We start from the raw sequence: 143180 nt of genomic DNA on the forward strand, positions 1-143180 counted from the left end.
TCAACTTCAAACGACACCCCTTCATAAAACCAATTGGCAACCCCTCCTCCCTCACGTTCGACAATATCATAAAGGTACTTCCACCAAACAGAAGACATACACCCCCCTCTTCTAACTCGTCCCGACCCCCTCCTCATATTTAGTGACCAACACCTTATACCACAACCCACCCTGATCAACATACAATCTCCAACACCAATTACCAGCAAATCCAAATTAAACTCCCTATTCTTTCTAACCCACTGACCTTCATACTCTCGGCTAGACCAAATTTTTTCCCAATTAATGCAGTGAATTTTGCGAGCAACAATCAACAACATGAACATGGAAAAAGACACACAATTGTCAATATGATTGACGCAGTACGGAAGCAAGGGTTAGCAAGCGCTAAACCTAAAAGATAAAGAGACAGGTTGCAAGCGACAAACCTATCAAACAAGGGTTTCCAGAATCCACCAGAATTGAGAGAAAATCTCGAATAATTTTATTGAATCAAAAAGTGTGCCTCTTAGGCTACATAAGTTCTGCTTATATAGTGAAAGAAATAACAAACATGTGGGCCAAAATAAAATAAAACTTAATAATTATAGAGAGTTCTAGAAAATTACTAAGATTTGGCTAAATAATAAATACTACTAAATTACTAATAAAATCTTCCTGCATCAGTCTCCTCCATCTCTGAAGAACTCGACCCCGAGTTCTCATTTTGATAAAGACGTCACTATTGTAGACATATCCAAATCTAAATGGCCACCAGGATTCCATTGTTTAAAAGTGAAATGCAAAGAGCAATCAACCTCTTGGTTGTAGACCATTTCTATTCCTTGAAGGTCACACATCAGCCCAACGAGTTCATACTCGACAACATCTGAATGAAGCATCATATCAAGTGTGGAATTTAATCTAACCAAAGCCTCCTGAACATACATATAAAGGAATGTAGCGGCCATTAGGAAAATGTTGGGAACACTACCATTTAAGCCATAATGCTTTATCAAACCATGATGAAATTCCATCTCTTGCATATCATGAAATAGCTTGAGTGCACTGTCTATGTTTCCATAATTTGTTAATAGGCTACTAGATGCAGCACTCAATTGAACTTTCCAAACCATGGTAACATGAACAATGTGTGACTCAATTTGGCACCAATGTTCTATATCCTGCCATTGTGAACATGTTGAGGGAGACTTTCCTTTGTGAGTCCTCCAAGCTGTTATTACAGCTCTTTGACATGAAATGATTGCTTCATAGTAATTCCCCTTGCAAATTCCAATGAGCAAGTAAATTTCAATACCTTTTAAAATTGCAAGTCCCAAGCTTCTTACGGCTTCTGCTATTTCAAGAAAATGGATATGCTCTCTTCACATAGCATCTCAATAAGCATCTGTCCCTTGTTGCTAAGATTCTCCACTAATATTGAATGAACTTTCAGATGACCCCTTACCTCAACTGCCCAATATTTCCATTGATCTTTTCTGCTACTACATATCTGATTTGTGTTCAATTTTTGCTCCAAATTTTTGCAATGAATCATCCAATCGATTTCTACTCTCACGTGAACAGCAACATAAGGCACATAATTCTGCAATGAATTGCCTCTATCATCATGGCTTCCAACTTTTCTAATCATAAACACAACCCTATCAGCTTCTTTACCAATCTCATCAACCAAAACTAAACTCTCAAAAACCTTGTAAATCTTCCAACAAATTGAATAATATTTCCCTTTTTCAAGCAATTTTACACATATATATCCTAACCAATAACTCACGCCTTTTCTGATTTTGAGAACATGGAATCCACAACTAGTAGCATTCTTAAGAATGGATTGTACACAATAACAATTGTAATGTAATAGCTGAAGAAAATAAGAACCGTTACCATAAGATTTGGGGCAAAACTTGAACAGAACCCAATCTACATGTAATTCCTTAAGTTCAATGTGACGGCTGTGATGCGGTGGTTTTGCGGGAGGTCGATGTGGCAGATTGAACATGGGCCGGAGCTCATTCTTCTCAACATAAGTATTCAAGTTATGCAGTTTGAGTCGAGCCAGCCGCTTCGGTCTGGTGGTTTCTTCAAACTATTAACTTCAGCCATTAAAGAATTAATCTTTTCAGTATCTTCAATTATAACAGGAGTCTCTTTAATAACTAGAGGTGTTTCTTGAATGGCTTTCTGTGCTGCCTCACGCTCTTTGATGACTCTTCAGCTTGTATTTGCATTGTATGTAAAGCATCACGTAAATTGGAAATCTCTTGTGCCTCTTCTTTCTTTTTGTGCTCTTTTTCCTCTTGTTCATTCTTCAACCTTTCCCTTAAATGTTCAACAATATCTTCCTCATCCACATTGCATATGATTTTGTCCTTGTCACTTTCACGTAAATACACTAACATATAATCATATGAATATTTGGTGAATTTAAATGGTGGGTTATTGAATCCAGGATTCGTCTGCGGTAACTCTACCTCACCACCATATTGCTCCTCTAGTGCCCGCTTATTGTCTTCTTTCGTCACCCTCTCGTCATCAAATTTGTACCTTTTAATATACATCTTTAAAGCATAATGTTTAACCATATCTTTAACTGTCTTACGCGAATTACCTGCTATTCTGGAAGCATGTCTCAAAAGGTCAGTCAAGGAGTAATCTTCATTGTAACAAAACGGACAACAATATATCGAATCAGAGATTTTAAAATTGTAGTAATCATCCTTCAGTTTGTTGTAATATCGACGCTCATAGTATTCCAAATCATATTCACGGGTATGTTCTGATTTTCTGTACATATGAATAGTATGATTGTTATTACGAACCCTAATAACTGGAATTGGTTCTTCTCTCCTGTCCAGATTGTTGTTGTTGTTGTTGTTGTTGTTGTTGTTGTTGTTGTTGTTGTTGCGGTTGTTGATGTAGATGTTGTCAATCTTAGTTGTCAACCCGCCATCTGATCTGACAGAGCTTTGATGGTCGTGGTAAGAGTCGCGGTTATGCCGGCCAACTCTGCCCTCGTCATCAGTTGATCTCCCATGGCTGATCCGTTAGAAAAAGAACAGGAGAAACCAGGCTTTGATACCAACTGACGCAGTGCGGAAGCAAGGGTTAGCAAGCGCTAAACCTAAAAGATAAAGAGACAGGTTGCAAGCGACAAACCTATCAAACAAGGGTCTACGGAATCCACCAGAATTGAGAGAAAATCTCGAATAATTTCAAACGGGTTTCCGGAATCCACCAGAATTGAGAGAAAATCTCGAATAATTTTATTGAATCAAAAAGTGTGCCTCTTAGGCTACATAAGTTCAGCTTATATAGTGAAAGAAATAACAAACCCGTGGGCCAAAATAAAATAAAACGTAATAATAATAGAGATTTCTAGAAAATTACTAAGATTTGGCTAAATAATAAATACTACTAAATTACTAATAAAACCCTCCTGCATCAATGATGAAGGACTCTAGTAAGCGAAAGTGAAAGAGTATAAGGTTTGTCATGCGCTCATGCTAATTATCTTGAAGTAGCAAAACATGCAGAAGTCATGCGTTGATGGCCGAGTACACCATAAGTATGACGAGCAAAAAAAAAATGGGGGAAGCAAACAAGGAAAAGAACAATGATTTGAAATTTATGACCAAAATTAAATTTTAGTATTTTTTGATAAAACCATAGTTAAAGATTTATTATTGTACAGGCTTATTGATTACTAGAAAAGAAGCCTACCAGAACAAGCCTGTTGGACAGAAAAGTATGTGTCAGATTCCATTTCATAAAGATGTCAGAGGTATTTAAGATCTATTTGCAAAATCTTTGGGCCAAAGGTGCAAATTAAAATGTTCAGTATGTTCAAAATGTAAATGTAGGGATATTGGTGAAATTTTTGAAAGTTCAGTGTGTGCAGGTGCACACCCTCATGATACACTAGATTCGCCTCTAGTGATCGCTGGTACGTGAAGACAACATTTCACTTCCTAAGAGCATGTGTGGTTATAACTTATAACTACTGAAAAACATCTCCGGAGAATATTATGGGTGTCTACACATCTGCTTGCACGTTGAAGATAAGTTGAATCAAATGGAGACAGAGGGGAAGGCTATATATCATGAAATGATAGAGAAGTAACTTGGTCAGGGGTATTGCACATGCCCCTTATAACATCATCGTCCAAGCCTTGTTGAATGAAGCATGCATTGCATTTAGCTCCCAAATCTGGAAGATATAAAAATTTGCTATGTTAAGAACAATGGCATGAGTGAACACTGGAAACAGACTGCACATCGATCGAATTCACTGTATATATGTTATGTCCACACCCACAACAAATTGGAAGTTTATGAAATGTGTATGAGCAGAGATAAATAATTGAATTATATGGTTCCATTTAAGATATAGACTGTATCAAGTACTTTTAAAAAAAATATTGAATTGACTTAACTAACGAGTCGAAGACTGAATTCATTCCACGGAGCTGGTAATTAATAGCAAATACCTTACAGACTTCTTTTCTTATCAAGCAGATGGTCTGGCACGACCCTTGTTGTATCTTGGTGGGGTGGTCTTGGCAACATCTACCACTATCATCCAGCCATTAATAATCTGCACGCACAATAAAATCGTTAACGTCTTTCTATTATGATTTATAAACCCATATTCTTTTTCTTCCTACATGACAATCACGAAGCAGAACCAGCGCAAAGCAAAATTGCATTTTACATACATGAAAGAAAGATGGATCTACCTTGCCATTCATCTCTTTGAGTGCTGCACTTGCGGCCTCCTCTGTGGTGTATTCAATGAATGCATAACCCTTGGACCTTTTTGAAATTTTATCTATAATAACTTTAACTGTCAAACATAACCATTTATTTATTAGTAAAAGCGCAGACAAAAGCCTTCTACAAGAGAACAATGAATGAAGTTGAAACTACCTTCAACAAGCTCACCAAAGCCTTCAAATGCGGCGCGTAAGGTTTTCTCAGATGTATAAAATGATAGCCCTGTTCAAGAGACAAATAACTGTCAAATGATAGCCCTGCAAGCAAAAATGTTCTCCCAAAGTATTTATTTATGCTTCCATTGAGAGAGTAATTCACACACAATTTTAGTTAAATAGTCGTAAGAACATCCAGATGAATAGGAGATAAAAGTTAAAACATGCTCTACACCTTAGAATCAATGTTATGTCGTGAGAATACCTGTCACAAAAAGTTTCTTTGTTTTCACAGAAGCTTCCTGACTTGCTTCAGAAGAATTTGGCATATTCAGACTATTTTCCAAATTTCTACCTGAACATATGTAGTTAGCAGGAAATCAAAGAAAAAAGTTACTGACAGCAGAAAGTAGAAAATCATGAACAAGCATAATTCAATGTCTGTGAGAATCATATCATCATTGAAAATGCATACCAAGTAGTTTCTATTGAAACATTTGCGAACTAGCTTCTACTTTAATATTTGATAAATGTTATATTACAGTAGATTGCTACTCTAATATAGTTTTCTCCTTCTGAACTAGTTTCTATCAAACCATTTATGTCAATGAACTACAAAATCATAACAACTGTAAAGAGCTGAATGAAGCACAGACTTTGACGCGGACGCGGACACGTTGAAATAAAGGACACCCACACCAATACATACATATTTATTTATTATGATTAAATAAAATTTGAACATTATCTTTGAGCAATCAATTGGTACACTACAAAATATGACAATTTTTCTACTCGTTCATCAAATCTACTATACTTAAAAGTTAAAAATGACGTAATCGAATCGAATTTAATGTCTACAACTCCTTCATTGATCATCACTACTTCGACATACTTTTAAACCTCATAGTCATAGAAGTGTCGGGGATGTGTCTAAGGAGTGTAAAAGTGTGTCAGAAGAAAAGAAGAAAAAGTTTATTTTGAGACACTTGTCTAACACATGTGGCACGGGTGTCGGACACCGATGTGTGCCGGTCACCAGGACATGCTTAATGCCAGAGGCGTCGGAGCTGACCAATGAAATATAAATTAACATAAAATATCATCCTAGATACAAGGACCAAAATCACACATACCACATAACTTAACTTATACCTAGGTAAATTTATAATATATTAGCAAAAACGGCAAACCTTCATAATCCTTATTTTCAGACTCAAAATTGTCATCTGGCTGAACAGACAAGACACCAGGCACACCTGCAACACAATCACAAGTTCACAACAAGCATTTCAAATTTCATTAACATGTTTGATTCAAAGGTTAAGAATCTACAAAACTAACCAGCTAGCTCATGTGCACAATCCTCATCAAGTTCACAACAAAACCCAAAATTGGTTTTCCATGAAACATGATATATACACATTTGTGCATCCTTCTCACTGCAAACAAACACCATTGTCATCAAATTTCAAAGCAAACAAGAAACCCAATAAAAAAGAAAAAAAAAAAAAAAAAGAAGAAAAAAAACGTAGATTTGAATGTCCTTACTTACTTTCCCATGATTTTGGTCAAAATTTGAGCATAATGGTCAACAATTTGAGCTTTGGTAACAACACCAACAGCAGGTTTATCCATTCTAACAACCCAATGCTTTGAATTTCCATTAGGGAACAACAACATATCGTTTTGTGGAATTGATGTTTGGTTAATTGTTGCTGAAATTCTAGTAAAAGAGGAATTACATGAAATGGAACAAGAAGAAGAGGGAAGATTATTAGAGTGATTGTTTTTGTTGGGCAGTTTTGTTTTTATTGGAAGTTGGTGAATTTGGGTTGTGTTTTTTGGTTTGAAAGAGGAAAAGGTTTGAAATTTGGTGAATGTAACGGAGAGAGACAGAACTTCCATGTTTGTAACACAATCCTAAGGTTTCATGGGAAGAAGTGAAACAGATTTCAGTGTCTTTGATTCATTCTCAATGGCTTTACAGTGTGAGAGTCATATCCTCAAAACCCAAGGTGTAGTGTTGTTTTTATTTTTGAATTATAAACAACCAGTGGGATTTTTGTTTTAATAAATAAAAATTTAGGTGAATTGAGTTTCGAAATAACTCAACCTTAAGACATAGATAATGTTGACATTCTTCCACCGACAAGGTCTTAAACAAATTTACTTGGTATTGGGAAATTTATCTGGTGAACACCATGGTATCCATGTAGTTTGGTTGAATATGTACTCATCATCCAATCAATCAATGTCATGTCATATTTTTATATTAATTTATTTTAGAATAAATTTAAATATTAAACGCATTTTGTTTAAAAGATATTTGTATTCGAGTATCTAAAAATGGGGTTTGCTAGGATACACCCACTAGTTTTTATTAAGGTGTGTTTTAGCAAAGATATAACTAAAAAGTTGTTAAATACACCTTAAGGTGAATGTTGCTAAAACACACCTTCTAAAAAATAAGTGGGTGTATGTTAGCAACTCTTATGGGCATTTGCTAGGATACACCCACTTATTTTTTAGAAGGTGTGTTTTAACAAGTTATAACTAAAAAGTAGTTAAATACACCTTAAGGTGTAGCTTGCTAAAACACTCCCACATAAAAACTAGTGGGTGTGTTCTAGCAAATCCCTCTAAAAATATATCATTTTTATCCTTAAATATAAACTCATTTCAAATTATTAGATGCACTTACTCTTTTTTTTTGAAACATAATGCTTTGAATATGAAAAGTTAATATCAATTACAACTAACATAGTATGTATATACCCACTAATTACAACTAAACATAATGCTCGATTGTTATAATTTCTCTAAATGCCAATTTACTCTTCACAAATTAGTTTCAACTTTGCGTAGTATTGTCTTCATGTTTAAGTGGTTGAGCCAAGATACATGAAGAGTTTGAGAATGGGGCAACATAAAATAGTAAACACCCACATTGACATTTGCCTATCAAAAAGGTCCACTTTTCTATTTTTCTTATATCATCATCGTAATTCCTAAGTCCTAACCCATACCAATTCTATGAATATATGGCAAGCATTGTATGAGGCAAGAGATGCCTTAAATTAATTATATCTCTACATTGTATAATTGGCCAATCATGTGTACAATTGATCCAATCAGTTATAATTCAGAAGCGGGTCTTGTTGGTTATCCTCCAAGTCTTCATCACTTGAACCAGTATCAGGATTTAGCATGCAAGCAAAAATCAGAGAAATTATCTGAAAAAATTGAAAAGATTTCAAAGTTAGTATTTACATTTTTTTTTCTTTTCACAATTCTCTCATTGTACCAAAATAACAACAACTAGATGATGTAGGAGACAGAAATGGATAGCTCACCATGCATACAGATGCACATATAATGCTAAAACCTTTGCATTCAAAGGGAGCATTGCTAGATAAAAACAGTGCTGAAATGAAACAGCAGTTATTATATTGTAGTATAAGGTGTCAAAATTAATGCAAAATAATGGTCTAATGAGAAGTTAGCTTTAGTATTCTACTCACAAGTCAAAGGACTCATAACAATTGGTGATAGTAAACCAGATATTGAATTTGCCCCAGCAATAAAAGTTTGTGCTTTTCCCTACAATGAAGTTACATCACAATATTCAGAAAAAGCAAATTATATGAAATGATGTTTGGCTAGTCTTTCTGATTAGATTTTAAAATAATAGTATGAGATAAAGAAAAAAAAAAAGGAAAACAAACCTGATTGGTTGAGCTTGATGCTTTAGAAATAATAGCATATGTCTACATGACAAGAAATATTTAATGGCAATATCAGGAGTCAAGACCATTGATTCTAACTATAAAAGTGGATAATAATTTTATCATATATGAGGAAAATTAATCTACTACTCACAGCAGGTTTCTCAAGGATATAGATAATGCCAAATGAGCCACCTAAGTATGGTACCTGCCATAGTGAATTAAACTCAATAACTTTCATTGTGGAAATGCAGGTTATGAAATTTTCAGCAAGCCATATAAACATGTAAATTTGTATAAGGACATTGTAACAGTCCATGATGCATAGTTAAAAAATAAAAATCACATTAGTTAAAAAATAAAAATCACATTAGTTATAAAATAAAAAGTGAAAGTAAAACTTGATATAGAAAGTTATCAATTTTACTTACCCAAGGTGCCCATGCTAATCCAGAAAGCCAAGCCTACACCAAAATACATTATGAAGAGAGCTTAGATATGATATTAGGAAGCATGTAATAAGAAGTAAAAGAAAGATAACTTACATATGCTATTGATGCAAGTAAGGCTGAGCATAGAATCACTTTCTCTCCAACCAAAGGATTAAGTATTGGAAGCAACACAATCTGGAAGAAGTTGACAGTAAGTACTTAAAACAAGAAACTCAACTTATCCTTATATAGAAGAATCACAAAAGAAACTATTTTGCTTTGTTTTAATTATAAGCATTGCAATCATCAGTATGGAGGTATCAAAAGGAAGAAATTTTCTGAGAACCGTTATACCTGAGAAAAGATTGAACCAATTCCAACCATCATCAGAAGTTCTGAGAACTGATCTTTGTTAAAACCAAAAACAGCTTTCAAATAGTACTGCATAGGAATTATGAGACTGTCAATTAAACTATGGAGTTAACTAAAAGAAATTTGCTAAATAGTAGTGACACAACAAGGAAAAAAGTTGAGGACTTCAATTAAATCAGTTGAAAACATACCAGCAAAACACTGTGTATGCCGGTCATTCCCAACTTATAAAAGAAAGAGACAAGAGCCACGCCTCTTAATGTATGACTGAAAAATTTGACAATATTTAGGATTCATGAATACATGTAAGTTCAAAAATGATGCTTAACATGGGACAGACAACCTGAAGATTACTATTTCCGCGGCATTCCTCATAGATTTGTATCTTCGGCTAAGAACATAAATAACTCTAGTACAGAAGCCTAACTCTTGGTTCTTTCCGGGATCCAGTTTCACAGTTTCAACTAGGAAGAAATGCATATAAAGTGGACAAAAGGTCAATAGTGCTATTGAAACCTGAAACCAATAAACCATAATTAAGAATCATAACCAAACAGTGAGTATAGAAAAAAAAAATCAACATACTTGATGAGAATTAACACAAAACTCAATGAACAAAGATTACCACAAAAATGTAGTTTTGAGGAAGAAACCGAGCAAAGACGTTCCCAATAACATGTGCAGCAGAAGAGAGACCAGTGATCCAACTAAATACTGCTGCTCTTTTGCTTTCATGAACAACATCTGCCTAAAAGAGAGGAAGTATAAATATGTAAATAAATTTTTTAACAATTTTCTTCTTTTGAAAATTTAGTTTGTTAAGAAAAAACCTCACCACATACGCGACAGAAATGCAGAAGATACTTCCTTGACTGATTATATGCGAAAATGTGCGAAGCACATAGTAGGCATATACAAATTCCTTAGATTGATTCCAAGCAAGTAAAGCTACAACAATGAAAAAATAAACAAATTGTCATTTCCTCTGGAGAAAAGTATTGTAAACTGAAGTAAATCAACATAAATGTTAAGGATATAGAATTTAATTACTTAGCATCACCAAAATAACATACTAGTATTTGTGTATGTCTTATAATTTGAGGAGGTGAAATTGTAATTACCAAAAGGTATTATACTGGTGGATATGGTAAGAAGGAGTAGAGGTTTGCGACCGTGTTCATCTGAAAGCTGACCCAAAAGTGGAAGTACCACCATCTTGAAAATTCCAGTAATCTAGAAGGAAAGAAAATAAATTTATCATTACATAAAAATGAGAACTCCTCAACTCATTAATAATATATATTAGTAGTGTTGGTTGATTTGATCATAGTGATAATACATACTGTTTGTTGAAGGCCATTGATGTAAATAGCTTTGGAGCAAGATGATTGTTGAGGGCACAATGCAGATGTTGTAACATCAACAAGAACAGAAACTGTCATTGCTTCAGCAATCCAATGAATGCTTAGTGGAAGTAACAAGTGGAATAAAGGCCTCAGCTCAAAGAATCCACTCCACCACGACATGTTTCTGAGATGAGATTTGATAAATTCTTAATAATTTGCATCAATCAAACGTTTGTACTTAATTGTACCTTGTTCAGTTGGATATAACTTATTTATATACGGTTGGAAAGGAAGAATACAGTGGCTGTGTTGTGATCAAAACCGATGTCAATACTTTGATGTGTGGAGTAAAATTCGCGTAAACCAAAGTTAGAGTCATAAGATAAAGGATAAGAAGGAAAATCACAACGATATTTGTTTACCTAATTCGACACAAATTGACATTCATATAAAGATGTCTTCAATTCATTCTCAAAGAGTTCTTTGTAAAGAGATAGAATTACAAGAAATAAGAATTCAACAAGACAACACTAATTTTTACCTTTTTTTCCAACTCTTAATTGTGGTCAACGTACTCAATAATTTGTTGCCAAAAATGTTTAAAAATGTTTCTCAACCCTAATATTTAACAGGCTTCCCAGTTTTTAACCTAACAAGTTCTCGAACTCCCACTTTTTCACGTTAAAAACTCGGCTTACATTCCGTGCATGGTGCCATGCGCCCCGCGAATAGGTACGTAGCCCGGCACATGGTGCTGCACGGCCCACACATGAGACAAAATCGCAACTCCTCGAAATTAAATTATTTCAAGGCATATTCAGCAAATTATACACGTGCTACACTCACTCTTGCTTCATGCTGACTTTCACTCTTTCTTTAATTTTGTACTTCATAACTCCTTAAAAAAAATTATATTCATATAACAACGGTTAATTAATTAATAACAGTTAATTAATTGCAAATATTTAATTAACAAGTAAACATGCTGATATACAAACAAACGTAATTTCAACCCTAAAAAAAACTGCTATACAAACGTTGAAAAAATCAGAATTTACGTCACTACATTGGCATGGGACATGGCATACATGTAGCATGAAAATAGCTCGATCGCCTTCCCATTTCTTGTTTCCTTCTTGCGGATAACTTACAATTGTAATATTTTATATTTTCAAATTTTGATGTGCATAGTTTGTTACCTATTGTTTGAACTAAGTTTTGTTCACGTCAAAAAAAAAACTAAGTTTTTGTTTAATGACAATTAATTAATATCAGTATTTTCTTTTTCCGATCAAAATTAATATCATTGAACTAAGTTTTGTTCACGTCAAAAAAAAAACTAAGTTTTTGTTTAATGACAATTAATTAATATCAGTATTTTCTTTTTCCGATCAAAATTAACATCAGTATGTTAATTATTATTTAGTATTATTTTTTTATTAGTACTACCGTCTTTTATTCTTTAAATTGTTTATTCTTTCTTATTAGCAAATCGGACGGCGAACACCAAACATTTATATATTTCAACGTTGTGAAATGAGACATTGAGCAAAAATACCACCAAAAAAATTCTAAAAATCAAATAAAATTAATGCAATTTTTTTTAAATTTTTCTGAGAATATGAAAAATTAAAAATGGATCGAAACGATGGAATTTTGAATTTTGAGGGGCGGAGTCCATAGGAAGTCTCTTATAAGGGAGTCATGATCCATGAATTTTTTTCTGATTTTCTGGGGAAGTTTCGGAGCCATCCGATCAAGTAGTCCAAAAACCCGATTTTTGACTAAGAACAGTTAATAATGACGCAAAACATAAACAGAAGGATGAGAGTTGGGAAGATTAATATTGTCCATAAAATTACTATCCATGTTACAAACATGTTTAGAATTTGTCTGATACAGTTCGGATTATATAATCTGAACTGTCTTTCCCTTGAAAAAGGGTGTTTAAGGGGTGTTCGGATTATATAATCCGAAAAAATCAAGTAGCGCGCCCTATTTTTTGAGGTTTTCGGATTATAAAATCCGAAAACTTCAAAAACTCATTTTTTTTTTCACCCTATAACAAAGGATAAACTGAATTTGGAAAATTTACAGGAGCATTTTTTCTATGTCATTTTCGAAAAATTTACAGGGCGCGCTAGTAAAGGACAGGGTGGAAAAAGTATAAGTCTTTTTCTATTACTTCATATGTTCTCTTAGAAAACTTGTTAGCTTTTACCATTTGTATTTACCAAAATTATGTTGGTCTCATATTTGAGCCTTGTGGAGGGAAAATAAATGGGTCTCCAATTAGGAATTTTGGTAAAGTAGACGGTTGAATAGGTGTTTTTTTAACATTTACGGTGGGATAGTCAACGGTTAACTTAACTCACATGTATCAAAAATAAGTAAAACGGAGAATTTGTATAATGTCCAAAAATAAATTACTAAAATAAAATTTGTAAATGATAAAAGATCAAAATGAATTGAATAAAGGGCAATTAGTCTTCGTGAGCTTAGCTCGGTTAGTACGGATAATGCATACAATATGCAAGGTCTGAGGTTCAAACACCGGCCATCATCAAAAAAAAAATAAAATAAAGGGCAATTAGTCCGTCAAATTTACATAGTAGTATTTTTGTCCCTTAAATTGATGAAATCCGATCAATTTATTCATTTTCTCAAATTTAGCAATACAACTTTAAAAATTATATTTCCCTCAAAAAAAAACTTTAAAAATTATATGTTTTGTCTTACTGCACAAAAGATTATTGCAGTCCTTATTTATCTTTTATTGATTTTAATGGATGGTTACTAAAGAGATTTTTTTGTGGACAGACTAAATTAATTATTATTTTTAAATTTAAAGGCTAATTTGATATTTCGTAAATTTGAGGGACTAATTTACTTGATTGTTACAATGTCACGAAACGTCGATTTACACATTACAAATTAGCTTCAACTTTACATATTGTCTCCATGTTTAATTAAGTGGTGGGTAGTTGAGCTAAGACACTTATAAAGAGTTTGAGAATGGTGACATTTATCATGGGAAGGGCTAATCCCTTCCCACCATGGGAAAGTTCCTTTTCTATGTACACTTGGCAGTCTACCAAGTTGGAAGAACTTATTGTTGGTCACTTCCCTTGAACAAACAAAAAATAATACAATATTATATTAAACTTGGTTGCATTAAAAAAAAAAGAATAGTTTTTTTAATAAAAAATAAAAGAATAGTTGCATTAAAAAAAAATTGTTACGTTATGCTTTTTTTGTTTTGTAGATGTTACGTTATGTTTTTTTAAAAGATTTACATTCAATTTTTTTTTTGGTACATTACATTCAATTTTTTTTATAGATAAGTTTTATTTTTTGTTACATAGATAGAAGAGTTACGTCCAGATTTTTTTTATGTTTAACTTTAATAAGTTTAAAAAACTGAAATAAAATAATATTAAAATAAGATTTTAGAAAATAAAAGTTATTTAAACAATAATAACTAAAAGACATATTAAATTCCTTAAAAAAAGACATATTAAATTAATAAAATTTATTATAAATTAAAAAAAAGTTCTTTTATATCATTTTATAATAATTAATAATTATACTAAAATAAAATGAAAATAAATACTGAAATCTAAAATAAAATATATACTAAATAATATATAAAAAGATATATTGAATTAATAAAGGCCCAAAGTTGTGTAGAAAACTCAATAAATAAAATAACATTTCCCCTATACTATGTGGGGTCCGAATTTTTGGTAATTGTCAAAAAACAAAAAGTTAAGAAAAGGTTGAAGGTAAACAATCTCAACCATTCAATTCTTTTAATAATATATCAATGGTCAAAATATGCCTTTCCCATGGTGGGAAAGGATTAGACCTTCCCATGGTAAATGCCACCTTGAGAATGGGCAACATAAAATAGTAAACACTGACATTTGACATTTGCCTATGAAAAGGTCCACTTTTATAATTTTCTTATATCATTATCCTAACCTTGTAACCCATACCCCAACTATATGAATATATGGCATGTGCAAAATGCAATAGACATTTGAGGCAAAGGATGCATTAATTAATTATATATCTACATCGCTTGATTGGCCTAGTATGTGTACAATTGATCCAATCAGCTATGATTCAGAAGCGGGTCTTCTGTGTTGTCCTCCAAGTCATTACTTGAAGGATTATTAGGAGTTAGCATGCAAGCAAAAACCAAAGAAATCATCTGAAAAAGTTGAAAAAATTTCTCAGTTAGAAGAGATAAACAACTAGAGGGTAGAATAGATGAAAGGAAATGATAGTGAAGACAGAAAATAGATAGCTTACCATGCATACAGATGCACATATAATGCTAAAACCTTTGCATTCAAAGGGAGCATCGCTAGATAAAAACAATGCTGAAATGAAACAACAGTTATTATATTGTAGCATAAGGTGTCAAAATTAATGTAAAATGGTCTAATGAATGAGAAGTTAGCTTTAGTATTCTACTTACAAGTCAAAGGACTCATTACAATTGGTGATAGTAAATCAGATATAGATTGTGCCCCAGCAATAAAAGTTTGTGCTTTTCCCTACAATAAAATTACACCATAAAATTCAGATAAAGAAAATCATATGAAATGGTGTTTATTTGGTAAGAGATAATGCTCTGTGGCTAGCTTCACTGCTTGTAGGTAAAAAAGGACAACAAACCTGATTGGTTGAGCTTGATGCTCTTGAAATAATAGCATATGTCTACATGATAAGAAATTAATTGCAATATCAGGAGACAGGACCATTGATTGTGACTATATAGAAGTGGATAACAATTTCAAAATTTAATTTGTATACACTATCGGTGCAAAATGTTTTTACATATGCGTCAAATTACATCTCACAATGTAGATATTTGGCGAGAGATAGTTTAGAATATAATACAAAAAAAGTGGCATCGTGGTTTGATTTTATTTGATGCATGTGTAAAAGAGTGTAAAAGAGGGTTATAGTACATAGAAATTAATCTAATTATTTTATCACATATCTACTCACAGCTGGTTTCACAAGGACATAGATAATGCCAAATGAGGCACTTAAATATGGTACCTGCATTCGTGAATGAAACTCAATTACTTTCAGTAAGAAAATGAAGATTATGAAATTTTCAGCAAACCATATAAGCATGTAAATTTGTATAAGCACATTGTAAGGCAGTGCAAAGAAATTACAGACTCCTGTTATAACTTCTTATTCAAGTTATATAAAAAAGCTTACTTTGAATACAGGTAATAAAACTGATTACAAGAGTTATTAAATGAAATGTGAAAGTAAAACTTGATATAGAAAGTTATCAATTTTACTCACCCAAGGTGCCCATGCTAATCCAGAAAGCCAAGCCTGCACCAAAATATATCATCAAAAGAGCTTAGATATGATATTAGGAAGCATGTAATAAGAAGTAAAAGAAAGAGAACTTACATATGCTATTGATGCAAGTAAGGCTGAGCATAGAATCACTTTCTCTCCAACCAATGGATTAAGTATTGGAAGTAACACAATCTGGAAGAAGTTGACAGGAAGTACTTAAAACAAGAAACTCAACTTTTCCATAATCAGCTTATCAAACATTAAAAGAAGCCAGATTAAACTCAACAGTTATAGAAATGAAAAAACAGTTATACACACTTATCCTTATAAAGAAGAATCACAAAACAAACTAGCTTGCTATTTTTATTATAATAGTTACAATCATTAGTTTGGAGGGATCAAAGGAAGAAATTTCCTCCGAGAAGCATTATACCTGAGAAAAGATTGAACCAATTCCGACCATCATCAGAAGTTCTGAGAACTGATTTTTGTTAAAACCAAAAACAGCTTTCAAATAGTACTGCATAGAAATTATGAGACTGTCAAGCTATGAAATTAACTAAAAGAAATTTGTTAAATAGTAGTAACACAACAAGGAAAAAAATTGACGAATTCAATTAAATCGGTTGAAAACATACCAGCAAAACGGTGGTTATACCAGACATTCCCAACTCGTAAAAGAAAGAGACAAGAGCCATGCCTCTTAATGTAGGACTGAAAAACATTACATTTTTTAGGATTCATGAATGTAAGTATATTTCACTAAAGAAAAATTATCAGAAAATAATTATACAGATAGTTATGTATATCGATGCTTAACATCAGACAGACTACCTGAAGATTACTATTTCCGCGGCATTCCTCATAGATTTATATCTTCGGCTAACAACATAACTAACTTTAGAGCAGAAGCCTAACTCTTGGATATTTGTGGGAGCTAGTTTTACAGTTTCAACTAGGAAGAATTGCATATAAACTGGACAAAATATCAATAGTGCTATTGAAACCTGAAACAAGTAGGCCATAATTAAGATTCATAACCTAACAAGAAGTATAAAAATAATCTAGACATGATGTATGAACATCAACACAAAACTCAGTGAACTAAGATTACCACAAAAATGTAGTTTTGAGGAAGAAATCGAGCCAAGACGTTCCCAACAACATGTGAAGCAGAAAAGAGACCAGTGATCCAACCAAATACTGCTGCCCTTTTGTTTTCATTGACAACATCTGCCTGACAGAGGAAAGATATATCAATATGTAAATAAAATTGTTTACCATCTTTTTCTTTTCAAAATTTAGTTAATTAAGAAATAAATCTCACCACATACGCGACAGAGATGCAGAAAATACTTCCTTTACTGATTATATACGAAATTGTGCGAAGCACATAGTAGGCATATACAAATTCCTCAGATTGATTCCAGGCAAGTAAAGCTACACCAATCAACAAGAATACAGTGAAAAAGGTGAAAACAGAAAATGAAAAAAAATCATATGTAATAATATAAACAATTTATACTCACTTATCCACTCTACAGTTGTTGCAGATGTTGCAAGTAAAGGGAAAAGTATTGTAAATTGAAGTGATCAACAATGTTAAGGAGAATTTAATGGATTTAATTCATATACACCGTAGTTTTTACACTATCAATCAATCATAACTGTTGGATCGTTGGAAACGTTTAACTTTTATCATAACTTTTTTACACTTACAGTAAATTAAACTCTAATTTAATTACTAAACATCACCAATATATTAGATTAAGAAAAATTGAAATTACCAAAAGGAAATATGGTGGTGGACATGGTAACAAGGAGTAAAGGCTTGCGACCATGTTCATCTGAAAGCTGGCCCAAAAGTGGAAGTACCATCATCTTGAAAATTCCAGCAATCTACAAGGAAAAAAGAAAATACATTAATGATCATAAAATAAAAATGAGAAAGTTGGTTGATCATATGAATTTGTGATAATACATACTGTTTCTTGAAGACCATTAATGTAAATGGCTTTGGAGCAAGATGATTGTTGAGGACATAAAGCAGTGGTTGTAACATCAACAAGAACAGAAACTGTCATTTCTTCAGCAATCCAATGAATGCTTAGTGGAAGTAACAAGTGGAATAATGGTCTCAGCTCAAAGAATCCACTCCACCACGACATGTTTCTGAGATGATATTTGCTTAATTCTTAACAATTTGCATCAATCAAACATTGTACTTAACTGCACCGTGTTCATTTGGACATTACTTATAGAGATCAACGAAAGAGAAAGGAGTGCGAGAAATACTTTTATGGTCACAAACCTAAATAAAAACCAATCACATATACGCATGTAACAATACATTTCGTTTAATTATATCAAAAATATATATTATTAAATTGTTTTCAGTTGTACATTTTTTCAAGTTTTGCAAGTCTGCCAAAATAAATCATATTTAGAGTTGTGACCATACAAATATCCTTTTAAGGAGTTCCACGTGCTACACTTACTCTTGTCTCATGCTGTTGACTTTTACTCTTTCTAACTTTATTATAGTAGCCAAGTATACATGGTTGTTGCTATAAAAAAAGTGTAAGTTAATAAAGAAAAATTCGGATAAGACAAGGATATCTCTGTTTGAAAATTATTTATTAAAATTGACTTTAATTTGTATAAGTTAATATGAAAATATTTAAACATATATCATCAATAACAACCAATGTTGATCTAGTTGGTAATTTTCCTTCCTAACTTAAGGACTTGGATAATATGTAATTGTAAAATCTTTTGTGGTTAACGTTTTCTAACCCTCAAAGCATATTTTTGGTGAATCAAGCAACTCAACTCACTTAATTATAGGTTCCTTTATTAGAGATAGATATAGATATGTGTCGGGTGTTAAATGTGGATACTTCTCTTGGTTAGTCATAATTTATATTTTATTTGTCCTTGTGAGCTAAGCTCGGTTGGTTGGGACAATGCATAATATATGAAAGGTTTGAGGTTCAAACCCCGGCCACCACAAAAAGAAAAAAAGATTCAACCACGTTAGTAACTCACTTAATTCTTTCAAGGGAAATGCTAACTTGTGCCCTTAGGGCACAAGATAAGAATCTTAAAATAGAATTAAACAATAAATATTGCATTGGAAAGATAAGTTTTTAAGCTTTTAAGGTTATGAATGCACAATTTCCAAAACTGAATTTCTATATTTAGTTTCTTATCTTGTGCCCTTAGGGCACAAGTTAACAAGACCCTTCTTTCAAATGAGACATGCTTATGCTAGAACCCATAACAGCTTAATTCACTCAATCTTTTTCCTTCACCATATATTTTGCACATTACCCAAAATCCAAATATGGCATGCCTAGCTTTTGCAAAATTGATCCGAAAACATAACATCTATAATTGGAACTCATACTATAAAAAAACTGTAGGATGTTTAATATGTTAGGTGGTATATTCACAACTCTCGACTTCTTACATCTCTTGGTGTGGATGAGTTTTGTCATGTTAGGTCGTATATTCAAAACTCACGACTCCTTACATTATTCAGTGTGGGTGAGTCTTGCCACTAAGATTTCTAAAAAATAAAAAACTATTTGATAAGATGTAATTAATTAAATAACCGGATAATAATATATATTTACTTAAGCTTGTTAATTTACGTAAAAAGGAAAAATCAAACTCGTTGATTAATTGCAAATACTATAAACAATAAACAATTAAACATGTTGATTTACAAATGTTGACAAAATTCGAGATTTACGTCACTCTATTGGCACGGGACATGCAAACATGGATCGATGTAGCATGAAATTAGCTCGATCGCCTTTCCATTTCTTGCAGATTACATGCACTTGTAATACGGCACCTATGGGTTGTATGTTCGTCTTGAGCAGAGATCTGACTGTTTAATAAAATTTGTTGTTTCAAAAAAAAAAAAAACATGCACTTGTAATATTTTTATTTCCAAATTTTGAAAGATTCACGTTACTGTTGGCCAGTTTTTTTTTAGATGTGCATAACTTGTTACTACCAATTGTTGAACTAAGTGCTGAAGATAATTGTCTCTCGAGTTAGATTTTTTTTTTTTGGCTTAATTACATTTTTGGTCCTCGTGTTTTGACCTACTCACGAAATTGGTCCTGCCCTTTTAAAATAGAACAAAATCGTCCTTCAATTATCATTTTTGTTGCATTTTTCGTCCTACCTCCTATTTTCAAACTCCATAAACGCAGAGAAATGGCAGTTTTAGGCAGTTTTAGACCTACCCCTATGCTCAACCATGAAATCAACAAGGAATAAAGCATGTGGGTACAAGAAATCTACTATATTCAGCACACTAACCAAAAAAACCCTAATTTGAAACATATCTTAGAAATTAGGGTTTTTTTGGTTAGTGTGTCGAACAAAATGGATTCTTTGTATCCACATGCTTTATTCCTTGTTTATTTCATGGTTGAGCATAGGGGGGTAGGTCTAAAACTGTTATTTCTCTGCGTTTTTGGAGAATAAAATGGGGGGTAGGACGAAAAATGCAACAAAAATGATAATTGAAGGACAATTTTGTTCCGTTTTAAAAGGGCAGGACCAATTTCGTGAGTAGGCCAAAACACGAGGACCAAAAAGTGTAATTAAGCCTTTTTTTTGAACTGATATCTTTTGTGCGCAACTACAATGCTTTTTAATTAGAGTAATCACTAATCAATGTAAATTACGTTTCATTTGTATACAATATTGATTGATAAAGATAGGATATAAATATAAGAGTAATGATATTTTGACATCTATTTGATGACAACTTTGTTGGCAACCTTGTTTTTCTCACTTCTTATTGGTCAAAAACAATGGAGAGAGAAAAAGGAAGAGAAAGAATAACAACATCATGTGAGTATGAGAGAGAAAGTTGTCCAAAAGTTGTCAAAATATCATTTCTCTAAATATAAATATAAATATAGATTTTTGAGAGGAGACATGATTATAGATATAGACTCCTTCAAAAGTAATTATAGATGTAAATTATGAGTATATCCTTCTAATCATATCACCAAATCATATGTGTCCTTCCAAACTCAAAACACATCCATAATTGTTAGAACAATTGTTACTGCAGCGGCCCCATCCATTTTTTATTTACACCCATGTATTCCAACAAGTGGATTGATGAAGCGGTTATAAGTCATTTTTTATTTCACGGTGTTATTGTCCACCTTTTTTTTTTTTTTTTTACAAAGGCTAACAAAAACAGGAAAGCAACAAAAAAGACAAAAATAAACGGAGAGCTAAGCTCTCAAATAAAAGGTTCCAGTAACATCACTTTGAAGGAGAAGGAGGAAATCTGTTGGTGGAGGTCGTGGCGAAAGTAGCATGAATTCGACAAGGCTCCAAGCCTATTTTTGTATAAGAATAAAATTATTTTTGTAAAAAAACTTAATAATGTTTAAAGAGTTCGACCACCAACCCCGGCCACTACAAAAAAAGAGTTCGACCACCAATTTGTATTTTGAATTTCAACTGCTCCGAATAATATGGACATAATGTATTACCAAAAAAAAATGGACATAATGTCATGCAATTTATATGTATATCTCAATGTGTAATCAAAAGATGGACTTTCATACCATAGATGTACGAATGATTTCCTTTAAAATTTAAAGAAATACTAACAAGTATTTTGAGACATTGTTTAAACAACAAAAAATAGTAACTTTTACATTGAAAGTTGTGTAATTATTGGTGGGTATCAAGTGTGAGTGATTATGTCCCACATCGATTAAGAATAGAGGAAACAAAGGATATATAAGAGAGAAAACCCATAAACCCATTGCCTTAAGGTTTTGGGTAAGAGTGTGGTGCTTGAGTCTTTTATGGTCATGGACGTTTGACACATTGCTGCCGCTCTCGGGGATCCTCGGGGATCCCCGGACTCCCTTCCCGGGTCCTTCCCAGGTAGTATGGTAGTATTACATTCTATTCTTTGCTTTTCAATTGGTCAATGTCAATCCTTTGCTTTTCAATTGGTCAATGTCAATCTTTGCTTTTCAATTGGTCTGCCGCTCTCGGGGATCCTCGGGGATCCCCGGACTCCCTTCCCGGGTCCTTCCCAGGTAGTATGGTAGTATTACATTCTATTCTTTGCTTTATGGTAGTATTACATTCTATTCTTTGCTTTTCAATTGGTCAATGTCAATCCTTTGCTTTTCAATTGGTAATTGGTCAATGTCAATCTTTGCTTTTCAATTGGTCTGCCGCTCTCGGGGATCCTCGGGGATCCCCGGACTCCCTTCCCGGGTCCTTCCCAGGTAGTATGGTAGTATTACATTCTATTCTTTGCTTTATGGTAGTATTACATTCTATTCTTTGCTTTTCAATTGGTCAATGTCAATCCTTTGCTTTTCAATTGGTCAATGTCAATCTTTGCTTTTCAATTGGTCTGCCGCTCTCGGGGATCCTCGGGGATCCCCGGACTCCCTTCCCAGGTCCTTCCCAGGTAGTATGGTAGTATTACATTCTATTCTTTGCTTTTCAATTGGTCAATGTCAATCCTTTGCTTTTCAATTGGTCAATGTCAATCTTTGCTTTTCAATTGGTCAATGTCAATCCTTTGCTTTTCAATTGGTCAATGTCAATCCTTGAGTGTTTGCCATCACTTTTACGTTGTGGCTAGATCTAGATAAAACTTAGAGAGTTGTTCATTTACATCATTAAATGTAATTGTACGTCGAACCTAAACCATATATACTTCTCTTTGCCTTTCAATTGGTCAATCCTTGAGTGTTTGCCATTACTTTTACGTTGTGGCTAGATCTAGATAAAACTTAGAGAGTTGTTCATTTACATCATTAAATGTAATTGTACGTCGAACCTAAACCATATATACTTGATAAGGCTTGCTCCTCACAATAATGACTTTTTCTTACCATATTGTTGGTAGTTCCTATCTTCACTTCAGACGACCGTTGTGACCAGGTAGTTCCTATCTTCACTTCAGACGACCGTTGTGACCAGGTCAAGATAGATGTTGCGCGCACCTGACCCTAATATCGAGAATTGGTATAGACACTTACGTATGTCCGATGAGTTCTTTGATCTGTGAAATAGCGAAGACACAACTGATCTTCTAGAATCCTTATTCTTTAATGATATAATCTCACGAATAACATCAATTATAATTTTTCACGTCACATCATCCCATTTTGATATGCAGTTCTGCCTCGATTTTCCTTTGTTGAGCCAAATATATGGGCTTATTTGACTTGTACAATATGGATCCATGTGACTATTAACTCAATCATTGTTTGGGTTGAACCGTTTGTTATTACAATTACCAACAAAGTATATCGTCTACCGTCATGGCACATATGCAACATGGGACACAACAACCAACAAACTTTTTTTTTTTTTGAATTAATCAACAAACATTTTAGAAGTAACTTCCTAAAATAAAAACATTTTAGAAGTAACAACAAAATTCAATTGAAGTAACTTCCTAAAAAAAACATTTTAGAAGTAACAACAATTCAATTAAATTGTCTTAAATTATTATTTTTTTAATCATAAATTGTCTAAAATTATAATTTTATGAGGATTTTCAATTACACAATCCAAGTTTCAATTAGATTTTTTGGAAAGAAAAAAAAAATGAATGAGAGTAATAATTAGTATTAGAGGTGGGATCCCACGCGTGAGATACTATGTGAAGAAAGAAAACCTCTCGATCTTCGTCTTCAAACAAACAAACAAACCCTATCTCGCTTACAATTCGTAACTTGTACCAATCACTTTACCCCCAATTCCAAAATTCCCATTAACCCTAAAACCAAACCTTCCATGAAATTCTTCACGCAAACTTCCACCATTCTCTCCGAATCAGATTCCACCGTTTCATAACCCTCGAAGAATCTTCTTCGTCTTCTTCTTCGTCGCTTTCTATGGAGGGCTCTTCAGAGGATCTTGGAGGAGCCCCTGAATCATGGGAGGTTGCAGATTTAGACGATTCCATGAACCGCTTGAACCTTCTGATTTCATCCAACAAAGATTCTAACGCCGATGGTGCTGCTTCGCCGCATCTTCCGAATTCGTCTTCTTCTTCAATCAGTGGTGATAATGTCTCCGATGATGCCGTTAATCAGGTTGATCAGTTTCTTCGTGAAGCGATTCAAAACCCTCGTGAACGCCTTTCAAGTAAGTTTCCTTAATTGTTCAGAGAAATTGCTACTTCAAATTCAATTGTGAATTACAGTTACTTCATTTTTTTTTTTGTAGATTTTTGCATACATGTTTTGAGTTTGTTTACTCCATTAGTGTTCTAGATTCTAATTAAGGAGTTAATTTAGATGCTGATTATTATGTATAGTTGTATACATTTATAGTTGTTGTAATTAATACAACACTAATATAAATATTTAGGTAGCACAACTCAGACACGGACACTGACACTGACACGTCGACACCTAATATAATTAGAGAAAATGAATTAATTGAATGTAATGACACGAGTCCGTGTCGAACACATACACATGTCTAACACCGGACACACCTTCGATCAGAGGAGTTGGTTCTACTGTTGTGTGGTCTGGTTAGAGAAATAATTCCAGCATTCTCCATTCAACCGAGATTGAGCTTGTGATTTGTAAGTACTGATTTGTGGCATTTTTTTTTTTGTTGCATTCTGGTTTAGATGCATGGATCTATAAAAACGAGAGATTAATATTTGTTATATATGTTGTGGTGGAATGATTTTGTTTCTCACGTCCAAAGAGAGAATGCAGAAAACATAGATCATTAAAAATTTTGACACTTGAATGTTCTATTGTTATTCTGTGATACATGCTACTTCTTATGGCATTGTTATGCAATTATATGTGTTATTTGAATATTGCTTGTTTTAGATTAATTACTCTTTTATGTTCTTAAAAAGATTTTTCCTGCTAGACTAATGAAGGTGTATACTTTGATTTATCCAGTTTTACGGATCGAACAAGATGTTCTGAATTTTATTAAAGATCCTCATCAACAGCAGCTTGAATTTAATCAGCTTCCAACATCCTATTTAAGGTTGGCTGCACACCGGGTGGCTCAGCATTATTCGTTGCAGTCAATGGTTTTACAGGATAATAATTGTTTACCGGATGGTTCTGGGTCAAGAATTATTGTTAGCAAAACTGCTGAATGTAAGCGTCCTGTTATTCGCCTTGCAGACATCCCAGTTAAATTGCCGTCAGAAAACAATGCTGTGATGAAGGTTGCAATCAAACCGAGGCCACAGAAGCAGACACAGACTTTTGGCAATGCAAATTCAAACTCAGGGAAGAAAAACAGCTCTAAAAGTGTGGAAGAGAGGAAAGAGGAATATAATAGGGCTCGTGCCAGGATCTTTAACTCGAGCAATAATGGTGGTACAGTGGGTGGGAAGCCAGAATGTGAGACAAGGGAACAGGATAACTCATTGCATGGTTCCTCTCTGTTTACTCGCGTGGAAGATAAATATGCTTCTGTATCTGATGTTAGTTCCAGTAGGGGGATGGTTGGTTCTTCAACATATACCAATAGGGGGCTGGTTGAATCTTCAACTAATACGAGTAGGGGGCTGGTTGAATCTTCAACTAATACCAGTAGGGGGCTGGTTGAATCTTCAGCTAATACCAGTAGGGGGCTGGTTGAATCTTCAACTAATACCAGTAGGGCTAGAAATAGGACAGAGAAGGAGCCAGTTGGTAGGTACAGGCAAAGTAATAGAGTGGCCATATTCCGGGACCGTGAAATTGACCGCAAGGATCCTGATTATGACAGAAGCTATGATCGGTATGTGTACCTTTTCCCATATTATTGAGTGATGCATTTGTCTGCTAATATACGTTCTTGTTATCTTGTTCCCCTTTCTCGAATAAATAGTTTGAGTTTGCAAACAAGAATGATTCATGCTGTTGCTATTAGTGTGACTTGCTTTTTTATATGTTCATTCCTATTTAGACCACATGTTGGTTAATATTTTCGTTATAGAATGCAGACAGAATATCTTGTGTTTCAATGTTTTGTCTTTTGTTAAACATTTTTCTTTGCTTCCAATTGAAAACAATTTTTTCCCCGGTTACCACTTCTCATTCCTGGGTTTAGCTTATGACGAATTTGGATAGACACACATTCACTAAACATCTCCCATGCACATTTACAAGTTATTAGCTAAGTAGCTAACTCTTTTGTCATATCGAAGAATAAATTTTATATGCGCTTTCTTGTTTGAATGAGTAATTGATAATTGGCTTTTGCTACAAAATATTTCAGATTTTCTTGTTTGTTTGCAGCAGTGTTGTTAGTGCTGTTATAGCGCTTAAGCACTACGATCAAACGACTTTTTTTAAGTAATACACTGATTTAGTACAAAGTGTTCAAATAGAGGCACTAGAATGCCTGTAGCATAGGGAAATTTGAACAAACGCTATTTTCTGCATTATGTGATTGACAACACTGGTCTGCAGTATGTTATTGACAATTCTGGTTTGCAGATGTTTTTCAAATCTATGATTTAGATGAAATCTTATGTTTTATTTATTTTGATATTGAAATACGACAGCAAATACTGTTTTAGTATAACATGAATTGCGCAATGTGTGAGAAGAGGGAGAAAAACAGAATGAGGGTGTAAGAAAAAAGTTGAAGAGAGGAACACAAGGATGGAAATTCCTTTGTAACTAAATATTTGTGAAAAAGTTATTAATTGTTTGACACCAATGAGTGTTAACTGTTATCCAATGTAAATGTAAATTAGTATTCATTATATTATAGTAAAATACTTCTGTGGCTATTGTATATTATTAATGATTAATGATTATAACTTGACTTCTCCATAGATTGGCTGAAGTCTCGTGTAACTTATCAAAATCTGGTACTTTGTATTCAAAAGTCATATTATATAAATAGCTGTTTCAAGCTATCAATCCAGTGATTACTGATTTCTACAATACTAATATTCTTGTGATTTATTTAAGCCTTTTGCACCATTATTTTAAAGATGAGTATAAATTGGAATATACTCTGAAAAGGAAGGGACCCATAGTCCAAATACATATGCTAGAAAAGATAGAAGATTTGTTGAAATTGTGAATATATTGATAAATTTTTGAGGGGATTAATAAAAAAAGAAATACAAAATTTTGAATAGTCTCCATGGTGTCTAATTTCTTATAGTTAATGAAATGTGTTGTATTTTATTATTTACTATGTTCTGTTTGTAAAATTAATAAATATTAAGGATGAGATATGGTTGGAGTATGAATTAATCTGATCACTTTTCTGCTAACTTGCACGACAGGTATATGCAAAGATTTGATCCTGGATTTGGATTCAATGGAGGATCGTACCCAATGCAGCCAATGTATGCACCGATTGTGAATTACAACACCGAGTTTCCACAGCTTGGATCCCCTCATGGCCCCCAGCGATCCGCAGAACACCAACCACGGCCTCTCCCGCAGCATATATCAGGGCAGCATATATCAGGAACTTGGGTTCCACAATCAACACCTGCTGGAATTGGATATGGACATCCAGAAACCATGATGTCGCCATTTAATCCTAATCAAGTTGGTATACACTCTTCATCAACCATGTATTTGCATTCATCTCAGTATCCTTGTCAGCACCCAGGAATGCCTTTTATCCATCCCGAACATATTCACCAGCCTTTTGCACAGGTATAGGCAGCTACTGCATCTCCTATGTTTGATTAAGTCCTAAACTTTATTTTATCAAGATGCATAATTTCGATGTTGCTCAGAGCATCTTTTCATTTATACTACAAAAGTTGAAATGAAGCAATTATAGAATGTTATGTAAAGCTTTAGATAAATAAACCTTCACAGTTGAAGAAGACACATGGAATCTGACGACGGTTGTATAGGCATTTAGGCCAGCCTCAGCTTTCTAATAAAATAGATGTGTTTATCTTAGAGACTATCACAAGTTTGCTAAATCATTTGATATATATGTATTCTGCTAGTGTAGATCTTGTGCACATGGTGCATCATGATAAACATTTGTATGATTAGTAAAAAATAGATGTGTTTATCTTAGAGACTATCACAAGTTTGCTAAATCATTTGATATATATGTATTCTGCTAGTGTAGATCCTGTGCACATGGTGCATCATGATAAACATTTGTATGATTAGTAAATTAGAAGAAAAAATGTTTGGTTGGTTAAAGAAATGAAGCTCTCTAATCAAAACAAGAGGTTGAATTCATTATTTGTTCTATGATATTCTGGCTGGTGTTATTATTCGTTGAGGCTTGTGTTATCAAGTAGTGTATTGTGCACCTTTTTTGCACTTGACAATGGTGGTTTTTCCTCATTCATACCGCATGTTTGATTTGTTGATTCCCGTCTATGTTTGGTTTTACCCTATTTCCTTAATTTGTCAAATTTTTGCTTCCTTTTGGGCAGCTGCTGCTTATGAATATTATGATCCTTTAGCTTTTCACTAAGATCTAACTATTATCTTTTATGTACCTGATCTGCAGTCTCATCAGCCACCACCTGATGCAAGTTTTGGATTGGCCCGGCCCCGATGAGGGGCATAGGCCATGCCTGCACCCAATCAGCCTGAGCTATACAATGTAAGATGATGGTCTGCTGCAGCTACAGATCTCTTTCAGCTGATTGGAGTGTAGGCATATAGGCCGAGTTGGGCTGGAATGGATTTTTGTATTTCTTCAAAAACAAGATCCAATCCTCTCATCTCGGTTTTCGAAGGATGCTTCATGCATCTTCCATGAGCACCATGACTATGTTTCTCTTGTGGACATTTGATATTTTATGAGGAGCTTTTGGAGCACACACACTGCTGTTTGTGAAGAAAAGAGTAAACCGAGGACTTCTGCAGAGCCCTATAAGTTTGTGCTTGACTTGGATAAAGGTATGCTTTGCTTAACCTATACTGTGGCATTCAGTCGTTCTTCAAGCTTTGACTGACTCATTCTTTCCTCTTCATGTTGAAGTTCGTCTAATTCATCTTTGCTATTTTGTGTTTGTGTGTGCATGTTTTTTCAGCTTCAGCTTCCCAAAAAGAGGTAAAGGGATTTCTGATCTTGCTTGGCGACATTTGCCTTCAGAGGCAGGAACTTTTGTGCTGAAGATTTAACTGGAGTTTTCTAGCTCTAGTTACTATTCCCTATATACTTTAGAGTTTGGCAAATTATCCTGAACCTAGTATGGCCAACTTCTGTGGATATTAGTTTGTATATTTTACTCTCTTCGTACTCTTGGTTCTTTTCTTTCAGATGTTTTAATTCCAATATTATGCCAATTTTTGGTAATTATGATTCAGAGGACACGTGTGAATGTGATGATGATTCTATATTTCGTTTTGGAAAAGTGCAAAATTTAAATAGAAATAAAAAATCTGTTTTTGGATACAAAAATACGAATAATCTTAATTGGAAAACATTAGACATGTGAAAAAAACAGTGATTGATAAATTTGATTTTAACATGCTCTGGAACTAAAGAACAAAAAATAGATCTAGGTTGATCACGGACGCAACCAAAAACTTGGCAAACTAGCAATTGTGAAAACACTTCCATCAGCATTTGTTGCAACCTAGTTATTATTCTCATGCGACTTTCAATTAAAACTATCCTGTTGCTTTTTATGATCGGCGGTGAAGGTGGAGTCATAATGTGACTCTTATTTAGAGAAATTCAAGTCACTAGACAATCTCATACGGAGGGAGGGAGCGTCCATATTTCAGCACAAGTTACATTAGAATGACTAAGATTGCAAAAGAAGATTTTGATTAGTTTGTGAGTTGTTTTGCATTTGCAAATAAGACCGCCGTCCAAGGAACGAGTTCTGAGTATCTTGGAACTTGTGTGATCAAAATTTTAAAAGTGTAAAAAAGACGTTTTCAATGCAAATATTTTTTTTTATTTTCTTAACTAGTGTCTTGGATTAATGTGATTTATTAGTGGGATCCATTTATTAAAATAAATCTTATACTTTAAAAAATATCTTATTAATTTTATAATTTGTATGTGTATCTCTTATAAATAGAGCAAACTCAAATGGAATGGTATCATTGCGAGTCCCATTTGGATTATAAGTATCACTAATTTATTTTTTTAACGACAACTGTTTTACGGAGGTATACTAGTTTATCCAATTTGACACTAAAAATAATGGAATTTGATGAAAAGCACACTCTAAAGTCTCAAAGCAATGCCAGCTGGACAATCTAAATGGATATATATAAGATAAATGTTGGTTGTTAAACTAATAGGGTTAATACGTTTTTATCCCCCTGTAATATAGGCGAGTTCCGGTTTTCCCCCTGTAAAAAAGATTCTTTCGATTCCAACCCTGTAATAATTGAAAAACATTTTGGATAAAAAAAAATATGGTATTTGAGTCAAACATAATTCATATTTTTTTCGAAAAACATACAAACTGCTCAATACATTTTGTATGTTAGTGTCTACTAGTTTCAATGGTATTTGAGTCAAACATAATTCATATTTATTTTTGAACTTCTACTATTTAAATATTTTTTTCGAAAATTCATATTTTTTTTATCTTTTTTTTCGAAAATTTAGTTTTTGTAAATATGATTAATCTTTTTTCAAAAATTTCAAGATTCATCATTTTCAAAAATTTGAAGATTAATCATATTTATAAAAATCATGTCCGAATAACAGGATACAATGTATATTGATTGACACCGGTATATAAATCATGTTATACGGTTGAATGACAAGTACATTCCGAAAAAAAATATGAATTTTTTTTATTTTTCTGGTATTGAAAAAAATCTGGAAATATGAATTTTTCGAAATTTATTAAATTTTTCCAGAATGTTTTCATTTTTTTAATTTTTTCAGATTTTACTTTTTATTTTTAAAATTTTCCAGATTTTTGTTTTCATTTTTATTAATTTTTCCAATTTTTTTAAATTTTTTTCGGTATTTTTTTTATTTATTAAGAATTTTTTTGTTTTTTTTATTTTTTTAATTAAAAAAATCAGAAATGCCACGTGTCCCTATAAAAAAATAAAAATAATTATACAGTCAGCGTGCCACGTCATCATAAAAAGGTGACGTGGCACGCCACGTCAGCACCTGGCGTGTGCCAGATTTGACCAGGGGTGTTTCGACGGAATCTTCATATTTCAGGGTTGGAATCGAAAGAATCTTTTTTACAGGGAGGAAAATCGGAACTCGCCTATATTACAGGGGGTAAAAACGTATTAACCCAAACTAATATTAACAGAACCTCCAACATCTTATCTCTCTTTGTTAAAACCAATTGAGCTGCTAAAACGTGGATTTATCATTTATTTGGTAGTCCGTCCGTAGTGTCCAAATAACATTTCACTCGTTGAAAAACACTTACTTCTATATACAGTCTGGATGGGCTCGTAGGAGATGGTACCCTAATCTTCAGCTCCTTCACTTGACCCTAAATCCTAAAAGTCCAAGTTTGAGCACATTTGCTCCAATGAATCTCTAACCCTAACAATTTCCATTTCCGCCATGGCTTCAGCAGATTTGAACGAATCCATGAATCGCTTGAACTTGACTATCTCCTCCGACAAAGATGCTCCAATTCCTCCATCTTCCAGTGGCGGTGATGATGATGCCATCAATCAAGTTGACCAGTTCCTTCTCGATGCCATTCAGAACCCTCGCCAACGCCTTTCCGGTGAGTCTCTAGCACCGACACTACTTTCAATTATTGCTTTCATAAAATGCTAACCAACCTCTGTTTATTGTCTTTGCTGGTGACTTGTGAGAGAATGTATTTTTATATTTACTGATTTGTTCAATAGGATTTTCCGTTGCTTCATGATTTATATTTTTTGTTGAATGTGTAGAAATGTTGTTTAAACAGAAAAATAAAAAAAATAAAAATAGATTTCTGAATGCATAGTGTATCAACAATTTGATGCTTGATTGTTCTTATACATGTACTTGTCGCTGTTCAAAATTATAATGACTCTGTTATGCAGTTATGATTTAGTGAAGCTTTACATTTGTAGAGTGCTATGTTTTTACATAACTGATTAAATTTTCTAATTTAATTTACAGTTTTACGGATGGAGCAGGATGTTGTGAAGTTCATTCAAGATCCTAATCAACAGCAGCTTGAATTTCAGCAACTGCCAACTTCCTATTTGCGGTTAGCTGCACATCGGGTTGCTCAGCATTACTCGTTGCAGTCGATGGTTTTAATGGATTATAGTTTGCCGGATGATTCAGGGTCACAGATTATTGTTCACAAGACTTCTGGATGTAAGCCTCCTCTTATTCGCCTCGCAGACATCCCTGTAAAATTACCGTCAGAAAACAATACTGTCAAGAAGGTTGCAATTAAACAAAGACCTAAGAAGCAGTCCCTAGGTTGTAGTGATACAGATTCAAACTCAGTTAAGAATCAAAACTCTAAAAGTGTGGAGGAGAGAACAGAGGAGTATAGTAGGGCTCGTGCTAGGATCTTTAGTTCAAGCGATAATGATGGTACTATGGGTGGGAAACCAGAATGCGAGTCAAAGAATCAGGATAAGTCTTTAGTTGGTTCCTTGGATGTTTCTCGGGTTGAAGATAAATCTGCTTCTGTGCCGGACGTCAGTTCCAGTAGGGTGTCGGTTGAGTCTTCCACAAATAACAGCAGGGCAAGAAGTAGAACAGAGACGGAATTAGTTGGCGGGCAAAGGCAAAGTAGTAGGGTGGCTATACTGCGGGACCGTGAAGTCGACCGCAAGGATCCTGATTATAACAGAAACTGTGAAAGGTATGCATGCCTGTTACCATTTCATCTAGATCTGTCGTCTGTTGGAATTGTAGTGTTTTTCTTCTCTATCGAATAAAGGATTTGAGCCTTCAGTCAGAAATTCGATGCCGTCACTGTTGGAGCTATTCGATGCCTTTGATATTCTTGCTCTTTTTTATTTAGCATGTTTGTGTATGTTTGAGATGTGGGGTCTGACATGATACATCTACTGATCTACAATATTTGGGTATTTGGTATTAATTCATTTATGTGTTAGGACTTAGGATCTAAAAGCTAACTAGCTAGCATTATGCAGGGAGGTTTTCTTCAGCATTTATATTTGCTTCTTAATAAAATTGTAATGTTAGATTAAATTTGAAACATTGTTGAGAATAAGTTGTTTTTAACTTTTAACTTGATTTTTATGTTGAAAACAAAAAATTGTATTGTCTAGTAGAAAACCGCAACAACCGAACCAACCCAAACCGCAGTTTGGTTTGGTTTTCATTTTAAAAGTCAACCGAACCAAACCAAACCGCATACTTTTTTATCTTGCGGTTCGGATGAAACTGTTGGAACACTAGTTAATTCTAGTGAAGAAAATTGGAAAGAAAAACACTATGGAAAAAAACTAGTGTGTGGGTGTGACTTAAAAATGTCCCACATTGAAGGGTCACCCCAACTAGTAAGTGTTTATATATGGGAAAAGTGACCTCCAAGGGTGTGCCCTTGGGGTACCCAATTTTGTGAACGGGTGAACGCTTAAAAAAAATTGATATATATATATATTTTTTGTCACTTGAAAATGTTAAATTAATTAATTAATTAATTTAATCATTATCCGTAAGCGCTACGCGTAACAAATAAATTTGTTACGATCCGACCCGATCCAAAAGCATATCCAGAAACTTCCGGATATATCCAATTAAGAAACAAAACGCGTTTGCTTAAGGATTAAGCAGACTTAATCCCCAAGTCACTCATTTTTTGTTACAAACTCTCCCTATAAAAGGAGAGCTCGCCCCATTTGATTCTTCACACCGAAAATTCACAGTTGATGCTTCCTGTGTTTTTTCCTCTCTTCTCCCTCCGACTTGTTTTTAACAAGTTTCTTCTGCTTCTACTCCTTTCTGTCCCTTCGGTATTAAGAGTGTTCATAAGCCCATAGTCCCTTGGTCTTAAGTTCATAGTCCCTTCGATAATATATGATTCTTCGGAATATAGAGTACTATTAAGATCATATTAAAGAATGATCTTAACAGTATATATATATTATTTTAAAGAGAAATGGTGGTATCACCATATTTGAGTGGTCGTAGTGCCATATTCATGTTTTGGAGAAGTTAGAATGGTGGTAACACCATATTTGAGTGGTCTCAGCACCATAATAGAATGGTAATAATACCATATTAATTTGAACGGTTTCGAATAGAGCGGTTACATACCGTATCGAGTGGCTTCGATCAAACGATTGAGCCATATTTTGAGGGTGTAATTCTCGAACGATTTTTCTACAGTGCAGTAGTTAATCGAACAGTTGTAGCTGGGCTTGTTTTATCCTGGAGGCGGCGTGGTTGATAGTCTACCTTGCACAACTTTGGGTAGTGCCACGAAACGTCTTAAAGAGAGCGACCTGGTCGTGACTCAACCTAGTAACAACTTCGGTAGATAACAGAATTTGGAAATCCAAATTTAACAGTTTGGAAATCCAAAAACAACAATTTTAAGACGATTCTATATGCTATGTCTACCGAAGAAGTTACATATTGAGGTTAAGTTGTCCCTAAATACATTAAGGATAAATCAAGCTATAGATTTACATCTTTCGAATGAAACGATGAAGTGATTGTTGTTTCAATCAACAACACTAAAAAATTTATTTGATGAAAACAATAATTTGTTACAAAACAAATTATTAGTTACCAAAAACTTATTTGATGAAAACAATAATTTGTTACAAAACAAATTATTTGTTACAGAACAAACAAATTTAGTTTGTTACAAAACATAAAAAAATTGTTTGGAGCAGAAAATAAAATAATGCAAGGCTGTTATTTTGTTATGGTGAATTCTAAAAGTGTTTTGTTTAAACATTGATATCACGTACTGGTTTTCAAATCTTTAACAAGAATTGATAAACATATGCATCGATCGCTTTAAATAATCCAAACTTATAAATATGCAATAAGGAAAATAAATGGAATTGTGAAATTCTATTTATGTTTAAGAAAGAATCTGAATTTCAGATTTCTATTGAATAAGACTGAGTTGACTCAAACTTAAAGAGAGACTTGTGTACCATGCACTCTTGTGAAAAAGATTGCACTTTGATGGTATGTTAAAAAATTAAATTCTCCTTCTATGTTATTAGTTGTGTGATTTTAATATTTGACATATCAAAATTGATCACGAACAAGTGTTTAAATTTTAAAACTTGAGTAACTTGGACTTAATTCCAAAGTTATATAATTAAACAATTTTATTTATTGCAGTCAAGATATATGAATCAAAAGTTCATATAAATTAGAATTTAGAGGATATGAATCTCTAAACATAATGATATGTGTTAATTTGATGACACATAAATTAGAAATGATAAAATGATATTTTTATCATATTTATTGATGACTGTGAACTTTGGGAAAATAAAATTGATATGCTTAAATGTTCAATTTTTTATAACGAAAATTGAAATTTATAGAATACCCAAGTCTAAGAACAAAAATTCTAATTAAGAAATTTTTGAAGAAAAGACAATCCAACTTGTCTTATTTTTGAACTTGGGATTGTCTGAACTATACTTAGATTCTGGACCCCAAGAGAGTTGAACTCACTAGTAGAGCCTATGAATATGTATTCATTGGGTATGCGATGAATAACGAAACATATAGGTTTTATGACCTAAATGTTAAAGTGATCATAGAATTTAAAAGATGTCGAATTCTATGTAAATATTTACCCCTTTAACTAAAGAATAGTGGGGGCTCTAATGGGAGCACGACATTAGTGGGGGCAAAATAAATTTCCCTTTAAAAATTAAGAACTAGTGGGGGCACTATATCTAATCACATTCATGTAATTAGAAATAGTTATGAAAACATCATACAAGATGTTATAGAACCTCAAGGAGGTAAGAAAGCTAAAATTGCTAAAGAGTATGAACTTGGTTTATACATTGGAAGAAGATTCATTAAGCCTTAAAGAAGTTATATCCTTAATGGATGCTGAATTATGGCAAGGAACAATAAATGATGAAATGGATTTTCTAGAATCTAACAAAACATGAAACTTAGTTGACTTGTCTCATAGTTGCAAAACCAATCGGTTGTATTTGGATTTTTGAAAAAAAGGAACTAAAACCTGATGGTATGGTTGATGAATACAAGGCTTTCCTTGTAGTCAAAGGTTTTAGACAAAGAGAAAAATATAGACTTCTTCGACATTCATTCACCAATCACGAAAATCATATCCATAAGAGTACTAGTCCCTTTAGCCGCCATTTATAACTCGATAGTACTCCAAATGGATGTGAAAGTTGTCTTTTTATGGTGAACTAGAAGAACAAGTCTATATGGAACAACCTGAAAATTTTTGCAATTCATGGACAAGAAAACAAGGTCTGTAAGTTAGATAATTATTTGAATGGTCTAAAATAAACTCCTGAGGAATGACATGAAAAATTTGACATTCTAATGTTATCGAATGAGTATAAAGTGAATGAAAGTGACAAATAATATTTGCACGATCATATGTCTCTATGAAGACGACTTGCTCATATTTGATTTAAAGATTCATGTTATGAATTATGTGAAATCATTGTTTATCAACAACATTGATAAGAAAGACCTAAATAAAAATTGAAGTAATTCTTGGTTTCAAGATTACTAGATCAGAAAAGATAACTTTTTTTGATAAATCTCACAAAATCTTAAAGAAATGTAATTATTTCACCGTAAACTTGCAATCACATATTATGATCCAAGTGTAAGAACACTTGAGATGGAAAAACAGAATATACGAGCATCATTGGCAGCACTTAGGTATGCCACTGAATGTATTAGATCCGACATTGTCGATGTCGTGAAACTCTTGTGCAAGTTTACTAGTAGACGGATGGGAAGCATTGCCATGCTATAGAAAGAGTCATGAGGTGTCTTAAGAAAACTATGACTCTAAGATTACTTCACTAGGAGTAACATATTGTACTTAAATGGTACAAGATATATAATTGAACATCTTTCAGATGAATATTTAGTGACTAGTGTTTGCACATTGAGCATCACTAGAGGAGTTGTTTGTTAAAACAAATGATATTGACTCAGTCCACTATGGAATGAATCTGAGATGAGAACACTAGAGAAAACTAGTGAAGAAGCAAGTTAGCTAAGATTCTTGCTAGCTGAAATCCCTTCATGGGAGAAACCGTTACCGGCTATGTTAACTCATTGCGATAGTACCGCGGCTATTGCAAAGATTAAGAATCGTTATTACAATGGTAAGAGACGACAGATAAGGCGAAAACATAGCACGATTAGAGAGTGTATCTCTAAATGGAGCGGTTAGAGTTGATTTTGTACGTACGAATGAAAACTTAGCTGATTCTTTGACGAAAGGACTTAATAGAGAGAAAGTCCAAGAAACATCCAGTAGGATGGGACTAATGCCTATAGCCCACAAGTGATGGTAACCCGACCTACATGACTGGAGATCCCAAGAAATAGGTTCAATGGGTAAAAACAAGTCATGAAGTGGTAGAACATGCTATGAGAGAAAGAATTTAGAAAGCATGATCCTGCAGCGAAAGAAGGATGAGGTAATAGTAACTCTTAATGAGATCTATACTCTATGTTGAGTGGGGTACACAGCTACAGGAGTACCCTTGATAGACTCACCTATATGAATGTGGCACTTAGGCCGGTCCTATGGAATTTCGAGGCAGAATTCCTAGAGCATTCGTTAAAACCGGGATACACGTGCAGGGCCTTAAAACGCACGGGCTTTTAGAATACACCTATGAAAAGGTTTGTGTGTGTGGATTCTATGTCTGAGATATAGTTCAATGCTGTAAGCAACTCTTGTTAAATCAGAATATCTTCCACTATGCTAAGGTTCAAGTTGTTGGCGACACCTTTGTATATTAGCAAATCTTATGGAAACGTTTTACGTTATTTCTCGAAACCATTTTGAAGTCAAGTGGGGGATTGTTGGAACACTAGTTAATTCTAGTGAAGAAAATTGGAAAGAAAAACACTATGGAAAAAAACTAGTGTGTGGGTGTGACTTAAAAATGTCCCACATTGAAGGGTCACCCCAACTAGTAAGTGTTTATATATGGGAAAAGTGACCTCCAAGGGTGTGCCCTTGGGGTACCCAATTTTGTGAACGGGTGAACGCTTAAAAAAAATTGATATATATATATATTTTTTGTCACTTGAAAATGTTAAATTAATTAATTAATTAATTTAATCATTATCCGTAAGCGCTACGCGTAACAAATAAATTTGTTACGATCCGACCCGATCCAAAAGCATATCCAGAAACTTCCGGATATATCCAATTAAGAAACAAAACGCGTTTGCTTAAGGATTAAGCAGACTTAATCCCCAAGTCACTCATTTTTTGTTACAAACTCTCCCTATAAAAGGAGAGCTCGCCCCATTTGATTCTTCACACCGAAAATTCACAGTTGATGCTTCCTGTGTTTTTTCCTCTCTTCTCCCTCCGACTTGTTTTTAACAAGTTTCTTCTGCTTCTACTCCTTTCTGTCCCTTCGGTATTAAGAGTGTTCATAAGCCCATAGTCCCTTGGTCTTAAGTTCATAGTCCCTTCGATAATATATGATTCTTCGGAATATAGAGTACTATTAAGATCATATTAAAGAATGATCTTAACAGTATATATATATTATTTTAAAGAGAAATGGTGGTATCACCATATTTGAGTGGTCGTAGTGCCATATTCATGTTTTGGAGAAGTTAGAATGGTGGTAACACCATATTTGAGTGGTCTCAGCACCATAATAGAATGGTAATAATACCATATTAATTTGAACGGTTTCGAATAGAGCGGTTACATACCGTATCGAGTGGCTTCGATCAAACGATTGAGCCATATTTTGAGGGTGTAATTCTCGAACGATTTTTCTACAGTGCAGTAGTTAATCGAACAGTTGTAGCTGGGCTTGTTTTATCCTGGAGGCGGCGTGGTTGATAGTCTACCTTGCACAACTTTGGGTAGTGCCACGAAACGTCTTAAAGAGAGCGACCTGGTCGTGACTCAACCTAGTAACAACTTCGGTAGATAACAGAATTTGGAAATCCAAATTTAACAGTTTGGAAATCCAAAAACAACAGAAACCGAACCAAACCGCACCGTGAACACCCCTACTTTAGAATACCAATGCAGCATTTATTATTTTCTTCTCAAAATAATGTCACTTTAGAATACCAATGCGGCATTTATTATTTTCTTCCACTATTGTACCCTTATTTATTGAATTTCATCCAACTTAACTACTCAACTAACTACAATTAATAAGGATATTTTAGTAAATGATATTAATTTTATCATTAAAATCAACACAATTAATCATTTCCTTAAAAATCGTACACAAACTTTAAACGACTATTATTTTGAGACGGAGGGAGTAGATGTTTTAGGATATACACCCTCCGGTCACAAATATAAGCAAAAATTTACTTTTTAGGTTCATTCAATAAATGATGTATGTGGTCTATTTAATAGTCCACATGCATCATTTATTGAATGAACCTAAAAAGTGAATTTTTGCTTATATTTGTGACCGGAGGGTGTAAGGCTTTAGATGTGTTAGGGGCATGTATAATTGATATGCTATTGGGTTTCTGCATCAGAAAGAAATTCAGTTTTATAATTTATATGATGTGCATGTGATTAATTGACAATATGTTATTAACTTACTATGTTACTACTTACTATAGTTCCCTCAATAATAATTTTTTCTAGCTCTAATTACTATTCCCTATATAATTAGGGTTTCTGTCCCTTAATTATAAGTACCTTTGATATTTTTCACATATATTAAGAAAAGTTTTTAGTGTAATTAGTTTGTACATTTTGTGTGTAAATATTGTCCTTTGTGTATAGATGTATTAAACTCTGACTTTTCATATTCCAAGACAAATTAGTTACATTTGGATAATATTAGTAAATGTATATAGTAATTTGGATAGTGCTTATAATTAGGGACAGAGGTGGGTGGCATAAAGGTGGGGACATGGTTGATATGTGGTTTATGGATTTATCTGATTTTTTTAACTGGCATCGCAGGTTTGTGCAAAGATTTGACCCTGGATTTGGGTTCAATGGAGGATCATACACCATGCAGCCCATGTATACAACAATATCAAACTATCGCACTGAGTTTCCACAGCTTGGGTCCACTCATGGACTCCAGCTTTCTGCTGAACACCATCCACAACCTTTTCTCCAACACATACCTGTGCCATGGGCTCCACCTGCACCTCCTGGAATAGGTTATGGATATCCAGAGACCATGTTACCATTTAATCCTAGACAAGTTGCTGCATGCTCTGCACCAACATTGTATTTGCATTCACCTCAGTATTCTTGTCACTGTCATGGAATGCCTTTTATTCCCCATGAACCTCTTCATCAACCATTTACTCAGGTATAACGTCCCCAAATGTCCAATTTAATGGTCAAGTCTTGTATAATAATTTAACAAGACAAGATGCTTAGCTTTCAGTGTCGGTGAATTTTATATAGCGCTTAACTTTTAAAACTTCATACTTGAGCTTAACAGAAGCTACTCTAAAGTATTACTCTAAACTTTAGTTGTATAAACCTTCAGAGATCATAGCTATGATTTCGTATCATTTGACCCTTGATGTGAACTGAAACTGCTTTTACATATTTTGTTAATTTGAATGCTAAAAACCTAGTTGAGAAGTTAGATATAAGCATGAAAAGAAGATATAGACTGAATATACGGATATAAAGTTGCTGCCTGCACACAGACAAACATAATATATTTACTTGAGATCTTTAATGATGTATTTTCCTGGCTTTGAATGTTTTTATTCCTGTTTTTAGACGTTTGTGTATGTGCTTCTACATGTAAACTCATCCTTGCTGAAACAATTTTTTAAATAGGCTTGGGTTGGTACAGTAAAATTTCCTGTAGAAGATAGTAGTATTTGATAGTGATAGGTTACCTCTTTAATCGAATGAATGGGTAGGTCTAAAGAACACAATTTACCTTTACAATTGAAAATTGGTGCTTCATTTTGTATATCATCCTGTCAGTTGAAAATTGTTTTGTTTTCTGTTGAAAACTTGGTTTATGTTTTTAGTGATTTATGAGTGTGTTTAGTCTTGAAGGTGTGACGTGCATTCCTTTTTTTGACCATATCAGATTTTGATCTGATTTGTAAATTGGCTGCTTCAGATCTCGTTGATTATGCTCTTATCCCGCATTGTTTGAAGAAAATGCTTGTTTGTTTAATGTTGTGATATTATGCATGCATCTTTCCGTAACATAGTTTTGGGGTTTCCAAGCGAGCACACACATTTTTGCTTCAGAGTGCTTGTGAAATTTAACAAGTTATTTAGTCTTTGACCTTTTCTTTGTATCTAAATTGTTTACTTTATTGTTTTTGATACAACAGTCTCATCAACCACTACCTGATGCAAGTTTTGGAATGGTCTGGCCCTGGTGAAGGGATGGGCCGTGCCTGCAATGGATCAGCTTGAGATAAATGATGTGAGCTGATAGGTTGCTGCAGCTTAAAAAATTAGCTGGTTTCAGTGCAGGCATATTGGCTGAGTTTGGCTGGAATAGATTTTATATGTCTGCAAGACCATCTTTGATCCATTCCTCCATTCTTGGTCTTCCAAGGATGCTTATTGCGTCTTCCATGTCCCTTGTAGACATGTGCAATGATTACAAGTAATCAAGTGTGGACTTATCCAGAGCTGAACAAGTTTTTGCTGTACTTGGATGAAGGTATGCTTTGCTTGACCTATACTGTGGAATACAGTCGTTCTTGTAGCTTGTCTGAGCAGTTGTTTCCGTGTAGAAGTTCATCATTTTCAGTTATTAAAATTCGGTAAATGAAAAATGTGTATCAGTCAGTAATATATTCAAATACCCCATCACCAAAGATCTTAAGTTAATTTTCTTATACACCTTGTTATGCGAAATCAGTATAAATATGATGAAAAACAATTTTTACATTAGCTATGTATATGTAAATGAAGCTTTTGTTCAGGCTACCTGTACAAAATGTTTTATATATTTTCTTGTTTTTGATACAGCTCCTTAAAGAGCACAAGGGGTTACTTTAAAAGAGCTTGGCACATCTGCCTTCCGATTGCTGGAATTTTGTTACTGAGATTCAACTGGAATTTTCAAGCTCTAGTCATATAACACAAGACATCTGTTGACTGGTTGATGTTCTTGTGCCAATGCTGCCAAATCCTGTCATTTGTTACTTTCATAAGTTGGGTTAAAAAGTGTAACAAGTTGGTTTGGTTTGGTTTTATGGAGGAAAAAAACAGGCCAAACCAATACAAGGATTGTTTTGCTTGTAGGCGAAAAAAATTACAAAGCTCAAATCAAGCCAACCTGATGAATACATTTGTTAGATTAACTCCTTAAAAAACAACAATAATAGTAGTAATTGATGCATGCATTAAGGAAGGAAATTTTACCCTACACCCTTACATTTTTATCACCACAATATTTTACCCAAACCGCCCATTTTATTGGCTTATGTAAAGTAAAACGCATCATTTTTTTTTTGTTTGTTTCATATAATTGTTTTCACCGTTCCAGTTCACATTGGAATTAATAATCGCTTTAATTTTACTTGATATCGCTTTAATTTTATGGATGCATGGCAAATAAAATTACTTGATGTGGAGGCATGATATATTTTTACCAAATGTACTAAAACTATCGAATTAATAATTTCAAAGTTTGTATACATAAGGACTGTATTAATTTCAGTTTAGCAAAATCGTTATTATCTCAGATGTGTTAAAATTTAGGGCTGCCCTAGGCAATTTGTTTGATTGCATAAAATTAAGAAAGCTTGTAAAATTAAAGCGAAATTTTAATTAAAGCTTGTAAAATTAAAGCTTGCATAAAATCGTTATTATCTCAGATGTTTCATATAACTGTCGAAATTTTATTTGCCATGCATCCATAAAATTAAAGCGATATCAAGTAATTTGTGTTTCTCCTAAATATTTAAACATTGAAAATGACCTCTTTGAAAGTAAGATCAAATTTCAACAATTTGAATTTACGCCTTTGCTTAAAGCTTCTGTTTGCTAAATCCAATTTTGTTTGCTTTCAAATCCAATTATACAACCGTAGTTATGAACAGGGCATTGTAAATGCAGAATATGCAACATAAATGATTCCCTTAAAAAAAACATAAATAGATAAAAAAAATCCCGAAGCTGCATATGAAGGAGTCCAATAACAATTAATAAAAGAACATTTTTGTAGCCGTATATAAATAAACGTTTTATACATCATATGGAGTAGTCTTAATCATAATCATAAAAAATTCCCAGAAAGATTAAATAAAGAACCAGTTTACAAGTAATCCAAAAATAAATAAAAAAACAGTATATAACTGGATGGATCGACACTCAAAAATTTCAAAACTATTCTGGCTTTAAAATTCACCAAGCCGGAAAAGATTTTAACAAATTTCCAGAATTACAGTGTAAACCAAAATGTAGAGCTGTAAAAAAAATGGACCATTGGCACACGTTTTTGGATGTGTTGGGTATCAAAAATGCTACCCCAAATACAATCGAGCCTTTTTGGGCTCGGCCGATATAAAAAGATGGAGACCGGATTATACAACTGAGTCATTCAGATTAATTCGGTTCAATTATGTGGGTCAACCAGTGATCTAATGGTTCGACCTGACCCCATCACCTTGTTGGGTTGATGGTCGGTCCGATTATAAAACACTGGTTTCGAGTTCTATTTCATCCTGCTAATAAATTAAGAACAAACAAAACCAAGATTCTAATCGTTTTAATGTATTAACAAATGCTCTCGGAGCAAATAGAGAGGATTCGACTCATATATTTGTATAACAAAACTGTTGCATAATCCAACCAAATGCTAGGGAAGAAAGTTCATTTGCTAAGGTTTTAGGAGAACTTTGTTCTCGGATTGATCTAATCTAAGATCACATTACCAACATCCTATTCTAGTTCCACTAGCACCCCTTCCTCAGCAAACACAACTATAATACCATGCACATGTTCAGCAACACAGCTCAGCTATCCACAGTCAGCATCTTGTCTATGCTTGAAAAGTTTTGATAGAAAGCTTTGAAATGCTTGTAAGCAATGTCTATATCTTCTTTCCCACATATTTCTCTTATACTGCAAATCAAGTACAAGCAAACTCAGACAATCTATATAATATCCTTGGTGTAGGTCAGAGATGAATGGAACAAAAAAGTAATAACAATTCCTTTTTCAGAATGTTTTTTTCTTCTATTTATTATTCATAAAAGAAGAAATTCAATAAGACAGAAGAAATTAAGGGGGATCATATATAATATTAGCCGAGCGGCATGTATTTCCATGGTGCTCGTATTTCCAATTGTGAAGCATGTCTAGATGATGCTACTCAAATTGATGCTACTCAAATTCAACCTAGTGCCCACGTGGTTTGGCCAAGAGTAAGGCAACAAATATTGAATGGTAACGCAGGTGGAGGTTTCAACGGAATACAAATAATCTCTTTTTTGTTTTTTTTAGTTATGCAGAAAAAAGCCAGCCAATACCTGATTCCAAAAGATTAAGTCAAACCTCATAAATATTGAAAATTGATATTTTTTTTCTGGACTCATTTCCCGGATACAAAAAAAAAAGGTTAATTGACTTTCATCTTTAGACATACGTGCAAGAACCAACAGCCAGACATGGTTACAATTTATACCTTTTTGGTATCAAGCCTGAGCATATGACAAGGTTTCATAAAGGTTTTGATAAGTTATTGGCAGTTAAAGATGTTTCTCTCTTTCAAAATCATTTGATACCTGTGCATTGAAAGTTGAGCAATTCCACAGTCAACAGTTCGGATGCCAACCCCAGAAGCGAGTATTGGACCTATGGTTGATCCGCATCCCATGTCATTTCTAACCACGAATTCCTACAGAGAGTAGACAAAATATAATATTCAAATGCCTTAATAAATCTATGCTATATATAAAAAAATAGGAGATTTTGGGTTGGCTTTTGCAATCTTACAATTATACCCTTGAACAAATTTTCCTATAGTAATGTTTTTTTGTTGGTGTCATTAAAAAAGATAAGAATTTATATTATATTTGCCATATTGTTGGTGACATTGAAAAAGATAAACATGATTTGTTGGGTTTGTTACAATTTAAAATTCATAAACATCTCTAATATACTTTTAATCAAAATCATGATTTCATAAAAATCACCATTCATAAATTTTGCTAGTGTGATATAACAAGCATTGATAACATATTTACTCTCTCTTTCATCTATTGCTAGAGATTATTTTGGAAAGCTACTCACAGTAACTTCAAAATAAAATTTGAAGACTTTTTTGCAGAACATTTTGAATTAAAAAATTGCATTAAAACGAATAAATAGTTTAAACAAAATGAGAAATAATAGAGAGGAATTGCCTGAGTTGGAAGGTTATGGATTTTCCCAACTTCTTTAAAAAGAAGAGATGTGATTCCACTGGTAGCATAGCGCTGGTTTGCATTGTGTTTAATAACAAGTCCTTTCTGCAACTCTGGTCGGTGGTGTTCTTCATGCTTATCTGCAAAATTTGGATGAACTCCATGGGCCATATCTGCAGACACTGTTAGAAACAGAATACAAAAGTTAATTTAGTGGTCCCATTCAGAATATCATGGGAGACAACAAATTACGAGACATCAAATTTACTATTGCTGATATGATGATAAAAATCACTATTTTCCATTGAATGTGCTCTTTTATCATAAATAGAGCTATATTTTCAACATCTAATTAAATGACAAACTCTCCATATTGCAGGACGAAATTATCGGCATGTTTCATTAAACCCTGAAACAAATTCATGTATAAGCTATTTCTCTTTCTATCTTTTAAAAAATAAAAAATAAAATTGGTTTGCAGCCAAAAATTTAAATTGACATCCCAATAGATCTAGTAAACAGAAGAGAGTCCAGAAACAGAATAAATGCTAGGGTTATTTCCTTAATCACATTACACCCCTTAATAAGATTTAAGTACTGAACAAATGGTTGCCGTGGCTGAAACAGCTTGAGACCTCTTTTATCAATTTCAGCCATTATTTCAAACCCCATACCCTCTTTAACTAATCCATAATTTGAGCTTTCTTTGGAGTCACTAGTTGAATTTTTTTTTTTGCTGACCCACTTACCAAAAAAATTTCCAAATCTGACCCCCTTTGACATTTAAATACAGAAATGACCCCCTTTCTGGATTTTTTGTTTTGTCGTTTTCCTCATTACCGCAGTTTCAAATTGCGGTAATGAGCCGCCTTTCTGACGCGCGCCAGGTGAGGCAGGTTGACTGATTTTTTTAAATTTTTTTTATTCATTACTGCAGTTTGGAACTGCAGTAATGAATTTTCATTTATTTTTCGTTTTTTCTATTTTTGGCACAATATATGTTTTTTAAAATTAGATGCAAATAATAATAAATAAATATAAATGATAATTGTAAAAAATATAAATTTAAAAACATTAATTATATTATTCATTGTGTTAAAAATAAAAACTACTTTCTCCGCGGTAACCATTTACGCCAACCTAAATTTAAATTATGACTTCCTGTAGCACATAATTTATCTTTTTTTCTTCGTACGGGTCGTTGGTCTTGCTCTTGCTCTTCCTCTTCCTCGGGCTCTTCCTCTTCCTCTTCCTCTTCCTCATCCACCTCCTCATTTTGATATGTGTTTGCAGACCATATCTGAAATTCAAAATGAGGAGGTGGATGAGGAAGAGGAAGAGGAAGAGCCCGAGGAAGAGGAAGAGCAAGAGCAAGACCAACGACCCGTACGAAGAAAAAAAGATAAATTATGTGCTACAGGAAGTCATAATTTAAATTTAGGTTGGCGTAAATGGTTACCGCGGAGAAAGTAGTTTTTATTTTTAACACAATGAATAATATAATTAATGTTTTTAAATTTATATTTATTTATTATTATTTGCATCTAATTTTAAAAAACATATATTGTGCCAAAAATAGAAAAAACGAAAAATAAATGAAAATTCATTACTACAGTTCCAAACTGCGGTAATGAATAAAAATTTTTTAAAAAAATCAGTCAACCTGCCTCACCTGTGCAAGCCTGGCACGCGTCAGAAAGGTGGCTCATTACCGCAATTTGAAACTGCGGTAATGAGGAAAACGACAAAACAAAAAACAAAAAATCCAGAAAGGGGGTCATTTCTGTATTTAAATGTCAAAGGGGGTCAGATTTGGAAAATTTTTTGGTAACTGGTTCAGCAAAAAAAAAAAAATTCTCACTAGTTAGCTATGCTCTATAATAGAAGGTTGACAATTGAAGTTTGCAATCAACCCTTAATATTGGAATTACACGCATAAAGTTGATTATTATGCTCACGCATTTGTCATAAATTTATAAGAGGATGGTATACCGAGAAATGATTGGCGTATAGTGCGCTCAAAAGAGCCTTCACCAACATAGTTATTTGCCAAGCTCGCAACTATACGTCTCATGGCCTGAAACATGGTGGGTGCACCAGCTCCTTGAGCAGAATCTGAACCCACCTAAACAGCAGTGGTTAGACGTAGGACTGTGAAATCAATAGCAAAATATCATTACATCACAAAAAAAACAGATGCATTATACCAACTCATAAATAGGATATATCATAAAGGATTTAATTTGATTTATTGTGAGTGTCAAGAGTCCCACGCTACCGATGATTGCTATGATTTTTTTCTTTTAGGGGAAATGATTGACAGTATGATCTATGATGTTATTTCCATCAGTTTGAAAGAACGGTTTATTGCATAGGTTAATGATGTAGTACTTTCTTGTTCATTGTTAATGAATAGTTATAATAAAATAATAATAATAGATATTTTTCAAATATAGAGCATCAGTTGTGAGAACAGCGGGTGAAAATATAGAAGATTTTCCGATACTTAAGTGTGCAAAAGAATCATAAAACAAAAAGCATACAAATTAAAAAAGACAAATACCTCCTCATTGTCAAACAGAGCAACCATCCGAATCGCTTGTTCGCTAGCCAAATCATCCGGAGATTCACAAGAGTCAACAAGTGCCCTCAATGCGCAATAACTTGAAGCGAGATTATCTAATCTTCCAGAAAAAATAAATTCATTGTTTGCACCTCCAAGGCAGCTAGGTTGAGTATCACAAACATTCAGTTCAATATTCACTATCTCATCAACATCACATTTCAACTCCTCTGACAATATCTGAAAATTAAACACGGGCTGTTGTAAAGAATGATAAGCAATAGTTAAAGCAAGCTACATTTAATGTCAGGGTAGTTTAAAATCAAGACAGACAAACTTGTACAATTCCATTCCAGCATGGCCCATTGTACAATATCAATTGCTAAAACACCAAGAGATAAACTTATTTGACTTTGTAGCTTATTCCAATATCCAAAATAATAAACACGGCTATGAATTCAAGTGTCATCATTGGGCCTTGTCAAGACCACTGGTACTTGTTAAGGCACTGCCAATTCCACATAATGCTCTTTGATGCCTCTTTTTCCATTATTTATCTACTACTCTGCATAAATCCTTTAATTGCTTTACAAAAATTCTTTTACATAAAACATGAAAGCAAGTAAAAAATATTGATCAACAGTCCTTGCCCTCAAGCAATCATCCCTTTCTATGAATGAATATTTACAGTCCACCTTCCAACATATTCGCATGCATTTCAATAGGAAATATCTAATGCAACCAATTCATTCGATTATTAAATTGTAATGGACTGAGGAATACAAAATATGTATAAGGAAAATACCAAGACATTGGTTAAGAAAATCACAGAATTTTCCATGGGAAAGTGCACCTTTTAAAATTTCCAAAATAATAATGTTCTGCATGTTGATTCCTTAACCATTGCTCTTCCTAAGATCACAGTTAGCACAACCCAAGTATAAGACCCGTGATTTGAAAGGTCTCAATGTTTCTTTTATCATCAGCAATAACAACTCAAGAATGTGGTATGAAATCAGAATTATATACTACAGTACCATACTGATATCTGGTTGTGATCAAGACCCGAAGAATAGGAAAACCAACTATAGCAGGCAGAGTAACTTTGAAGACGTTCCCTAAAATTGCCATGCCAGGCTCTGAATGATGTTTCTTTGACTTGCAATTAAAGATATCTATGCTGTACCTAAGGAACTATAGTATATAGCAATTTCAATTTATATTTGGAAAATTTATGAATTTGATTTTAGTTTTCTATCTTCTACTGAATCTAGGCTGTACTACGAGGAAAAAATGGGAAACAAACAAGAAATCGATAGTTGTAGATGGAGTCATCTTATTTTATTTTCAATATATGTTTTAAAAAAATTATTGGTAAGGTATGCATGGTTTGCTTTCTTAAACTCAAATTGAGCACCACTAGTTTGAATCCATGAACACGAAAGATTGTTCAAAGGTGAAAATTTTGAAGAGAACTTCATATTCAAACTCAAGTCAAAAGAAGGAAAAACAATACGTACCTGTATAAGCAGTGGATGATGAGAAGCTTTGGATGACAATGCAGCAGTCTTCTCTTTTGACTCTGAAGAAGTGTCCTCGAGTTTCATCGAGAGTAAAGGAAGAAGATGAGTCTCAAAATTTGGTTTGAAACCTTCCTGGTTCACTGTGCTAAACAATGAAACAAATATGAGACGGCAATAGAATCTGCTAGCTTGCATGTCTTTGTGACAGAGCATTAACATATAATAAAGTAACGAGCCAAAAAACAACGCTAGGGCAACATAGAAAAACCAGACATTTCCCTCAAGGATAGAACAAATGTTTTCCGGTATTTGCTTATAATTAACTGAAAATATTTATGCAAACAAGAGACAAATTATATCAGTGAAAAATCAGACATTGCTCCTCTGAAGTAAGTGATTAACCATTGATGAATAAATCAGTGGTTAAGGACTTAAGGTTACAAAACACATGCATTACAAATCATAGGGGCATTGAAATATCAACCCTTATATTTTTCATTAATAATTGAGACTACTGCTCACTTTAGGAGTTAAACCTCACTGAACCATAATGTTTAGTTTGATGAATGTTTAAACGTGCTGATGATAGTTAGTTAGTATTGGGTCATGTTTGGATAAAGAGACTAATTAAACGCTTATCACATAAGTACTTATGTATAAGATATTTGTAAAAAAAAAGGTCAAATTGTTTTCATAAGCTTTTTTTGGAGAGCTAACAATAAAAACAGGCTATGGACAAGTCATAACTTTTTTCATAAGCTCCGATAAACAGTCTCACCACAAGTGCTTATTTTAATAGATAAGCTCAAATAATTCAATCCAAAGAAGCCTAAGTAGGAGTTGTAATTGAATTAAGAAACAATGATATGATATCATTTGATGAATGTGAGTTATAGTACCGGTCAAGATGAATGGCAAGAGTAGGAATACGCAAAATGGGTCTGTTGACTTTGACAAGCTTATGAACAAAAGAATTATCACTTCTTCTGAGAATAACTCTTCCTGCAACACTCAAATCCCTATCAAACCAAGTATGCCATAACCCACCTCCATAAGTCTGAACATTTACCATCATATAAGAAGAAGCCTTCACTGACGCTGTTTTCGGCTTCAGTTTCAGACATGGACTATCTGTATGCGCTGCTATCACATAAAAACCATTACCCACATTGTACCTTCAACAACAACAACAAAGCAGGGTTCCATTCCAAGTCCATCAGCAGATAATAATAAGAGTGAATAAGCATAATTGGTTCTCGAAATTGTAAGCAGCAGTGAAAATAGTCTCTCATTATTGCAAATACATCCCCAAAATTGTAATATACCGTTCAAAATGGTCCTTCCATTAATTTCTAACATTAGAGGCTATTACATATGCCACGTTGACTAAACATATCGCATTGCATGTTGATTCCACATCAATGTTAGTTCATTAAGGACTGATTTGCCTTAGAAATTTAGGTCATCGGGGACAAATTTGTTGCAATTATAATTGTACATGGACTAATTACTGGCAAATAAGTCCCAACCAAAATTTCATAAGCAAATTAGTCCCAAATATGGTAGCATTGATGTGGAATCTACGTAGAGGACCACATATTCGGTAAAGTTAAAAGCTAATGTAATCCACCAATTCACCCCAGGAAATTGGAGGTGTTGTCGAGCATTTACACCCTTGTAATTTGCGAATAGGCAAAAAAAGACCTTGGTTTTGAATGACGTCCCATAACTTGGTCCTTCTACTAACTTGTAAGGACTGGTATGACAGTAAGCGATATAATTCAAGGACTAATTTACAGTTAAGTGATATAACTCATTGGTAGTAACTTGTATAATAAACAAACTAATTTCCTAGTAAGTGATATAATTTGAGACTAGTTTGACTATAAATAATCAGGTACAAGTTAACCGAATGATCAAGTTGCTCGACATAATTCAAAATCGTGGTATTTTTTGCCTACTCGTAAATGATCGACTCCTACAATTTCAGGGGGGAAAATTGGAGATTTACTTGTAAAAACTAATATCAGGACTATTTTAACACAAATTCTAGCTCAACTGATAGAAATGTGGAATAATTGAAACTCACTTTTGTCCAACGGCGAAAGCAACCAAACAAGACATATTACGAGTGAAGAAGTAACGTCCACCTGGTTTGAGGTTCCATTCTTCATTTTCATTAAGAAGGTGAAAACCAGCTGCGATTAATTGTCGTTTTGCTTCAGCTGCACACGAAGCGAAAAGGTTAGTTTCAGAAGGAAGGGTATAAATGGAATATGTAGAATAATAGCAATGGAATGAAGGTACCTGTGGCGTGGAAATGAGTCCAAGATTCGTTGAGATAATCGAGAAGATCGTTAACAATGGAAACGGATTGGGATTTTGAAGATGTGGAATTGGTGGAGCAGAAGACACGTCGTCGAATGAAGTGTGATGAATTTGGGAGATTGCGGCAGCGAAGAAATGGTGATGATGGTTTGAGGTTGAGTTTGAGTGATGGAGATGAAGAATGGAGAAGAATGTGCGGTCGAGTTATTGTTGATGCCATGTTTCTGACTGGGTGGGTTCTAACACGCAAACATGTCAACTACTATTGCATCACCGTGGATATCAATGGAATTACTCCCCTCAGTCCCGCAGTAGATGACCCATCTGAAAATGAGTAATTTTGATCTAACTTACTTTGATCATATTTTTCTACTAATATACAAAGATAAATAATATCATATAAGATATCGTTAGATTCGTCTCGATAAGTATTTTCAAAATATCAAATTTTCATAATTTTTTCTAAAATATTATTCAAGATATTTAAGTTCAAAATTATGCATTGGTATGCGTAATAGGGTCAACTGTATGCATTGGTATGCGTAATAGGGTCAACTGTGTCATGTATTATAGGACGGAGGGAGTATATCGTTAAAATTAGATAAATGATATTTTAACATGTCAACTATTTTAACAACTTTCCTCATATCCTTTTTACTTGATATCTCTATTGCTTTGATTTTCGTGCAAATACATACTTTTTATTTGTAAATTATGATTGTCGCGTAAGTTGTCAACCAAATTAGTTGTTCAAATGATACTCCTCTTAAAATTATGCAGTCAATTCATTTACAAACTTAAATGAATTTACCTTCAATTTATATTTAACCATAAAATCAATTTTGTTAGAATCAATTCTCTCCCCTAAAAAATACTTACTGCATTTTATTTTATTTTTTTACAAAAAGTTTAGGTGGGTTCGGCTCCGGTAACCATCAAGGTCAGGGCAGGCCTCCGGGCCCAAAGGGCACTTACAGAGGTAACACCGTCCTCACATCGGCAGTGGGAATCGAACACACAACCTTATGAGGGGAAGTGATCTGTTCCTTACCAACTAAGCCAATGTGTGTTGGCTACTTACTGCATGTTTGGTAATGCGATGCAAAACACAGTTTAATAGAAATTACGACAAAAATCTACTTTAGCATACAAACTAGTACTTAAATCACACAAAAAACACATGGAAAAATATGCTAAAGTATTTTTGTGTGTTACAACCGAAAAACCAAACACACGCTTAGATGAAACCACCGGTATCTAACATTTACTAGTTGATAAGTTGTGGAAGGTCCTCATTTGAAGTTCTAAAAAATTTCAACTTGTTGTGCCTACTTCCTTTTGCATGACTTGGTTTGTCCCTTCAATCTTCAAATTCTTTACTTATTGACTTTAGGGAGTAAATTCATTTTAAGAGATACATTTTTAATCACTAACTTATTTTTTTTAGGGGAATCATCACTAGCTTACTTGATAAAATAAAAAAAATTCATAAACTGCATTGAATAAAGGGTTAAATATGTTTTTGGTCTCTATAAAAATACAAAAATTAACTTAAAAATAGGGACAAAAAATAGTGATTGAAAATTTTATAGAAATTAAAAGTTGAAGTAAAATTTTAAAAAAATTAAAACAAAAAGCTTGTAGGGACAAAAACATATTTAATTCTTGAATAAAACGTTTTTTATTTTTGGAAATTGAATGAAAAGGTTTCATAATAAATAAAATCAGATGATCATTACACTACGTAGGAGTATATGCAACTCTACTTATCTAAAAAGGCTATAATTACGCATTGGAACCAGCAAGAGTGGTCATTTCAAAACATAATTGAAACAAAGCAATAACCAAAAAATAAAAGCGGTTTCATTCTCTTCCTTCTCTCAGTCCTCTCAACTTCAAAACTTTTGGCTGGCTAGGTATCTATCTCTTCATCTTCTATTTCTATTCCTCATCGAACACTTTCTTCTTCATAACTCTCACGCATGCTACTTTCTTTTTTAATCTTTTTGTAGGTGCAAGTGCAACTACAATTTTTTACCCAGAAACAACAAGGTAAGATATTCTTTTCATTTATAATAACTGATTTCCTTGAGTTTTTTTTTTTAATGATCTTGCTTGTTTTGTTGTTATGCTTTAACGGTTTTAATTTGTGATACCATACCATCTTGTATTTAAGATTTAATTAATTTGTTTCATGCTTTATTTTCTTTAGGGTTTGAACTTTTGTTTGCCATGCATTCTTCGTTCACCGAGGTTTTATCCTATTGGATTTTCATGTTCTTTATGCCCTTGGCTTTGCTTTGAGTTTTCGCCTGGTCCCTCAATATTTGTAATTTCTCTTTATTTGATTAAATGTATATAAAAAATTAAACAATTGGGTTGCATATAGTTACCGATTAAGATTGATTAAAAGATTAAAAAATTCTTTCCCCATTGTTTAAGATTGACTTACTGGGTTGCAAAACTTCTCTTTTATGTTATTGTATTTTTTCCCTTTTGTTTGAATATCCTTTGCCTTTTTTTTGTTTTATTATATCATTTGTATACATGCACAATTACTGCACAGTGATGTGATGTCATGCTTTACCATGTTTTACCCTTTTTCATCTTAAATCATTGTTTCAATTTTATGTTTAATTGTCAAAATTTGGTAATTTCCCTTTTTTTTTGGTTATATTGTTATCCTTGGAATCTATGAGCGTGTTCCTTTGCATGTGTATGTAAGTCTCGGTTCGTATCACGAAAGCGACATGCGATTCCATAGAAAGTCATGCTGATCCCTTGTGGCAAAAAATTTCAGATGAAATGAAAGAGAAAAAATGTCTACCATGATAACTGGAAACTGAAATATATACACCCCTAATGAACCTAAAAGAGTGAAGAGTGCTAACAATTCCTGTGTTGGCCATTGGGCCAGTTCATACCTATTGAGCCACTGCTACTAGACGCTGGTTTAGTCTGTTATTGTGCTGGAGTTTCCGAAATATAATAATTTATGCTGTTTGAGTTTTATTCTATCTTTTTGTGTAAATGCACAGTGAATGAGATGTTTTAACATTTTTTTTTTGTCCTTTTTGATTTCTGGATGTTTTGCTTTACCATTTGCAATTCACTTTAATTTTGTTTTTTTCCCTATTCCTTGTGATTTAAGTTACTGTTTTGTACCTTCGTTTGTGGAAGCTGAACTTTTATTATGACGGTGTAGGGTCAATGGAAGGACCATTCGACACTGTCAAAGGGATTAATACCACCAAGGAAGACTGGAAGATCGGAGTTCGAATAACAAATATGTGGATTGTTACAAACATGAATTACCATCAACATCTTGAAATGATTTTAATGGATGCCAAGGTGAACGCCAACTAATTATCTTTTTCTTTCTGATTTAATTAAAATGATTAAATGCAAGTTTGATTTTAATTTATGATTCTTGCTGTTATTAGGGGGATAAAATTCAAGCGATAATCGTGAAGGATGACATAGCAAAGTGGGGATCAATCCTGATAGAGCAAAAGACATATGTGATGCAGAATTTCAAAGTCTTAAAGAATGATCTACAAATTAAGGTTTGTGGCCATCCCTGCAAAATGATCATTCATGGTGGGAGTGTAATTTATGAACATCCGTTTCCAAACATTCCTCGGACTAAGGTTGAGTTTAGAACTTTTGCTGAAATATTAACCGCAAAGATGTCAGAGCCCAATGATGGTTATGCTGAAGTAGATACTCCACCTGGTGATCCTATTGATGCTATTGTGCAAAGTACTTATCCAAATCTTCTTTCAGAATACAACAATGAACAGTTTTTGCAATCAAGAGCTGTTTTGACCTACACAAATGAGGTAGTTGATGAAATAAATGATCATGTACTTAAGTTGATTCCAGGTATGTGTAATTAGTTCACCATTTTATTAGTAGAAAGAAACCCTTCAATTATTCATTATCACGTGAACTTGAACTTAAATACGAGGAGCTTTGTTTAACTTTCATTTTGTTCTACAATTAATAGGTGAAGGAAGGGAGTATTATAGTGCCGACAGGTCAAAGGTAAATGATGTAGGAGCATTTGACGCAATTCCTACTGAATTTCTTAACTCTATCAAAACATCTGACCTGCCAAATCACAAATTCACACTCAAGATTGGGATCCCTGTAATGCTTCTAAAAGATTTAGACCCGGCTCTGGGTTTTCGCAGTGGTACTAGATTAATTGTTACAAGGCTAGGTCGATTTGTACTTCAGGCCAAAAGCATATCAGGAAATAATATTGGTGAGCTGATATTAATTCCTCGATTTGATATGTCTCCTTCACAATCACAATGGCCTTTCAAGCTAGTTAGAAGACAGTTCCCAATTGTTGTCTCATATGCTATGACAATCAACAAATCTCAAGGTCACTCATTCGACAATGTGGGATTATATTTACCTAAGCCAAGGTTCAGTAATGGTCAGCTGTGCACCACCTTTTCTAGAGTCAAAAGCAAAGAAGTACTCAAGACTCTGATTCATGACAAGGAGGAAAAGAAAATGTCCAGCACTACAAATTTAGGTGGTCTTCGAAGAGGTTTCCTAAACCTCTAACAAGTAATACTTTCTGTCATATATATACGCTTATGGTTCAATTGTCATATGAATATTTCTTCGAACAACATGATTTTCTGTTAATAATATAGAATAAACATCGATCTTATGGTTCAATTCAACTAAAGAAATCGATATATCAAACTGTGGGCAATAGCAGTTTTTATTCCTATAGGGGATTTTTTTTCCTTCTATTGGTAGTGAACGCAATAAGAAGCAAAGATAGTGGCCATGCCATTCTGCTCGCAACATAATCTTGGTGAATACACATGCTTCAAGAAATTGCACACATTAGTCCTCTCAATTATTTCACTAAATAAAAAGAAAATGAACCTTACTATATAGTATATACTACATGGTTTCCTAAATATTTGAAACTGAAGTAGTGAACAATATTTGTATATATTCCATTATACGCTTTCAATTGCTTGTTAACTTAAATTTTATTAACAGGACATTTGTTTATGGGAACCAACCTTCATGGAGATGTTTTTTTGATGAGCTAGGCGATCATTGGTGGTTAGTGAAAGCTGATGGGAACAAACACCATGTCAAACACAATGACAAGCTGAAGATCAAAAATAGTTTTAACAAATGTCTCAGTCATCAGAGTTTAAGCTTTACATGGACTTTGTTGCTACTTTGAGTTATCTTCCTAAGCAATGTCATTTTCTTTTGCGATTTTAGAACATATAAAAACTCAACTGGCTCTTTTTATAATGGTTAGTATTAATGGATGCACTATATTTGATCCGATATCGTTTCTGATTTTGATGCATCATTATCCTTATTTCACTACAATGCTGATATATTTATGCAGACAAGACAATTTTTAATGTTGAGGAGAGCCATGCTTAGAATGACTTTTTACAAAGCAAATTTAAAGGCTGTTTTGAACTTTAATTTTGTTGATATAACAATATGCAATTTGGTCAATGTTGCAATTCGATATAGTATCTATTGTTTGTTGTTGTGTGTACCCTTGTTGGTTCTTTTGCTACCATATTTGTGTATTTTTTTTGCTTTTGGTGGTGGACTATTGTCGTAAGGGATATTGGTCATTATGGGGAAATACTTCAGTGACTTAGAAATAGTGTCATTGGTGCCATAGCAGAGATCCTGGCCGTTGATGTGTGTGGGTCTGCATGGGGATGTGTGTGTGATGTGTGTGTGTGTGGTGGAGATGGAATTGGATGGTGCCATTGGTGCCATTAATGGCACCAAAGTGGAACCCGTCATTATGTGTACTACTCCTATTTATGTATTTGCTACCCTATAGTTACTGTTTCGTGAGCATAAGATAAACGTTTACCTTATCTATGTTTGGTTATCATGGTGTCGTCAGTCGTCCACTCGCAACGATGCCGTATGTCTGCAAACACATGAGTACTTTGCTAGTTAATTTATGAGTAAATAGGCAAAATTCCACTGAAATTGTAAATTCTTACAAATACTCCCTTGAGAAAAGGCAAAAATCTCCCTGTTACAAACAATATTTTTCAATTTTTGCATGTAATTTGTTGTATTTTACCATTGTAGTAACGATTCTCATTTTTTGCAATAATCACGGTTCTATTGCAATGAATCAACATATTTGACAACAGTTTTTTCCACAATGATATCTCCATTAACAAACATCTTAACCAACAGTTTTTTTTTTTTTCCCACTAAGAGCACTAACTAATATTGAAAAAAACAAGTTGGTTAAGAAACAGTTTTTCCCACAAAGAGACGTCATGGTTGATTGTATGCATTGGAAAATTTAAGCATCAATGGAGAGTGACTTAATGCATAACTCAACCTAATTTCCAAATTCCAAAAACATGTTCAAATAACAATTTGTTTTTTGAAATTATTAACCAAAAACATGTTCTAATAACATTTTGTTTTTTGAAATTATTAATTTTATGATGCATTTATTATTACCTCCGTCCTTAATTATAAGACCCTTTTGAAAAAATAACGGGAATTAAAAAAATTGATAGTGATAATAAATTTGTTTTGTAATTACTACTCCATCCGTTTCAAAATGAATGTCGTTTTAGGTGTTTACACACATATTAAGAAATGCAATGATTAAAAGAAAGAGAATGGTTATTTTACCAAATTATCCTTATTAACTATTGGTTAGTTTTAAAAGTAATACTTTGGAAGTAGTGTGCAGAGTATTAATTGGAAGGTACAATTGAAAAGAAAAAATTATTATTGCATTGGAAACTGAAAGTGACATTCATTTTGAAACAATTTTTTTTAACTAAAGCGACACTCATTTTGAGACGGAAGCAGTATTGTTTTTACAATTTTATCCTTTAAGAGAAAGAGTTAGTTTATGTCTTCAACATAACATTTAATGTTGATTGAAGAAAAATATATAAAATAAATAGGGGTAGGTTGATAAAAAAACTAATTAATGTATTTGGATATATCAAAAGTTTCTTATAAACAGAGACAAAAAATATTCTCAAAAGGGTGATATGATTAGGGACAAAGGCAGTACTCTTTTTTATTAATATATATCACTTATTAATACTATCAATTTATTTTGAAATATGAAAAATGAAGAGTGTGTAGTTATACACTCCTTCAACATTTTATTACAAGCAGCAGCAACATTTTATTACAAGTTGTTTTGACATTTTTCCCGTTTATTAAGAAATGTAATTAATTGTATATTGAAAAGAAAAATTATGAACATTATCTTTTATTCTTAAAAAAAACATTATCTTTTATTAATGATATATAAAATAAATTTTAAAATTATATAAAAAAGAATAATAAATAATAAAGTATATGATAAAAAAAGAATATTACTTTTGCATTAATATTGTAAAATGATATATAATAAAATATAAATAGATTTTTTGTCAAAAAAAATATATAAATATTTTTTTCAAATGATTTAATATTTTAAAAAATTATTATTATACAACCATTTTATGACAATTTTTAAATAAATACTATCTTTTATAAATTTTTTAATTTTTGACAAAATTGAACAACTTTTCTTGACTTTTGTGACATACTTACAGACTACACAGTGCTCGTATTTAAGAAATCAGATAATCATTACATTTGCCGTAACCTAAGAGCATAGGCAACTCTAGCCTAAAATTATGCATTGGAACCAGGAAGAGTGGTCATTCTAAAACTTTTGCCAAACAAGGCAATAACCAAAAACTAAAAGCGTTCACTCTCTTTCTTCTCTCAGTCCTCTTCTTCATCTTCAGAGTTGCATTTTATTTTCATAGTTAGTAGATTTCAACATTTTCTATTTTTCTATTCCTCATCCAACACTTTCTTCTTCATAACTCTCACGCATGCTACTTTCTTTTTTAATCTTTTTTGTAGGTGCAACTTCCGTTTTTTACCCAGAAACAACAAGGTCAGATATTCTCTTCATTTCTCACTGATATGCTTTATTAATTTTTTAATGATCTTTCTTATTTTGTTGTTATGTTATGCTTTACCATTTTTTTTCCTTTTGGTTTTGAATCTTTTCCCCATTGCTTGAGTTTTACTGTTTCAGTTTAGGGTTTAGTTTATCTTTTCTCTATTGTTTTGTTTCACTATCCTTTGCATTAACTAAACTTGATCACATTTGTGGGTGTAGGACACTGAACACTTTCCGTTGGAAGTCCCGGTGCTACAGTTTAGGGTTTAGAGATCTTGTTATATGCATCCTTTGTACTTTGTATACAATACATGCACAATTATTGCACTTCGATGTTATGCTTTATCAAGTTTTCCTTTTTATTGTTTCAATTTTATGTTAGTTAATCCTCAAAATTTGGTGATTCCCTTTTTTGTTGTGTTTTTATGCTGTTGTTTGAGTTTTATTCTCTTTTGTATACATGCACAATGAATAAGATGTTTTTACATTTTTGGTCCTTTTTATTCATTGATGTTTTGCTTTACCATTTCTGATTCACTTTCATTTTAGTTTTTTACACTATTCTTTGTAGTTTAAGCTTCTATTTTGTAGTTTTCCATTTCAGTTGCTTTACCTTTTTTGCCCTTTTCATCATATTTGGTTGTTTTGCATTACCATTTGTGATTCCCTTTAATTTTGTTTTTTCCCCCTATTCCTTGTGATTTAAGCTACTGTTTTGTACCTTCGTTTGTGAAAGCTAAACATTTATTATGACAGCGTAGGATCGATGGCAGAACCATTTGACGCTGTCAAAGGGATTAATACCACCAAGGAAGACTGGAAGATTGGTGTTCGAATAACAGATATGTGGATTGTTACAAACATGAATTACCATCAACATCTTGAAATGGTTTTAATGGATGCCAAGGTGAACTCCAACTAAATATCTTTTTCATTTTGATTTAATTATAATGATTAAATGCATGTTTGGTTTTAATTTATGATTCTTTTTGTTATCAGGGGGATAAAATTCAAGCGATAATTGTGAAGGATGACATAGGAAAGTGGGGATCAATCCTAATAGAGCAAAAGACATATGTGATGCAGAATTTCAAAGTGCTAAAGAATGATTTACAAATTAAGCTTTGTGACCATCCCTGCAAAATGATCATTCATGGTGGGAGTGTAATTAATGAACATCCTTTTCCAGATATTCCTCAAACGAAGGTTGAGTCTAAAACTTTTGCTGAAATACTGACCGGAAAGATGTCAGAGTCAAATGATGGTTGTGCTGAAGTAGATACTCCACCTGGTGATCCTATTGATGCTATTGTGCAAAGTACATATCCAAATCTTCTTTCACAATACAATAATGAACAGTTTTTGCAATCAAGAGCTATTTTGACCTCAACAAATGAGGTAGTTGATCAAATAAATGATCATGTACTTAAGTTGATTCCAGGTATGTGTAATTAGTTCATCATTTTATTAGTAGAAAGAATCCCTTCAATTATTCATTATCATGTGAACTTAAATCTGAGGAGCTTTGCTTAACTTTCATTTTGTTCTATGATTAATAGGTGAAGAAAGGGTGTTTTATAGTGCCGACAGGTCAGAGGTAAATGATGTAGGAGCATTTGACGCAATTCCTCCTGAATTTTTAAACTCTATCAAAACATCTGACCTGCCAAATCACAAACTCACACTCAAGATTGGGATCCCAATAATGCTTCTAATAGATTTAGACCCGGCTGAAGGTTTATACAACGGTACTAGATTAATTGTTACATGGCTAGGTAAATCTGTACTCAATGCCAAAATCCTATCAGGAAAAAATTCTGGTAACCAGACATTTATTCCTCGAATAGATATGTCTCCTTCACAATCACAATGGCCTTTCAATCTACTTAGAAGACAATTTCCAATTGTTGTCTCATATGCTATGACAATCAACAAATCTCAAGGTCAATCCTTCGATAATGTGGGCTTATATTTACCTAAACCAAGGTTCAGTAATGGTCAGCTATGCGCCACTTTTTCTAGAGTAAAAAACAAACAAGGACTCGAGACTACGACAAGTAGAAAAAGGAAATGTCCAGCACTACAAATTTAGGTGGTCTTCAAAAAGGTTTCCTAAACCAAGTAATACTTTCTGTCCTATATATACATATCAGATAAAATATTCTATTTTCATGGTCATTTACTTCTATTGCTTATTTATACTATATTCTACTGTACACACAATTATATGCTTTCAATTGCTTATTAACTGAATTTTTATTTAACAGGATATTTGTTTACGGGAACCAACCTTCATGGAGATTAGTGAATGCTGATGGGAACAAACACCATGTCAAACACAATGACAAGCTGAAGATCAACAACTCTGTCAATGTCATCTGAATTTAAGCTTTACTTGGATCTTGTTGCTATTTTGAGTTATATTCCTAATCTCTGTCATTTTCTTTTGTGATTTTAGAACACATAAAAACTCGACTGTTTCTTTTTTTAATGGTTAATATTAATGGATGCACTATATTTGATATTATATCACTTTGTATGTTGATGTATCATTTTCATTATGCTGCCTAACCAATTTTAAATGCTGAGGAGAGTCATGCTTAGAATACCTTTTTCATGCACCAGGGGCATGCTTCGAAAGGTTTTTACAGAGCAATTTAGTTATTATTAAAGGTTGGAGAATATTACGACCTGCAAATGATTTCGACTTTGCTTTGGTTAATATTACAAGCAATTTAGTCAATGTTAATAAGATTGCTTCGCAAATCACTTGGTTGTGCATAATTTCTATTTCTATTATCTGGTTGTGTGTACTCTTATTTCGTTGAGGATATTGGTGATGGTGTGTGCTACTATATATGCATTTGCTTCTCTATAATCACTGTTTCTTGAGCATAAGGCAGGTGTTTACCTTATCTATGTTTTGTTATCATAGTGCCGTCCACACACAATGATGCCAATTTGTGCGAACACGAGTATTTTCCTGGTTTTTTTTTTATGGGATGATTTACTGTGTTGTAGACCTATAATCCCCATTTTTCTTCTACTATAGGAGTTGGGGATTTAAAATAAAAAAATATATTTATAATATAATTTATTTAACATAAATTTATCAAATCAAACCATTGTACTCGACACTTTTTGTAACGCTATAACATACAGAAATCACACACACATAAAACAAAACATTTTACTGTGTTGTAGACTCTAAAATGTTGGCACATATCAAAACCAAGAACAGAGAAAAGGAAATTATGAGCTCGAACTCAGCTATCAAACTTATCAATGTTGAGGATAATGAGTGAATAATATTCTTATAATTTCATTATTTAAGTCCCTTGCTCCACCCACTAAGTAAACCTTATTAGTTTTATTTGATTTGTTAAAAGCAACTTTTGTTAAAATTATTCCCTCACATAAATGCACATGTTATTGTCATAGGAAAATTGCCTTTTTCCCTTTGGTATCCTTGCAGTTTCAAAAGAAGATAAGAAATAACATTTGCATATGCATTTTCTTTCTAGGATCAACTTTAATTGGACATTCAGGATTACATGAGCAATATTATCTTATTAACAACTAGTTATTTTGATATGAAAACTCAAGAAAACTAGCATTAATAGATGATTTGCAGCTTCTTTTAACATCTTTGATATTTGTAAGATATTGCTCCTAGACTATGCCTTCAACATGTGCTACTTTATGCTAGCTATTATTTTTTTGAAACTAATCATACAATAATTATGATTCATCATACTAAAAAACTAAAAGACATTGGTTAAAGTTTGGGATAATTGCAACATCATGCACTTTAGGTGTAGAAACTATAAGTGGATGAATCAGCAATAATGTTCCTCAAGCCACCAACTGTTGATGCCAGCATAATACATACACCTATGTAAATTCCAGCCTGAAATAAAAGACACAAAATGACAATCAATACATTGAGAAAACAAGTCTTAAATTTCTTTGGTTTCTTGATTCATTACCCAATTGATGAACCAGTTGATGCTGAATTTCTTTGGTTTCTTGATTATCATCCACATTATGCTAGGAAGCTGAAAACAATTAACAAGCCAATAATTGACTTTTTAGTTTTAGAATCAATTCATTTTAAATTGACAATTTGACATAAGCATAGAGAGGACAAGAGAGCCTTACAAAATATGAAGTGGGAGCAAAACCAAATCCACCAAAGAATCCAAGTAGATCACCAAAGAATGGAAAAGTGACCCCAAAGAATAATGTAAAAGCTGAAACATTTCAACAAAGACCTATCATGAAAATAATAATTCTTCTATCTCTACTATAAAAAATTAGTTTCGCCTCGAGTTTTGACATCTTACCTACATAAGCAGATCGAGCTACAAGTCTAAGCGCTACACCGGGAGGGAAGTTCAATCTTCGCATCATCATCCTCTCAATCAAGTCAAAAACAGGCATTGCATAAACCTATAATATATTTTTACCCAACCGATTAGAAAAGAAAATTTAAGATCTGTTTAGTTTCTGAAAACATATTCTATTTCATTTTTGTTTTCACTTTCAATCACAAAAAACGTTACGACATTTTCAAATATTTGTACAGAAAACAGTGAGAGAAAAAATTGCAAAAAAAAATTTGAAAATATTTTCACAAATTTGAGGAATTGGTTTTGCATTAATAGTTGATACCTGGTAGCTACCAACAACATGGATGAATACCATCAAGTTAGCAGAGGCAATAAGCCATGAAGGTTTTTCAAGTGATATTAGTATATTATCATTAACATCTTGTCCAAAAGTCCAATATCCAATGATTGCAACTGGGAAATAGCATATTGCATTGATGAAATAGGCACAAATAGCACCATTCCACATTGCTATCTTTGATGGTTTTTCAGGTGTTGATGGAATTGTAGCTTGAATTTCAAGGGTCACTGCATGGCCAGCAAATGCAAATGAGATTTGACCAAGTGCATTGAAGACTCTGAACAATAAATCTGTTTTGCTGATTGGTTTGTATTCATAGCTAACATTGTCAATTCGGCCTCTAGATAAGCAAGCCACCCATGCTATAGTTGAATAACTGCAGTCAAAACACCACAATATTAAGGCTATAGTTGAACATGAATTTTTTATGACGTCTTGCACTACTCTAGCTTATACACGCTTAATTGTAGAGTTCTTATTGGGTCCGACGCATTAGTACTGCTACAATTGCACCTATTTGTAGCTATAATTTAATATCAACAGTAAACACCTTGATCAATTGTCATATCGAAGCATTCTTTAATATCAATAGTAGGAGTTGTATTATCCTCTACTAAATCTTACTTCTAATTTCAACATATGTTCAGAAGCTGAGTTGACCAACTGTTTATTTGCCGCTGCTTCTGAATTGTTTCACTATAAGATTACACTCTTTGCAAAACTACTAAAAGAGGAGTAAATGATCATTTCAGTCCTCAAAATTGTAAGGGTCGGTAAATTTAGTCCTTCAAATTTATGAAATAGCAAACTAGTCCCTTTTTTTTTTTAACAAAACCAGTCTCTTAGATTAAAGAATGTCAATCAATTTTTGACCCTCCACCTAAGTATCTCTTTAGTAAAGTAAATTGTTGAAATTGGACCTAATTAATCCGTACAAAACCGATTCATAAGGTGATGAGTGTCTCTCTTTATAAACTCTATAGTCATATCTTTTCAATCTGGGACTTGGATTTTTCTCAACACACCCTTCACGTCCAACATCATTGGGCTTGGTGTGTGGATATGTAGGTGGCCCGAATCAATATATTATGATACCATGTTGAAATTGAGTCTTACTCATTCTTAAAAAACTGACTTAAGTGTAGTTCAATTGTCAATATGTGCAGGGAAGAATGATGGACTCACACTTGAAGGGAAGATTGTTGTATAGCAAGTGCGAGTTAGAAGCTTCACATTACATAGAAAGATAAAATTTGAACATTTTACAAGTGATTGTGGGTTAAAATGTGGTGTGCAACTCAGTTGTATGGTTGTTGTGGCTCAACGTGGATGATCTTCCGGGCTTCCCTCGTGGCCCAACATAAATATCTACCAAAACTTATAAAAAAAAGTTACATATTGAGTTAAGTAGTCTCTCGTTGCAACCATAGTACAAACACTATTAAAATTGAGATGCTAATTTTAAAATAAAAAAAAAAAAAAAAAAGACGACTAAAACCCTTGCAATCTCAGGGAAACTCACCAAAAAAGGTGAAGTTAATGAAGTCTTTTTATCTTAATTAATCATTTCTAGTTGTTGGACAGATATCTATATACTATTCTCATATGTACTTTCTATTTTTCTTTTTTGGGAAACATATAAATTACATCTTTCCCTAGTACCTTGTATGAATATAAAATGTCAAGCTAGCTCAGCAAGCACCAAGGAGTAATAAATAATCAAATTTTAGAAGCTAGCGTGCACAAGAAGATACTACTAGACATATTGGATCAAGAAGTACCTTAATGACATCGCAGCTGCTGCTAAAGAAACACAAGCAACAGAATTGAAATTGGGAAGCTGAGATAGAAAAAAATGGATGCCACCAAAAATCAAAATCCAATAAGATTGCTTGATTTGTGTACAATCAGTGCATGCTATCTCCACAAACTGCTTTAGACACTTCCCACCAATAACCATATACACAATATCACACCCAACTTGTACAATCAGTTGCTGAGGTAGAACAATCCATGCTCCAAGTTTTGGTCCAAAAGCATGTCTACCAAGATCAATATATCGATCGAAACGAGTTCCCGGTACACATTCATGTAGCTGGATCATTTGCCACATTGTGTTTAATGTTAGACACCATGATAGTAACAACATCAAGATCCCTGGACCCCTACATAGAAGACAAGATAATTACTCCTTTTTTTTTTTTTATAAATATATGTATGTATTATCGACAAATAATAGTTAATGTTACTCTAATTTACCATCCTAGATATGCCATGGCATATGGCAGGCTGAGAACACCGGCACCTATCATGGCTGTCACCGTGTGGAAAGTCGAGTACCACCATTTGGCTCGGCGAGCGGGGTCATTCTCCACCTCTTTTAGTTCTGCTTGAGTTTCCTACAATTGTGGAACATACAAATTAACTACATATTTAAACTAGTGCATGAGACCATGCTAACAAAATTTATTATATACACACAATGACTTGGAATTACCTTAGAAGGTAGAGAAGGAGTGGAAACCATTTTTAGTCACTCACAAAGAAGATCAAAGAATGAGAAGACCCTAGGATGTTGGAATCAAAGTGAAGTACTTAAGTTTTATAGTAACAAATAGTTGATGCTAATAATAGTAAACATGTGCACCCTACCACCTAATGTTTTTCTTGCCAATTGTGCTTTTGTTATTGCTGCTTAAAGTGCTTCTTATGACTTCGAATAAAATCAAATTAAAAAAAAGTGACTGAATTCAATGAACAAGTTTCAATGAAAGGTAAAACCACTTTAAACCCAACAAATAAAGCAAGATTATCTTAGGAGTTGTTTTTCCATCAGTATTTGATTCTATTTCTGATTATATTTCATCCAACCCTGTCTAGTTACAACGTAGGAAACCTGTATATAGTAGGGTAATATATTTCTATGTGAAATTCCTAACCAAGAATAATTTTTATGATGGAACATCAATAAATCATTAAGTTAATATTATTTTGGTGGTGTTAGGGACAATAGAAACTTCACTTTTTTTTTAGTGGGGTAAGTCAATTGTTCTGCATATCAAAGAATCAAATTTGAGAAGATCATATATATTAATTAATGTGTAATGTAAAGGATTACAAAGTCTTGTGTGAAGCTAATGAGATTATTGAAATGTTTCTTTCTTTTTTTTAATTTTTGAGTGATGGGAACATTTTATTGGTAAGTGAAAGGTATATAAAACTTCAATCATTACAGTTATTGAATATTGACAGTGGTATTTGTTTATCTTGGTAAATTAAGCCACTAAATTTTGAGTTAATGATTAAACTTTGTGGCATGCTGTCGCTGTTTAACTTAGTGGAAGGGAGCGGAAATATGTACCACTAGAATTGTTTTTCTACTAGTCACCTAAAAAGGTACTAAACAGCACCATATCATGTTAAGAATCCTCTTTAAGCTATACCTTAGTTCGAAAAATATGTTTTAAAGAGTTACCTTAGGCTTTGATTATTTTTCGTGTAGTGTTTATTGCTTGATACTTGAGACCGACAAAGCTTGGTCTGATCGGCCATTTAGTTCATATCTTATAAGAATGTGAGTTCAAATTCAAGTGTACGTCAACATAGAAGAATTTGTTGAAGATGATGAGTTTATATTATGTTGGAATGGAATAAAAGCATCTCTATTTTTATCATTTCACTTCTTATTTGATTGGTTAAAAGAAACTTGTCTTCAAATTATTCCATCGCATAGTTGTCATAACAACATGATCACTGTGTGTGAAAAATTGACAAAAGGGATACATTATATAAGATGTGCATCGGTTTGCTAAGATCTAGTGCACACTCTGGATTACATTATCACCATATAATCACATTAACAATTAGTTACTTTGAGATGAAAACTCAAAATAACCAACATTTCATAGATGATTTGCAGCTTCTTTCCACATCTTGACATTTGTAGGATATTGCTCCTACACCATGCCATTCAAAATGTGCTACTTTACGTGCCCTTTTTTTCCTTTTTTAAATTAAGAGTAAATAAGTTTTTTTTCCCTAAAAACTGACCAAATTTTTTGGTGGTGGCCGGGGTTTGAACCCTGAACCTTGCATATTTTTATGCATTGTCCATATCAACTGAGTTATGCTCACGAGGACAAACTTATCAAATTTAGTATAAAGTGACATGTTTACATTCCTACACAATTTTCAAACATAGTTTAATCTTTGTTGTTTTCCAAAAAAAAAATAATAATATTGATTAATTATCTTTCAACTTTTAAAATTTTGATAACTTTTTCCGTACATGTTTTTAGAACGTCATAAAAAGATTCTTTACAAAAATTTAATACTTCATCTGTTTCAAAATACATGCCGCAAATTTAAAGTGTGCACTATTCACATAACTTACTTTGACTATATTTTTAATTACTATAAAAATACAAGTGTTAGCATGTAAGATGTTGTTTGATTAGTCTCGATGAATATTTTCAAAATATCAATTTTTTATAATTTTTTATTATATATAAAGATATTAATGTCAAAGTTGTATATTGACATGTGTGTAGTGGTTGACTACGACATGTATTTTGAAACGAATGAAGTATTTTTTAACATGATATAAATTAAGTATTAACCTTTTGAATTTAAAAATTCCAATATAAAAGTAAGGAATGTTGACCTAAAAATCAAATTTAGAGCTCAAATTTTTTTTTTTAGGATTTTTTTATAATATTCTAAATATTTCTGTAAAAATTTCATTAAAAATACACATTGATTTAATAACATGGATTGAAATTGCGTAGAAGAAAATTTCTGTAGGGACAAAATCATGTCATTTTTTAAGAGGACGAAAAATGAAATTTGGTAGTTTTTTTTGGGAAAAAACTTATCTAACTCTTAAAATTAATCGTTCAATAACTATGATTCATCATAATAAAAAAAGGGCTTAAATATGTAAAACGTCCCTGTAATTTCGTGTGTTTTTGCAAATCGTCCCTGTATCTTTTTTTGTTTCAAAAACATCCTTGTAAGTTGCTAACCGTTTGCAATTCGTCCCTCCCGTTAACTCCCGTTACAAAAACGTTGTGGTGGCAGACAGAAATACACGTGGCGAAGTGTGAGTTGGCAAAAACTTGCTTATGTGTCAAGAGAGATGATGAGTGGCTAGAAGCAGGGACCAAAAACAAAAATGCAAAAGTGCATAGGGATGAAATTAAAAAAATGTAACTCATTCCTCTCCCTCTGTTTTTTTCTTATTCATCTCCAACCCCAATTTCTTCATCACCTTCAACCACAAATCCAATTCATATTCAACCACAAACTCAAATCATTCATCTTCAGAAACACTACATGGTTACGATCTGAAACTCAAAAACTAAACCCAAAAAATGCAAACAAAGCAACATATTCATCTTCGACCTTAAAATTAAAACTCTAATTAAAGAACACACAAGCATATGCAATTCAAACTTGAAGAATAGCAGAAACGCAACCAACCATTCAAACAAAAAATTAAAAGTCTAATCAACCCAAAAAAGGGTTGCAAAGCATAAACGCGAGCTATCACCCACCGGGGCATCAAAAGCGTCAAACTCAAAACTGAATCTGAGATGCACCACCCATAACACATATTCATCCATGGCTTTTTCTTCAGATCTTTCGAAATCCACACCTCCCTCAGCCACCGCCTTTGATTTATGGGTTGACGATGAATTCGAAGGTCTAGGTTGAAAGCATCAACCATGTTCCTTCAATTATTTTCTTTTCCGAGTCCTTCTCCATGTCTTCTTCTCTTCTACTCTCAGAATCATAAATCTCTTTTTTATTCAAATCATTTCCACAAAATCCATTTTTTTCCTCACTCATTCATTCACTCTCGTTATCTTCACTGAGTTTTTGATTTTTCAAGTTTGAAGATTAATGAAGGTGACATAGTTGAATGAAGATGTTGTTTACTCATGTTGTTTATTTGGTGCTTCATTTGATTAAAAGGGGGGAAAATGGGTATAACACAAAATGGGAAAAATGGGTTTATTTATGTTCATGTTGTGGTTTAACATGTGAGTGATGCTTGGTACTTTCTGACTAAAATATGCTACTATTAAAGATTGTAGAGTTTTAATTGGGGTTGAAGATGAAGAAATTGGATTGAAGATGAAGAAGAAAAAATAGAGGGAGAGGAATGAACAAAATTTACGTTTTTTTTAATTTCATCCCGATGCACTTTTGCGTTTTTGTTTTTGGTCCCTACTTCTAGCCACTCATCATCTCTCTTGACACATAAGCAAGCTTTTGCCAACTCACACTTCGCCACGTGTGTTTCCGTCTGCCACTACAACGTTTTTGTAACGGGAGTTAACGGGAGGGACGAATTGCAAACGGTTAGCAAATTACAAGGATGTTTTTGAAACAAAAAAAGATACAGGGACGATTTGCAAAAACACGCGAAATTACAGGAACGTTTTACATATTTAAGCCTAAAAAAAGTAAAGACATTGGTTAAAGTTTGGGATAATTGTAACGTCAATGCACTTTAGGTATAGAAATTATAAGTGGATGAATCAACAATAATGTTCCTCAAGCCACCAATTGTAGATGCCAACATAATACACACACCTATGCAAATTGCAGCCTGAAATGAAAGAAACGTAATTATTTTTAATGACAAATATACATTTTTTAAAGAAAAATTGCTAACGTGAATTGATCATTACCCAATTGATGAACCAGTTGATACTGAATCTCCTTGGCTTCTTGATTATCAACCACATTATACTAGGAAGCTGAAATAATTCATAAAAAAATAATTGATCTTTTGATTTTATAATTAATTCATTTAAAAATTTGACATAAGCATAGAGGAATGGAGAGGACAAGAGTGTCTTACAAAATATGAAGTGGGAGCAAAACCAAATCCGCCAAAGAATCCAAGAAGATCTCCAAAGAAAGGAAAACTCACCCCAAATAATAATGTAAAAGCTGAAACATATCAACAAATTGTTGCAACATTAAGACTTTCATGAAGAAATTAAATAATTTTCTATAAGCGGATCGATTACTTTTGACTCAAGTTTTGCCATCTTACCTACATAAGCGGATCGAGCTACAAGTCTAAGCGCTACACTAGGAGGGAAGTTCAATCTTCGAACCATCGTCCCCTCAATCAAGTCGAAAACAGGCATGGCATAAACCTATAACATATTTTTGCCCCATTGATCAGAAATGAAAATTTAAAGTAAAAAACATTTTTGTTTCTGTTTTTATTTTCACTTTTAATCACAAAATTGTCGCTATTTTCGCCAATTTCATGTCTTGGTTTTGTATAGAGACCTACCTGGTAGCTACCAAGAACATTGATGAATACCATCAAATTAGCAGAAGCAATAAGCCATGAAGGTCTTTCAAGTGACATAAGTATATTATCATCAACATCTTGTCCAAAAGCCCAATATCCTAAGGTTGCAACAGGGAAATAGCATATTGCATTGATTAAATAGGCACAAATAGCACCTTTCCACATTGGTATCTTTGAGGGTTTTTCCGGTGTTGATGGAATTGTAGCCTGAATTTCAAGTGTCACTGCTTGGCCAGAAAATGCAAATGAGATTTGACCAAGTGCACTGAAGACTCTGAACAATAAATCAGTTTTGCTTATTTGCTTGTATGCATAGCTAACATTGTCAATCCGACCTCTAGATAAGCAAGCCACCCATGCTATAGTTGAATAGCTGCAGTCAAAATCATATTATATAGTAAGGTTAAGGTATAGATATAAATGTTTTAGAAGTAATAATCACTTATTTTAATTTGTTTTATGGTATGAAATCAATCCAAATACTTTATGGAAAAGGATAAATGTTGGAGGCTGATCCTTAATCAGGCCAATCATATACTAATATAATTTGTAACTATAGAATTTTTTTGGGAAAGATATAAAAGTTCAAATGCTAGTATTCAAAAAAAGACTAGACATGTTGGATCAAAAAGTACCTTAATGACATCACAGATGCTGCTAAAGAAACACCAGAAACAGAATTGAAATTGGGAAGCTGAGACAGAAAAAAATGGATGGCACCAAAAATCATAATCCAATAAGTCTGCTTGATTTGTGTACAATTGATGAATGCTATCTCAACAAAATTCTTTAGACACTTCCCACCAATAACCATATAGACAGTGTCACACCCAACTTGTACAATCAGTTGCTGAGGTAGAACAATCCATGCTCCAAGTTTTGGTCCAAAAGCATGTCTACCAAGATCAATATATCGATCGAAACGAGTCCCCGGTACGCATTCATGTAGCTGGATCATTTGCCACATTGTGTTTAATGTTAGACACCATGATAGAAACAACGTCAAGATCCCTGGTCCCCTACATAGAAGAGAAAAAATAATTACTCATTTGTTTCTTTTTAGTTATCGTTTTAAGATTATTTACGCATATAAAAAAAATATTGTTTCTTCTCATGGAATTATCTATCTTGTTCATATACTACATTTTACTATTTACTATATCATTTTATCTATTTCTCTCTTGAAATAATAATAAGGGTATTGATAAAATAGTAGTTAATGTTACATTAAACTTTGAAAACGCTAAATAAATATAAACAAAATTTCCTACTAAAATGACGGTTAATAAGAAAATGAGTAACTTTCAAGAACAAATTTGTCTAGTTCCAAAGTTTTTTGTGAGATGGGTTGAAACTACTTCCTCTAATTTACCATCCTAGATAAGCCATGGCATATGGCAAGCTGAGAACACCGGCACCTATCATGGCTGTCACCGTGTGGAAAGTCGAGTACCACCATTTGCCTTGGCGATCGGGGCCATTGTCCACACATTTTTGTATTGATTCAACTTTCTGCAATTGTGGAAGATACGATTTAATCACATATATAAATTGCGCTAACAATTTAAATTGTTGTTGAAAACTAGTGTGTGAGATCATAGCAAAAAATTGATTATTGAAATTACCTTAGAAGGTAGAGTAGGATTTGAAACCATTTTAAATCACTCACAAAGAAGATTAAAGAAAGAGAAGGCCCTAGGATATGTTTTAATCAAAGTGTGGTTAGTGACTTGTTCTACACTCTACCACCAAGTGTTTTTCTTGCCATTTGTGCTTTTATTGGAATTGAAAGAATAAGTTTGAGGACACATAAGATCTCACTAGTTAAGCTGCTAGCTAGGTGAGGTAAACCAACTTTTAAACCCAACAATTAAAGCAAGATTATATTAGGAGTTGTTTTTCCATCACTAATTAATTCTGATTATATTTCACTCTAATCCAAACCTTGTCTAGTTGCAGATGTAGGAAACTTGTAGAGTATAGATTGATATTTTTCTATGTGGAATTGTTAACAAGAATAATTTTTTATGAAGGAACATCAATTAAAGTTAATATTATTTTGGTGGTGTTTGGGACAATAGAAACTTCACTTTTTTTTAGTGGGGTTAGTGAATTGTTCTGCATGTTAAAGAATCAAAATTGAGAAGATTCTTTATATTAATTAGTGTGTAATGTAAAGAGTTACGATGTCTTGAAGCTAACGAGATCATTGAAAAGCTTCTTTTTGATTTTTGAGTGATGCGAACATTTTATTGGTGACGGAAAGGCATATTATTTTTAGGAGAATGTTAACTAGGGATCTTGGGACATTATTTAAAGGGTCTTACTAATTTGTGCTCCAAGGACATAAGTTAAGGAGTTTAAAATAGAATTAAGGCTTAATTACCTTTTTGGTCCTCTAACTATTTAATTAGTATCGGATTGGTCCTCTAACTAAAAATTGATTTAATTCGGTCCTCTAAGTTTCTCACTGTTACTACATTTAGTCCTTTCTGTTAATTTTATTCAAAAAAACGTTAGGGTTTGTGTTATGTGGGTACCTGATCTCCTGTTTCACACATACATATGAACCATAACAGTAACTAATAATATCAGTCACTATTTAATCATAATACCTTAACAAGTATAGGACCAAAATGATAATAATAAATAAAGTAGTAGGCGCTCGGGGAACGGTCTGAACATAACCGTACTGCCTCAGCACCCGCTCCGGCAAGTGACGCACCATCCTCTGTCTGCCGGCCATGATCCATCCGGAGTACCAGCACACGTCCTGAAAAGGCATCACGTCTCGTCGGTGCTCGTACGGCCTCCAGGTGACATGACAATGCTCCATCGAATCCAACAAGCCTCTGAAGTGGTCAGCATCAGCAAACCCCCTTTTAGGTTTCCATCTAGCCACATACGGGTTCTCTAGTTCGTAATCTAGATATCTGAAGTGAGCTATAACCCATCTCTGCAAAGACAAAGAGACAAATCTATATCAGCACACGAGTGTCATACAAGAAACTATACATTTACGTTTAACTTAAAAAAAGAAGAAAAATTATATTACCACAAGCAAGCTCATGTAACCACCAACTGAACCAACATTTGAGTCTGAGGTAAGATTCAGCTGCTCATACAAGAAAGCAAGTCCCATCGGGCCCCATGACCACGTGCCTATGTTAGCCAAATCCCGAATCGCAAGCATCCACAACAGACTAACGATTTTGCTGTTCTTGCTGGCAAAAAGGGTGTAGCCAAGCAAGAGCAACAAGAACGCCTTGACACAGGCAGGCCTAATACGACTCAACTCCTGATCCTCCTCCTCTGATAAATCCTCCCCCAGCAAATGGTTACACCTGTTCAACAGGTGGTCATAACGGTCTTTCAGAGCGGTGTAAGAGACAGAGGCACCAAAATCAGTCACTTGCCCAACCGCATCCTCCACTGGAAACAAAAGGTGGGTCACCAGCAGATGTACAACATGGTCATGATCTAAATCCTCCTCCTGAATGAGTCGTCCAGCGACGAGGATGCCTAGGATACAAGCAACATCATCCAGTGTGATGGTCCCCAACAGGCATATGGAAGTTGCTGGTCTCCTGATGTCATCTCTCAGCCATGGCACACACTAAACCGTGGGAGATGTTGTCGTACCCAGTCAGAAGGAGGGGCCTTAGACCCGATCTATCAACCGGTTCCCAGAACTAAGGGTTATCATCTACCGGCAACGGAAGGGACAAGGCAGAAAGCTTCAGTTTCCTCCTGTGCGAGATGCCTTTCATCTTACGATGCACTTGCAACTGAAATACAAAAAAATAATTAAATATGTAAAATAAACATGACATAATAATAAACTATAAATATTCTACGTAACATAAACTTTGACATAATAATAAACTATATATATTCTACGTAACATAAACTTGACACAATAATAAACTATATATATTCTACGTTAAAAATAAATCAATTATACTAAAATATGTAAAATAAGCATGACATATTCTACGTAGTTATACTTAAATTAAATAAATATAACACATTATACGTAAAATAAACTTCACATAATAGTAAAATATCATTAAATTAAATAAAGCAATTTATATTTACTGTTTTATCGTTCCAAAGCTTGCATGCCACGTGTTTACCGAAGTTCGGTAAAAGTGACAACTCGTAAGGGCCCCCTGGAAAGCCCCCATCCACATCCTCCATAAAATGCTCTGCATGCTGCTGCTCAGGATGCTGCTGCTAAGGAGGCTCGACATACTGCTGCTCAGGCTGATACCCCTCGTGAAACTGAGGCTGATACCCCTGGTAATACTCAAACCCCTCCTGATACTGATAACCCAGCTGAAATTCAGGCTACGCCTGATAATGCTGCTCCCGATAAGCCTGCTCCTGATAATGCTGCTCATGTTGGTACTGTGGCGGGTCCACAATCTGGGATGCACCCGTCTGTGACGTCGACCCCCCCGCAGCATCAACAGTAGCAAGACTCGTGGCCCCCAGTCTCCCTCGACCTCGACCAGCCGGAGGCTGTAACACTTGCTTCTCCCTCCGTGCACTACCAGTAGGGGCACGCCTCCCAGTCCTAAAACTGTCAGGCCTCTCCTGCTCAGACATATCTGCACAAAATCAAAAAATATTTAACACATTTGCACATAATTTCGACAGCAACACACATGTCATCTTTAAGAATACAACAACAACACTATAATGTCGACAATGTCATTTGAATCCATAAACTACCACATTGCAGTCAAATTAACTATAATCAACATTAACAAACATAATTCTAACTAATTAACATCGTTAACAATCCAAAAAAACAAAAAAAACATCATTGAGGCATTTTACCGAACACGTAGTGTGCAATTTTCAAACAACTATGTAATCTAGCAATTTCTAAACCCTAAACTACAACATTGTACCCTAAACAACATCTAAACAACAATTCCTAAGTTAATTCTTCACTAACAATCATAATCTTTAACATGCAAGACAATTTTTTAAAAACCTAAAAATGTTAATTTTTCTACAAAAATTTGAAAATTTCAACCAAAATAATGCAAAGAAGTAGTATAATAATCACTTACTTGATATTGTAGACGAAATTTGGTTTGAATGGCGCAAGAATGGCGAAATTTGGATTTGGTGGTGAAATTTTCGTTTTTTGAAAAGTTGAAAAATGGAGGTTCTGTGTTGTTGTGTTGCTGATAACTGACTTAAGTAACGTAGCACAACTTAAGTCACGCTGCGCAACTTAAGTCACGTTATCATTATAACTGCCGTAAGTTAACTCACGCTATATGAGTTAACATGCGTAAGGGCAAAAATGTCTTTTACTTTGGGAATGAGCGAAACTGTTTGGGTAAAGAGCAGAATTCTATAGAAAAGGACATTAGGTGTGGGTTAAGCTTTAAAAAGCGTTCATGCAAGAGTAGTGTGCTTGGCTCTCGTGCCATATAGCACTGCTCTTAATTTAATGAATCAAAAGATGTAACTTTTGTAGAAAATAAAGAATTTATTACTTTGTCAATTCTTTGACTGATACTTTTAAGACAATATTTCCTTTTATGAATTTCTTAAATAATACTTTTAGGATACTTGCTAGCATAACTCATGGAAAATCACTGCAGCAACATTCCACATTATTATTGAAAATGAGTAATAATTAACATAAATACTAATGAAATGGAGAATTCATCAATCAATAGCACGCATGGTACTCGGGAATTTTAATCTGTAATTTTACCACTAAGCAAATAATAAATTTGAACCTTGGAAATCTATTACCCACAAAGTAGTCCTTTAAAACAATCACAATCAGAATAGATATAGATCTAGCAAAATTACGTAAGAGACTACACTGCTGCAAGGTCAGTGCCAAATAATTTGGCTTAAAAAAGGAAACAATTGGAATAAAGTATGACACTAACTAATTCCAAGTCTACACTTATTTGCAGGATTTCAAAACAAAACCATGTTCCCCCCCCAAAGTAGTCCTTTAAAACAATCACAATCAGAATAGATATAGATCTAGCAAAATTACGTAAGAGACTACACTGCTGCAAGGTCAGTGCCAAATAATTTGGCTTAAAAAAGGAAACAATTGGAATAAAGTATGACACTAACTAATTCCAAGTCTACACTTATTTGCAGGATTTCAAAACAAAACCATGTTCCCCCCATCCTAAGTCACAAATAACAACTAGAACTTATCGAGTGAAGGACACTAGTGTACATCAAAATACTCATTTTCTCCACCTATGTTCAAAATTCAAATAACAGAACATGGTTACATGAAGAAAACCTTGCACAAAAACCCATTTGTGGAACTATCTCTTTAATCAGTAACCATAAATGGATCCACATCCCCAAGATCAGCAACCAAAGGTTTCATATCATCTGAATCTTCATCTTCCGGCACAAAGTAAGTTGGGAAAGGAAGTATAGATGTGTCAGGTTTTTCAAAGACTGCATCTTTTATAAAAACAAAGTTCCCTGTAGCTCCTGGGACCTGTGTTGTGCACACCATACAAAGAGGAATAAGCATTCCGTGATAAATCCGAGATTTCAAATATTTTTGCCAGTTAATGAATAATTGAGCTACTAAATTAAATACAAAATGGTTTCAATCCACCGTCGTTCTCTTGATGATATTAGTCAGAATTTTTTGATGTACAAAATTTCTTGGCTCACACAAACATACAAGTCTCTGTACTAGCCGAACTGCAAATGTGCAAATGGTGGGATTCAAATTTAATAAAAATTTAAAATCATTAATGACCAAGTGTCTTGGTTGATATTGGCCTTGACTCTCCGGTTCCCAAAAGGAAGGAGCCCTAGTAATCCGGAGTTCAATCAAAGGGTAAGTAAAGTTTTAACATGGATTGTTTCAGCCATGAATATGATTGATTCATCCTTTAACTCAAACTCATCAACCGCTCGAGCTCAATCACTTGATTTGTGTATGAGGTGATATAAGATAGTTACTCCCCTAGAGCTCCAAGTTCATAAATTAATGTGTGATAAACAAGTAAAAACAATTACCTGGCCTTTCACCCACATCAAATTTCTTGCTGGATCAATTTTGTAGACCCATACATTTTTTACTGTTCTTTGCTTCCCACCCATTCTCCCTGGCATCTTTCTACCTTTAAAGACCTGAACAGTGAGAAACATAAATGTAATGCAAAGAAAATAAACTTATACAGACAGTCAATCTAACATGATTTCAATACGTACAAATAGAGAAAGCTGTATTAACTAAGAATACTAATCTGAAGGACTCCATCCAACCTTACAAGGACCAAGTATTCCTGTAGATCCCATGGTTCTATGTGCTTTCGAATTCCCATGGGATGCTGAACCTCCATGAAATCCATACTTCTTCATTACACCCTGGAAACAGAAAATATAATTTAAATTAACTCCTGTGTAACTGCCATTCAAAAAAAAACGTGTAACTGACAAGGTTTCAACATGAAACAGAGAAGTATCCGCAATCATACATGAATGACAAATACATTTTGAAGCAGAAAAATAAACAATAAATGGCCCCCCTAGAAAGCCTGCAACTCAACATTTTGCGTTTCAAATTTCCAGAGAGGTCAGGTCAAATGGGAAGAGAGAAAAGAATAAAGTTGCACCATTACCTGAACTTGTACGTGCAAGATTATAGTTGAAAGTTGAAACTAATGAACACCAATGATTGTCTAGAAGTAAATAAATCGTGAAACAGAAAACAATTGAACAAAACAATAAATAATGGCCTATAATACATGATTGAATTTGTCAACTTATTATATCATTAGGATTCAGGACTCTGAAGAGTGGCAACTTATTGTTATTGGCAACACTTAAAATCCTAATATAACTAATGTAATCAACTAGCCCTTACAAAAAAACAATCATCTTAGGGTAATTCATTTTAATCCTACAAATACAAATTTAATAAATTCTTTGACAAAATAATAACCAATCATGTCAATAAACAAACGAAGAACACCATGCATTCAACTCAACTGCTATTATATAGACACGTGCGGGACCACATACAAGCATAAACATGTACACATGCTACATACTCAATGTAAGACAGAAATTATTATTTATATGGAAAACAATATGAAAGTATGTAATACGAGGGAAAAAGAAAAACACCTGAAAACCTTTTCCTTTGGTGATTCCTGTGATGTCAACATACTGCCCGGGAACAAAATGGCGAACATTAAGTGATGTACCAACAGGAAGAAGTGCATCCTCTGTCACTCGAAACTCTTGAAGCTTCCTCTTCATCGGAACTCCTTGAGCCCTAAAATGACCCACTTCAGGCTTTGTCAAGTGTTTTTCCTTCTTCTGTCCACAACCAATCTAACTAAAACAAAGCATCAAACATGTCTATAATTAGATACAAATTTAACTTTATATACATATATATAGAAGACATATCTAGGTACTCCAGGAGTAACTCTAAGCTGAATTATTCCATTTAATAACTCATTATAAACATTGAATTTCACCAATCTAATCGGATACTGTCACCATATTCTGCTTTTTTTACTGTATTATTTCACCAATCTAACCAGATATTATCGCCATACTATGTTAAGGATCAAGTACACATAGTTTCATATAATTCCAGAATTTGTATCTATGCAATCTAGCAGACGATGTTTACATGCATTTAAAAAAATAAAATAAATAACTATACGTTCATTTGAAGTTCTTTAATGAACTTTCAAATAGTTTTAATTTCTTTCGAAAATTTGTGTAGTTGATTGGATTTCGGAAATTCAATGTTTATAATGAATAATGCGGAGTAACTAAACTAAAAGGTATTGTCGCAGTAACTTAAGTAATTCAATAAGTAACTCTGAACTGAGTTAATCCACATGAAACTCATTAGGGATATTGAATTTGATCCTGAGAATGAAGCAGAACGCACCTGGAGAGAACAATAGCCTTCCTTCTCAGGAGTTTTGACCTGAGAGACAATGTTGTCATCTACCCAAAGGATAGAAATTGGAATTCTAGCACCCCATTTATCCCAATGAGCAGTCATTCCACATTTTACAGCTATAACACCAGTTCTTTGTGAATTTGGTGTCATCACACTAGGTTTTGCTTCAATCGTCCTTATAGTCTCCACATCTGAACTAAAAAATCGCGGCAGTGGTGCCACGGGGAATTGTCGAAGACGAGAAACCACACCTCTTGAAAACGCCAGCATGGCAAAACCTATATATGTGGAATTAAAAGAAATTCAAACAATCAAAAACAGTTCCAAATTGCTTTCATTTTCATATGAATTAAGAAAGAGTAAAGTACAAAATTCATCGCTGGCTTTGTAGGGCGCTCTCAAATAGGTCCCTAAGATTATGAATATTTCAAAAAGATCATTGGCTCTGTCAAATTTTACTCATTTCAGTCCTTCTGAGAGTCAAGGAGGGACTAAATTGTTAAAAAAGTGGTTAAATACAGAGACCAAATTGATAGTGAGTGGTTGAAATATAATGGAGTAAACCACCAAATTAGTCCCAAACTTTGTAGGTCGCTCTCAAATAGGTCCCTAACTTTATGAATATTTCAAAAAGGTCTCCGTCTCTTTTAAATTGTAGTCACATTAATCCTTCAAAGAATATGCTAGGGACTAAATTGATAATAAGTAGATAAACTTAAGGACCAAAATGACAGTAAGTTGTTAAAATAAGGGGACTGAATTGATAGTAGGTAGTTAAATATAGGGACCAATCTGAGAGTTTAACATAGTCAAGGACTAGTTTGGTGGTTTACTCAAACATAATGACCTAATTTTCATATAAATTAAGAATGCGTACACTCTCAAATTTATCCCTGACTTTGTAGAGCGCTCTCGAATGAGTCCTTAAGATTATGAATATTTGAAAAAGTCCTTGATTCAATCACATTTTACTCTATCAAAAAAATCTAATGTTGCTTATGGTTGAACAAATATTTGAAAGATCCACATTTGCAGCATGCCACTGCAAAGGTCTTAGTTGAACCAAAAGCCTCTTTAACTAGATAAACTAAACTACTCCAAATGCAGGATAACAAACTCACAGAATTCATTCCTAACCAAATTACCAATTTATATAATTTGTGCAGAAAAATGACACCAAAATCATGAAGAAGCAAAAATGAAACACAGTTACAAGCAGATCAATCGAGGCAGAATAGAAAGAGCATGGATGAACATTAACCTGAGTTGAGATGCGAAGATGAAGATGAAGATGAAGATAGTGAGGGCGGTGCACAATGAACCCAAAACCCTAGATGGACAAAAGGGTATAGTAGGGTGTTGGAAGCAAGAGAGAGAAGCGCTTATTGCTCTCAATACCCATTTCGGTGGGAAATAGTGCTCCGTCATAATTTATCTTTTTCTATTTTACTGCAAATATATGTCTTAATCACCTTTATTTACGGTAATTTTTCAAAAACTACAAATTAAAGTGTAAATTAATAAAATAAAGCCGTAAATTAACAGATTGTTGGAAAGATAATTGATAACCGGAAGTTTATACAGTAGTTGTAAATAGGGGTGTTTCAAATCAAATCAATCCAATATAAGAAACTACAAACCGAACCAACTCAAATCGAACCTGCAAAAAATCTCATTTTGTTCAGATGTTTTCGGATTATTTTTTTACTCGATTGTATGGCTTGATTTGATTTGTGATTTTTATTTTATCAACCGAACCAAACCAAATCAAATTGCAACATAAGAAAAACATTAATTAAACATATGTCACATAGATCAATACTTATAGAAACTCAATGGAAACTTTTATAAAATGACATATTTTTTCTCTTGATAAGTTTTTTCTTTTCTTTTTATTTCAAAAGTGTATTCATATGTTAAATCTTAATTTTTTGTATCTCTTATAAAATATGATTACTTTTTGTTTACATTTTAAATTTGGACTATGTAGTTGAGAATTTTTTTAATTGAAAATGAAATTGTAATGTTGGATGAAATTTAAAATATTGTTGAAAATATATTTTTAACTTGATTTTAATGTTTAAGATATTAAAGGTTAAAAATGAAAGATATGAAAAGCTATAAGTTCAAAATCTAGTTAAAAAGGCATATAAAAAAAGCTATAAGTTAGTAAGAAAAGCTTGTTACCAAACACATTTTATTTTTATAAACAATTCTAATAAACTACAAGTTAGCTTATTGCTTTTACCAAACATATGAATCTTTTGTGTTAACAGTCAGATTCAGGAAAAAAGAGTCTCGTAATCCGTAGACAGATCGAGAGATAAATAAAATATAACAAAAAATTATTTCACCTAAAAATCGAACTCAGGTTCTCTTAAACAATTCGTTATTGTGGAGTTCATTAACTACTTAAATCCAAATTTTTGCAAGATTTTTGACATACCTAGGTACACATACTTACTCATTAATAAAATAAAATTTATTTACCGTTTAAAATAGTTTTTATATAGATAAAGTTGGTTTTTTGTTTAAAAATAAGTGGATGAAGACTGTTAACTTAATCATTAATATTTTTAGAGGACCGTAAATTAGTAGCCTATTTATGTAATATAATTTGATTCATATAATTTGTTAAGAAAAATACGAAGATTATAATTTTCTAAAAAAAAAAAACTAGAAAAACAATTGTGCATTCGCATGGTTCGGTTGATTTTTGCTTGATAGCTAAGATAAAAACAAGTGTTTGGTCTTTATAAATATATCAAATTTCGTTTTCAGTCCTAAAAAAAATGTAGCATGTTTTAGTCTCTATAAAAGTTTTGAACATAGAGTTTTAGTCCTTATTAAATTCAAATTTGTTTAACTATCCTTAAATTTTAAAGTTTTTTAATTTTTTTTTTTCAAACATGTTTTGAACATTATAAAAAATTCTTCCATAAAAAATGAGCTCAAAATACAATTTTTTGGTCAAGATTTTCATTACTTTTTTTTTAAAGAAATTTCATTATTTTTATCTTAAACTTTTAGAAGTTTAAAAATTCATATTTAATTCATTTCATGTTAAGAATATTAATTTTTTTTATAAGGTTTCAAACAAACTAGTAAAAAGTTATTCAAAATTTTAAAAGTTTAAAAACAATTAAACAAATTTAAATTTAATTGAGACTAAAACTTCATGCTGAATTTTTTTACTGAGACGTAAACATGCCATTTTTTTATGAGGAGTAAAGGCAGAAATTCATATATTTATAATCAGGGTCGGCCCTAGGCATAGGCCGAGGTTGCGACGGCCTAGGACCCATGTCGGTAGGGGGCCCAAATTTTATTTTTTTATGATGGGAAGTGTATATAGAAATATTTGGTTTATATGGGGTATATATAACAAAGTTCACTGAAAGGCTTCAATTTTTTTGCCATGAAGGGCTGAGCTGAAGCATGTTAATGTTTTTGGCCTTTTTGCACAATTTTCTATATATACCCCCATTTAGCACAACGATTTCTATATACACCCTTCCTATATAAAAAAATTGGTTGTTCTTAATAATGTGTAAAAAAAAATTATTATCGAAGAAATTGGTGATATTTTTTGGGCCATTTATGTTCCTAATAATGTGCCTCATTAATATTAAAAATATTGGTGATATTTATTATCCAAGAAATTGGGAGAAATTTTTAACAAAACAAATTATATTTTAGTTAAAAATGAGCTTATTAAGAGAAATTAATCTTAATCTTCTCTTTCAAAGATTCTAAAAAATTAAATTACATCAATATAGTAATGTCAACTTTCTTCAATTGATTGAAAGGATTGCAAAAATTTCAATAGTTAAAATTTCGGTCTCTATTTTTCAATATAGTAATGTCAACTTTTTTAGGTGCTAAAATTGCAGTCTCTATTTTTCAGGTGCTAAAATTTCAATCTACTTCGCAGGTCCTATTGGTCTCTACTTCTCCGGTATTTTATTTTGTTTTGATGTCTATGGAGTATTTGATTTATTTTCAGATGTTGCCTAAAAAACATTTATTTGGTAGTGAAAAGCGGAAAAAAAAACGAAATGAGGAGCTAATCAAATCACAACAAGCCAGAAAAAATTATGACGTATTATATAAGGGGTTCTTTTTTCATATTAAGCATAAGGCCCGAAAAACTCTAGGAATGGCCTTGTTTATAAGGACCAAAAACTTATTGCACCCAAGTTTATATTGAGGTAGAAATTGAAGAATAAATTTCTTAGAAATTTGCAATAAAATATTATTAAGATATAGATGAAGTTTTGGTGCCCTTTCATGCAAAACTTATTCAACCAATAAATGTGTTTTATTAAAGTTATGGTCCCGTGTATTGTTTTAATAATAAATTATAATTATTATTTTTATCGATAAGTCAAGAGATAAGTGAAGGATTAAAATGGATCTGAGTGTTAGATACCCCCATTTTATGTCGTCTACTCGTAATACACACACACACAAGAAGGGGGCGAAATCAAAACCATCAAAAACCAATAAAAAAAAAAAGCAATGACCCATGAAGAAAATGTGTTGCTCAACCTCCTTTGGGTTCACCTTTGGAACGAGTGTTGTATGAATTGAGTTTGGAGAATTCTTTCTTCTGCTTCTTCGTCAGATGAGCCGTAAAAGGGACGTCAGCATTTTTACCTTGAATAAGATATTCGCTAACAAGATCAAATTCCTAGTGAAGTTGTAAACAATAATGAGCTATGCCTGCAATCAGTGAAGAATGACTTTAAGTTTAACTTATGCGCTAGCATTTGAGACATTGTTAATGCGTCCAAGTTTTCATTTCGGTTACCAACTCCAAAATCGGGATGTGCTCTTTAAAACTTGGTCTCACAATCTCATATGTGACATTATGTAACTCTAAGTGAAAAGATGTGTTAGATTTGTCCGTTATTTAAGGAGGCGGTGGAGTAGCATTAAAAACTATTCGTTATGTAACTGGATGCTCATTTTTTATAACTGGTTTTGCATCATCTGTAATTGTTTTAGATTGCACGACTGTATGGTCTGATACTGGTGGGTTAATAACAACATTTTGAGCAATTGGTGTTTCAAATACTTTCGATGAACCTATGCTAAAAGGGTTATCTTTTGCTTGTCATTCCTCTCTTGTTTGCTTTTGAGGCGTCTTTGGTTTATGGCCTTTATCTCCTTTGTTAATTCTTTCTTTATCAACCTTACCACTTTTCTGAGGGTGCAGCCAACGATAATTTGCAACATTATGTCCAATATTTTTGCAATGTGAGCAGAATTCAAGAAGCCACTCATATACTACGTCCACGGAAGATAATGATCTTGTTCGCGAGAAGACAGATAACATGGTCCTTCCAAGAAATATATAATAGCTTTGAAGAATAGAAATAGTCTTGGTGCAACTATTATCAAGAATGTTTATGATACACGCTACAAATTTAATCAGTCTATCAGGGGTCTAAAATAAGAAATCAGTATTTGATAAAATTCTTGCTTGAAGATAAGTATGTGTATGGATATAGATTGGTTGTTGATTCTCAAACTATCAAAAGATAATTGACTTAAATGTATTTGTGATCCCTTAACTTTTAAAAAGTTGCGAGAACTAATAAAATAACAATTTTACAAAATGTTGCAAAGCTGCTGAGAAGACGCCACGTGTTCCAAAACATGGGCCAAATTCGCAACTTTTTGTAAAGATAAGGGGTCAAAAGAGCTTATTTTCTTAAAGATAGATTGTCAAAAGAGCATATTTCTCTAAAGTTAGAGGGTCAAAAGAGCATATTTTCCTAAAGATAGAGAACAAAATTTTTATTTTTTTATTAGGGTGCCAAAATTGCAACATTTTAAAAGTTAAGGGGTAAAAAAATGTATTTAAGCGAAGATAATTTATGAGCTCATATTGATTCTATCAAATTGTTTAACGCTTTTCCAAATATGTTGGTGATGAATTTTGCTTATAAAACAAACAAATATCGCCTAATGTTGCTTGAGTCTGTTCGCGTTACTTCTACTGAGATGACATACTCGATCAGTCAATTGCACTGCTTATATGATGATGTGTGAGAAGGAAAACAACTTCACTTGAGCTTTAGAAAGGTGTTGTGATTTGCTGAAATATCGAGATAATAATCCCTAGGTAATTATGACTGACTAGGACACTACTTTGGAGAATGTTGTTGTCAAGTTTTCCCCAACTTTACAGCTCTAGCGTGTAGGCATCGCATCTGAAAAAAATTAGAGCAAGATGTAAGTTGGATGTCAAAGTTAAAGATCTCAACTCTAAGGATGGGAAAGAGATAAAACCAACATAAGTATGGAAAACAGTCGTGGAGCCATAGGAAGTTATAACGGAGTCAGGAAACATATCTTGATTCCCTTCATTTGTTCAAAATTGTGCGTGCAAACTTTCCAACAAAATTGGAATATGTGGTAGGAACTATATTAGAGATGGTGAAGGAGAAAATAACAAGGGCTTGGACTGACTGTGTCATACATATTGAAAATAAAACGACCGACATGATTGAATATGTTCACAATAGGATAAAAAAGTTTTTGGCAAATAGTATTGGTGATGTATGTAAAATTTGGGTTTCAATTAATAGCATGATAAAGTTAGAGCATACTGAGATGCGAGCCTCGTTTTACAAGAACACAATTTTAATGGAACATAGATTCAAAGGAAATGTGTTGTGGTCAAAGTTGGTTGAAAACATTTTTAGGAACGGATCACAGTTAATTGCAGATGAGGCAGATTGAGTAGATAAATGTGGAACGAATATATCCACATATGGTTTCTTAATAAGGACAACATACCAATTGACGTCTGCATGTACAATTACTAAGAACTTGTTTCATGATAAAATCATTCGTTTGGATGAAGTTCAGCAGGGGCGAATATTTGTTGGCAAGGGGTAGCTTTGGCTACCCCAACAAATATTTTTTTCTTTGACTAAATTAGTATATTTTGATATTAGCTACCCCAATAATATATATTTAGCTACCACAAAAGAGTTTATTTGTCAAAAATCAGTGGAAATAGAAAAACTAAAATATATTTACTTGTTTAATAGATGTATTCCGTTTTATTTTGACACTTTTGATCTCTTAAACAACTACAAAAAGAGCTTAGATAACAATAAAAATTATCAAAAACAATTAAACTATATTTTATTTCATTTATTTAGATTTGGCCCCCTCGTGAAAACTTAGCTAGCTTCGCCGCTGAAGTTCAGACTCACTGGCGGTAAGAGGTTCTGATTCGATGACGATAATGTCTTTCACGTACATATAAAATTGCAAATCCACATTGGTATGTGTAATTGTTTTTTTTTTTTACTTTAAAAACAATTTCATTAACGAAAGTCTGGCAGTAAATCAAATGCCAAGACTGCAGAAATACAAGGCAGAGTTTCTTCGATCCATATGGAATCTGAATTCTCAAGAGCATATTTACCTAAATAATGAGCAGCTTGGTTGGCTTCACGCCTAACATGCAAAAAAATTAAACTACGAAAACTACCCTTAAAACTAATACAATCTAGAATAATAGAGCCAACAATTGTGTACTTGTTTTTGTTTTGGTACTAGTATAGTTCATATTTTAGAATCCGAATGTGTAATTTATTTATTTATTTAAAAAAAAACATTCAAAATCCAAACATGTTGAATATATCAACAAGTGTTTATGTTCAACATCTGGAATTTTGGTTTTAACATAGATCAAGTTTTTTCTTTTATGTTTTTTCTTCTTTGTGATTTCGCCGTTTAAGTGCGACGTTATGTTGTTCATAGTCTTGTGCGGCGTTGTCCGATATTATGTCTTGTTGAGATGTTCGTTTGGATTGGTTGAAAGATCAATTTCAATCAATGACTTGAGTGTCAACGTTACAAATCTGAATGTATGGGTATTACAATCATTTTTATCATATTATTTGTAGACATTTTACACCGTTGTATATTACTACCTTTGTTATTTATTATAGGAGATGATGAACCTAAAAAATGAATTGTCTCATAATAAAAAGAACAGAGTTAGTATTAACTTGGATGATGTGTTCACAAATTCATCTTTACGTTTTTTATATGTTGAATGTGTAATTGTATTTGAAATAGTTTGTTAATTTGAGTGAATGAATATCAATTTTGTTTGTAAAAAAAACATATATTCTGTAAAATAAAAAATCGTTTGTACCCAAAAAAAAATGGTATAATGATTTGAGGCAGATTAGTTTGAAATGTATTTAGGTTACAAGAATATTCTTTTTAATTTTTTAAGCAAAAAATGTTCCTTATTATCATAATGTTTAAGGGAATCTTAATATTGAGAAAGAGTCCATGCATCCCAATAAACTTATGCTCAAAGAAAAGATTCTAAAAATTATGCACCACGTCAATATCCTTTGCAATGCTAAATTTCCTTTTTAAGCTCAGAGAACGTTAAGGGGCATTTGGCCTTAGATCTACTCCAAGGGACGGATTTGGTTGACTCTTTCCAACTACATTTCTTCACCAAAGATAAGATCCATTGATCCTTATCCATTTTTCTAATAGGTATAAGTCGAACAATCAACCATATAATTAATGCCGTAGACTTGTAAAACACAGCTAATGCTTCTTTAGGCCAACATGTTACATGTGGTTCAATAAATCATCATAATGCCCCTTCACCCACTTAATGTCCATATATGATTCATCTAGCGGCAAAACAATAATACATTTTTTTTTTGAAGGAAAACAATAAACCATTTCTTTCCAATTTACCCTTTTTTCTTGGACCAAAATACGTATATCAACTGTTAAAACCACTGATTTAGTCGCACAAAAAACCACTAACTAATAGACATTTACATTGTAGGAGTATTGGTTTATTTTATTTGGAATAAACATTATTACTACCTCTGTCATGATTTATATTTAATGACAAATTTTGTTTCTCAAATATCACCATGCGTAAAAAAACAAGTAGCTTTTAGATCACATTAAAAATCTGCATTAGAAATACATATATCCGGTGGTAGAAGATATAATCAGCGGAAGAAAAGAAAAACACATGTTTTTTTAATACACTTGCTAGCTTTAACAATGTGTTTGGAAGAGAGAATTTGGAGAAAATGTACTTTTTGTCAACATGGTACCTTTTTAAACATGTTTTTCTTTAAGATGTTTTCGAAATAAAGGGTTATATGAAGTATTTTGTTAAAAATAAATTTAAGAAATTTTGAATACCACCCTGCAATGAAAATAAAAAATTATTTTGATTAGATTTTGAGGAAAAAAGCATTTCCAACGGGAGAGTGAGAAATACCAAATCACTTTTCATAATTATAAATAAACAAATAATGGTTTCAGCATCTCTTAAAATCTTTAAATTATTTTGCTTATATGTTGGTATTGGATGAAAGGTATATTGATCATCTTATTTATATGTTGTTCAATATTCACATTTTCATTCAACTCGATACTTTTAACTTACATTTACACAACAATCACCGCCTCAAGTGTGATCCTTTGTATAAATATGCTCTTCCTCAAGCATAAACTTTTTCATTCTCGTACACTTGCACTGTTATCGGCACATGCATGCAGCAACTAGCTAGATATGTCGACCGACTACAATTGTCAAGAAAACTTTTGACACAAATAACCGATCACTTTAGCAACTATAAACTCTAATAATATCATTGACGTGTCATTATGGAAACTCGAAAAATCACCACATTAAACTAAAAACAATCACATACAAAAATTTGACATCAAATTTTTGTCACGCTAGACTAAAAAAGTTTAGGCAAATTGATTTTGCCGCTCATCAAAACCATAACAGATCTCAAAACTTAAAAAATATTCACAGATACTTAAAAATCACACACTAAAGAGATCATCACACCAACGTGATATGATAATCCTTTCACATAAGATAAGATGATAATGTTAAATTTTATTTTTGGTTACTGATAATGTTAAAAATTGAGAGAATATTCTAGCACATGTACCGAGATGATTTTTAAAATAAAAATGACCCCTTCTTCATCTTGGAATATTCTGATGAGGACCATATATATTGATTGCCATTGGCTGACTTTGACGACAACGCTCTTGCATATGCGTGCGTGTGCGTCTTTTCTTTTTTCATTTTTAATTATGCGTCATAAGCTAGTAGTACTATTTTTATTTTATTTTTTGTATTTTTACATGCATTAAAAACAACATATAACGTTCTACCAAAAAGTAATAATATAACGTCTTATAAATAAATATTTCATTTGTCAAAAATAAAATAAAAAAAAGGGTTAATTAAGTAAATGGTCCCTGTAAATATTCAAAATTTTGTTTTTAGTCCCTATAAAATAAAATCACACTTTTTAGTCCTTATAAAATTTTCCATCAGCATTTTTAGTACCTATAAAATTTTTCCATTAGCATTTTTAGTCCCTATAAAAAATTTCCATCAACATTTTTGGTCTCTAAAATGCTTAAGGAAAATGTCACAGTGACTAAAATGTGTGATTTTATTTTATAAGGACTAAAAACAAAACTGTGAATATTTATAGGGACTAAAAACTTAATTAACCCTTTAAAAAATAATAATAATAATAAAGTTCGAATAACAAAAGGTGGTAAGGATTTTTTTTTAAGAAGGTTTAAGGACATTTGATATGTTGTGATATGAATTCAAATGCGTGATTTTTTTTTTTATTAATAGTTAGTGTGTGATTTTTATGAATAGATGTTCTTAGAATGCTTCAACCTTCCAACAATAATTTACGTATTTGAAGAAGAAAATTTATCATAAAACAACAATCACTTACAATTTTAATGTGATATTAATTATATATATTTTTTACAATAGAACTATCATTTTAAAAACTACGTTCATTCTTCTTGTAAAAAAAACTACGATCATTCTTGTAAAAAAAACTACGTTCATTACGTATTTGGATGCATCAAATTTAAATTACAACTTATTCAAGAATACAAGTTAAAAAGAATGTGTTAGAGAAAGTGTTGATAACATTTTTCTTATTAGGTACTGTGTTACACATATGTACGCATTATATATGATTGAACAAAGTGATCTATTTGTCAGAGTGGGATCAAGTAATTGTAAATTTGTAAGATTGTGTTTTGGGATGATCGGACTTTATTAATACTAAAAATTGACTTTAACTAACTGTTGGAACATGTGTGGAAATTGAGTAAAAAAGACTAAACACAAATTCCCATGTTGGGTAGAACTAGTGTTGTGTGAATTGAAAAAAGTGGAAGTCCCACATCGGATGGAACACACACATTAGTAGTGTTTACATAGTGGGGGTGTACCTCTAATTAATGGGGGTACATAAGCACTAGAGAAAAATATATATTGATATATATTTTATTATTTGGAAATGATAAATTAAATAATTAATTTAATCATTATTAGAAAGTGCTTTCTTAGTCCCCAAGTTTTGCTAAAATATTTTTGTACTAAATATAATATATTTTGGTACTCAATTAAGATATTTTTGTACTAGATCTAATATGTGAATTACTTAATCACAAAGTAATATGTTACTTGTTCCCAAAGTTTCTCATATTACTTGTTCCCAAAGTTTCTCACTTATTAGTTGTGAGTTTTCCCTATAAATAGAGAACTCACATAGTGCATTCCACACACCGAAAAGAATTTCATTGAGTTGTCGGGAATTCTTTTCTTCTCTTCTCCCTTCGACTTGTGTTAACAAGTTTCTTCTACTTCTACTCCTTTCTGTCCCTTTCGGTATCAAATAGAGCGGTTACGTACCGTATCGAGTGGCTTCGATCAATCGATTGAACCATATTTTAAGAGTGTACTTAAGACCATAGTCCCTTCTTCGGTTTAATGTCCCTTCGGAATTAAGAGTGGTCTTAAGTTCATAGTCCCTTCGGAATATAGAGTACTATTAAGATCATAGTCCCTTTTCGTAATACTAATGTCCCGTCGGAATTAAGAATGATCTTAACAGTATATAAATTATTTCAATAATTTTCTATTTAATGAGAAATGGTGGTATCACCATATTTGAGTGGTCGTAGTGCCATATTGATGTTTTGGAGAAGTTAAAGTTAGAATGGTGGTAACATCATATTTGAGTGGTCTCAGCACCATAATAGAATGGTAATAAAACCATATTAATTTGAGTGGTTTCAATATTAAAGAGTGGTCTTAGTACCATATTTGAAGGTGTAATTCTCGAACGATTAACTACAGTGCAGTAGTTAATCGAACAGTTGTAGCTGGGCTTGTTTTATCCTGGAGGCGGCGTGGTTGATAGTCTACCTTGCACAATTTTGGGTAGTGCCACGAAACGTCTTAAAGAGAGCGACCTGGTCGTGACTCAACCTAGTAACAACTTCGGTAGATAATAGAATTTGGAAAATCCAAATACAACAGTTTGGAAATCCAAAAACAACACTAACTGATTAGCTTAATTAATTCGAGAGGGAAGTACTATTGTTGAGTATGCATACCAAACTCTACAAGAAAAAAAAGTATCCATACCAAACTTGTAATATAATTTGAAAAGTTGGCTGGTTGATGATTTTGACCATGTGAAAGTGCATGTATATCTCTTACTTAAATTAAGGCCCTCATTTTGCATAAAGTAATGTACCGTGTAGCTAGGGTGATTGAAGAGGCAATGCAAAGGGTGTTTGAAATTTAAAAAGAGAAAAGAGGTGAGGGCAAAGAAACTATATTGATGAGGCAAACAATCATAAACACCCTCATAAACAAGATTCTAGTGATTACCATGGATCACTCCCACTTGACTTCCGATTTTCAAATGAATTTTTTTTTTGGGTGATACCAGGTAGTCTCCATGCGCGCAACTGCGGAGACCAATCATTCAAATCTTGTGGGACATAAATGGACGACAAACTCTTTTTAAGAGTTTTTAACGTTGTTGTATGTTCAAGACTGGATTCGGATCCAAAACCTTGGTTAAACCACTGACTTGTTGTGATAAAAATTTAGGCATTTTTTAATATTTTAGTCGATATTTTAAAGATAAAACCCGACATTATATTAATCATCTGTAATTAGTTCATGTTTAGAACAAACAAATTGGTAAGAATATTTTAATATTACAATAGTTTTTGGCTTATTTAAAAAAAAATGTTTATATTATTTTACAATTTGAATTACTTTTAAATATTGTGCATAAGCAAAAGTTGTTTTGACAAAAGGTGTGTAGTTTGATGAGGAATCAACTTAAGAAGATTCCATCCAATCCAATAAAGAATCCTGCTGTTCAAATGACTCAAATATGTCTACATAATCTTGAAGTCAATCTCTCAACAAAAAAACAAAAGAAGAAAAGAAAGCAACAAGGACAATTATAGCAAAAACCTAATCTTTTAGTGGGATCTTTTATATAATTCACCATTGGCTTATGGTCATTGTCCCAATTAATTTCGTATGTTTGATAGAGCTTTTTGAAACCTACAATATTGTAATTCACAGTAGCTGAAAATGGCATTTTCACAAGTGACATATGTCTGCATCTTCTTTGTCCTATTATTGGTAATGTTCATTGCATATTCTAGGGGATATTCTTAGATACTTCTTGTGAATCACCGTGCAACTGTTATAATATTCCCCCATTAACTCAATCAAACTCATTCCAATCTCAAACAACCAAGATGTTGCAGGTGAACCATTCAATGAATGCACATTATACCAATTACTAACCAACAAATAGTGTGGTTATTAGTTCTGGTCATGCTCAAGGCCAAGGAGCAATACATATAATTGAGTTAGAACAGTAATATAATCAAAATTCAGTTTTGAGTGATTTGTACCTTGATAGGATAAATCTTAGGGTTTACAACTTCAATAAATTGTTCATAAATCATGTGAATTATGACTTAAATTTAAATATGTTTTTCGTCCCAATAAATGTAAAATAGAAGATATTATAACTTTAGTCGCTTCATTTTTTTTTTAATCTCTGGTATGTGACAAGGAGAAATATAAATTGTATCCTACTAAATTAATGTTACACAGTCATTGACGAAGATGGTGATATGGATTAATATTGCACCTCAACCCTAACTTCATCTCCCATTTCCAATCTCTTCACCTGACCTGACTTGCACCTCCACGGCTCCAACCCTTTTCCCCGGCCTCCCTCTTTTCCTTGCATGCAATGACCAAATTATGGTAATCCACTTGGTCTATGTTCGGTTTAGCTAGTGAATTTGACAAAATCACATTGTACAACTTTGGATTTGACAAAATTTCATTTTGGAACTTCTAACGAATTCATTGTACTACCGATTATATCGTCAAACTCATTGTGACTTCAACACACACTTATTAGGATGGATCAACACAGAAGCCACCTCTTGATAGGTTGGACCAATTAAGAATTTAAGACATGTTGAAAATGCTTCCAAATTAAAAAATTGAAATTTCATTTCATCTTGTTCTAAAGAGATAACATGGTAGTATCCATCTAAAAAAGGTGTGACTTATTCAACATCAAAACTGTCACTTGCTGAGTATTTTAACTCTATAATTTAAATCACATACAACATAAATGAGGAAATAACATTATACAACAAAAAGGTCAAAAGAAAAATATATCAAAGAACTTTCTACAGCAATTTAGTAACAGAACTTTTACATGTTTATTAAAAAATTAAAACTCAATAACCAGGGGAAGTATTGGTAGTAGTATGTGTAGAGGATGAAGATGTAGGTGAATTTGAATGAACAGCACCTTCACTGTTATTACCCCTTTCATCTGAGATTGAATGCTCAAACCTCTTGAACTCTGGTTTATTAATTGTAGCAACTTGAGGATGTGTGGCTACTGGTGCATAGATTCCAGAAGGTGCAACCACTTTTGTCATTTCCCCTGTTGTTGTTGATGAAGCTACCCCACCATACTCTTGTTGTTGGACAAAAATGTTGCCTACAAGGACAAAAGGTGCTGCTGTTTGTGAATTGGCACTTTCGTTATTTGTTGAACTTGGTCTTCTAGTATGCAACCGGTATTTCTGTGCAAAACAGAAAAAAAAAAATTGATTTTAATTGAGGATATTAAACTGTTAGTGTAACTTCTGTAACAACAAAAACTATCACTCGTTTGTTTTGAAATCCTATGCAATTGAAAGGGACTAAAACAAGATGAAACAGTTAAAACTAAAAGATTCAACTAGATAATAGAAATCACAAAATCAAAACAAATACTCAGATGAAAATTGACAACAAAAGAGTTGGGAAGAAGAACATATCTACAAACCTGTAAATGGCTTTTGACTTCATCATTTGTGAGGCCATCAACATTCATTACCTCTCTGATTTGCTTTGGTGTGGCACCTATAGAACAGAAGCAAAAAACACATTAAACATTTATTCTATTTGCAGTTAATTAATTACATTAACAACATGAATACATAACAATCAGAACTTGATGTATATATATTAAGATACTCACAATCTGCACCACCAAGTTGCTGAAGCGCCTTCAAGAATCGCTTGTGCAACTCCTGCGACCAGCACCGTCGCTGCTTTCTCTTTTCCTCTTTCTCGTCTCTTTTGATGTCTCCAACATTGTTACTGGTGACATTAGCCGCATTAGAACTCACGGCAGCTACACCGGTCGAAGAGGGTTGTCCTTTACTTAACAATTCACTTGTCTTGTTGTTAACTCTATCTTCTTTATGGAATGGATGAAAAGCACCACCACCACTTCCATTTCTCTTCAATTCCAACACAGGCACTGTTTTCTTAGTAACATCCTAAACAATTTTTCACAAAAACAAAACAAGGTCAATTACTTATAATTCATTGTTTGTTCCCTTTAGTTTAACAAAAAGTAAAAAAACTAAAACAACAATCAACAATAATTGAAAAATAAGCTATGAGTTTATTATTACCTCTTCAGATGAAGGATCTGAATTCCATAACTGAACAGATCTAAGCCAGTCAGATTTCTTCTTATTATCTAATGAAAGTTTTTGTTGCTTGTGATGAAAATGTTGATCATAATCTTCTACATCATCAAACACTTCATGAGAATAAGAAGAAGCCCTTTTCTTAATTGGAATAAACTCTTCTAAAACAGGTCCATCTGTTGATGTTGTCTGTTCAGAACACTCAGATTGTCCATTCAAATTATACTCAGTTGTTGTTCCAGACAATTGTTGTCGACAAGCTTCAATAGCTAATAATCAACCAAAAACATCCAAAATTATTTTTCAAAAATAAAACAAACCCAGATAAAAAAAATACAAACTTTAACTCATAATCATATATAAAAAAAAACAAAAAGGGTATGTACGTACCTTGTGTAACGAGTTCTAACGAAAGAGGAAGTTCTTTAGGAAAGACTTGAATCTTACGTCGTTCTTGTTCTAATGCTTGGATATAATCAGAGAAACCCATTTTGAAACGCTGCATTGTGAAGGCAAAAATGGTTTATGTAAGAAGAGGAATAATCGATTCTGAAGAGAATGGCGTTTTGTGGAAGCAAGAGAGAGAGAGAGAGTGGGGATATCGATGAAGAAAGAATATGGGATCTGAAGAAGAATCAAAAATTGGAATAAGAAAAATAAAAAAAAAATAAAAGAAAGAAAAAGAATGAAGGAGAAACAAAGAAGGGAAAATGAGACAGTTCGCGAAGAACTCGGGAAAATATCGGGGGCGGGGCGTCGCGTATAAAACTAGAAGAATCTTTGATGCATTTTATATTCTTTATTCCATCTTTGTTTTTTTCTGTTTTTTTTTTTTTTCATGTGGAGTGAAACAGAAATATACTAGTAGTACTTTTTTATTTTCTCCTAATTTTGGATAAGAATGTGAAATAAAACCTCTACACTTTCGTTTGGTTAAGAAATAGTCGGTAGGTTTTTTTTTCTAATAAAGAAGATGTTAAATATGTTTTTCATTTTGTAAGTATTTTTTTTTAATTTTCGTAGAAGAATTTTCACTTTTAATTTTTGAAAAGTTTTTCATCGTCAATCTTAATTATTGTTTTTAAATCAACTTTTTATTTTATTATATTAGTTTTTAAAATATATTTTATTCTTTCTTTATATTTGGTCCCTTCATAAAATTTATACTAGCTTCGCCGTTGTATAGAATTCTCCTTTGCAAAAGTATAACATTTTAACAAAAGATGAATTTTTATATTTTTTTACACAGTAAAATTCATTTAATTATTTTTTTAGGGAATTGGATCAATTTTTTTTTAAAAAAATTACTTTCTTTTACATGTTCTTATAATATTTTAAATATTTCAGCAAAAATGCATTTAAAAATTTGAAGGGTACATATAATCTGACTTAAAATTATGATTAAAAGTGCAAATGGAAAAACTTTTAGAGAAAAAAAATCAAACAACTTATTTTTAGAGACTAAAACAAAAAGTTTGAATAACTATAAGGATAAAAAAAAACATATTTAATAATAATAATAATAATAATAATAATAATAATAATAATAAGTAGGGAAAAGAATAAATAAACTTTCCAGTAACCTCTATATTATCACTAAATTATCGCAATGGGCAAAGGTTTCTTCGAATTTGAATTCTTAACTATTGAGGAAATGTGCTCCATTTGGTCGATGGGTTTCTGGAATCTCAAATTTGGTATCCTTCGCTTGTCGCAATGGGTTCTTGTTCCTGACTTCTACCACAACGCTCAGAAACAATCTAATGCCCGGGTTCGGATTCGTTTCTCTGATCTCCCTCGGAAATATTTTGAGAGAAAAAACTTTAATTGAAATTGCTTGTGTTGTTGGTATGCGCTTTAGATGAACCTATTAGACATAGAGTATTTGGTCATTATGCAAGGCTGCTTGTTGATTTATCAAAACCTCTTTGTAACTATATTTTAGTCGAGAGGGAAGGGTTTGCATTTCATGTTGGTGTTGTCTATGAAAAACATCCTGAATATTGTAATAATTGTGTCATTACATATCTCAATGTAACAAGTTAAAACATGAAAAAATGGTTGCAAGTAATAAGGAGGATAAACCCAAAGCACAAGAGGTTGTGATAACAGAAAAATTCACTAATCAGGATGAGAAAAACTCTACAATTGTTGTTGCCCATTTGCCTTCTTCAGTAACAAATGCAAAATTTTTAGATACAAACGTCGATAGTTTTGCCACTAATGATCATGATGTTGATCTCATTCCCATTGTGGAGTTAGATGGCAACACCTTTTACCAAAATCCCCATCAGATCAAGGAAAAATAGTTAACAATCGTGATGAAGCATCTGCTGCAAACTCAATCGACACTTTCTTTCGAGAAGAGTTAAACGAGAAAGTGGTACCGATAAATCATGCTCAAGGGGATCATGGTAGGTTCATAGTGGTGACAAACTCTAACTTGTCAAATTTGAGTGAAAATGGCATTCATGACATGCAAGTTTTAGAGCTTGTTCCTACTGTGGCCCAACAAACTGTGGATTTTCTAAGGGATTCATGGGCTAACATGGGTCAGAAGGAAAATATTGTTAATTTAGACACAAATGAAAAATTTCAGTTGGTGGCTCCAAAGAAAAAGAAGAACAAGTTAAAGCAACACTCTAAGACTAGCAAAGGGTTTAAGGTCGGAGCTTCCAGTCGTTCGCCTCGCTAGTAATTTGGTTTAATGTTGCTCCTCTATCTTCTTGTTGTTTTATTTGTTTTGGTTTTGTCTTTTTCTTCTTTTATTCTCGAGAGTTTTTGTTTATACCCCCCCCCCCCCTCTCTTTTGTTCTTTTATTTCTATTTATATATTTCAAGATGTTGCAGTTGGAGATCCCTCTGCACCCTTTCTTTTGCTTAAAAAAATATCACTAAATTATCATTTTCTCTCCCTGTGAGCTTAACTCACTTGGTAAGGAATAATGCATAATACATGCAGGAGCCGAGGTTCGAACCCTGGACACCTTGTCTATTCACCTTCAAGGTGAATTTCTCTAACCGCTGAACTACTTGTAAAAAAAGTACTTTATCACTTTCTCTTTTACTCCCTGAATTATATAAATATAATAAATAGTTTATACTTGAATTTTTTTCTATGTTCAAAATGACTAAGAAATTAATTTGATAGATTAATAATAATAATAAGTTAATGACCGTTTATTTGGAAAAGGAAGAAGATTGTAAGATATCCTGAAAATTTTAAAACGTTTTCCTCATTCATATATAGTGGATAGTAAAATGAAAGGGTATATGTCCATAAGTCCTAGCTCTGCTCTCGTTGGCAAAAATGCCAAAATTGCAAGAGCAGACATCATATTGGGGTTCAAACCCCGGTCCTCTACTCATGTGAGTGTTAGATTCAGTTATTTGTCATTTCTTCTATCTATGATCTATAAAAAAGATAAAAAAAAATAAAAGGGTTTATTACTACCACGTCTAGTATGCTAAGATCTCTAAAACGCCATGTGATGAGATGGAAAAAATTCCTTGATTAAAATCAATAGTTGATTTATCACTTTATACCAATAATATTAATTTTTTTGTCAAATAGTACAATAATTAGAAATTCAATTCACTTTTAAAGTGAATAATGAAGAATTTGAGATTCGAACCGTTGCACTTGCATTTATTATTCGTCGTTCTTACTAATAAGTTTGAATTTTAAACGAGCTCACAAAATCTGACTATGATGAATAGTCGGTAAAAGCTAACTAACCATCAATGTCGACATGTGTATGAGTTCAATATGAAAGAGAGGGTTGTATAAAAATTGTAACAAAATAGTTGTATAAATATCATATATCATAATAAAACTCAAATAAATAAACGTATTTCTTTTTTTTTTGGTAGATAGACGAAATGACAAAGTCATTATAAACTCACACACACAAGTGGAGGTACCGGGGTTCGAACCCCGGTCATGGCATCCGGCCTAACAATTTCGGCATTTGCTAGTTGAGCTAGGACTTGTGGATATAAACGTATTTCTTTTCTGAGGAAAATAAATTATATTTTTTTGTATTATTGAATCTACACAATTGTACGATTTGTTTTTTTTTTTAAGTGTTTGATTCTGTAACTAAAAAAGGGTCATTTTGATTCGCATTTTCATCGTGCGTTAGCAATGACGTCACCTTTTCTATCCGTTCGGGTCACCTTCGTTGGATAAGATCATGAATTCTTATCTTTTTATTCTTTTCTGACAATCTCTCTTTTTTGATGTTTTTAACAAAACTACTTCATCTTATAAATGAATTCTAAAATTGGGTTTTCATTTTTTTGACAAAAAATTAAAATTGGGTTTTCATAATTAGCATGCTATAACACAAAAAAAATACTTTTAAAAATGCTCTCAGATAACTAACTTGAGTTTCTTTGATTGTGCTGAATTGATATTTTAGAGTGTTTTTTTTTTCAGAGTCTTATATTCAATTTTTCGATGTCGATTTTAATAGACTAATTTGACTTATTCAAAGAAAATTTAAATTATTAATCAGTCTATATTTAACTCACAACCAAACTATACTTACCTTAAATCTTTCAATTTTCCAACATTCATTCAAATGCTCTTAAATTTCAACATTTATAATTTTATTCTTTTAGCTTTCATTGTGGTGATAGAATAACAGAAAATTAATAAACACATGTGCATCAAATGTAAAATAGTTTCATTCTGATATTAATTATTTTGTCAAAAAGATTATCATTAATTTAAAATTACGAATACTATATTTTCATTTGATACATATAGTAGTTAACTAGTTATATAGTAGTTGTAAAATTCATTTACACTTCCGCTAAATAAAATTAAGAAAAATGTTAATTTCACTATCATATGCTTACTATATATGTGTGTGTGTGTGATGATATATTAGCGATAAAAATAGATACTAAAATTTCTTTATAGAGAATTTTTGATACATTTTATCTACGTTCAAGTTGAACTTTAAGATTATCAAAGCCCTTCTTTCTTTTTTTTTTTTTATAAAAGATTGCCGAGTCATTTTTGTTTAACGAGAGGATTGAGAAAATAAGATTTTAATGAATGTTAGAAAATGATGAAGGTTGAAATATCATTGTTGAAACATAAACAACATAGCTATATTATATATGATTGGAAGAATAAATAAAAGGATATGCATGGAAGATACTTGGGAAGTCTCTATCCCAAAGGAAAGGGAATACAAATCCGAATCTGAATGACAAGATGTCAAACATTACACGCGATTCTTATGCCGCGTAATGTGAATGGATTGAATCTATGTTGCCTTTTCGTGCTTTCCAAAGGCCAACGTCCAAACCTCACTGCCAACCATATTTCACATTTTTTTCTTCTTCAAAGTGTATCCTTCATATTGCAATTTTCACAGCTGGATCATAAGCGCGTGACTATATATCCATTTTTTTTTATCACTGTTTACATATAACTTTCATATTAGTGGAATTTGATTAGTAAGAGATTACAACAATCAAGCGAGGGAGCTCCTAAGTCGAGTGAAGGATAGGTGATGTCAAAACAATTAAGGGAAGAAAGTTGATTCTTTCGCAAGGTTACTAACTCTGAACGTGGGTTGTTAGAGACTCAAAACCGAGTCAAAGACGTAGTGAGATTGGATCATGATGCATCACCCACAATTTGTTGTTCTCAACGCCAATAATCGTAATGTGGGATTAGGGTATGGACACCATCGATAGTGGGGGCTGTGCATAAGGAGATAGTGTCAACAAATCATGTCGAGGTGAAGATAACAAAGCCGAATGCGGGACGCCACGATCCCACTAACATGGGAGTTATCACAGACACCCGTGAAAATTATCCTAATATGGGTTACACATTGTAGGCCACATTGTTTGGCTAATCGACAATATACCGCTATAAATATTATTTTCATATGTTGTAATTAAAATATCCAATCAATAAAACAAACTTATTTTCGCAAGTCTTCCCTTTATTTATATGCTTTTATTTATCTATTTCTTATTGTAGCTAAAAAACACAAAAAAACAATTGTACTTAACGCTTTATTAGAAAAGTTAGGGAATACACAACTGAGGGACAAAGTTCTTCAGCATGAATCGCTTAAAACAAGGAAATCACAGTTGGAAAATCTCAGTCGATCTTAGCTAAATGTAGCTTCCATCAACAACCACTTACACTAGACTTAATTGTAGTATATATCATTTGTTTTAGATTGAATTTTTAGGTTGGACCAAGCTCAATACGACATCCACTAGGCTATATAAGCATCTTATTATGATCTATCAATGTACGCTCCTTTCCAACCTTACAACCCATAACAAGCTTTTACCGACTTAAGTGTGTTTACACCTAAAAGTAATTATTCTATTAGCCAAAATCGAAAGATAATTGATTTAAGGATATATGATTTTCCCCTCAACTGATGGAAGGTTAATCAAACGTTTTATGTTTATAGTGTCACTAACCGCAGATAGTGATGATTAAGGAAACATATTTTAAGGGAGATTGTACATGTTGAACCTTATCAACGAATTATGTCAAGAAAAGGAAAGTTACAAGCCAAACGTGGGGAGCCACACACCCCTTCAATGAGGGAAAACTGATGAATTGCCCACGCAAATGGTTAAGCAATGCTAAATAGTGTAGGATATATATGTCGATTTTATAGTATGAATAGTTTTGTATATAAATACTCATATTGTATGATTTTCTAAACAAACAATAAATCAAACATAAAGCTTATTTACTCTATTTCATCCCTTTATATCTACAACTTTATCTTTATTGACATGCATTTCTTAGTTCATTAACAAAAATCCCTTAAAACACCATACTTAACGCGATATTATAGCAGTTAAGGAACCCATAACTGGAGTGTATTTATTTGAGGAAATAGAATCACAACTGAGGACTATCATCTGATACCTCGACTATATTTCTAGATCGACAAAAGTTTTCTAATGAAAGGGATTGAAGGGGAAATAAATTGAGATATATGTTCCTAGCTTTCAAAACTACTTAAAAAGGCGGTGACCTTATAGTCAGGAGAACTAATCGTTTAATTAGGTGGGAGGACTGAGGTTACAATTGGTTTAAGTGAAATCAGCAAGGAGTAATATAAATTGACCTATTGGAAGCCAAATTGGTTCACAAATCACAATGGCTAAACTCCTCCTTTACAATGCAATAATGACACCGTTCACACACAACTTCAATTATTTGTGTCACATCAACTTATTTCTAAATGATCAATCAATGATACAACACATGAGGCATTTGTTTACACATAAAAAAACTCATGTTAGTCAAACTCATTAAGTAGGAGTTTATAAAAGTTAGGCGAGGGAGTCCTTGGCCGAGTGAAGGACAAGCAATGTTGGGACAACCGAGTGAGGAAGCTGGTTCTTTCTGAAGGCCACTAACTCAGAAAGTGGGCTGTTGGAGGCTTAAAATTGGGTCAAAAAACAGTGGGACTAAACAATGACGCATAAATCATGATTTGCTTCCCTAAACACCAATAATTGCTCTGAGAAATGAGGGACTAGACACTATCAGTAGTGGGGCTGTGCATAAAGAAAACGTGTCGGCATATCATGCCGATGAGAGGAGAAAGAAGCCGAACGTGAGGGCGCCATGATCTCATATTAATCGCTTGAAGTAAGGGAATCATAGTCGATAAATCTCAACCGAGCTCGACTAAATTTAACTTCCGTTAACAAGTTAAGAAACAAAATGTTACAAAAAAAAAAAATCAATACCATCTTACAAAATCAAATTGGGCTTTTTGTACCCAAATTTTTTGATTAGGCTAATGATAGTTTATGTAGCTTTTATAACACTTAGTGCAGTATATTTTGAAAATTGCTTTTCTCCCATAAAAAACTGCACACTCGCATATAAACTGATGAAAATACCCCCCGCGTGACTTAAGTCACGTTGAACTCCAACGTGAGTTAACTCACGCTGGGTACTGGTATAGCAGCAGAACAACATTCAATGCCATTAACCAAGTCATTAATGACATGTAATCAATACACACTCATAATTGATTCAAATTACACCATTTTAACAACATAATCACGCATAATCGGTCCAAATTTCACAAATTCTTCGTTAATCACACAATCATACGTAAACGATCCAAATGTTGCGAGAAGAGCAATTTTTGTATATTTTTAACATAAAAAAACGTGTATGATACAAAACAAAGACAACCAACGGTCACGGGCTCAAGAAAATATAGCACACTTATGGCTTATACATTATGAAGGGATGATTGCTAAATAGACATCTCAAAATTACACACTTGACTAAAAAACCCGGTTCAAAGTTACGATTTGATTTGATTTTAAACATAAATATAGCCTATATGAAATTACGACCCGATCAAAAGTGAGATTGAGATGTCTATTGAGCAATTTTTTTTTGCCAATGCAACAATTATTTTGTAAGTGGTAAAAGCTTTATTTTGTCCCAACATTTCTATCAAATTTAATTGACTTTATTTTTTAAAAAAATTGGGAAATAGATTCTTTTATTAATTAATTAATAAAGTGATACTAATAACCATTTTAGAAATGTTTTTGATCAAAATTGAGCTTAATTCTCCTAAAAAAAATTGATTTCTTAAAATTACAACGTCGATCTCTATCACTAACAACCCACAGGCCTCAAATTTAATTGATTTAAATATATGCTCTATCTGATCACTATTATAAACAAATATTTTCTTTTCGAATTCATTAAATAACTAACGGATGCATTTTGACTATGTTGTAAACCATACATATCAATTATTCGATGAATCTAAAAAGAAATATTTACTTATAATTATAACTAAAGAGAGTATGTTACAAATTAATTATTTAAATATGTTTGTAATCCTACCGAACATGAAAACAAACATCACCTCTCAAAGAAAAAATTAAACCAAGTAAAAAAGATCAAGTACAAAAGTATCTCTTCGAACACCTTCACAAAAGATCCATCACTTATGTTATTGTATTGTTTTAAGCTGTTTAATTATTTTTGTACCTTTTTTAAATTTTTTTCCTATGTCATGGGCCATGGAAACCTACCAAAAATGAAACTTAAACACAGTCTAATGCTTTTCAGATTATACAATCCAAAAATATTTAGACAAATTCAGATTGTATAATCCGAAAACTCTTAGACTAGGTGGACTATGACGTTTCACCAAAGGTTTGGACGGTTTGTGGTGTGTTTAATGCATTTTTGATCAGTTGGACCATGGAAAACGTTTCCTTTGAATGTGGTTGTGGTCTAGGACTGATTTACAGCTATAAATAGGCATGCAATTTTAAAAATTTCATTCATATTTCACTTCCCATCTTTTCTTTCTTTTTCTTAAACATTTTTTAGTTTTTTAGGAGTGTTTATGGTGTCATGGTCATTGCTGACTGTTCATAGAATCCTTGCAATTTGTGTGCAGTTTATGTGTGGATTCTACGACGGTCAGCAGAGACCTTTGACAACAAATACAACACAAAAAATGAAGTACGTGAAGTTTCATATTTTAGAATCTGAAAAACCCTAACAATCTTGTTCGGATTCTAAAATCTGAACAAAATGTATTTTTGGAAAAATTATAGGGTGCGCTAGCATGACATAGGGTTGAAAAGTAAATCCCTATTTTTAATAGGCTTTGCTATTGGATAACCCAAATAATGATTGGGCTGAGCCTCTTAAGCCTGTTCCATTACAACACTAACTAGGGGTTTTTGAAAACACTTTCAACTTTTTGTTTTTTCAAAATTATTACGAATATTGCAACTAAATACATAGAAATGTGGGATGATGGTAGGTGGAACTTGCAAGGTCTTGCCACTATGATACCAACTGATATTGTTCATTATATTCATCAGCTTCCAGCTCCTAATAACTTGGATGTACGACTTCAAGATGTGTGGACTTGGAGGCATGCTAAGAAAGGTAAATATACTTGCTCGAGTGGATATCATTGGCTTCTTCAACAAAACAGAGATTAGAATGTGAATTGTAACATGAATTGGCTTTAGCGCCTTAAAGTACCAGCAAAACTCCAACACTTTCTATGGCTTTGTTTTCATAATGTTCTCCTTATTAATGCCCGTCGGCATCATTGCAACATGGTAGCTTCTCCAAGCTGCACCCGTTGCTCTTCACCCACATAGAATATTCTTCATTGTTTACGTGATTGTCCGCACTCTAGAGAGTTTTGGCTCCGCTTGAATATGGGGCGTTATAATAATTTTTTCTCTGAGTTTGATGTCAAGGTTTGGCTTCATAAGATGACAAATGGTACTTCCCCTACCTTGTTTGTTACAGGAGTATGGTATGCTTGGTGTTGGAGAAACAATACTATTTTTGAGGATCAACATTGGCGTATCCAAGATGTGGTGAGAAAGACCTTTTTGTTACATGATGAATGCATTTTTTACTATCCCAATCTTGGTTTGGACCCACACTCATCGCGCCTCTTAGCTCATTGGATCCCTCCTCCGGAAGGTACACTCAAACTCAATATTGATGGTAGCTTTCTAGAAGATTTTGGTTGTTTAGGTGCTGGTGGTGTTGTACGCAACCACAACGGAGATTGGATATAACTGGTTTTTCTCACTATGAAACTGGAGGTGATGCGTTATTAGCTGAGTTACGTGCTATCCAGATAGGTCTTGATTTTTGTAGTAAAAAAGGCTATGTCAACATTATTTTCGAAAGTGATTGTTTGGAAGCAGTTGACCTGATTATTGATGGTCGTGATCATTCCTTGCACACTTATGCTACTGACATCCTTCATATTAAAGATGCTCTACAAGGAAATGGAAATACAACACTGGTGCATGTTCTTAGGGAACAAAATATGTGTGCAGATTTTATGGCGGGTCACATGCAAGGTGCTCTGCTCACTGGAACTGCCCTCCGCCTAGCATGGAATCTCTCATCCTGAGAGATAAACTTGGAACTTAATTTCTTCTCTCCCTCTTTTTTTTTTTCCTCCTTTCCTGTTACATTGTAACAATACCAAAAAAAAATACATAGAAATTAAGTAAAAGTTGATTTTTTTTTTATCTAACACCATAAATATTTTATTTAGAATATGAACAATATTTTGATTGATAAAAAATTATAAATTACGTAAATATAATTCTATTTAGAGTCTACTTGTATCAACTAATTGAGTAACTAAATCCTAACTACTCATAACTAAGAGTGAAAAAATGGATGGTTTGGATGGATCAAAAAAGTCCATTAATCCATTACAATTCACTAAAATTCTTAAAAAAAGCCATTAAAGATAAAATCCATCCATTATTAGATTATTAATGGATGGTTATCCATCCATTGAAATGTATTTTTTTTATTATTATACTTTTTAGCATATTTTTTAAGTGATTTTTTTTGTGGGGGTATTTTTTAAGACTATTACTTTTCCCACCCTGTGCCCTTCTCACGAGCCCTGGAAAAATGACTAAATTACCCTCCGGAATACATATTCCGGAATATTAACTTCCTGTCCGGATTACATATTCCGGACTCATTCGAAGTATGAAAGGGCGTTCACCCCCCATTTTTACAGTTTCACTTTTCTCTCTCTCTCTCTCTCTCTCTCTCTCTCTCTCTCTCTCTCTCTCTCTCTCTCTCCCCCTCTAATCCCAAAATCCGAACTGCAAAAATCAAACCAAAATCGGTGAAATCTTGCTCAAACGGACCACATTTGAATCCTTGAGGAACATCACATGGAATGTTAGTTCAATTTCTGTATGCATGCAAGTAATTTGTTCGGATTTTTTTTTCAACGGGGTGATTTACACTTTTCGGATTATATAATTTGGAAGTTATCTACAATTTTTGGATTATATAATCTGAATCAATACATTCATAACTGGCATCATCATCCATCAGGGTGGATGAAGTGACAAAATACACGAATAAATCCAGAATTAATATTCCGGAATGTGTTCGGATTCTGTTATCCGGACAAGGGGTATTTTGGGAAAAAATAGGGCGCGCGAGGAAAGACACAGGGTGGAAAAAGTAATAGTCATTTTTTAAAGAATTGGTACGTAAAAAGTGCAGCCCTAAATATATATTTTTTTGTTTGAGCCCAAAACAGGTTTTCTTAAAAAGCCCAATTGAATAAAAGATTAATTATATTAGCCCAATTCAATTTTATTATTCTCTATCTAAAAGATTAATTATAATTAATAAAAAATATTAAATGGGGTGGTTTGCCGGTGTTGACTAGGGTCACCGGCGTTGACCATGGTGGTCCGGCGGCATAGCTCCGACGACCCACGGTGGTGGGCGGCGGTGCTTCAGTGGTCTGATTCTCGGTGACCCAAGATGGAGCTCTAGTTGTTCGTCTTATTTTCATTAATTATTTTCTTAATATTTATTAAAAAGTAAACTAAAAAATTAACAATTATATTAGAAAAATTCATGTTTAGTTTTATATATATTTTTTTCGGTTTTCTATTTTTTATATTTTTTTATATATTTGATTAATTGAATTTATATTGACATTTAAATTGATCCATTGGAATTTTGAAATTAAATTGGATGGCTTAAATCCACCCATTAAAAATAATTATTTAATGGATGTATTTGATGATCTTTATAGTAGATTGATCGAATGGATACAAATTCGATGAATCCAATTGCCACATCTACTCATAACTAGTTAAACAATTAAATCTAACTATTATTAATATTCTATTAACATTAGGAATAGTAATATTAAATTTGAATAATTTTGATATATAAAACTTTTTAAATCGTCAATCCATCACAATTTATCAACTATATGACTATTTAGTTAGATATAATGAAAGTCAAGCTTTTTTTAAATATTTGAGCATATATAAAATAAATCTATAAAATATAGTGGGGCCAAGGCATAATATGTCGGTCTAATTTGAGTGAGATATAAAAACTACATAGAACAAAAGGTTGTGACTTATGAGAGAAAATATAACTATAAGAGCACAAAATCACAATGGTTGCAGAGGACAACATGAAGAGTCTTTAGACGAGGCTGTGACATATGAATGATGAGGAGCTATGAAAGTTTCATTTCATATACTACTGTTGAGTTCGTCCAAGTTAATTTCCTTTCTTGTACAAGAGCAACAAAATGGTAAACTTTATATCTGTCTTTCCCATATTCAAGTCCCACACTATACATAAACTCGTGCACGAGCTACAGGACTCACTTTCTGTACTTGTTTGGCCCATGTCATTCAATCCATGTCATGTGTTAGATCGAATCCAAAGCCTCAATATATCTCTATGTATTTTTTTTTGAACAAATATACTATGTATTACTATTATCTCTTGCTTTTTTTTCAAGTTGAGGAATGATGTTTATAGCATTTAAGTTGATGAACTCATGAGTTTGTAATGTAGCTATCATTCAGCTATTTTCTTGTCTATATATCTTTGGAAAATTATTGCTTTCTTTCCTCAACTAGTAGGAAGCTCGTGAGGTAAATTTTTGCTATATGAATTTTCACGGTAATGAAAGCATAACTAGCCTTTAAGCTTTTTTTATCATATATGATAGGATTTGAATATTCACATATCAAGAGCCACGACTAGGGTGCAAAGAAAAAGCATGAAAAAATTAAACGTGACAAAATGCATATCTAAAGCTAAGTCATTAAGTGCAATATTCACAATTATGTTTGAACTGGGATCATATAATTTAAGCATATGAAAAACTTGGTAAACTCAAATTGGAATATTTACCTGAATGTGAGCAATAGCAAAGATATTAATTGATTGATGGGATGGGTGGAACAGTCAATATAAATGAGTTCAGGTTTGATTATATTAGGGCTATGTCCAATCAAGGGTATAAAGGAGTATATGTCCTACCATTACCAACAAGTTCTTTATACCTGGTCCCATTAATGGTGTCTCCCTTCTCTCTTTTTTTGCCCAAGGTGAAAAGTGCCACAGCCTTCATGTGCTGCTTCAATTCCTGATTAGCTGGGCAACATAACACAACACAAAAATGGTTTCATATTTCTCCCACTTTTTCTCCCGACATTCAGAATTTCACCATTTATATATGCCATCTAGCTAATCATGCAAAAGTTTCCACTCATTTCAATTTTAAGTGGTTATCGAGCTTCACTGCTTCACCAATCGTTTAGGAGAATACAAATTTTAATTTCGATGAGAATAATTATTGACAAATTTTGGTTATCTCTCGATCGAACTTCAGATGATAATTAAAGCTCAATTAGCTTAAGAATTGAAGATAAAACCTAAGAAAGAGTTTTGAATGAGTGTGTATATATATATATATATATATATATATATATATATATATATATATATATATATATATATATATATATATATATATATATATATATATATATATATATAGGGGGTTGCTAACTTACTTCCACCTAAAAACATGAAGGAGTAAGTTAGCAAGCCTACTCCCACAATGTTATGACTAAAAAACCAACTTTTTTGTGTCTAAAACAACTTTAACTAATGGGTAGAATTGTAATTTGTGGTTGAATTATATTTTTTGTGTCTGTATATATATATTTTGAAATAATCTTCCCCATATAAGTGTAGAGATAATCTATTTCAGGATTTATAAAGCATATTTAAGGCCATCTCTTTCAAACAGTGAATTTTCCTATGTACAAGTCGATGGTCAAATTTATGATCACATGCTAATTAAGGAATCAGGGTTGCTTCTTTGAATAAAATAAAAAGTTGAGACCTAGCTAGGTTATCTTTGAAGATTTGTAAGTAATTTATGCAACATCCAATAAAAATTAGTCACATGAGTAAATTTACAAGTTGTATCCAAAAACTATTCTTTACTTTACTTGCAAATTTACTCATGTAGTTAATTTTTCTTGAGTGTTGAGTAAATTACCTACAATTCTTCGAAGTCAGCGTAAAAAACCCTACAAAAATATGAGACCTATGTGTCAATTCATGCAAAGCTTTTGGTGAATGTTATAGTAAATAAACTTTTTATGGAAATAATAAAACTACAATATTGGAGTAAAAAAAACTATAATTAAATTGTCAAAGCATGAGCTTACATGGATATATACTTCGAAATTCATTTGTACTTATATTATGTTCATTTGTACTTATGTTCTTATTAGTTAATTTCATGGCCTCTATCTATATTTACTTTTTACCACACACTTGAATCAGTATTTAAATTGAATGAGATGTATCATATATGCACAAAGAATGAGCAACATCGATGTATCATGACTTACTATACTACTACACTTGAGCTTCATCAGATGCACCCTTTTGTATCAGTATCACTATCACAAATGTCTGTCACTATCGCTATCACTTGGAAAGAGGGACACACGTACTCTCCCCTTTTACAGATTTCCTTGTCTACTTACTCTGTTCATACTATCACTCACTTTGCACTTATATGTACATTTTTGTGTGTTTTCTCTGTCTCCAATTGGAAAGAAACTGCACCTTTTATTGCACAATATCAATTTTTGGTGTGTGTTGTTCATCGCAAAAGAGTAAATGCAGGCACAGGACCAAGTTAGAAAACTCAAGAACCAATATATACTGCATTGGAGTAAAGAGAATGGTGATACATAAATTAATGTGTGAGCTTTATCCTATAGTTTTATTATTATTGCACTAAATTAGCAATAAAAAACACATACATGCTAAATAAAGTGTAGTACTATTAGTGAAACTTAGATGGTAAAAGACTTGTGAAAGATATATGATATGAAGGAGTGAGAATTTGAATTGCAATTTTCTACTTCTTAATATTTAATGTATGTGGATTTCGTTACTAGACTCTAAAAACATAAAAATAAATCAAAAGTAATCAATTTGATTTAATTTAGTTTTTGCAATATTTTTCACGAAATTAAATCAAACCAAACTTACGAAATGAACGACGATGTTGATTGGGTTTAAGCGGGTCAAAATTTTCAAAAATTTAAAATTCTTTTTAAACACTTTAGATTATGTATACGAACGATTCTCGTGTAGACACAATGCTCTATGCACATTATTTGGTGACACACTCGTAAAAAAGCATATCATCATACTACTATTTAAAAAACACATGCTTTTTTAACGACAAAATTTATTGAATCATGATAATTGAAAAAAAAAATGGGAAATGTTAACTTGTGTCCTTAAGACACAAGTTAAGAAATCAAAGTTAGAAACATTTTATTGGAAATTGTGCATTCAATATTTTAAAAATTTAAAATCTTATCTTTTCAAGACAAAATTTATGATTTAATTCCATTTTTAGATTCTTAATTTGTGCCCTTAAGACACAAGTTAACACTACGCTTGAAAAAAGTACAAGTAATACTATATATCCATATTTTGGGACCTAGTACAAGCGTACTAACTCCATCATCCAAAAGTAAAACAAAATGTGGTTCCTATGCCTTACTCATCTAATCAAGCAATCCAATGGGTTGACAAACCACACACGTTGCACCGGAATGCTTTCTGTGTTCTATTAAATTATTCCTAGCTAGTTAAACTAATGGAGAGGATCCTCACCCCTAATATTAATACGAAAAATGATCAATAGACACCCATAATCTTGTCTACGTTTTGATAGAGAAAGAAATAAAGAGAGTACCGTGATAGATGAGATAAATTGGTGATGTGATAGAAAGTGATATAGAGATACAATGAAGAAAGTACTATGATAAATGAGTGTCGAAAAGTTAAAAGTGTTCAACTATAAAAGTTGTATTAAAACATAAAAAACTGTTTTATAAAATGCAGGAGAGGCTTGAACCGAGTACAAATGTTTCCAAAGTACTCCCTCCGATCACTATTATAAGTAAAAGTTGACTTTTTAGGCTCATTCAATAAATGATATATGTGGTTTATATATAGACTATATACATCATTTATTGAATGAATCTAAAAAGTGAATTTTTGTTTATAACAGCGGCAGGAGGTGGTAATAGCTAGAAATAAAACGTACAGCATGCAAATTACCGGCCATTTCAAACAAAAACTGAAAAAGCCCTCTCCACAGTCCTTCCTTATCATCTACGTGCCCTATTCATATATCCCATCCCATCAACCAAATGCTGCATAATCACCATGCAAACTCATCATCAGTACTACTCATTCTCTTGTGAGAGTGCCTCTTGCAGCAGCAGCTTAGATGATGAAGATTCCATCTTCCTCTCTCTTGCTCCTCCTGGCCACCAAATACCTCCCAAACTCGCACCCCCTCATCCCACTATTACTACTACTATCCCTCCCTTGCATCAAATACCTATTTCTACTACTACCTCTCTTCACCATGACCATACTTGTGCTGTAAATGTAGCACTTAATGCCTTAATTAATCCAACTTTCACTTCCAAACCATCTCACACTCCCATTATTCCTCAATATTGGATCCCTTCTCCTGCTCAAATCCTTGTTGGTCCTACCCAGTTTTCTTGCACTGTCTGCAACAAAACCTTCAACCGTTTCAACAACATGCAGGTTCATCCATTATTATATTTTTATCCTTTATTTTTACTATATCATGACTAAATATCTGATACAACATTTTTCTCTCATATGAAACATAAACCTTGCCTTTAAATTAATCATTCATTAGCACTAATATAGTGTCATTTTTGTGCACCTTACTTTTCTTCCATGAATGAATCATATTGAGCTTACTATATTAATATCAAAACATGATTCATATATATATGGTACTAGTTATGATATTGTTGTATTGTATGGTAGATGCATATGTGGGGACATGGATCTCAATATAGGAAAGGACCGGAGTCTCTAAAAGGGCCAAAACCAGCATCATCTTCATCAATGCTGAAACTACCATGTTACTGTTGTGCTGAGGGTTGCAGAAACAACATAAACTATCCAAGGGCAAGACCACTGAAAGATTTCAGAACCCTTCAAACACACTACAAGAGAAAGCACGGAGGGAAATCATTCGAGTGCAGGAAGTGTAGGAAGACATTTGCTGTGAGAGGAGATTGGAGGACCCATGAGAAGAATTGTGGGAAGCTTTGGTTTTGTATCTGTGGTTCTGATTTCAAACACAAAAGATCACTAAAAGATCACGTTCGTGCGTTTGGTAATGGCCATGCTCCCCACACATTGGAATCTTTGAGTTTTGATGGACATAAAGTAAATGAAAATTACATGGAAGAAGAAGAAAGTGGAAGTGAAGATGAAGACAATAACAGTGAAGTTGTTTTTAGTTTGAATTAAAACAAAATAGATGTACTGTTTGTATGATGTTTGGTTTTTTTGTTGTTGTAAACTAGTAGTACTTGGATTGATCCATCATGTTTGTCTCTTTGTTTGTTTCTGATAGAAAGAGAGTGAAAAGGAGAGTGGGAAGAAAGAGACAGAGTGAAATGAAAGCTAAAGTCCTTCTTGCATTAAATTGTCTAGGCTAATGTTTCTTTTTCATGCGATGCTTAAATAGTTAAATGTAATCTTGATTCTCCATTTTCATTAAAATACTCCCTCCGTTTCAAAATGAGTGTCGCTTTAGCCAAAAAAAATTGTTTCAAAATGAATGTCGCTTTCGGTTTTCAATGCAATAATAACTTTTTCTTTTCAATTGTACCCTTCAATTAATTCTATGTTACACTACTTCCAAAGTATTATTTTTTCTTTAATGAAAAACAAATCAATAGTTGATTAGGATAATTTGGTAAAATTGCTATGACGTTTGACTACTTTATTAGATTCCTTAATCTGTGTGCAATTGGCTAAAACGACACTCATTTTGAAACGGAGGGAGTAATATTTTAGTCCCCCTAATTAATAAATCTAATATTTTAACATTTTATTTCACAAGTTTTGAGATTTTTTTTTTCCTTACAACATGAGACTTATTCTTTATGACCCATTATAAAAACGGTCTTGTTAACGAGTGTCTCCTGTCCTGATACTCTTTAAAGATTCTTAATGAATAAATTATTCTTTAAAAAGTTAAAGACTTAATTTAATTTCTAATACAATAAATACATAAATTTTTATAAAATTTTACAACTTTAATACTTAAAGAGTGTGCTGAAGACACTCGTTAGCATTTCCCTTATAGAAATACATTTGACAATATTTTTTTAGAATAGAAAAAGTTGTAACAAGGTTTCTAATTTAAATTAATAATGTCACGTCATCAAATATACTTTCACATCATTCATGAAATCAAACACGCCACAAAAAATAAGCACCAAAGTGGAGAAAACTACTAAAACTTGTGAAATTGAAACATCAACATCTAAGATTTAAATAAAGAGACCAAAATCGTGTTTCATATAAAATAGATGTACAATAAGTAGAGGAACCATATTGCATTTATAAGCTTTCGTGTGGTTTAAACTTGGAGAGAGTAACTTAAAGAAGGCATATATACAAGACATTAAAGAAGGCATGAGTATACGGTTTAGGGGTAATATTGTAAACTGAATTGTAGTAATAGTATATATATTATTTGTAACATTGAAACCCTAATTCATCACATAACATAAATGTTACTAGTTGTTGTTTTAACAATAGTTATGGCTCGTGCGTGAAGTGTATTCAGCGACAGATAAGAGTATGCATTTGCTAGGTCGCAATATGTCGCAATATGGAGAGTGATAGTGCATGTGTATGTGTGCATAGAATGAGAGAGATGTAACTGTCTGGAATATGATTCTGAGTTTAGACAAGCACTTGTAACGTTTAGATGAAGTGTTAGTGTCAGTGAGAGTAAAGATGGACCCCTGATACATGCTGCTGCTTTTGGTGTTTCACTCAAATGGTATTCTTTTGCCTTTTCAGAACAACTACAAACAGTTCCTATATGAAACATTTTCAGTCAGAGACTCTGGTTTTACATTTATTACTACGTATCTCACTGTTTTTTTAACTTACTACTGCTATTAAAATGAATCCATCATAATCAAAACAATAATTCACGTTCATGCATAATATGCTTTATCTACTTATTTAATGCATGTGTATTGTCCTTGTGATTTCATTGCTCTTTGCTCGAGGCTTTTTTTGTACCTTTTACATGTTCAAATCTTGGCTCTTTTTGCAGAATGAAAATGAACCATGTGGACCAAGATTGCATAAGCATAAACAAAATACTAGTACCATATACATGCATACGTACACTCGTGCCATTCATTGGATTTTCAAATTGAAACTTTTTGTTTATATGAGAAAACAAAAACAATTTTTTTTTTTTTTGAAATAAATTGTCTAGAAACTTTGAATCCTGCTTGTCGCATTCACGTATTTGAAACATTTCTTGATGTTCTATCAAAATATACCAAACTAGCTATCTATATTCAAACTCATATGGTAAAGACTATACAGATATTTGATGTGGATACGGTTCAAACCCATAATAACCCTCTTTTTTCACTTTGTCGTTGATGTGAGTTTCGATGTTAATCTTCTTAAAAAAAGACAACTCATAAATCATAAAATTGAAATTTTCGAGTGTGCTCTTCCTTAAGGTTTCAAATTCGATTCTCTGCAATGCTAATTTTGATGGACTAATTTAGCTTATTAAAAAAAAATACAAGTTTTGAAAATATTTTTAGAAATGTATGTTTGAGAAAAATGTTGAAGCACACATAGTGGAGCCCTATAAACAAAAACTAAAGGGTGCAAAAAGCAACCCTGAATGATGATGAGAGTTTGACTTAGTAAGGCCTTTCATTCTTAAAAGGAAAATTTGGACACAGAATCCAAAGAGATTTTTTTCTTCACCCAGTGGGCGCGTCACTTATCTGCCGCCGTTTTAACAATTTTACCTCCGTTTATTTTTTTTGTTGGCCGGGGTTCGAACCCCAACCTTACATATTTTATGCATTGTTCATACCAACTGAGCTAAGCTACAAAGTGTACATGTTTTGGATAATAAAATCTAAATTATTATTTCTTCATTTCTAACTCCTTCTTTGACTATTCATCATTTTTTTTTTTGAAAAAATCTCATTTGAAATTTTGATATCATTTATTTACTTACAATATCAAATCATAGCTACATTCATCACTACTCTATTTTTTTAAGGTGTGGCCTAGGTTGCCTTTGAAAACTCATGGGCAATTTACCCAAACCAATAAAAAATAGCCATGTGTAATAATCACATTTATTATTTTATTTTGCAAAAGTTTAGCATGTATTTTATTATTTGCATATTCACCCCATTTTAAATTAATGACATGTGTGGCCTAGGTTGCCTTTGAAAACTCATGGGCAATTTACCCAAACCAATAAAAAATAGCCATGTGTAATAATCACATTTATTATTTTATTTTGCAAAAGTTTAGCATGTATTTTATTATTTGCATATTCACCCCACTTTAAATTAATGACATTTTACAGTTTAAACCATCAAATTTATTAAATTTCCCCTCCAATCCAATCAATCTCTAAACTTTTTTTTTTCAAATCTAGGTTCATTCCTTCATCTTCTTCAAACGGTTCATGCATATTTGAAAAAATATCACCCCTCGAAATCGAACCAAGGTGCTCACACACCAATATCACCCCTGGGAATCGAACCAGGGTGCTCACACTTATATTGGTGTGTGAGCACCTTGGTTCGATTTCGAGGGGTGATATTTTTTCAAATATGCATGAACCGTTTGAAGAAGATGAAGGAATGAACCTAGATTTGAAAAAAAAAACACCCATCGAACCAGGGTGCTCACACTTATTTAAGTTAAGTCATACTCCCAAACCACCCAAACCACTTGACCAATATATCATATCTTATATGAAATTAGTTGGAATGCAAAATATATGTTACCAGTTAGATTTTTTTTTTTTTTTTTGCAGGGTCTTATAACCCAGCTTTAGTAAAAAAAAACATTTTATATGTATATATCTATACTATATATAAAGAAAACTACCCCTTTCAACACACTTTTGGGTTGGACTTTTCTTTCCAAAAATACTCTTAATTTTAAATTTTAAATACAAATAACACATGTAACAAATAGATAATAATAAATTTAATTTAAGGAGAAAACTTATACACAATTCCTTATGAGCTGTTCTTACTGTTGGCCAATTACAAAATAACACGTGGATTACTAATCCACGTCACTAATCGTCCCCGTTAACCCTCTTTTACCTCCGTTAACCACATATCAAACTCACAAAAAACTAGCACAAAACAAAAATTCATGTTACTTTTTTATCAGCCGATTTTATGTTGTACATCTGTATTGTTCCCCTCAATACAACCGACAAAGATTGCCATGTATTTTCATATCCCTTCCACAAAAAACAGTATTTCCATATTATTTTATTACTTGCACAAAAAACAGTATTTCTATATTATTTTATCTATACTATCTATATCTATACTATATATAAAGAAAACTACCACTTTCAGCACACCTTTGGGTTGAACTTTTCTTTCCAAAAGTACCATTCAATTTTAAATACAAATAGCCAATTATAAAATAACACGTGGATTAGTAATCCATGTCACTAATTGTCCCCGTTAACCCTCTTTTACCTCCGTTAACCAAAGATCAAACTCACAAAAAACTAGCACAAAACAAAAACTCATGTTACTTTTTTATCAGCCGCTTTTATGTTGTACATTTGTGTTGTTCCCCTCAATACAACCGACAAAGATTGCCAAGTATTTTCATATCCCTTCCACAAAAAGCAGTATTTCCATATTATTTTATTAATATAAGTTACCCTTTCTTAGCCGTTGATCAATTGTAACAAACGTGAACAAAAAATAATGGTAAAGATTGGACTTTAAATCCACTAAAAAAAATATTAGTAACAAACATGAGTTAAAAATAATGTTAAAGGTTGGACTTTAAATCCTCTAAAAAAAGATTAGTAACAAACGTGAACAAAAAATATTGTTAAAGATTGGACTTTAAAGCCTCATAAAAAAATATCAGTAACAAACGTGAGCAAAAAATATTGTTAAATATTAGACTATAAATCCTCTAAAAAAAGATTAGTAACAATCGTGAGCTAAAAATAATGTTAAAGATTGGACTTTAAATCCTCTAAAAAAAGATTAGTAACAAACGTGAGCAAAAAATAATGTTAAAGATTGGACTTTAAATACTCTAAAAAAAGATTAGAACAAACGTGAACAAAAAATATTGTTAAATATTGAACTTTAAAGCCTCTAAAAAAATATTGTAACAAACGTGAGCAAAAAATAATGGTAAAGATTGGACTTTAAATCCACTAAAAAGAATATTAGTAACAAACGTGAGCTAAAAATAATGTTAAATATTGGACATTAAATGCTCTAAAAAAAATATTAGTAACAAACTTGAGCAAAAAATAATGTTACAGATTGGACTTTAATTATCAATGAGTTTCCAGGAGAAGAACATACTTTGTTGTCATTTGACGAGGTTGAAGGGGATACTCATAACTTATATCAACATGAATTCTAAACTCAATTGCTCAAGGAAGTATCCCACCACATATTTTAAAGGTAAAAAAAAGGTGCACCTTTGATGTTGTTGCGAAACATAGACCCTAGATATGGGTTGTGTAATGGGACCCTGGATATGTGTTGGGCTGAAGAAAAAAAAGCATTCTTGCCCATAATTAAATTAAAAACAAATGTGAGTTCATAACTTTCCTTTGTGCTTAGTAAAAAACAGTTAGATTAAGTTTTGCTATTACCATAAATAAGTCACAAGGGTAGATGATGAGTCATAGATAGTATTATTTATTGCCTTATTTAGTTTAGTTTTATTTTAGATTTGATTTTATTTTATTGTATTTTATTTTAGTTTAGAATATTTTACTTCAAATTGTCTTTTATTTTATTTTAGGAATAAATATATGGTGGAAGGTGCCTTGGAGCAAAAGAAAGAGGACTGGAGCAAATACAGCGCAAGAATACGAAGATACGGGACAAAAATAAGTTCCCCCAAACTCAGAAGCTTGGCACGGCCCGTGCCAACATGTGGCACGGCCGTGCCCGTCCCCAGGATACTCTTTTGCTGCTTTTCTTCAAGCCCAAGTTACCCTGTTGCAGCTTTACCGTTTTATCCTTCTAGTTGCTTAGTTTCTAAGTCAGATGTAAAGCTATAAATAGAGTAGCTCTCCACCATAAACAATCATGCTTTACTTTGTTTATTTCAATTCCTATTTTAATAAAAGTCTTTATTTTCCCTTTTACTTTCTTTGCAATTTATTTTTACCGTATTTCTCTCTTCTTCCTCCATGTCTACGATGAACATGAGTGAGTAGACTTCTTAGTCTTAGGATTATTGGGGAGTCTAATGACTCAATCCTAAACAAAACATGTCTAAACCCTAATTTCTATGTAACCCTAATTTCTAATCTAGATTCACCGTCTTAACGTGGATTAACAATTATCAAACTGTGGAAGCGAAAGCGGAGGGTTTGATAATCGTTAATCCATCATCCCAAACATCAATTCATAAAGCGAGAGCGGAGTCTTGATGTTGGAACAAGTGAATCTAGACAATAGTTGCAAAACAGTGAAATAGTCTTTGCAATTATTGAGACAAAGAGTAGTTTCAATCCTCTATGCATCTTCTAGTAATCATGTCAGCGAAATAGGCTTGGTTGCTAGAAGTAAACTCTCACCGGACTTTCATCGGAAAGGTGAGGGGCTAAGGGAAACCGGTCTTTAGAAATTAGTGTGTAAATCATGAAATTAGATGTTTAGGTTTTGTCTAGTAAAGGATTAGTTATTAAGATGAACCAATGATCCTAAGGCCCTTTATTATTATCGTTTTTACCTTCAGCAATCAAACTCTTTTTCATCAACTTTATCTCCTCTAATCATTCATTAAAAGTTAATTAAGTTGAACAACTCCCTAGCGGAACGATAACTCTACTTACTACTATTACTTCGATAGGCCGTGCACTTGCGGTTTGGCCCTATCAAGTTTTTGGCGCCGTTGCCGGGGAGTTAACTAATTTAATTAGCTTTTCCTTAGTGATTAGAATTCTCTCTTCTTTCTCTTTTCTTTTTATTTTTAACTTTTTATTTTTCTGTCGTTGTTAACTTCTTGGGTTCTCAATTTTTTATGCGAAAAACCAGAAATCGAGTTGTAATAATCAACGAGATCGAAAGGTATTTGCATAGACGAAAGAGAGACGCACGAAATAACACCGCCATGGCCAATCGCACTCTTAAAGAGTATGCAACGCCGTCTACGGCTGAGCCACAAGCTGTTATTGTGTACCAAACGGTTGAGGATGACAATTTCGAAATAAAGCCTGCCCTACTTAACTTGGTGCAGCAAAACCAATTCTCGGGATCCCCCACTGAGGATCCCAATCTTCACATCTCTATTTTCCTACGAATTAGTGGAACCATGAAGGAGAACCAAGAAGCCGTAAGACTTCATCTCTTTCCCTTTTCCTTAAGGGATAGAGCTAGCGCTTGGTTCCATTCCCTCGAAGTCGGTTCCATTACTTCATGGGATCAGATGAGGCAAGCATTCCTTGCCCGTTTCTTTCCACCATCTAAAACCGCTAAACTTAGAGACCAAATCACGCGGTTCAACCAAAAAGATGGGGAATCTCTCTATGAGGCGTGGGAGCGTTTCAAAGAAATGCTAAGACTTTGTCCCCACCATGGCCTAGAGAAGTGGCTTATAGTCCACACTTTTTATAATGGCTTGTCTTATACCACTAAGATGTCTGTTGATGCAGCTGCAGGTGGAGCACTTATGAACAAGAATTACACGGAGGCGTATGCCTTGATCGAAGACATGGCTCAAAATCACTACAAGTGGACCGACGAGAGAGCCATCACTAGTTCTTCACCCTCCAAAAGGGAGACAGGTATACACGAAGTCTCTAACTATGACCACCTTGCTTCTAAAATTGATACACTAACTGAAAAACTTGAAAAACTCAATGTTAGTGCTATCAATTCTGCTTCTACTCCTTCTTGTGAAATATGTGGTATAACTGGTCATGCTGGTGTTGATTGCCAACTAGGTAGTGCTATTAACGGTGTTGAGCAAATGAATTATGCTCAATACAACCAAGGGATGAGACAAAATCAAAATTTTTATAAAAACCAAAATCCCTATGGACAAGTAGCACCACCCGGTTATGCAAACAACCAAAGATTCACTCAGAAGTCCAATTTGGAAATTTTGTTGGAAAATTCTATTGCCAACCAAAACAAACAACTTCAAGAACTTAAAAACCAAACTGGATTTCTGAATGATTCTCTTTCCAAGCTCAATACCAAGGTTGATTCTATCGCTACTCACTCTAAAATGCTTGAAACTCAAATCGCTCAAATAGCCCAACAAGTGGCTACCTCTTCCCAAACACCGGGAGTCTTTCCTGGTCAAACCGAAGTCAATCCCAAAGCCCAAGTTAATGTCATATCTTTTAGGGGTAGTAAGTTAGGCGAAACTTTTGCTAAGGTTAAAAACATTGGGAAAGAAAATATCAAGCCCTTAGGTGATAAAGTTGTGATAGAAGAAGCAAAACCACTTGAAGAAAACAAAACTCCATCCCCCTTAAATCCTGAAAAGCTTAAACTAGAGGGTAAGTTTGAAAAATTTGTTAACATACTTAGGAAGATTTGCATTAAACTTCCCTTTGCTGAAGCTTTGTCTAGGATGCCTCTATATGCCAAGTTTTTAAAGGAAATTTTTTCAAAGAAAAGGGCTATAGAGCATAATGAGACAATATCCTTGGCTAAGGAAACTAGTGCAATCATCCAAGAAGCACCCCCTAAGCTTAGAGATCCAGGTAGCTTTGCCATACCATGTGAAATTGGAAATGAAACCATAAACAAAGCCTTATGTGACTTAGGAGCTAGTGTTAGTTTGCTGCCTTTGTCTCTTCTAAAAAGGATAGGGATAGGAGAATTGAAACCTACCGAGATGGAATTGAAAATTGCTGATCGTTCTACCATGAAGCTTGTAGGATTTGTCGAGGACATACCCGCTAAGATAGAAGGGATATACATCCCCACTGATTTTGTAGTCGTTGACATTGAAGAGGACGATGACGTCCCTATAATCCTAGGTAGACCTTTCCTTGCAACTGCAGGAGCTCTCATTGATGTTAAACTTGGTAGGATAGTCTTCAAGTGAGTGATAAGATGGTAGGATTTGAGTTGGAAAACGTTATGAAAGGTCCCGCTCTTTACTCTTGTTGCATGCTTAACGATCATGTTGTGAAAGAACGTTTTATTGCGTCATCTACACAATATGATATCTTTGATCCATTCTAAGGACTCTTTCTAACCGTCAAGCTAATGACATTAAAAGAGCACTTCGTGGGAGGCAACCCACGCATTTAATTGCTTTTATTTTGTTTTTCTTTGTTTTAAGCATTTTTGTAGGTAATTGTCCAAGTGTAGTTCAAAAAAAATCAAGAAATTGAAGAATTCTGAAGCCCCCAGGAGCAGAGAGGTGGCACGGCCCGTGCTAGCATTGGCACGGCCGTGCCACGTTTTTAAGGAAAAAAATGATGTTGAAGTCAGAAAGATGGCACGGCCCGTGCCAATAGGTGGCACGGCCGTGCCCGACCTCTTGTGCCTATATACATAAATTTTTCTCTTCTTCTTCCTCATTCTCAAACCACAAACCTCTCTCTACTTTCAAACTTCTCTCTAAACCTCCATAACCTTCAAACCTTCAAACCTTCATATCTCCCTCAATTCTTAACCAAATCACTCAATTCTTTCACCAATCAACCACAAACTTCAACCAAAACAAAGACCACCAATCAAAAACATCCTTCATCCATTCAAACCCATAATTCACCAAAACCCTAATCTTTCAAAACCTAACCCAAACACCACAAAACCTTAACCAATCTCCACATCCAAACCAACAAACCTTCCTTAAACATCAACCCCAACCCTAAACCAATCCTTTCCACCACAAATCCTCCCAAACCCTAAACCTTCCAAACCAATTCCAACAAGGGTCAATGGCTTCAAGAAGAAGTGGTAAAGAACCAGCAAGCTCTCAAGGAGGACCTCCCCCAAAGAAGCAAGCACAAGTGAAGAATCATGGAATAAGCTTCAAGAACAACAAGCAACGGGACAGGTATAAAATTCTAACCTCTAATCACTTGCATCCTTCTCGTTATCCTGATCCCAATACTTTAGATGTGCTAGAGCTGTTTGATGATGTTTCTAGGATGATAGGAAAGTTAGGTTGGACTGATTTGCTGAAACCTATGCGGGGTTATGAAAACTTCACTTATGAATTTTTAAGCTCAATTGTTCTCACTAAAGATAAGTTGAATTTTGATAACCCTAACCATAGAGTTGTTTTTCGGTTGATGAATATTGATTATGACATGTCACTTCAGCACTTTTGTGAGGCCTTAGGTTTTGCAAATGAGGGATATATTCATGATCATTGGGATCCTAGCCTTAAACCGGATAACTATGACCCAGCTGCCTTTTGGACACGTATCACCGGCGTTTCCAACTATGTTCCTAGAGCCAACAAAGCTAGCAACATCCACAACCCCGTACTTAGGTACCTCCAAAGGGTAATGGCTTGCACTATTTGGGGTAGAACCGAGCTAGGAAACACTAGAACCGATGAATTGTTCATGCTATGGGCAATGCTCCACAACCACCCCGTCAATACTTGTTTTTATTTGATTGATTACCTAGACTTTGTCGGTACTAGACCGGCCGGTAGAGGAGACATAGTGATGGGTGGCATCATTACATATATAGCTAGGTGTTTTAGAGTAGGTGAAAATGAGGGGATCAAGCCAATTGAGGGAAACAATAGGCTTAACATAGAAACCCTTATTGCTATGAATTTCATCAAACATCGTCCACCTCTCCATTACCAACTTAAGCTAAATGTGCCAATTGTGTTTTTATTGCCTAACCCATCTCGGACTACCACCGAGGTGGAAGAAAATTGGTTATATGTTGATGTGCAGGTTCTAGAACAACAAGATGATGAAGGAGAGGGTGCTAGCTTGCACCATGATGAGGAAGAAGGTGCTAACTTGCACCAAGAGGGGCACCATGGCCATGAAGCCGGTGAGCTTAATGAAAATCAAAGATGGACATGGATTCATAATGAAATCGAGAGGATGAGCACCGAGCAACAAAGGCAAGGTGTTGAGATCTCCGGCCTTCGCAATGAAGTTCAAAGGGGCAACCGTGTCAATAATGAAAATAATGAGATGCTCCGTCGGATGATGCAACACCTCCAACTTCAAGGTCCTCCTTACGGACCTCAATAAACAAATGTGAGCTTTCCTCTTCCTCTCTTCCCTTCTTCTTCTTCCTATCTCTCTCATTCTTCTTCTACTCATCTCTTTCTCCTACTCTTCTTCTACTCCTTCTTTCTTCTACCTCTTCTCTTTTAATTTCTTTTTCTTTTGAATCATTGAGGACAATGCTTCCCCTAAGTGTGGGGGGGGGGGGGGGGGGGGGGGGGGGGGCTAATAAAGTGTCTAGAGTCGTAGTGTTCCCAAACTCCCTTGAACTTTATTCTTTTGTTTTGTTTTTATAGCAAGAGGCATGACTAGTAGCTTGTTTTTAATGTAAAAATTGGCATGAAATTTTTTTGTTTTGTCTCTTCTTTAGGTTGCTTCTTGTACATAAAAGTAGTTTCTTGTGTTTCTTATGTTCTTGCTATACCCATGTCATGTTTTATTGTGAAATTCTCCAATGAGAAAAGCACCCGGTTGCAATCCTTGAGTAAATGTATGAATAGGTATTTTAAGGAACACGTTCTATCTTTAGTGTTAACCTAGACCCTTTAAAGTCTTAAGAGTAAAAGTAGTATAAGTTTGTGTGGGAAAATTAACCAAATTGTTCTTAATTGTTATATTCTCTTTAATTTGTTAATGTTAAATGGGGCAGGAGAATGGCACCAACATGTGGGGGAAAGGACAATTACATCCTAACTTCCTAATTGTGGTGGTGACTCCTTAATTTGAACTTAAAGTGAAACAAATTCATCAATGCTAGGGGGAAAGGACAATTACATCCAAAAAGACTTCCTACGCGGAGATGAAACAAATAATAATTTTGCAGCACTGCTTAGGGTGATTTTGAATCTAGGGGGAACGGACAATTACATCCGAGAAGACTTCCTACGAGGATAGATAGCCCCTAAGCATCTGCAACCCCTTGTGCTTAATTGTTAAATTAATTCAATCTTAACTTTAATTCCCATCACTCTTATATGAAATGAAGAAAGGACTTTTCTCAGTTACTTTAGCACTAGGGATAGAACCTGTTCCTCATAATATCTGTCTTATACAGGAGCAAGAAAAGGGTTGGACTACACACACACACTCACTTGAGACTTGATGTTGGGTAGAATAGGTTCATAAGAAGTGTTTGAAGTTGTAATTAGTGTACTTGAAGCAAAGCCTTTCTTTTGAGACACATTGTTCTTAATATTGCCATAATCAATCTTTTGTTGCTACTATGTTTGTTGCCTTTTGCTTGAGGACAAGCAAAGATTCAAGTGTGGGGGAGTTTGATGAGTCATAGATAGTATTATTTATTGCCTTATTTAGTTTAGTTTTATTTTAGATTTGATTTTATTTTATTGCATTTTATTTTAGTTTAGAATATTTTACTTCAAATTGTCTTTTATTTTATTTTAGGAATAAATATATGGTGGAAGGTGCCTTGGAGCAAAAGAAAGAGGACTGGAGCAAATACAGCGCAAGAATACGAAGATACGGGACAAAAATAAGTTCCCCCAAACTCAGAAGCTTGGCACGGCCCGTGCCAACATGTGGCACGGCCGTGCCCGTCCCCAGGATACTCTTTTGCTGCTTTTCTTCAAGCCCAAGTTACCCTGTTGCAGCTTTACCGTTTTATCCTTCTAGTTGCTTAGTTTCTAAGTCAGATGTAAAGCTATAAATAGAGTAGCTCTCCACCATAAACAATCATGCTTTACTTTGTTTATTTCAATTGCTATTTTAATAAAAGTCTTTATTTTCCCTTTTACTTTCTTTGCAATTTATTTTTACCGTATTTCTCTCTTCTTCCTCCATGTCTACGATGAACATGAGTGAGTAGACTTCTTAGTCTTAGGATTATTGGGGAGTCTAATGACTCAATCCTAAACAAAACATGTCTAAACCCTAATTTCTATGTAACCCTAATTTCTAATCTAGATTCACCGTCTTAACGTGGATTAACAATTATCAAACTGTGGAAGCGAAAGCGGAGGGTTTGATAATCGTTAATACATCATCCTAAACATCAATTCATAAAGCGAGAGCGGAGTCTTGAAGTTGGAACAAGTGAATCTAGACAATAGTTGCAAAACAGTGAAACAGTCTTTGCAATTATTGAGACAAAGAGTAGTTTCAATCCTCTATGCATCTTCTAGTAATCATGTCAGCGAAATAGGCTTGGTTGCTAGAAGTAAACTCTCACCGGACTTTCATCGGAAAGGTGAGGGGCTAAGGGAAACCGGTCTTTAGAAATTAGTGTGTAAATCATGAAATTAGATGTTTAGGTTTTGTCTAGTAAAGGATTAGTTATTAAGATGAACCAATGATCCTAAGGCCCTTTATTATTATCGTTTTTACCTTCAGCAATCAAACTCTTTCTTATCAACTTTCTCTCCTCTAATCATTCATTAAAAGTTAATTAAGTTGAACAACTCCCTAGCGGAACGATAACTCTACTTACTACTATTACTTCGATAGGCCGTGCACTTGCTGTTTGGCCCTATCAGTAGACCACTCCTAATGTCGGAATCTATCTTCCACGGCATGTTTTCAGCCATGGTCAATTATATGTAGCTTTATCAAGAGGAGTTTCTCAATTTTTTTTTGATAAACCAGGAGAAAGGACAGGCATCATGTAACGCCCGTCTTAATTATTTACTTAATTTAATGAGGATTTATATATTTATTTATATATATATTTATATGATTTAAGAATTTAAATAGTTTGCATGATTTATAGATAAATTATGTGATTTTCTAGAATGACGTGAAGTATATTGATGTTGTGAAGTTGTTATGTTGGTGTGACTTATTTTATTATTAAATAAAATAAGATATGAGAAATAAAATAAAAATATTAAAGATTGGGCTGCGTGGTGAGATGAGCAATTAGTAGTGAGAAGAGTAAAAAGGAGAGATAAATAGACAGACATAAGTTAGGAAAAGTAGTACGTACGTTTTTGGAGAAAAAGGGAGAAAAGTCAGAAAGAGAGAAGAACCAAATGAGGGCTGCGATTCTGCTATTATCAGGTAAGGGTGAGACTAATTTTCAATATTATTAAGAGTATGATTCTATAGGATGAATTTAGCATGATTAGGTTAAGTTTTGATGAGAATTGAGAATTAGGTTTAAGAACAATTTTGATGATTGAATCATGAACAGATGTTAGATTGATGCAAAATTAGTGTACAGATCTTAGATATTACTTAAGATGATAATTAGATGCTATATGGATGAAGGAATCATGAATATAGGTGAAAAGTTATGATTTTTAGGTTTCTGGCCGTACTGACATTCATCGCTCGCATCTGCGAGCAAGAACACTCGCAACTGCGAGCTAGAACCCAGAGCTCGCAACTGCGAGCAATGCAACTCGCAACTGCGAGTGACCTGTAAGCTCGCAACTGCGAGCAGAATACCTCGCCACTGCGAGTAAAGACTTAGGAACCCAGAATGCACGCTTTGCTCGCCATTGCGAGCAGAGTTACTCGCCACTGCGAGTTAGGCTGTTAGTTGCCCAAAATTGTCCCGATGCGATCCCTTCGCACGTGTAGTCTTGAGTTGACCTTAGAATTAAGTAAGAGAGCTGTTTAGGATGTTTTTATAGACCCTGCAGTCTGTTCAGGTGACTGAGATTAGAAGTGTGGTTGCATGAATGTTATAATGATGCTTTATGGTATTTATGTTGATGTAATTCATACCTTAGATGATGTTAACGCATTCAAATGTTATTAAATGTTGTATCTTGCTGCTGTTCCCTGCTTTTGACTTTTAGTGTCTTGAAGTTGCATGAGTCGGTCCATGTTGTAGAATTCAAGGAGTGGTCCATGATTATGAGTCGTATGAGTTGTTTATGTTGTTGTCTAAGTTGTTGGAAGTTGAGTTCATTGCATACTCATTAAAGTTGGGGGCTTTAGGCCCGGCAGCCTTTGTGCTCATTAAAGTTGGGGGCTTTAGGCCCGGCAGCCTTTGTGCTCATTAAAGTTGGGGGCTTTAGGCCCGGCAGCCTTTGTGCTCATTAAAGTTGGGGGCTTTAGGCCCGGCAGCCTTTGTGCTCACACGTTGAAGAGCCTATTATGCTCATTTTGTTGTTGAATGGTACCACATGCATTTGCATATCAAGAAGTTTCATGTTGTTAAGTTGTCAAGTTGTTGTTGAGTTGATAGAGTTGCATGGTCGAAGATGAGTTGTGTTGTCAAGTTGTTGTTGAGTTGATAGAGTTGCATGGTCAAAGATGAGTTGTGTCGTCAAGATGAGTGTTAAGTTGATTATGATTTGCGATGAAAATTAGTAATGGTATTTGATGATTGTATTTGTTATGAAATAAAAAATATGCTAATTGTTAATTGTTGATATGTTATTAATGTTTAAGTTGTTAAATGCATTTTATTGGATTATATGCTTAATGTATTAATTATGAAATCTCACCCCTTCTGCGTAGTTTGTTGAGATATTTATGTTAAATAAAATAGAAAAAATAATAAAAATATTGAGAATGAATGTGGAAGTGACATGTGGCATAAAAAACCTTACTTTATATATATACTATTGATAATGTCTTTTCAAATTTAAATAAATACTCCCTCCATTCATATTTATAAGCAAAACACTATTTTTTAAGTTCATTGAATAACTAATGTATTTGATCTATATTATATACCAAATACATAGAGTATTCAATGAAACTAAAAAGTAGTTTTTTACTTATAAATGTGACCAGAGGAATAAGTTATTTGCAAGAAACTAATTGTCCATTTAATTTGTCTATGACTATTGTCTTGATAATTTTTATTGTTGAAAAAATATTTCTCTATTGTTGTTATTGAGACCGGAAGTATCAAACCAATACAAATAAATCTATCAATCTTGTAGTAATATTTTTACTTTATTATTTATGCTAATTTTTGCAGCTAAACTTGTTTGGGGTAGCTCAATGTTTATAATTTGGGGTAGCCGGATATAAATACATACCGACTGTTATACCCTAATTTTGGACCTAAAAATACTTATTCAATTCTCCTTTTATTGCATTCCAAAGTCATTTGATATGTCTCTGATCAATTTCATCTTTCTCTGCATTTTATTTCAATATTGTCTGCAAAAAGTCATGAAAAAGGGCATTTTAGTCATTTCCTATGTTAAAATTTCTTTCAGTCTTTAAAAAAATTTGTTTGAGTCTTTTCAAGTAGTTTGATTAAGTCCTTATTTCAATTCTATATCAAAATCCATTTCAAAAATTGCATTTGAAGTCATTTTTGAGTCAGTTTTGCCCCTAGGGGCATTTTAGTCTTTTCATGTGTCAAAACTCTGTTTGAACTCTCAAAATTGTCTCTGAGTCTTTTAATTTTGTTTGTATAAGGTCTTGCTTTATTTCCTGTTAAAAATCCATTTTAAAATTTGCATCTGAGTCATTTTTTAGTCGTTTTAGCCCCTGGGGCATTTTGGTCATTTCACACGAAATTTCGGCAGAGAGAGGTTACTTTAAAGTACCTCATTTAAGCCATTGGTTCGTTTTAGTCCGTTTTGTCAATTTTAATCGTTTCACTTTACGTTTATTTCCAAATTACGTTTTTTACCAATTTTATTATTAATTACTTTTAAGTCCTTTTTTGTCATTTTTTGCATTTCAGTCCTTTATTTTTAGTCATTTGCAATTTAGTCCAAAAGTTTGTTAAGTCCAGTACACGTGTCAGTTTGTCATTCGTCCAGTCAGTTACAGTCCAGTGCCATGTGTCAACAGTCCATTGGTCCAGGTCCATACATGTGTCAGCTATAAATAAGCCCAGTCATCACAGTCAAAGAGAGATTCCATTCATTTCATGCCAACTCACCACAAACAGAATTTCTTTTCTCTCTCCACCCAAAAACAAATCAAAACCGTAAATCCTCAAGAACAAGGTTGAAGATTCATCTTCAACCTTGAACCCTAATCCACCAAATTTCTCAGAATCACCTCAATCAAAGCCAAATTCGTACAAATCAATCACTGATTTTTCAACAACCAGTCAAATTCGTCCAAGATTCAACACGAAAATTCACCAATTCCAGAAACAATAAACAAATCCGAATCATAAATAACAAACTCCAAAAGGTTCCACAAAATTTGCAGAAGCTCTCAGATTCATCATCATCGAGCATAAAAATACGCAGCCTCTGCAATTCGAACGCGAGCTCGTTACAAGGAGCAACAAGCTCAAGCGTTGATCACTGAGGCGCGTGTGTGAGTCGGAGAAGAAGAGGAATCGAAGCGAGTGAATCAGAGAAGAAGGGATCAAGAACCACAAAACCATTCAAGACGAATTACAACAGAATCAGGTGCGAAAACACGAAGGCAAGAATCGAAGGTGCTTGAAGGCTTTCCCTCGTGTTCTCATCGTCTCCAATCTGAGTTCAAGGTAATGGTTTCGCCCCTAGCTTCTATTCACCATTTCCATGCAAAAAATTTTCGAAACCCTAAGTCTAGATCCAAGGCGTATTACTGTGATTTCAAGAAAAATAATTTCGGATTTGAGAAGAGGAGGAGAAGAGGAAGCTGCCGGTGTAAAAATTTTCAAAAAAAAAATGGAGTATGAGCTCCGACACGGCGGCGGCCATGGCCAACCACCGCGTCGGAGCAATGTCCGGCCGCCGTCCCACCTTCTTCTCCGATCTGCAGATTCTAGAGAGAAGGGAGAGCACTTTAGACTTTAGAGAGAGAAAAGATGATGGAAATGAGGGTTTGAACCGGTTCAGGTTGTTATATACTTCCTTGAACCGGTTGAACCGCTCCATACCCGTTTCCAACCCTGACCCGTCCTTAAGGCCCATTTCCATGCTTATGCGTTGCAGTTTTGTTATATTCACCCCCCTTCCCAGTCTTGCTTGCTGAAAATTGCTACATACACCCCTGCCTGTCCAAATTTGTTCACAAAAAATCCTAGAAATTTTTCTATGTGTTCTTGATATTTTTCTTAACATTTTTGTGACATTTTTTTGTGTTAAAGCCTGAGAAAAATATTTGAAGCATTTTTTTTCCTATTCTTATTAAAATTAGTGATTTTCTTGCACATTTTTAGCCTAAAAAACCTTTAAAAAATCCTAAAAAAATTCCTATGTGTTCTTGATCATTTTCTTGATATTTTTTGTAATATTGCCATATGTTAAATCTTGATTAAAAAGTGTGTGGTATTTTCTTGTCAATTGTTTACTATTTTTGTTAAAAATTGTGAAATTTTATATGTTTTTTGTGTCTAAAAATTCTTCAAAAATTCTAAAAATTTTCATACACATTTCTTGATAATTTTGTGGTATTCTTGTGATAATTTTGCATATTAAAAATTGATAAAAAATAAGGTGTTAATTTTCTTGCTATTTTGTGATGTTTTGTGCTAAAAAATGGATGGAAATTTGCTTGATTCCAATTCCAATTTCTTGATGAACATTTGTGACCTATGCCACTTGCTTTTATGGAGTTTTAGCCACTGTTTGTGTTTGATATTGCTGCATAATTGTGAATCTTGATAGGTTACTTAGTTTACAAGTTACTTGTGTAAATAAATAATGCAAATATGTCTAAGTTTGCTTCCAAAATGTCAAGTTAACCATGTTGCCTTAATTCCCATTCCAAAATCTGATTCTAAACCTTTAAAAGTGTGTTGGAATGTGAGAATTATAGGTCATATGGCTCTTGCATTTTATGAGTAAAATTTGGTCATGTTTTGCACTCATTTTACCTTTATTTTGGATTGTTTCCTATGCTTTGTGTGGTAGTGTTTCTCTTGCTTTATTTCTTTTGATATTACCATGTGTTACTAACCATTTCATTTCATGCCTCATACTTTTCATAAGCATTCCCATTTCATTCCATATCCATCTTATTTCTTGCACTTTAAGTTTCACCAAAAGTAGAATGTAATACTTAGGAGCTTTTGTAATATTTTACTTCATGCAATTTTTAATTTCTTGCAAGACCATAGAATGTATCTAGGGTATGATGTAAAGTACAATGGACTCTAATGATGTACACCGACACAAGCACCGACACATGCACACACTTCACTTTAGATATATAGCTAGAATATGCATGTTTAGATGTATGTTTAGGATTGTATGTTTAGATGAATGTTTAGGCTTTATACTTAGAAAAACCAATTTTCCAAAAAAAATGTGAACAACATCACTCAAATCACTTTCCAAATAAACCTTGGGATCAAAATCCCATTGTAATTTTCCCTTTTATTTCCTTAATCAAATTTCAATGAATTGTAATCATACTTGACTTTTTTCCAAAATAACTAATCAAACCTCACCTTTTTTTAAATTCTCATGCCTTTAAGGCCTCTCAATCTCCATTCTTCAAATTCCAATTTTCAAACTTAAAATCAACCAACAAAAACAAAAACATTTTTGGAAGAGAACTACGGTGGATTTGATCCCTTAAACGGGTACGTAGGCAAGGAATCAAAATTCCTTCAATTCAAATAAAACAAAAATCCAAAAACATTCTTCTCCCTCCAATTCTTTACTTAGTAAACCTTTAGGCTTAATATCACTTTCAAAATAGCATTTAAAAATAAAGCGCGCGCGTAGAAATTAAAGACGGTTCCTATAGAATACTATAGTCGTTATGGGTGCCTAACACCTTCCCGTAGCGAAAACAACTCCCGGACCTCGATTCTCAAGGGTTTTGCTTATTTTTTCCCTTCCCAAGAAAAAATAAGATATCAACGATTAAAAAGGTTCAAACGTAATCAATGTTTGACACCCGAAAACCAAGATAAAACAGCTGGCGACTTCACTGGGGAAATTCGAGGGTTACGCCTAGTCTTTATTTCCACGCTTGCGCTCTTTTTTACTTGTTTCTTTTACTTGCTTTCCTATGTGAATAAATGTTTAATCTCTTGCAAACGTGTGGGGTGAGAATATCAAAAGTCCTGCACCCGGGCTGAGTGAACTTAGGATTTAGGAGGGATATAATCGACAATTCATTCCGGGGGTTGCCTCGTGTTTTGGATTATGCGATCAATCCCACATAGCTGAGGCATTTTGGGGGTGATGTTGTCGGCGCGTGTTGTCGCTTTTAGGCACTTTACTTCTAATTGTTCTATGACGCTATGAACCGTAGATAACCGAACCCATCCATGGCCATTTTCTAGGATGTAGTGCGGAGGCTAAACCGAGTGTTGTCTCGAGTTTTAGTCGTCACGCGATACTACACTCAAGTTAGACCTTCCGCGGATAATCTTAGAGCGAGTGTTGTCTCGTGACACCATGATATACGTCGGAGAGGTTGCAACTTGGGAACCTTTTTTAGAACCCGGTTACTATTTCCTAAAGCCTTAGTTTCACCGGACACCGTGTCCACCCATGACTCCTCAACTTTGAACTTCAAACCCACCATGTTTTCTCCGAACTTGAACATAATCATGCATTCATGCATACATGCATAAACTTTTTCCATGCATTGTTATCGAAGGGCTTAGACAAGTTGAATTTGTAAACATTGTAGGAATGAAGAAGACTAAGTCCTACAAGTTCAAGGAAGTGGATTTGGCTAGTTTGAGAGATTTGGCACTCAAGGTTGAGGATCCGACTGGTTTCCGACATCGTTACGGGGCTTTACTTACTATTCTCCAGACTAATGTGGATGAGAAGCTTGTGCACACTCTAGTGCAATTCTATGATCAGGAGTATCGGTGCTTTACTTTCCCCGACTTTCAGTTGGTGCCTACTCTAGAGGCTTATTCTTCCTTGATGGGTTTATCTATTGCTAAGGGGGTGCCTTTCTCAGGACCTGAAAATCCTCCTACTCCATTGGTTATTGCTAAAGATCTCTATCTCAAGACCACCGATGTCTCCAAGAATCTTGTCACTAAGGCACGCATCCGAGGGTTCACTTCAGAGTATCTTCTTGGGAAAGCCAACCTCAATACCACTTGTCAGGACACTCTTGAGGCTATTCTTGCACTTCTCATCTATGGCCTTATTCTCTTTCCGAATCTTGATGACTTCGTGGACATGAATGCTATTATGATCTTCCACTCCAAGAATCCGGTTCCTACTTTGCTAGCTGACACATACCATGCTATTCATGATCGTTCCAGCAAGGGTCGTGGATACATTCTTTGTTGTGTGCCTCTCCTCTATAGGTGGTTTATTTCGCACCTTCCGAAGTCTTTCCACGACAATCCGGAGAATTGGTCTATTTCACAGAGGATTATGGCTCTCACTCCTAATTAAGTGGTTTGGCTCACTCCCGCTTCTAGAGTTAAGGAAATTATCTTTGGTGGTGGAAAGTTTCTTAATGTACCTCTTCTTGGTACCCGGGGTGGAATTAACTATAACCCGGAGCTTGCTTTGCGACAATTTGGTTTTCCGATGAAAGATAAGCCCATCAATCTTGCTACAACTCCTTACTTATTTCACTACTCCAATGCTCCCACATGCATAAGAGAGGATTTCATAGGAGCTTGGTCCAAGCTTCGGAAGAAAGAGGTGAAGCACATGGGTGTAAGGTCCGGTGTTGCTCATGAGGCCTATACACAGTGGGTGATAAACCAAGCTGAGGAGATTGGTATGCCTTACCCCTCTATGAGTTATGTGTCTGCATCTGTTCCTACCATGCCTTTGCCTCTACTCCCACCTACCCAGGAGATGTATCAGGAGCATCTAGCTATGGAGAGTCGGGAGAAGCATCAGTGGAGGGCTAGATACTATGAGGCTGAGAACTTGATCATGACTTTGGATGGAAAGGATGAGCAGCAGACTCATGAGGTCTTGACACTGAAGAAAGAGTTAGCTAAGGCTAAGAGAGAGATTGAAGAGAAAGATAGGTTGCTTATGAGGGACTCTAAGAGGGCTAGGGGTGCCCGTAACTTCTATGCACGATACTGCAGCTATGAGTCTGAGTCTGAGGATGATGCTTCCACTTCCTATGCTTGAGGACCTCCATTTTCTGTTGTTATTTCCATTTGTTTATGTTGTTTTACATTTCGAAGTCTATCCCTTGGCTTAGCATTTCAAAGGGAATTGTCTTGCAAAAATTGTATGTTTGTTCCCCGTTTATGTTAACTATTGTTTAGTAATGTTTACAAACTTCTAATTTGTCTAAAAACCCTTCGATAACACAAAAAAAAGAGTCTCTTTGCATATGCATAAGCACATTTCATGCATCATATGCATTCATTGGTCACAAAAAGCTTCTCTCGTGCTCATTGCCTCCTGGTTTTGTCCGCCGCAGTCTGAAAAGTGGCTCGTGTTCGCAAAGTCTACCAACCAGATAGAGTTCATCAAACAAGATTTCACAAGAGAAGGATTATGGCTAACTTTGAAGAAGAAAATGCTCAGCTCCGTGCCGAATTGGCTGCTATGAAAGAAGACTTGGCTAAGGCTCATGATGCTATGTCCGCTATGATGGCTGCACAAGAACAACCAGCCACATCTATTCCAGCTGCTACTGAAACAATTCCATCTATCCCACTGTCTACTGTGGCTACTGATGCTCGGTTTGTTATGCCCAATGGGCGTCCTTATGGACTCTCGGCTTACTATTCTCCTAATACTGCTGCTGGTGTCTCTGGTTTTGCTGGTCAGGGACAGATTCCTGTATCTACTGCTATACCTCAGGTGACTACCGTCGTTACCGATCCTATTGTCCACACTGTGCAACAGGTGATTGATGTCGATACTCCGCGTGGACAAGATCCCGCAATGGAGGCTATGAAAAGACAGTTAATAGAGTTGGCTGGAGAACTCCGTGAGGTCAAGGCTAGCCGGGGAAACAATGGTGTTCCTGCTAAAGCTCGTGATCTATGCTTGGTATCCCGATTTGAGGTTCCTAAGAAATTCAAAGAGCCAGAATTTGACAAATACAATGGAACTTCTTGTCCACACAACCATGTCATCCGGTACGTCCGAAAGATGGCAAACTACGTAGATAATGACGCAATAATGATCCACTGCTTCCAGAGTAGCTTGACAGATGATGCAGCAGATTGGTACACTAGCTTGAGCAAAGACAACATCCATACTTTTGAGGAACTCGCTGCTGCTTTTGAAAGTCATTATGAGTTCAACACTCGTGTGAAGCCAAATAGGGACTCCCTTAAGTCCTTGTCTCAGAAGTCAGATGAAACTTTCCGTGAATATGCCCAGAGATGGAGAGGGGCAGCTGCCCGTGTCTCTCCTCGACTTGATGAGGAAGAATTAACACAAACATTCCTGAAGACTCTGAAGAAGGAATACAAGGAAAGAATGATAGTCTCTGCTCCAAACAACTTCTCCGACATGGTCACTATGGGAACCCGTCTAGAGGAGGCTGTCAGAGAGGGCATTATTGTTCTTGAAGAGGGTGAATCTTCAACCAGTGCACCAAAGAAGTACGGTAATGGCCACCATAAGAGGAAAGAGTTTGAAGTAGGGATGGTATCTGGCAACCCATCTGCAGCTGCTACTCAAATACCTTTGCCCTATCAATACATGCAATACTCTCAACATCCTTTCTTCCCGCCATTCTATCAGCAGTATCCTCTGCCACCGGGTCAACCACCAGTGCCCGTCAATGCCATTGCTCAACAAGTACAACAACAGCCTCTTGCTCAGCAGCAACAGCAGCAACAACAGGGTCCCCGACCCCGACCTTCTTTCCCACCAATACCTATGCGGTATGCTGAGCTGCTCCCAACTTTACTTGCTAAGGGACACTGTGTCACTAGACCAGGCAAGCCTCTGCCTACACCTTTGCCTCCCAGGTTCCGACAGGATCTCACATGTGAATTCCATCAGGGCGCTCAAGGCCACGATGTTGAAGGTTGCTATGCTCTGAAGTATATTGTGAAAGACCTGATAGAAAAAGGACGGTTAACTTTTGAAAACAGTGTTCCTCATGTTCTTGACAATCCACTTCCAAACCATGCCGCTGTTAACATGATCGAGGCTTTTGAAAGAATTCATGTTCCTTAGGAGGGTCCCATGCTGGATGTCCGCAACATTGTTACTCCATTGGTACCGCTACATGTCAAACTTTGCCAAGCCTCTTTATTCAATCACAATCATACTTCTTGTTCAGAATGTCTCCAAAATCCTATGGGTTGTTGTGTGGTGAAAAATGATATCCAGAGCCTGATGGATGACAAACACTTGATCGTCAGTGATGTATGTGTGATTGTGCCAGTGTTTCATGACTCTCCTGCTGGAAGTGTATCCCAGACAAGGAATGTTGAACCCTTAGTGATCAGACTGCCTGGTCCAGTACCTTATGCCTCTACAAAAGCAATTCCTTACAAGTACAATGCAACCATGATTGAGAATGGAGTGGAAGTGCCTCTGGTATCCCCAGCTACAGTGGATAACGTTGCTAGTGAAGTTACAGCTCTGAGAAGCGGGAAAGTCCGTCCACCCTTGTTTCAAAAGAAGGTGGTCACACTTATTGCCACAATAACTCCACCAGTTGCTCCTCCTATTGACAAGAACACTGGCCCATCAGGCCAATCTATTGACGAGTCTAACCTAGATGAAATTTTGAGGCTTATCAAAAAGAGTGACTATAAAATTGTTGACCAGCTGCTGCAAACTCCGTCAAAAATATCCATCTTGTCTCTGCTCATGAGCTCAGAAGCTCACAGGAAAGTGTTAATGAAGGTACTTGAACAGGCCTATGTTGATCATGAAGTCTCTGTGGATCAGTTTGATGGAATAGTGAGTAACATTACCGCCTGCAACAACTTGGGATTTGGTGATGATGAACTCCCCGAAGCAGGGAAACACTATAACTTGGCTCTGCATATCTCAGTACACTGCAAGTCTGACATGATATCCAATGTGCTGGTGGACACTGGATCATCTTTGAATGTAATGCCTGAATCCACACTAAGGCAATTGAGCCATCATGGAATCTCTTTGAGGGGAAGTAGCTATCTGGTTAAGGCTTTCGATGGATCTCGCAAGGATGTTCTCGGGGAAGTAGACTTGCCAATTACCATTGGTCCGGAGACATTTCAGATTACTTTCCAGGTCATGGACATCAATGCTTCTTACAGTTGTCTCCTCGGAAGACCGTGGATTCACGACGCTGGAGCAGTAACTTCTACTTTTCATCAAAAGCTCAAGTTCATGAGGAACGGTAAAATTGTCACTGTACAAGGTGAAGAAGCATATCTGGTTAGCCAAGTGTCATCTTTCTCTTGTGTTGAAGCAGGGTCCGCTGAAGGGACGTCATTTCAAGGCTTGACTGTTGAGGGTGCAGAGCCCCGGAGGGCTAGTACTAGCATAGCTTCACTGAAAGACGACCAGAAGGCTGTTCAAGAAGGGCAAGCTGCCGGCTGGGGCAAAGTGATTCAGATTTTGGAAAACAAGCGTAAAGAGGGCCTCAGATTCTCTCCAACCTCTGGTGTTTCAACAGGAACTTTCTACAGTGCTGGGTTTATCAATGCTATTGCTGAAGATGCTGCTGAGAGTAGTTATGTGCCTACATTTGTTGTACCAGGAGGCACTGAGAAATTGGGAGGCCATTGATGTTCCTTTAGTCATGCATGCTTCCATGTAATGTGTCTTGTTGCTCATGTTTTTCTTTGTTTTCAAAATAACAATCCTTTCGCTCTGCCCAAGGCGAAAGTGATACCATTGTAAGGGCATGTTTGTTTCGGCATTTCCGTTATCAATAAAAGTTGTCGTCTTTCTCACGACTCTTTGTTTTTTACTTTTTAGTGCCTTTTTCTTGGAAATAATGGTAATGCCAGAAAAAACCAAAACATCTGTATTTTCTTATTAATTTCAAAAATCTGCATAAAAACATTTTTTTCTAAAATCATCCCAATCATATTATGCAGATTGAACCATGATAAACCCGTTGAACACAGTGACCCTATGGTTCCTCCAAATTTTGAATTCCCTGTATATGAAGCTGAAGATGAGGAAGACAATGAAGAGATACCGTATGAGATCACTCGACTACTTGAGCAAGAAAGAAGAGCCATTCAGCCTCACCAGGAAGAGATTGAACTCATCAACCTGGGTACTGAAGAGAACAAGCGAGAGATCAAGATTGGTGCTGCACTCGAGCCAGAAGTGAAAAGAAAGATTATTCAGCTCCTCCATGATTATCCAGATGTCTTTGCATGGTCCTATGAAGATATGCCGGGTCTAGATCCCAAGATTGTGGAACATCGGATACCGACAAGACCTGAATGTCCTCCTGTCAAGCAGAAATTGAGAAGGTCTCGTCCAGACATGGCTCTTAAGATCAAGGCTGAAGTACAAAAGCAAATTGATGTGGATTTCCTCAGGACAGCTGAATATCCTGAGTGGATTGCCAACATTGTGCCAGTACCAAAGAAAGATGGGAAAGTTCGAATGTGTGTTGATTACAGAGATCTGAACAAAGCCAGTCCGAAAGACAACTTCCCATTGCCTCATATTGATGTGCTTGTTGACAGTACTGCTCAATCCAAAATGTTCTCCTTTATGGATGGTTTCTCTGGCTATAACCAGATACGGATGTCTCCTGAAGATAGGGAAAAGACGTCCTTCATCACTCCGTGGGGAACGTTCTGTTATAAAGTGATGCCATTTGGCTTGATAAATGCCGGTGCTACCTATCAAAGAGGTATGACAACTCTATTTCATGATATGATTCACAAAGAGATTAAAGTATATGTTGATATGATTGTGAAGTCAAGTGATGAAGAGCAGCATGTGGTGTATTTGAAAAAGATGTTTGAAAGATTGAGAAAGTACAAGCTGCGATTGAATCCTAACAAGTGTACGTTTGGTGTAAGATCTGGAAAATTGCTAGGCTTCATTGTCAGTCAAAGAGGCATTGAAGTTGATCCTGATAAAGTCCGAGCCATCAGAGAGATGCCGGCCCCTCAAACTGAAAAGCAAGTCAGAGGTTTCCTCGGACGTCTGAACTATATTTCAAGATTCATATCTCACATGACCACTACCTGTGGACCAATTTTCAAATTGCTCAGAAAGAATCAGCCTGTTGTATGGAATGACGAATGCCAGGAAGCTTTTGATAGCATTAAAGAATACCTGTTGGAACCACCTATCCTTGTCCCACCAGTGGAAGGAAGGCCTTTGATTATGTATTTGTCCGTGCTAGATGATTCTGTGGGTTGTGTTCTCGGTCAACAAGATGAGACTGGAAAGAAAGAACATGTTATCTACTATCTGAGCAAGAAGTTCACCGATTGTGAGACTCGCTATACAATGCTTGAAAAGACTTGTTGTGCTTTAGCTTGGGCTGCCAAACGCCTGCGTCATTATATGGTGAATCATACAACTTGGTTGATATCCCGAATGGATCAGATCAAATACATCTTTGAAAAGCCTGCTGTTACTGGAAAGATCGCACGTTGGCAAATGTTGCTGTCTGAATATGATATTGTGTACAAAGCTCAGAAAGCAATCAAAGGAAGTGTCCTTGCCGAGCATCTTGCTTGTCAGCCTCTTGATGATTACCAGCCAATTAAGTTTGATTTCCCTGATGAAGAGATCATGTATTTGAAAGCGAAAGACTGTGAGGAACCACTGATCAATGAAGGGCCGGACCCCAATAGCAAGTGGGGTTGGTATTTGATGGTGCTGTTAATGCTTATGGTAAAGGAATTGGGGCCATCATTGTAACTCCACAGGGGCACCACATTCCTTTCACTGCGCGAATAACCTTTGAATGCACGAACAATATAGCTGAATATGAAGCATGCATCTTGGGCATTGAAGAAGCCCTTGATCTGAGAATTAAGCACCTTGACATCTATGGAGATTCTGCGCTTGTTATTAATCAGATAAAGGGTGAATGAGAGACTCATCATGAGAAACTGATCCCTTACCGTGACTATGCAAGACGTCTGTTGACATACTTTACCAAGGTTGAGCTGCACCATATCCCTCGGGATGAGAATCAGATGGCTGATGCTCTTGCTACTTTGTCTTCCATGTTTCGTGTGAACCATTGGAATGATGTGCCCGTAATCAAAGTGCAGCGTCTTGATAGACCCGCTCATGTGTTTACCATTGAAAATATGCCAGATCAAGCTGACAAAGATGTGAATGATAAGAAGCCTTGGTATTACAACATCAAACTCTTCTTGCAGAATCGTGAATATCCACCT

At 33.9% G+C, this 143180-nt stretch overlaps 13 protein-coding genes, 1 long non-coding RNA gene and 1 other non-coding gene across 17 annotated transcripts; 5 read left to right on the forward strand and 10 right to left on the reverse strand.

The window, feature by feature from the left end:
• Positions 1 to 3806: 3806 nt before the first annotated feature.
• LOC146957914 (RNA-binding (RRM/RBD/RNP motifs) family protein) lies at positions 3807 to 6948 on the reverse strand. The gene is made up of 8 exons (XM_085739587.1): positions 6484 to 6948; positions 6273 to 6370; positions 6122 to 6187; positions 5194 to 5283; positions 4927 to 4995; positions 4737 to 4843; positions 4488 to 4594; positions 3807 to 4207 (listed from the first exon to the last, which is right to left on the reverse strand). The coding sequence occupies exons 1-7, from the start codon at positions 6834 to 6836 to the stop codon at positions 4508 to 4510; spliced, it is 870 nt and encodes a 289-aa protein (XP_085595713.1). The 5' UTR covers positions 6837 to 6948; the 3' UTR covers positions 3807 to 4207; positions 4488 to 4507.
• A 797-nt stretch (positions 6949 to 7745) lies between these two features.
• On the reverse strand, positions 7746 to 11582 carry LOC146957915 (uncharacterized). The gene is made up of 14 exons (XM_085739588.1): positions 10803 to 11582; positions 10581 to 10692; positions 10295 to 10407; positions 10085 to 10207; positions 9803 to 9975; positions 9651 to 9726; positions 9442 to 9528; positions 9202 to 9282; positions 9088 to 9120; positions 8811 to 8864; positions 8657 to 8698; positions 8453 to 8531; positions 8285 to 8355; positions 7746 to 8164 (listed from the first exon to the last, which is right to left on the reverse strand). Exons 1-14 carry the CDS (start codon positions 10983 to 10985, stop codon positions 8063 to 8065), a joined length of 1329 nt encoding a protein of 442 aa, XP_085595714.1. The 5' UTR covers positions 10986 to 11582; the 3' UTR covers positions 7746 to 8062.
• Positions 11583 to 14600: 3018 nt separating this feature from the next.
• LOC146957916 (uncharacterized) lies at positions 14601 to 18369 on the reverse strand. Its single transcript, XM_085739589.1, has 14 exons — positions 18128 to 18369; positions 17930 to 18041; positions 17470 to 17582; positions 17257 to 17379; positions 16977 to 17149; positions 16781 to 16856; positions 16576 to 16662; positions 16254 to 16334; positions 16140 to 16172; positions 15828 to 15881; positions 15492 to 15533; positions 15292 to 15370; positions 15123 to 15193; positions 14601 to 15021 (listed from the first exon to the last, which is right to left on the reverse strand). Exons 1-14 carry the CDS (start codon positions 18308 to 18310, stop codon positions 14923 to 14925), a joined length of 1326 nt encoding a protein of 441 aa, XP_085595715.1. The 5' UTR covers positions 18311 to 18369; the 3' UTR covers positions 14601 to 14922.
• A 5458-nt stretch (positions 18370 to 23827) lies between these two features.
• LOC146957917 (uncharacterized) lies at positions 23828 to 29457 on the forward strand. Its single transcript, XM_085739590.1, has 5 exons — positions 23828 to 24317; positions 25100 to 25937; positions 27445 to 27826; positions 28653 to 29047; positions 29182 to 29457. Exons 1-4 carry the CDS (start codon positions 24065 to 24067, stop codon positions 28701 to 28703), a joined length of 1524 nt encoding a protein of 507 aa, XP_085595716.1. The 5' UTR covers positions 23828 to 24064; the 3' UTR covers positions 28704 to 29047; positions 29182 to 29457.
• Positions 29458 to 31448: 1991 nt separating this feature from the next.
• Positions 31449 to 42710, forward strand: LOC146957918 (uncharacterized). 2 transcript variants are annotated; one of them, XR_015024490.1, is made up of 5 exons: positions 31449 to 31827; positions 32214 to 32916; positions 40204 to 40564; positions 41565 to 41902; positions 42214 to 42710. XR_015024490.1 is itself a non-coding variant. In XM_085739594.1 (4 exons), exons 1-4 carry the CDS (start codon positions 31659 to 31661, stop codon positions 41613 to 41615), a joined length of 1284 nt encoding a protein of 427 aa, XP_085595720.1. In that variant the 5' UTR covers positions 31449 to 31658; the 3' UTR covers positions 41616 to 42191. The 2 variants fall into 2 exon arrangements, 1 of the variants encoding a protein (XP_085595720.1); XM_085739594.1 differs by lacking the exon at positions 42214 to 42710 and having other exon boundaries at positions 41565 to 42191.
• A 1236-nt stretch (positions 42711 to 43946) lies between these two features.
• LOC146957919 (Zn-dependent exopeptidases superfamily protein) lies at positions 43947 to 52264 on the reverse strand. Its single transcript, XM_085739593.1, has 9 exons — positions 51990 to 52264; positions 51772 to 51907; positions 50582 to 50857; positions 49680 to 49827; positions 48160 to 48399; positions 47589 to 47721; positions 45597 to 45778; positions 44976 to 45088; positions 43947 to 44313 (listed from the first exon to the last, which is right to left on the reverse strand). The coding sequence occupies exons 1-9, from the start codon at positions 52228 to 52230 to the stop codon at positions 44205 to 44207; spliced, it is 1578 nt and encodes a 525-aa protein (XP_085595719.1). The 5' UTR covers positions 52231 to 52264; the 3' UTR covers positions 43947 to 44204.
• A 659-nt stretch (positions 52265 to 52923) lies between these two features.
• Positions 52924 to 57347, forward strand: LOC146957920 (uncharacterized). The gene is made up of 6 exons (XM_085739595.1): positions 52924 to 53926; positions 54023 to 54062; positions 55216 to 55361; positions 55454 to 55895; positions 56020 to 56594; positions 57045 to 57347. The coding sequence occupies exons 3-5, from the start codon at positions 55221 to 55223 to the stop codon at positions 56589 to 56591; spliced, it is 1155 nt and encodes a 384-aa protein (XP_085595721.1). The 5' UTR covers positions 52924 to 53926; positions 54023 to 54062; positions 55216 to 55220; the 3' UTR covers positions 56592 to 56594; positions 57045 to 57347.
• A 2358-nt stretch (positions 57348 to 59705) lies between these two features.
• Positions 59706 to 62509, forward strand: LOC146957921 (uncharacterized). Its single transcript, XM_085739596.1, has 7 exons — positions 59706 to 59838; positions 59940 to 59973; positions 60202 to 60246; positions 60739 to 60889; positions 60982 to 61423; positions 61542 to 62103; positions 62250 to 62509. The coding sequence occupies exons 4-6, from the start codon at positions 60749 to 60751 to the stop codon at positions 62072 to 62074; spliced, it is 1116 nt and encodes a 371-aa protein (XP_085595722.1). The 5' UTR covers positions 59706 to 59838; positions 59940 to 59973; positions 60202 to 60246; positions 60739 to 60748; the 3' UTR covers positions 62075 to 62103; positions 62250 to 62509.
• Positions 62510 to 63375: 866 nt separating this feature from the next.
• LOC146957922 (lysine histidine transporter-like 6) lies at positions 63376 to 67248 on the reverse strand. The gene is made up of 8 exons (XM_085739598.1): positions 67172 to 67248; positions 66934 to 67073; positions 66456 to 66839; positions 64657 to 65050; positions 64329 to 64434; positions 64144 to 64235; positions 63972 to 64040; positions 63376 to 63892 (listed from the first exon to the last, which is right to left on the reverse strand). The coding sequence occupies exons 1-8, from the start codon at positions 67199 to 67201 to the stop codon at positions 63794 to 63796; spliced, it is 1314 nt and encodes a 437-aa protein (XP_085595724.1). The 5' UTR covers positions 67202 to 67248; the 3' UTR covers positions 63376 to 63793.
• A 3792-nt stretch (positions 67249 to 71040) lies between these two features.
• Positions 71041 to 74032, reverse strand: LOC146957923 (lysine histidine transporter-like 6). Its single transcript, XM_085739599.1, has 8 exons — positions 73639 to 74032; positions 73386 to 73525; positions 72649 to 73032; positions 71993 to 72386; positions 71744 to 71849; positions 71546 to 71637; positions 71373 to 71441; positions 71041 to 71290 (listed from the first exon to the last, which is right to left on the reverse strand). Exons 1-8 carry the CDS (start codon positions 73666 to 73668, stop codon positions 71192 to 71194), a joined length of 1314 nt encoding a protein of 437 aa, XP_085595725.1. The 5' UTR covers positions 73669 to 74032; the 3' UTR covers positions 71041 to 71191.
• A 3975-nt stretch (positions 74033 to 78007) lies between these two features.
• On the reverse strand, positions 78008 to 82371 carry LOC146957924 (large ribosomal subunit protein uL3m-like). Of its 2 annotated transcripts, none has more exons than XM_085739600.1 (6): positions 82228 to 82371; positions 80952 to 81244; positions 80168 to 80377; positions 79304 to 79405; positions 79055 to 79168; positions 78008 to 78521 (listed from the first exon to the last, which is right to left on the reverse strand). In XM_085739600.1, exons 2-6 carry the CDS (start codon positions 81234 to 81236, stop codon positions 78348 to 78350), a joined length of 885 nt encoding a protein of 294 aa, XP_085595726.1. In that variant the 5' UTR covers positions 81237 to 81244; positions 82228 to 82371; the 3' UTR covers positions 78008 to 78347. The 2 variants fall into 2 exon arrangements, with proteins under 2 accessions (XP_085595726.1, XP_085595727.1); XM_085739601.1 differs by having other exon boundaries at positions 82212 to 82371.
• Positions 82372 to 86768: 4397 nt separating this feature from the next.
• LOC146957925 (uncharacterized) lies at positions 86769 to 87849 on the reverse strand. The gene is made up of 2 exons (XR_015024491.1): positions 87777 to 87849; positions 86769 to 87187 (listed from the first exon to the last, which is right to left on the reverse strand). It is a non-coding gene; the product is annotated as an uncharacterized LOC146957925 (long non-coding RNA).
• Positions 87850 to 95382: 7533 nt separating this feature from the next.
• Positions 95383 to 97620, reverse strand: LOC146957926 (transcription factor HHO2-like). Its single transcript, XM_085739602.1, has 5 exons — positions 97278 to 97620; positions 96870 to 97156; positions 96428 to 96731; positions 96233 to 96309; positions 95383 to 95987 (listed from the first exon to the last, which is right to left on the reverse strand). The coding sequence occupies exons 1-5, from the start codon at positions 97390 to 97392 to the stop codon at positions 95634 to 95636; spliced, it is 1137 nt and encodes a 378-aa protein (XP_085595728.1). The 5' UTR covers positions 97393 to 97620; the 3' UTR covers positions 95383 to 95633.
• Positions 97621 to 113876: 16256 nt separating this feature from the next.
• On the forward strand, positions 113877 to 115318 carry LOC146957927 (zinc finger protein WIP6-like). Its single transcript, XM_085739603.1, has 2 exons — positions 113877 to 114396; positions 114649 to 115318. Exons 1-2 carry the CDS (start codon positions 114004 to 114006, stop codon positions 115138 to 115140), a joined length of 885 nt encoding a protein of 294 aa, XP_085595729.1. The 5' UTR covers positions 113877 to 114003; the 3' UTR covers positions 115141 to 115318.
• Positions 115319 to 122403: 7085 nt separating this feature from the next.
• Positions 122404 to 122510, reverse strand: LOC146957928 (small nucleolar RNA R71). The gene has a single exon (XR_015025137.1). It is a non-coding gene; the product is annotated as a small nucleolar RNA R71 (small nucleolar RNA).
• Positions 122511 to 143180: the final 20670 nt, after the last annotated feature.

Source organism: Medicago sativa, chromosome 1 (genome assembly GCF_051527215.1).
Source record: "Medicago sativa cultivar Bolivia chromosome 1, Bolivia_mono, whole genome shotgun sequence".
Lineage (NCBI taxonomy): Eukaryota > Viridiplantae > Streptophyta > Magnoliopsida > Fabales > Fabaceae > Medicago > Medicago sativa.

Coding starts and splice junctions, on each gene's coding strand:
- LOC146957914 (XM_085739587.1), bottom strand. CDS start 6,836: ATGGAAGTTCTGTCTCTCTCCGTTACATTCACCAAATTTCAAACCTTT. Junction 4,996..5,193: donor AAAGAAACTTTTTGTGACAG/GTATTCTCACGA, acceptor TCTCTTGAACAG/GGCTATCATTTTATACATCT. Junction 4,595..4,736: donor TCAAAGAGATGAATGGCAAG/GTAGATCCATCT, acceptor TTGTGCGTGCAG/ATTATTAATGGCTGGATGAT.
- LOC146957915 (XM_085739588.1), bottom strand. CDS start 10,985: ATGTCGTGGTGGAGTGGATTCTTTGAGCTGAGGCCTTTATTCCACTTG. Junction 8,356..8,452: donor TGTTATGAGTCCTTTGACTT/GTGAGTAGAATA, acceptor GTTTCATTTCAG/CACTGTTTTTATCTAGCAAT. Junction 8,165..8,284: donor TATGTGCATCTGTATGCATG/GTGAGCTATCCA, acceptor CAATTTTTTCAG/ATAATTTCTCTGATTTTTGC.
- LOC146957916 (XM_085739589.1), bottom strand. CDS start 18,310: ATGTCGTGGTGGAGTGGATTCTTTGAGCTGAGACCATTATTCCACTTG. Junction 16,335..16,575: donor TTGGTTCAATCTTTTCTCAG/GTATAATGCTTC, acceptor AACTTCTTCCAG/ATTGTGTTACTTCCAATACT. Junction 15,022..15,122: donor TATGTGCATCTGTATGCATG/GTAAGCTATCTA, acceptor CAACTTTTTCAG/ATGATTTCTTTGGTTTTTGC.
- LOC146957917 (XM_085739590.1), top strand. CDS start 24,065: ATGGAGGGCTCTTCAGAGGATCTTGGAGGAGCCCCTGAATCATGGGAG. Junction 24,318..25,099: donor CCCTCGTGAACGCCTTTCAA/GTAAGTTTCCTT, acceptor TGATTTATCCAG/TTTTACGGATCGAACAAGAT. Junction 25,938..27,444: donor TATGACAGAAGCTATGATCG/GTATGTGTACCT, acceptor CTTGCACGACAG/GTATATGCAAAGATTTGATC.
- LOC146957918 (XM_085739594.1), top strand. CDS start 31,659: ATGGCTTCAGCAGATTTGAACGAATCCATGAATCGCTTGAACTTGACT. Junction 31,828..32,213: donor CCCTCGCCAACGCCTTTCCG/GTGAGTCTCTAG, acceptor TTTAATTTACAG/TTTTACGGATGGAGCAGGAT. Junction 40,565..41,564: donor TTCATCAACCATTTACTCAG/GTATAACGTCCC, acceptor TTGATACAACAG/TCTCATCAACCACTACCTGA.
- LOC146957919 (XM_085739593.1), bottom strand. CDS start 52,230: ATGGCATCAACAATAACTCGACCGCACATTCTTCTCCATTCTTCATCT. Junction 49,828..50,581: donor CTTGCCATTCATCTTGACCG/GTACTATAACTC, acceptor TTCATTGTTTAG/CACAGTGAACCAGGAAGGTT. Junction 45,089..45,596: donor TCCATAACCTTCCAACTCAG/GCAATTCCTCTC, acceptor TACTCTCTGTAG/GAATTCGTGGTTAGAAATGA.
- LOC146957920 (XM_085739595.1), top strand. CDS start 55,221: ATGGAAGGACCATTCGACACTGTCAAAGGGATTAATACCACCAAGGAA. Junction 55,362..55,453: donor TGATTTTAATGGATGCCAAG/GTGAACGCCAAC, acceptor TGCTGTTATTAG/GGGGATAAAATTCAAGCGAT. Junction 55,896..56,019: donor TGTACTTAAGTTGATTCCAG/GTATGTGTAATT, acceptor TACAATTAATAG/GTGAAGGAAGGGAGTATTAT.
- LOC146957921 (XM_085739596.1), top strand. CDS start 60,749: ATGGCAGAACCATTTGACGCTGTCAAAGGGATTAATACCACCAAGGAA. Junction 60,890..60,981: donor TGGTTTTAATGGATGCCAAG/GTGAACTCCAAC, acceptor TTTTGTTATCAG/GGGGATAAAATTCAAGCGAT. Junction 61,424..61,541: donor TGTACTTAAGTTGATTCCAG/GTATGTGTAATT, acceptor TATGATTAATAG/GTGAAGAAAGGGTGTTTTAT.
- LOC146957922 (XM_085739598.1), bottom strand. CDS start 67,201: ATGGTTTCCACTCCTTCTCTACCTTCTAAG. Junction 64,435..64,656: donor ATGTTGTTGGTAGCTACCAG/GTATCAACTATT, acceptor AATATATTATAG/GTTTATGCAATGCCTGTTTT. Junction 64,041..64,143: donor TTGCTCCCACTTCATATTTT/GTAAGGCTCTCT, acceptor AATTGTTTTCAG/CTTCCTAGCATAATGTGGAT.
- LOC146957923 (XM_085739599.1), bottom strand. CDS start 73,668: ATGGTTTCAAATCCTACTCTACCTTCTAAG. Junction 72,387..72,648: donor GCATCTGTGATGTCATTAAG/GTACTTTTTGAT, acceptor TTTTGACTGCAG/CTATTCAACTATAGCATGGG. Junction 71,638..71,743: donor AGCTCGATCCGCTTATGTAG/GTAAGATGGCAA, acceptor GATATGTTTCAG/CTTTTACATTATTATTTGGG.
- LOC146957924 (XM_085739600.1), bottom strand. CDS start 81,236: ATGCTGGCGTTTTCAAGAGGTGTGGTTTCTCGTCTTCGACAATTCCCC. Junction 80,378..80,951: donor AAGGCTATTGTTCTCTCCAG/GTGCGTTCTGCT, acceptor TGTTTTAGTTAG/ATTGGTTGTGGACAGAAGAA. Junction 79,406..80,167: donor CCAAAGGAAAAGGTTTTCAG/GTGTTTTTCTTT, acceptor TTCTGTTTCCAG/GGTGTAATGAAGAAGTATGG.
- LOC146957926 (XM_085739602.1), bottom strand. CDS start 97,392: ATGCAGCGTTTCAAAATGGGTTTCTCTGATTATATCCAAGCATTAGAA. Junction 96,732..96,869: donor CAGATCCTTCATCTGAAGAG/GTAATAATAAAC, acceptor AAAATTGTTTAG/GATGTTACTAAGAAAACAGT. Junction 96,310..96,427: donor GCAACTTGGTGGTGCAGATT/GTGAGTATCTTA, acceptor TCTGTTCTATAG/GTGCCACACCAAAGCAAATC.
- LOC146957927 (XM_085739603.1), top strand. CDS start 114,004: ATGCAAACTCATCATCAGTACTACTCATTCTCTTGTGAGAGTGCCTCT. Junction 114,397..114,648: donor ACCGTTTCAACAACATGCAG/GTTCATCCATTA, acceptor ATTGTATGGTAG/ATGCATATGTGGGGACATGG.